Source organism: Saccopteryx bilineata, chromosome 4 (genome assembly GCF_036850765.1).
Source record: "Saccopteryx bilineata isolate mSacBil1 chromosome 4, mSacBil1_pri_phased_curated, whole genome shotgun sequence".
In the NCBI taxonomy this organism is placed as follows: domain Eukaryota; kingdom Metazoa; phylum Chordata; class Mammalia; order Chiroptera; family Emballonuridae; genus Saccopteryx; species Saccopteryx bilineata.
The window spans coordinates 8,466,795-8,610,052 of record NC_089493.1 but is presented as its reverse complement, the minus strand read 5'-3'; the positions used below and the strand labels follow the sequence as shown (position 1 = coordinate 8,610,052).

Genomic DNA, 143,258 nt, shown 5'->3' with positions numbered 1-143,258 from the left:
AGACAAGACAAACAGGAATGCTGGTGGTGCCATGCACAAGCCAAGCCAAGACAAGCCACGCTCAGATCTGAGTTTTCGGACAATCACTGAGGGGACAGTTCGGAGGAGGAGTTGGGGGTGGACGGGGTTAGGAGACGCTTTGAGGACGCTCCTGTCGAAGGCTCGGGGAGAGATGAGGAAGAACTGGCGTGGGACCAGAGCAGCGAGGACAGGGGGACAGATTTAAAAGCACTTACACTGAAGTTCCAGAATCGTTTCTGTGTGTTCTCTGGCCTGGCACATGAAGGCACTGTTGTTACAGGCCTGCCTCCGAGACTTCGTGGGTTCGGTTCCCCCGCGATGAAGCAACATCGGAATAAAGTGCGCCTTCATATTTTTGCTGGTGGAGGATTGCCTTCAATTTGCAACAAAAAAGCTACATCTGCGGAGGGCAGTAAAACGAGGCGTGCCTGTATTTCAACTCCCCCTTAGAGTTGTCTTTGCAGAACAACACTTTAATATTTTGCCCTCAGCAAAGGTTACAGAATGATATAAGTAGAGCCACTCAAGGAACATCACTGCATGCTTTAAATAAAATGAGTATTGGGGACATAATTCATTATACTGCTCAATGCCACTTATGCTAATGTCCCTATGACAAATGCATTTAGGGCGCCGGGCCAAAAAAACTCGGGTCTCCTGACATACGGGCTGGAGTCTACCTCTGGACGACGAAAACCTGCGGTCGGCCGCCCTGCCTCCCAGGCTCCAGCTGCTGGGAAGCGCGGAGGAAAGTTTGGGGCTTCATTTCTGTAGCATTATCCAGAATATTGTACCCCCGCCCCCCGCTTGATTTAATTGCATCCTATTTTTATTGTAAGCTGGGTTTTGCTTTTTTTTTTTTTTGAAATGGAGGTGGGGAGAAAGTCCAGTGATTAAGTCAATCAATAAAAAGCGGCTAATAGCTCCTGGCAGCGTTAATGGAGTTTGCATGTGTCTCCTGAACACCACTTCCCAAACTCTGTTCCATGGCCACACAGAGGTTCTGCGAGACTGCGAGATGTTCCAGAGTGGGGGGCAGGGAACAATCCCAGCTGGCGGCGTTTTCATCTTCAGCGCGTTTTAAAGTATGTGTTGGGAGAAAATGCGAAGCTTATAGACAGAGCCGTGCTTATGATCCAGCGAGAGAGGCTGCGTGGTGTCACGGGAGTGCAGGCTGCGGAACCAGCGTCTGCAGGCACAACGTGACCTGGAAAATTTCTCCATCTCTTTGTGACTCAGCGGCTTCACCCGTAAAATGGCACTAATTGTAGTTTCTGCCTCAGAGGATTAAAAGAGGGTGCCTGGCCCACAGTAAGCCTTTGATTAGTGGCAGCTTTTATTTCTAAGTGCTCACCTACCTTTAGGAAGTGGTGTCCTGTCCCTGACAATGTCCGGAAGCCACGTGACAGGGGCCCGCCACAGGAGGCATGATGTTCGGCGGTGGGTTGTACATTTTTGCCTTCCTTCTGCCAAGCTGTGCGTGTTTTCTCCTTGACAATTGCCAATCTTTGTTATGCATTTTATCTCATCATTTTAACATTTATTGGTGCAATTATTCAGTGTTTGCTTTATATTAAGCATATGGATCAGATTTTGATCATTTCTTACCACAATTAATTTTCAACTGTGAGACCCTTTTTTTTTTCTATTTTAATTCAAATGATATTGCACGAGTCTCTGTGGGCACCCTGAGAAAACAGTACGATTGCAATGATATCCCATGCTCAGACAAGTTTGGGAACCACCGGAGGTTATATTTTAGTTTTTATATGTAGTCTTTGAGCAAGACTACTAGGTAGACTCAGGTACGGCACCAGCCAACTTGGTCCTTCAAAATATCACCACTCTTTATAACAGAAATCTGATCTGTAGAAGCTATGGGTGTTTTGTTTGTTTGTTTGTTTGTTTTTGTTTTTGTATTTTTCTTAAGTTGGAAATGGGGAGGCAGTCAGACAGACTCCCGCATGCGCCCGACCGGGATCCACCCGGCATGCCCACCAGGCGGCGTTGCTCTGCCCATCTGGGGCGCTGCTCTGTTGCAACCAGAGCCATTCTAGCACCTGAGGCAGAGGCCATAGAGCCACCCTCAGCGCCTGGGCCAACTTTGCTCCAATGGAGCCTTGGCTGCGGGAGGGGAAGAGAGAGACAGAGAGGAAGGAGAGGGGGAGGGGTGGAGAAGCAGATGGGCGCTTCTCCTGTGTGCCCTGGCGGGGAATCGAACCCGGGACTCCTGCATGCCAGGCCGATGCTCTACCACTGAGCCAACTGGCCAGGGCTATGGGTGATTTTTTTTTTTTTTACCATAGGTCATAGTTCTGCCACCAACACCAGCTTGAAAACTGTGCCTGTGTATTTAGCTTTCATTCATTCAATAATGATTTACCGAGTCCCTCCTATGTGCCAGGTACCATGCTCAGCATTGGTGGCACCGGGTTCTACCTTCCGTGTTCCAGATCTGTGCTGTCCAGTATGGCAGCCACAAGCCACACATGGCTACTGCACACTTGAAACGTGGCTCGTCCCAAGTGAGACTTGGTGCACATTTTAAATGCACACCGAAACTCAAAGATGTGGTATGAAAATGAATGCCAAGTATCTTTTAAGTAATATACTTATTTTAAAATCTATATTTATTATGTGTGATTACATTTATATATACTACCATTATTTAAATAATATTGGTTACATGTTGAAATAATCATATTTTAGATTTCTTGGACTAAATAACATTGATGATTAGAATTAACTTTACTTTTTTACTTTTTTTTTAGTGTGGCTATTGAAAACTCTTAGATTACATAATATGAATCATATTTAAACTTTATTGGATACTGCTGGTCTAGAAGGTTCTCAGATATGCAATTGGTTAGCTTTCACACAATAATGGGATTGCTATAATTTTTTAATTCTCCCAAGAGCCTAAGCCTGACATGGAGAGAGTCCCCCAAAGGCAGGATGGAGAGGTCAGCTGCAGCTCCAGCTGAGTGGGGTGGGGCTCGAGGCCCTGCTTTAAGTTGGGGTCAGGCGACTGGGTTGGAATCCAGGGAACTGAGCAAGAGTAGATACTTACTGGGGTCAAATGGTCATTTGGGGATGCATAAGTCAGCTTTTGCTGTGTAACAATCACAGCGTCACAGAGACTGAAACAACAGCCTTTGGTCTCCCTCAGACCTCTGCAGGCGGGCTGGGATCCAGGCGGGGGTTGGCTTCTCCCTGAGGACTTGGCCCAGGTCTATGCCGACAGCATTCATTTCAGCGCCCAGACTCCCGGGGCAGCTGGAAGAAGCTCTCCCATGATGGGGTAGGTGCAAGAGGCAAAGCCCAGTGCGAAAGTGCCTCTCAGCCTCAGGTCATCTCATCTGCTAACGTCCCATCGGTCACCTGACCAAGACCAAATTCAGCAGCAGGGAGGTACATTCTACTCATGTGCACAAGGGGACACAGCAAGTCACAATGGCCAGGTCCCGTGTGCAATGCTACACGCTCTGTCTTGTCCCACCAAACTCAGGTGGGATAGTGGGGGACGCTGAGCCGGACAGAAGGGCTGCGTGGGGCCGAGTGGCCCACAGGCCCACACTGGGCTGCCCTGTGCGCAAGGATAGACCTCGTCGTGGGAAGGTCCTGACATGAGGGAGTGCAGCTGTCTACTCTGCCCTGCACGCCTCTCTGCAGCCAGGGCAGGGGCCCCGTGCAGACAACTGACCCAGGTTAGTCTGTGGGAGAGAATGGGCCCCGGGGCAGCCTGGCCAGGGAGAGGCCCATGTGGCCCAGAGCCCCAGCTTCTGCGCATCGGGGTCAGGCGAGGCGGCCTGATAAAGTCATGTCCCCAGGGATCGGCCGGGCAACCCACTTCCTAAGGAGGGACAAAGTAGAAAGGCTGAAGGGGCAGGACCCGGAGGCTGGGGACCCCAGCTTGAAGTCTTTAGATGGTGTTCAGGGTCTTCAGGAGCCAGAGAGAACAGTTGCAGCAGAAGTGAGGGCAAAGGCCAAGGCTGGAGGCCAAGGTCAGGAGCTCAGCATGGACCACGTGCAGGACAGGGACCTGAGAATGGAAGCCGGCCGCATGGGGGGCCTGCCTGCTGCCAGGGGAGGGTGGCTGTCCTAACAACGCAGGGTCTGCCCTTCACTCGTGCACTCACTCATTGACTCATTGCACACACACTTCGTTGACTCCTGCTGTGAGCCCAGTCCCATCAGGAGGAGGAACTAACACCCAGGGCACCCGGCCTTGGAGGAGCTTCCGCTCTGCAGGGAGCCTCGCCGCCCGCCGCAGATCTACACTAACAGAGCATGTGCAGTGCTCTAGCGGAGGAGGAGACGTGAGGAGAGGAGGCCCTCGAAGCACATCTCCCCGAAACCCGGGGCAGGCATTGTGATCACAGTAGCAGCCCCGATGTGGACCCCTCCAGCACCCCCAGAACGACTCAGGGGGCACTTAGCCACAGCGCCATGCTGTACTCATTAGTGAAAGCCTCCTTTGTCCCTCTTCCTTGGGGAGGAAGGACAATGTCTGGTCCCTTTTTGCTCAGGGGCCAGCAGGCTCTTGGTGGATGTTAAATGCTATAATACCCACTTATTTTAGCAGCCTCTGCTTTGGTTCCCACTGGTAGCTGGAGGAGACACACACACACACACACACACACACACACACACACACCGCCCATGGGGTCTGGCAGATGCAATTAGCCTCTGGGTCCCTCAGAATTAGATGCAGGTGGCTAATTGTCCATGCCAGGAGGCAACTGTGGGCACAATTAGTCACGTCTCTTTCCCCACTCGGGGCTAATAATGGGTGTGGAATCTGAGGGGGGAAGGAAAGAATCTGATGGGGCCCGGTGTCTCCCTTAGCCCTGGGCTGTGACGGGCAGCTTTGGGTGGTAGCCGCACTCATTTTCTGGGCCTGGGGAGGGCTGAGGGGGCTGGTGTGTGTGTGTGTAGGGGGGGGATGAGTGGCAGCTCCTCTCCACTCCCCTGCCCCGCCCCGCCAGCACACAGAGCCTGTGCACCCCAACCTACTGATGGTGCCAACCCCTTGCTTTTGTGTAGCTAACTAATTAGGGGGTGCACACATTATAGCATCCCACAGCCTGCCCAGGGAGGGGGTGGGGTTATTCCATCCCATTTTACAGATGTGGAAATGGTGGGCCACTTGGCAACTGGCAGAGCCCATGTTAGAGCCCGGGTCTAGGAGGCCGAGCTCGCTCATCTCACTCCCTTTTGTCCCTCCTCTCCTCCCTTTCCTGTGGGGGTCGAGGGGTGGCTCCCCAGGGAGAGAGAGCAGCTCAGGCAGAGGAAGCTGGAGAAATTTCCCGCTAAAATTTGCCTCAATCAATTTTAAATGATGTTTGTTAAACTTTGAAGATCTTTGCTGCCTAAGACGTTTTCAAGGAGGCATGGGGGATACAGAGATGGTGCGGGCACAGTCCCTGCTTCTACTGGGGTTTGGGGCCCAGCAGAGAGAGTCAGGCATGCAGATGACATCCGTTATACCAGGGAGGATGTGACTGGGCGCTGAGACTTCCCTGATGGCTCCCCTGATCTGCAGAGGGAGTTTTGGTCGCATTCCGTTGCTTCTCTGGGCCTCAGTTTCCCGAGCTGCTAAAGCAGGGTGTTGAACCTCACTGAGGTCTCAGGGTCTGCCCAGTTCTGCTAGCTGATTTTCAACACTGCAGAGGAACCAAGAAGGAAGCAATGGCTCCTGGTTAGGGAGGAGACACTGGGGAGTGGAAATGGTTAGTAGGGGAAGGGCTCACCAAGATGCATATTTGATGTGGGCGTGACGGGTAGGGTTCCAAGAGGGGAGAGGTCAAAGCAGACCCGCATCCTAGTCCAGGCTCTGCTCAAACTTGCTTTTGGTTGCAAGCGATGAAAACCTATCTCCAAGGACATCAAAGGGAACATATTGGCATATGGAGGTAGCTAGTCTCTAAAAATGGCTTCCTAATGAATCGCATCTCTTGGTAGTCATGCCTCATATAGGTTCCTCCCATTGAATCTGGGTTGACCCCAAAACTCCCTTGCAGGCAAGGTGAGTGGCAGAAGTGACGCTGCCTGGCTTTGGAGGTAGAGGGTTGCAGCCTTCCTCTTCTGCTCTTGGAACACTCGCTCTAAGGAAAGCCAGACTCTCTGGGATGAGCCCTCCGTCCTACGAGGAAGTCCAGGCTAACCACGTGGAGACGCTGCTTGGAGACTGATGCCTGGCCAGCCCCACGCTGTTTCGGCTGCACCAACCTCACCCGTAGACCGGTTGGTGAAGATAGCATCTTGCACCTTGAGCTTGGGAGACATCCGAATACAACAACACGCAAGACCCCTGTGAGAACCACCTCTCCGAGCCCATGAAGATAACTGCTTGAAGCCACTACCTTTTGAGATGGTCTGTGATGTTGCGATCAATCACCAGATGACACGGAGAAGGCAAATGCCCGGGGAGGTCTAGCTTCAGGCAGGGCTGGATTCCGGGGCTCATGTAAATATGGCCGGGTCCCGTTTTTCTCTGTCTCATGTCTTGTTCTTCTCTGTGCTGCCTTCTTTCCTGAACCACCTCTCTCCGCTGATAGTCCCCCGCACTCCCAGACTTGGGTCACCCTTGCTTCCGGCAGTCCCAGCGGACAGACCTGCTCTTTCTCGGCATTAGAACGAATCTCTTGAAAGTACAATCTCATTGGCCTCGTCACGTGCTCTTCCTTGAACCTTTCCTCGTGTGGCTGCAGGAGAGGGTGGGGAGGGAACGCTCTCAACCTCTAGGAGCCGGGGTTGGTGACATGAGAGGGTGAGCTTTGCCCTGGCCAAACAATGGCTTGAGCGGGGGTGGGGGGAGTGACACTTCCCAAAAGGATATTTAAGGGGGCTGTGTACCAAAGAAGTGAAAGTGGACTTGGGACAGGCACAAATCGATGTCTGTCCCGTGGCGTGGTGTAAGAAACTTAACTTTCTGAAAATGTTGCTTCCTCTTATTTTTAGAAAATTCTTTAGGAAATAATGCTTGTCCTGCCCAATTGATCACGAGGCTCTGTTTGAGAAGGTCACAGCGGGGAGCCTGGGAAAGCTGTCCACAGGATCTCTCTAAAAGAAGTGACTGTCAACACGCCGGCAGCTTAAAAGCTGAACAAAGTCCGGCCGGCTGTGGCTCCCCCAGCCCCAATCCCGTCCACAGTGAGGAACGGAACACGGAACAGGAGGCTTCCAGATCAGCAGGCAGAAGGGAGTGCCCCCACACACCCGACCTGCAGGAGACCTTTATCACACCTTTCTGGGGTCGTGCGTTCCTGCACCTGTAGCAGAGTTTGGGTCACCGAGGGGTTCCCTGAGTCCAGGTCTCAGCTTGAAGCCACGGAGGGTTGCTGGAAGGGGGAGGTTTTCCCTTGAACAGGCAGAGGGATCAGAGACGCTGCACAGGGTGAAGGCCACCTAGGACGGCCCATTTTACTTGAGGACATATACATTGTCTTCTTTCTAGCCATTTCTCTCAAAACGCCCTGACATAACTAAAGAAAGGAACTTTTGCATTACTCAAGGACACGGGGCAGAAAGAAAAGGCTATGAGAAAGGTCTTGATGCTAGAAGTCAGAAAGCCAACACTCTGTCTATTGCTAAAGCAATTCAGTTCTTGGCTATCTAATTCTTAAAATCTGGTGTGCATTAAAGTGGTATGTGCCCATGCACCCATCGATCCACCCACCCATCCATACATTATCCATCCATCCATCCATCCATTCACCCATCCACCCACCTGGCCCATTGCTCTGTTCACATAAGTCAACTATTCACCTTGTTAAAGCCATACCAGCCTCAGTCGGAGAAAGGCTCCAATGTCTGGTAGAGGCCTAGAGAGAAATTCTCAGAGCAGAGAAATGGTTAAAATAAATCAAAATAAAATTGGAGTTGGCTGTGGTGCTTATTCTTAATGACACATAGGAAACTATAAACCAGCCATGCTACATAATTGACCACTGAGGATTGTTCGCTCTCAGTCAGTTTGAGATGTACCGAATCCAATATCATATCAGTGATTTGATTTGTTAATAATCAAATTGCAAATACCTTTTCATTTGGCTTCAAAAAGCAAACAGCCATTCGGAATAATTTTTATGGGTCTTGGAATGTAATATAAACTTAAAATATTGTGTTTGCAAGTCCTATTGGCATGACCGTATTATAATTTATATTGGCCTATTTTGATGTACAGTGGCATAATGAAACTTTAAAAAATATATTCAGCAAAGCTGCGTCTAAGCCCGAGCCGGCAGCACGATTAATGTAAGAACATCATGGGGATTCTTTGAATATTTTCTTAAGGTGATTTCTAGAGAATGGCTGTTCTACTCACCACAACTTTCACTTAAGCAGGGATGGCAAAGTCTGCCACCATTCTGCCTGGGTCACCTGGCTGGACCCGCGGTCTGACCCTGCTTCTCCTGTCCCACACCCCTCCCTCCCAGGCACCCTCACCCCTACCCTGTTATTTTTGGTTTTCTGAACATACCGTTCATAAACATTTCTGTATTCAGGCTTCTGTTTCCTCTGTCAGTGAAGCCCCTCCCCTCTTCCCTGCTTGGGGAGTGTCCTCAGACATTAGTCAATGCTGTTCCATGCCCTCTGAGGTATAGTCACGTCAGGGTCACCCTGCTGACTCACCTGAGCGTTGATCCTAGACCCCTGGCCACTTGCTTTTGAGCTATGTCATGCCCACTTCTGTTAGCCAGACACACCCAACATTATGTCCTCAGCGGAGGGAGGCTTCTAGAAACAAGGTTTGAGGAAGGACATGCTCTGAGCTCGCTTCTTTCTCTCCCAACCTCAGCGCTTCAGCTCAGTGGATAAAGGAGGTTCTCCTGAAAGAGCAGGATTCTGTATGCAAAAAAATAAACAATCAATCATTCTTTAAACAGTCTTTCTGAGGGTGTTTCTGGGGCCTCTGGTATTCACTGTTGGGAATAAAGGCCAAGCTCTATCTCGAAATGAAAAGACAAAAAGGTGTGGGTGATGGAGAGGGGTGGTCGTGGCCCCACGACCTGGAAAAGTCAGAAGTCCAGATTTGATAGTTTCTCACGCACGTGTTCTCCTTCCGAGAGCGGGAGACACGAGTTCTCGGGAGGATGGCAAGGAGCTGCTGGGGAAAAGGAGGAAAACGAGCAGAAAGGGGCAGTTCGCCATCAGCATCCGGTTCACAATAGCGCCTGCGCACAAAGGCCCTGGGTGAGGGCGTGCACTTTGAGTTCGCGTTACTCAGGGAGAATAACGGAGACGCGGCTCGGAGAATTGAAAATTCCCAGTTACAGTTCCGACGAGCGGGGTTGCTCAGCCTCTGCTGAGTGACACACGAGACAGTCGCGCTGAACCCAGTCACAATGTGAGAGGGAGATGCCACCCACCCAGGAACAAAAGCTCTGATGACTTTGTCAGGTCCCATTTGGAAACACAATATCAATCTTGCCTTATCCATATTATTGATGGGTTGTGGGTATTCTACTGTAATTATGTCAAAAATGAAATATTTCAAAATGTGATTGGCGGGCTGATTACAATAATGCGTGTGATTAAGCCCAGGGCTTGCTTGTGCAACTAAAGGAAGAATGTCAGTGGCAATTAACTCTATTTTCTTTAAAGTTTGCCAAGATTTCTCTTGTTTTTCATTGTGTCGTTGTAAAATAGCCCACCAGGCACCTGGCGGTAGGCATCCTTAGTATTCTCCCTCAGAAGAGCCAGTGGGATTGGAGGCAGAAGTGAAAGGAACCCTCGCCTCCTGTCCCCCCAGGTGAGCCGGTGCCAGCCTCAGGAAGGGGCTGGAACCAAGGACAAAAACTGTTCCAATTCTCTCCATGCCTCTCTCTCTTGGTCTTACTCTGCCTCAGGCTCTCTCGAGGTCCATCAGTCTCACTTCTATCTTCTCTTTTCTCTATCTCCTCATTTCAAAATCCTGAAGGGACTTACTGACTCAAAGTCACATGCCCAGTTGGCTGCCATTTTGCATAATGCAACCCCACCCCCCACCACCTCTGACCCATCACATAGGCCACAGATGGGTGGACTTGATGGGTAGGTCCGCGGCCAGGTGTGAAGGGTCACATCTGTCTCCGTGACCCCAGGAATGGGCTGGGCTAGGGTTCGGTTTTGCTCTTATTTCAATTGAGTGAACATTTTCAGAGAACCTACCAGGCACCAGGCTCTGATCTGGACCCTGCTGGGTTTAGAGTCCAAGAAATGACACCCCTTGTCTGCCCCTTGGCATTCATAGGCAATTGGGAAGTCTCAGGCAGGCCTCGCTGACCTTCTCTGACACCCCAGCTGCTCTTCTTCTGCTAACTAGCACCCACCCCTGTGTGGAGAAATGATTCTTGTCTTGACCCCACACTGCCATGTGGGGTTTTGTCTTTAGAAGAGTGTGTGTCGAGCGCCAGAGCCTTCCGGTGAAATGTAACAGTGGCATTTAGCTCATGAGGAGCTTGTCCTTCCCAGCCCTGAAAGTCATCCAAATACAGGTGTCACTTTTTCTCAGAAGCCTTCCCTGATCCCCTGGGCTGGTCTAGGAGCCTCTCCTCTGCACCCTGGCGCCGCCCTTATTTTGACCTTAGCACACTGCTTTGGATGCGGTTTGCTCTCGAGAACACCCCTGAGTGCAAGGAAGGACCGTGTCTTACTCAGCTGTGCAGGAGGCCCAAGAACATAGATGGAGCTCAGTGAACGTGTGTTTGTTAATGAATGATCCCTTGTCTTTTTCTAGAGCAGCCATTGCAAAGTACTACTAACCCAGTGGTCTATAACAGCAGACATTGATTGTCTGACAGTTCTGGAGGTGGGAAGTCTAAGGGCAAGGCGTCTATAGGGCTGGGCTCTCTCTGGAGGCTCTGGAGGATCTGTTCCAAGCCTGTCTCCCGGCCACTGACAGTTTCCTGGCTTGTAGCAGCTCAACGCCACTCTTCACGTGGTGTTCCCTGGGTGCGGGTTTGTACCAGAACGTCCCCTTTATATAAGGACTCCAGGCACACTGGTTAGGGCCTACCCCATCTACTATGACCTCACTTAACAAATAACACCTACAATGACCTTATTAACTAAGAAGACCACCTTTCTAGCTATTCAGAGAGTTAGGACTTTAACGTGAATTTTGGGAACACACAAACTCAACTCATAACAACCCTTTAGGTTGGTCTCAAGGTTCCTTCCCTCAGACTGAACAAAGAGCTTGCAAGTTGCCTACCTCACTGTGGCCTCACAATACCCCTGAGCCAGAGAAACAGCTGGCATGTTACAGAGACTCCTAGGCTCACAGCCAGGGCCTGCGAGGGGGTCTCCAGCCCCCAGAGCAGGACCTGGGCCTCCAGCAGTGGCCTGGTCAGTGTGTTCCCTCCGGGGCCTCCGGGACTGTTTTTCTCTCTCCTGCAGAATGGCCTCCCCGCACGCAGCAATCTGTCAGCCCCGCCCCTCCACTCCAAAGGCTAAGGTAAGGCTGAGCTCTGCCCTGGCTCTTCTAGGTGGACTTTGAGCCTTGGGAGGAGACAAATGGCTTGAAATCCACCCCCCACCACCACCACCACCGCCACGAGGTCTTCCTTGAAGGGCAGTGTTTGCTGGCTTGACAGTTGCGGTCTTGGATTTGACCCAGGAACATAGGAAATCTTTGCAGAGATGACTTTGCAGGGGGAACAAAACACCGGCTGACGTGGTGATATTGCTTGGCTCCCCTCGGATTGTGTGAAGTTCTCATTAATTAATGAAACCCACCTACTAATGATGTTCCCCGTATTCATGCCGTGTCCTTTCTCAAATGGGCCATGGTTCCTATGTTGTAGGGATTGTGGCTACGACATGACACAGGCTGGGGCAGAAGGCAGGGTGAGAATGAACGATAAAATGGGAGTTGTGCTCGAGAAGTGTGTGTGAGTGCGTGCTTGCGCGCGTGTGTGTGCTTGTGTGTGCACATACACTACTTCCTACCTTTTTACAGGATAGTTTTAAGTAGATTTGATGCTTTGAGATTGTCCAGTGTTCTGTGTATGCCTTACTGTGTATTAAACCACCCCAACGCTTACTGACGTAAGACAACAGCCGTTTAATTATATGCACAATTTTGTGGGTTAGATACTGGGACGGGAACGCAAGACAGCCAGTCTCTGCTTCACAATGGCTGGGCCTCAGCTCAACTATGGCTGCGTTGCCAGGGCCTTGAACCTGGCTGTTGGCCCCGTTCCTTGATTCTTCTCCACGTGTGCTTGCTAGGACCAGATTGTCCTAGAGGGCATTTGCAGTCACATGCCTGATGGCTGGGCTGGGGCTGGGCTGGGGCTGGGCATTTTGCTCTCGATACACACCTCTCCACGTGGCTGTCTTGGGCTTCCTTACAGCACGGTGTTCCTAGGAAGGTGCACAGCATACCCTCTAGGAGTGCGTATTCCAAGGTTAGGTGGAAACTCCGGGGTTCTGATTACCTAGATTTAGAACGCACACGGTGTCCTTTCTCCCACATGCTGTTTGTTGGCCAAGCAAACCAACCACTCAGGCAAGTCCTGATTCAAGAGGAAGGGAAAAAAACTGTACCTTCGGATCAGAAGTTTGACAGAATGTGCCACATCTTTAACCTTTAAAGCTCATCCTGCCTGTGAGCTCTTACCCCAGCCCTTCTCCACGGGGCCCTGGAACTACTGTTCTTAACCACAGATCCAACCATGTCCACCCCCTTCCCCCCAACATAGCCATGTGTGTGCGTGTGCACACACCCACGTACAAACACACACTTCTTTAATTGCCACCGAAGAATACCTAAGCTTCTTGGAATGCACGATTCAGCAGATTCTTCATGGCCTGGCCTCTACTTACCTTTCTATTCCTCTCCCCTTGTGCCCCAGTCCCCATCCTAGTTAAGTTCCTTAGGAGTTCCGAAACCTCCTTGTCTTCCTCTGGGGGTCTGTGTGCATCACCTTTGCAGCACCCCTGCCTCCCCGGCTGTTTCCTGTGGCTCTGTCATCCTCCATGGTAATTGTCCGTTCACGTAGCTGCTTCCCTTTCTTTCAGCCAGATCCTTGCAGCCAGGAGTCATCGTTTTAAGGAAGTTGTCTTTGCCAAGGAGGGGCCACGGGCAGGGGGGCGAATTTTGTGAAAGGGGGAGGCATGCATGAATGAATGCAGTGAGAACAGGCGGTGAATGTCGCTGAGAAATGGTTTCATACTGGAATTCCTGAACGGAAGCACATAAAGTAACGGCAGGAATTCCAGAGCTTAGAAATTGCTGAAAAGTTCCATCTCGGCTTCCGGGATTTTGGAACCTTCCCTCGCCCCATGTTCGCTCTGCCTTCCTTCCATTAGTTTATGGACTGGTGGATGTTGCTTGGGGGAAAGATATTCTGTGGTGGAATATGTTTGGGAAGCCCAAGATTAAACAAAATTAAATTTGTCCCCTTTGACTATGGTAGTTACAGATGCGGGTGGGCGCGGAGAATCTCCTCACAGAAAGGAGGGATGCCGTGTTTCCCAAACTTATTTCATTCTGGAACTCATTTAGGGCCAGTGGGAAACGCACTTTTTTATTTTACTTCTCACTGTTGTTCTTCCCACCACCATTGTCAGGGCCTAGTCCTGCTGTTAGCCCCTGTTGACTAGGCAGGCAGACGGTGGACCACGTGGCCCTGGTCCTCAACTGTTGGCAAAGGGTGGGTCAATGGCCAAGAGGGACCAATCATATCCTCTTCTCTATAGCAGGTCACTGAGCTGGAAGGTCACATGGAATTGAGGTGGAGGCAGCCATATTGGTCCATACACCACACGAGTGACCATGACAACTCTGTGGCATGTTCAAATGCCCTTTACAATGAGGAAGATGGGGCTCAGAGGAGCGAATGGCTTGCCTAGGATAAAGCTGAGAGTCGGCGGTCTCTGAGCTCTGAGTGTGGGGTTCTAGCCACTACACCACTTCCCTCTGTGGGGCCCGAGTCCTTCTGTTATTCAAGAATGACATCAACCAGGGACAGGGAACCTTCTTTCACTGAGCACCCAGATATATCAGGCTTCTTGGGAGTTGTAAAGAATTGGCTCTTCACAAATGCACAGGAAGCTGGTCTTATGGGACGTATATTATAGATGAAGGGACCCAACCCTGGAAACACACAGACCAGTGATGAGGTGGGCGAGGACGACACTCCATTCCTGGACGGCCTGGCTGTCTTTCCTGAGTGACATGCCTTGCCGTCCGTCCAGAATGGCTCCGATGTCCATGAAGGGGCACACGGGCAGAGAGCCCGGCCAAGTGTGTCTTACGAGCGGGGGTCCGGCCTCGCCGTGGGGTTTGCTGTGCTACCCGGGCTGCTTGCAGGGCCGCCTTCTGGGGGAAGGATCAATGGCCAGATTGGTAGAGCCAGCGAGGCTTTTGCAATAAAAGCTTTTTATGCCTCTTGTTCAAAGCATTTAAGTGCCTTTTAGATCACAGATTGAACCATCGCCATTATAAAGTGGAACCTTTTAATACCAAAATACACTCCCAGAGTAAAATTCCATTATGGGGAAAAGCATTTCACGGCAACGGGCTAGATAATAATTCTCTCACGTGTAATAGGATGTATGAAATGTTTGATGATAAATAGAGCTTCTCAGCATTGTAATAAAGCGACTGATACTGTGGTGTGTGTGTGTGTGTGTGTGTGTGTGTGTGTGTGTGTGTGTTGTCTACACATAATAAGTTCCATCTCATTCCGGACACCAGTTTCTTTATCTGTAAACAGTGGGAATTGAACTTGATGGGTTCTGAGGTGCTTTCTGCTCTCAGATTATATGAAAAAGCTATTTTCCTACTCTCGGTTTCCATTTCCTCATCCTTAAGATGGGGTTTTTTGAACCAATCAGGAAACTTTCAGTTGCAAGTGAGAACTGGAAGTGGCTTAAGTAAAAGAGAAGAAATAATAATACAAAAAAAAAAAAAAGGACTGTAATGTCTCGTGTAACTAAAAATTTCAGAAGTGCTCTAGGTTCAGGTAAGGGTGCATCCAGCTGCTCCGGCCCTGTGACCAGTCTCGGCGGCGTGGTCGGTCGGGCTCCCCCTTCGGGCTTCCCTCCCTTCGGTCCAGGTTCTGTTCTCACTGCTGGGCAATGCCAGCGGAAGCAGAACTTCCTTCTCCCAGTATTTTCAACAAAAGCCCCTGGACTGAATCTCATTGGCTCAGTTGAATGTCACGTCTACCCCTTAACCAATCACTATTTTCAGTGTACAGACTACACCGATTGGCCAGACAGACCTGGGTCAGGTGCCCACTCTAGAGCAGAGGCGGGAGTGGGGGAGAGCCCATTCCAGCTGTAGAGTGGAAAGTTCTAGAGAGGATGGTTCCTGTGGAAGGGTAGGGAGGAGCTGCTGACGGAGGAGGCGGAAAGGATGCAGGCGGGGGAAACAGCAGACTCCGCTGGGGGTTGGAACCAGCTCTCGCTGGCCCTGAGGCTCGTCCAAACTGTAGAAGCTTAAGCATGATAAAATGCTTGGTGCTCGGGGCACTTCGGAGGTTATGAAGTCCAACCGGTTTTGCTTCAAAAGTTGCAGGAGGCTGAGGTTCAGAGGGGAGAAGTGACTTGCTCAAGGTCACTTGAATCTTTCCTAGCGGGCCTGCTGCCAGAGCTCAGGTCTCTTTCCCTCGGCGTCAGGCTCCTTGACCCTCCCCTCTGAACTGTGCAGCGAGGGAGGCCTCCTGGGCCGCACCGACCCAAGGCAGGCTCTTGGCAGTGTCTGAAGTGTCTGAAGAGGGCTTTGCTTTGTCACCTTGCTTTCCACTGACAACAGCCCCTTGGCGCAGCCAGCTCAGGGTGTTTGACGTTGGCTGAAGCCTTCCCAGCTTCCTTATGCAGCTTTCAGACTATATGCTACGGATTCGCTTGGTCAAGTCATTTAACCTCTCCGGGCATCAGTTTCTCAGTCTGTAAATCTGCCCTTGTATCAAAGCCCTCTTCATTGCCTTCCTTCCTGCATGCATACCCCTGGGATCTCTTGTGTTCTAGAAGGCAATCTAATACACTATTCCATGACCTGGGTTTCCATGAAGGCTTGGAGACCTCAGCAAGTGTTTGTCTTTTAACACAAATGAGTTCAAAGAGTACAATGTGGGCTCTCTAATGATGGGAATGTGTCAGGCGGTGAGGGATGGTCATATCTCTGGTTTCGGAGACGACACACCTGGATTCAAGCCTGGACTCCTCCATGTGTGTGACCTTTTCAGACCTCTGTTTCCTTCTCTGGAGAGCGGGGACCTTGCAGGGTGGTTGTGCTCGGGCCAGAGTAGGCTCCAATTTGGAGAGGACCTGTAGCAGCAAGAGACATGCCCAACAATACCTGGGGATAGATAGAAATTGTCAGCACAGCCTTATCTTTTAATCCCATTAAAAGGAATTATGGCAGCCTCGTAGGCCAAGGCTGCTGTGGTGGGTTCTCTTGTGTCTCCAAAAAGATATCCCCAAGTCCTAAACCCTGTTCCTGTGACTATGACCTTATTTGGAAATAGTCTCTTGGCAGATGTGATCAAGCTAAAGATTTGGAGATGAGATCACTCTGGATGTAGGGTGGGCCGATAATTGGTGTTCTTGAACAAGAAAAGTGGAAGATTCGACGCACACAGTAAGAGCCCTGTGAAGACGGAGGCAGAGATCGGAGTGATGCAGCCAGAAGCCTGGGGCTCCCGGAAGCTGGAAGAGTCAGGAAGGAGTCTCCCCTAGAGCCTCTGGAGGGAGTGGGACCCTGCTGACACTTTGATTTTGGACTTCTGGCCTTGAGAACTGTGAAAGCAGAAACTTCTGTTGTTTTAAGTCACCGAGTTTGCGGTAATTCGTTGTGGCAGCCATGGGAAACTAAGACAGCTGCCAACCTAAATTGATGATAAAACAGAAACTTTGTGGGGCCTGTGGCGTTGACTCAAACTGCCTTTCCGACTATGAAGAAGTCTTATCTCTGTCTTACTCTCCCCTGCGTCCCCCTCCCCTCCATTCCTTCTCAGCACGAGCCCTATCTTTATGTTCAAGTCTGATTACCCATGGAAATTTTTCCTACTGAGCTGATTAATCACAACACTGAGTCATTCATATTGCACTTAGAAATTCCTGATCGTGCTTAAGAATAGTCAGTAACAGACACGTACAAATAAGCCAGAGCAATGATTGGTGATGTAGTTCACTCCGGATCATAAGGTGTGTGTGTAGTGTGTGAGGGGGTGGGATGCAGGAACGCATTTTTAATCATAGGTCGTTACTAATAAAAATATATATTAATACATTGTACACATGTAGGCTTTGGTGAGCTAGCCCTCCCACACCGTTCATTACTTCCTTCAACAAGTAATTCGTTGGATGCTGCGCTCAGCACTGTGCAAGGTCTCTGCTCTTATGGACCTTCAGTCTGGTGCAGGAGACCAACAGCTGAATGGGCAACGAGGTTGGATGTTGAATTTGGTGCTGAGTTGAATTTGGTTGAATTTAGTGGTGAGTGCTTTCAAAGGAAAAAGGCAGGGTCCTGAGAGAGGCGCTTGAACGCAGTGGTTGAGTCCCAGCCCTGACACGCATTGTTAGCTGTGCACCTAAGCTGCTGACACTGTCGGGCCTCTGTGTCCTGGTTCCCTGGTTCTTGGACAGAGCCTTTCCTTTTAGTCTTGGTCTTCTCTTTGGGTTTCAGCGGTCAGCCCGAGATGTGGATTGAGCTCCGCTAAGTTGGTAGGGCACAAGCTCCCACCCAGCCTCCCCCAGGGTAGGCAGCGGCCCCGCCGGCCTTCCAGTGGTTTCAGTCTGGGGCTGCCTGAAGTCTTGCTCATGAGAACACAATCCGTTAATCAGCCACGGTGTCAGGGGTGGTTAGACGGAGGGTTCAGGGCTGCCCCTGTCACTCCCTTCTTTCTGGGACCCCCTCCTCCCCAAATTCCAGTGGCTCTGGCTGTTCACATCCCATCCTTCCGCTGCTCAGGCGAATAGATCGCGGTGTTCTCGAGTCCGAACAGCCATGCGGGGAGTGTCCTCGCTGGAAAGTCAGGTGGACATGGCTCCCCTGGAGTGCGACTCTGGTTGGGGGGCAGTTTCGTATGATGGAAGCTCTGCCGCCATCACGACCGGAACGCTCTGACTTCTTTTTACTGTTCTCACGGATAATCCGTTCTCGTTTCTAACGAGCCCACTGCATGCTGATGAGTCCCAAGTTTTTACCTCCACCCTCTGAAATCTGCAGATTTGAGCGTGAAGATGGAGAACAGGGCCTCGAAGACTCAGAGGTGGGAACCGCAGAGGAGACGCCGGCGGAAGGTCCTGCAGCCGAGCTTTCAGCAAAGAGACGGAAGCGAGGGCAGAGCGGTCCCAGGGGCCGAGAGGGAACATGCTTTGAGGGGAAGAGAATGGGCACCGGGGTCAGAGAGGCTGGCAGGATTAGAACAGGGCTCATTGTCACCAGGAGCACAGGCTCACTGGGGACCAGAGCAAGCAGGCTTTTGGTGGTACGAAGAAGGCAGGTGGCCCCTTGGAGAGGTCGAGGAGAGGGCTGAGGAGGAGAGGAAGAAGCAAAGACATAGACGGAGGTGAGGGTGCGGACGAGGGGCCGCCGCTGGAGGGGCTGTCGTCCACGAGATGGTGGCCTTTTGCGGTTTCTCAGAAACTGCTTTCGGGCCCCAGGTCTGCGCATGTGCCTTGTCCCCTGTCAGGGATGCGCCTCCGTCCTGTCTGCTGGAGGCACCTGCACTTGCCCTTCAGTACTCCACTCAGGGCCCCGCCTTACCCACCAGCCCGCTGGCCTGCTGGGTTAGGCCTCTCTCTTCTTTTTTAATTTTTTTCTCTTTTATTTCCTCCTCTGTCACAGCTGTTGGGGCTTAGGAACCCGAGCAATGCACACTTTTGTCTCCTTTCCTTTGATTTTTGAAGTAAATTGAAATACAGACATAGAATCAAACAGATGAATATCCGAATGTCAACTTTATCATCGATAAAGCCAGCTAGACCCACGGCCCAAGGGGCTCCTTAGACTTTGGTTCCAGATGGAAACTTGACTCCCCTGAGGGAGTAGTATACAGCCAGATGTGACAGGGGCCTCTGCCCCCCACCCGTGAGCCTCAGCAGAGTGGCTGGGGTCCCAGAGGCGAGTCAGGAAGGCAGGCTGTTCCTGATCCTGGTGCTCCCACCTGTGGGAGGCAGGAGCAGGCAGTCAGATGGGGGGGGGGGGAAGGCACTTGGCCCCATTCTGAGTTCCACCTCCCAGCCTTCCAATCAGACACGGTGCTTCTTATTTGAGAGGAGTGAGTGGGAGAAAGGCTGATGTTAATTTCTAATACTCCCCTGGGGTGTGGAAAGGAATTATCCAATGGGAACTTGAGGGTGGAGATGCAATCCCTTCCCATTATGCAACAATCCCCATCCTATAAAGGTCGTTTTGTGTCCGTCTGCCCCAGTCGAGCGTGGCTTCTGAGACACCGCATTCTTGTCTGGCTCATCCCATCCTGAGAACCCAGCACCAGGCCTGGGACAAAGTAGGTGCTCAGTATACCACTGTTAAACAGTAAGCAAAGAAACTTCAAGGTAAAATAGTGGATGCATCGAAGGACTGTGCAATGTGTCCTAGATCCTTTTAAAGTTGCTTGACAGATGTTAAAGCACCTGGGGCCTGATCTCTAAGACCAATGGCAGTCAGGAGAAAGAATGATCAGGTCCACACATTAGCCTTTGGTTTATATTTTGATTCCCAAAGATAAATGTAACACCAGTTAAATCATGCTTCACGCCACTACCGCAGGTGTTAGCTTATGAAAATATTGGCTAAACCCAGCTCCCCGGTGTGAAAGGCAAATCCTGAGAAGCTCACACGTCCTGGTGAATCATTTTTATTAATGGTCACTAATGGTCTGCCATCAAGCCACACCTGTTTGGCTCGTTTGCTTGAATTGAACATAATTTACCAACTTGCTGATTATTCATTCTCTCTCAAGGTGTTAGACAAAGACATCTATGTAGAAAAAGAGGGGAAAAAATGCCCAGCCCTCTGGTTTTAATAAGCAGTGAGGAGTTGTCACGGCTTTGGAGTCAGACTGGCCTGGGTGTGAAGCCCCATTCTGTCCCCGTGAAAGGTCCCGTTTCTCACTGTTGGGTGACATAGTCACGCCTGCGTTTCAGGGGTGGGAATGAGGATTACATGAGTCAGCACCCTCCCGAGACCTCCTCTGCCAGAAGGGCAACATGTCTGCCTGCCTGTCCCTTTGCTATTTTCTAGGAATTCTGTCCATCTAGGTACCACTTTAAGGTACAGTTGCATCAGACGTCCAGCCTCATAAGAGGTGCCCCTGGACTGAGTGACAGAGGGGGGCTCCTGGCCAGGTGGCAGCAAAGAGCTGGTGCGCAGGGCGGATGGGTGGAGAGGAACCCCAAGGCTCTCAGGCAGCGGGCACGGGGACACTCAGAGGTGTAGGGGTTGGCTTACACGAGAACCACATGGCTCTGTGGCTCCAGGTGTGGCCGCCATGTGTATTTGCTTGCTGGGCTGCCATAACTAAATGCCACAGGCTGGGCGACTCAAACACCAGAAATTCATTTTCTCTGAGAGTCCAAGGCCATGGGGTTGGCAAGCCTGGTTTCTCCTGAGGCCTGAGGCCTGTGTCTTCACACGGTCCTCCCTCTGTGGGCATCCGCGTCCTCGTTTCTTCTTGTGAGGACACCGGAGTGGGTTAAGGTCCACCCGAACAGCTTCATTTCAGCTTGATCCCCTCCGTAATGACCTTTCAGCAGTACAGTCACATTCCGAGGCCCTGGGGTCAGGACTTCAACATATGAACTTTGAACTTGTGGGAGCACGGTTCCGCCCATCACACATGGGAGCAGAGCAAGCAGCCCAGAGCCTGGGAGAAGGGGCGAGACCCCAAGTCTGTCGCATCAGACGTGTCCCACGTGGGGTTCTATCAGCGCCACTGTCCGGGATTGGCCTTGGGCTGGGGCGGGGGCAAGGTACACGTGGGACTTTTGTCAGAGACGCCTTGGCACATTCACCCTTTCGCCTCCCTCTTTCTTCTCGCCTTCCCCCCGCCCCGTCTTGGCCGGGATGGCAGTCTGCTGACACTTCTGTGGTACTTGGCCCTTTGCCTTCAAGATCTTGACTTTCGATTCTCAAAAGCCCAGGCTTTTGACTCACAAATCTTCCCTGAAATATATTGCTTCTGCTGTGAGTTTCCAAAGCTCACTTTACAATTTGCACACTGAGATGTGCCATCTTTGTTCCCGGGGTCACGTCTTTGTGGCCTCCCTCCTCGGAGGCAGGGAGCCGGAAGCACGTCCTTGTGGCCCGGACTGGGGAGAAGCCGCCGGCCACAGAGAAACTGGTGGGGGAAGCGGAGGGGTATGCGGGCTTACTGACAAAATAGAGATCCCTGCACTCCGTCTTCTCAGACCCTGTCTCACTACTCCTGAGCTCGGCTCTGGTCTCAACCATCAGATCCCAGGTTTCTGAAGATTGGGGGCCGTGTGCTATTGTTCGTTGTTTAAATCCCATATATATATAATTTTTTTTTTTTTTTGGTATTTTTCCGAAGCTGGAAACAGGGAGGCAGTCAGACAGACTCCCGCATGCGCCCGACCGGGATCCACCTGCACGCCCACCAGGGGGCGATGCTCTGTCCATCTGGGGCTTTGCTCTGCTGCAACCAGAGCCATTCTAGTGCCTGAGGCAGAGGCCACAGAGCCATCCTCAGCGCCCGTTCCAACTTTGCTCCCGTGGAGCCTTGACTGCGGGAGGGGAAGAGAGAGACAGAGAGGAAGGAGAGGGGGAGGAGTGGAGAAGCAGATGGGCGCTTTTCCTGTGTGCCCTGGCCGGGAATCGAACCCGGGACTGCTGCACGCCAGGCCGATGCTCCAACTGGCCAGGGCCTAAATCCCATATATTTTTTTAACGTAAAGGCAGAGCATAGCACTGGCATAGGACAGCCAAGTTCAAATCCTGGCTCCCCTGCTTATTGGCTTATGACTTTGGGCAAGTTGCCAACGTTCTCCAAGACTCGATTTCCTCACCTGTAACATGGGTTAATAATAGTGTGCACCTTACTGAATTGCTGGGAAAACTGGCTGTGATGCTCAATATAAAGTGCTTAGGACCATGCCTGGCATGTGAGAACTGCTAAAATATGTCGATGGTTATTATTTAAAAGTATTTTCCTATAGATTGATAGGCTACGGGTTTAGTTAAAGCCAGGTGGTGGTGATGGTGATGATGTGTGAAGAAAAAAAGGGGAAATGCATTTTCCACGCAGTGACTATATTTGGCAACAAGTCTCTCCAATTCTCTTGCGATAAAAGGATTTTGTTTTGCTCAGAACCCCTTTGAGTCTCATAATAATGCTTATATATAGTGCCTTTTGTCCCAGAATCTTGGAGCAGCCCTGAAATCAAAACACAACAGGAGCTGGATGGTGGCAAAAATAAAAGCAACAATTTGCTTTTGTTTTTGGAAGAGCCTGCCTTCCTTTCCTCATTTGCAACTTGGCAGCTGCGTGTGAACATGTACGTATATGTGACCCGAGTCTGCGGCAGAGCTCTGACAATGAATGATGACAGCTGCCCGCAGCTTGGCTCCAGGAGACGGACTGACACGAGAGGGGACCTCGTGGTGCTCAGAGGGAGGAGAACTGGAGAGGATGGGCAGCAGGAGAAGGAAAACACCTTCCCGAGAGCCTGCTAGGGGCCCCAAACTTTGCACATGCTGTCTCATTTAATCCCAAACGCTACCAAACACGTGCACGTGACGAGGAGGCTCAGCAAGGCTACCCATTTCTACAAAGTCGCACAGCAGGTCAGTGGCGGCAGGAGGCTCCAGGCGAAGGTCCTGTCTCACCTGTAAAACCCAAGCACTGCTTACGTCACCACATCGTTTGTCTCTTCTCCCTGAGAATGTTCGTCTTCGCTTTCGATAGCGTGTGGAGTGGGAGGAAGGAGGAAAGGGTCTGTTGCTTGGGAGTTTGGGAGTCAGACCCAGTGTGCGTCCAGGGACGCGGAAGGCAGAAGAAGAGGGGTGAGCTGGAGTGAAGTTCTAACGAAACAAACACCAGGTATCCCAGAATTTCATCAGATCCAGGAGCCCATCGGGGTGAGATGCCCCAGTGTTTTATGTGTTACTGATAAGGAAGAAATAAAATCGCTGATAATTATCACCAGGCACTGATTGCAAGACACATCTGAATTTTAGAGACATTACAAGGTGAAAAGCTTGCGTGCTAGAATTGATGAGAGATGTCATTTATCAGGGACAGCTCCTCTTCTGTAGTAGTTGACCACGGGGTACAGTGACCAGTCTAGGTATTCCAAGCGCAAAGGGATTTAACACAGAGAGTGGAGGACTTACAAGCTGCGGCCGGGCTGGGCTGGCAGGAACCCACCCGCTGGAGCTCGCACCCCTGCCTTGCCAGGGAATCCTCTAGCTCTGCCACAGTGAAGAGGGGGAAGAAGAAGGCTGCCTTTGAGCTGGAGACTTTCAGAAGGCTGTCATAGTTCCAGTTACCCGTACAGAGAGAGGGAACACAGTCCACCACCCTTACCCCGACACCAACTGCAAAACACCCTTAGTTTCAATGTTCGTGAGAAGGACTCACAGAATTCACCGGAAGCTGTTATGCTCGTGGGTATGGTTTATTGCGGGGAAAGAAGACAGGATGGAACTGGCCAAGAGCAGAAGCGAGGCCTGATGGGTCCAGATGGGGAGCTCTATTTGTCCTCTTCCCCGTGGGGTTACAACAACCTCACTCTTCGAGTATTAACATGGGACAGCGTGCGTGGTGTGTTGCCCACCGGGCACCGAAGCCTCAGTGTCCTGAGTTTTTGTTGGGGCTTCATCACAAGGGTCTGTTGATTGGCAGTGGGCTGATCTCAGGCTCTAGTCCCTCCGCAGGTTGGCTGACACAGCATGACACAAGGCACCCACCACAAGTGGCATTGGTCCTTCCGGCATGACCAGCCCCTTGCCCTAAATCATATCGGTGCCCCCGAGCTCCTCAGCAAACAAAAATAATCCTTTCAGGCGTGAGATTCCAAGGTCTTAGTGATCATCTCCCAGAAGCTGAGGACAAAGGCCAGGGCCTTTTTTTTGGAGCAGGGTTAAATTCTTTACTAGACAAACTCCCAACTGTGCCTGCACCCAGGGATCAGGAAGTGGCTACTGCCACCAGCACAGCTGCAGTCTGATGCTCATGAAGTTAGACATGTGGCACTAGAGCACTGCTGCAGAGACGTCCCACAGCTCTGTGACTGTAAGGACACCTCGTTCTGCCCTTCAGAGCTTCCTGGAGGAGTCTAACTGATGGAACCTCATTTGCATCCAGAGCCTTAAGCACTAGGGTACCTGGAAATGCAAGTTTTAGCTTTGCAGCCCCTGCAGTAGGAAGGGAGAGTAGCAGGGGCAGAAACCCATGCCGAGTGTCAGTAGACCATACCCGCCAATCCTCCTGACAAGTGGCAGAAAGCGGCCCATCCCCAGACAGCTGCCATCACCTTGGGCTCACAGCGATCCACTGGGGCACTGTGCAACAATTCATTCTTGGAGGTGCACACATTAAAATTTCTAAGGATGGCATCTCGAAAACCAGCTCAATATAAACACATGAAATGGTGAATGAACAGTTGTGCGCTGCATGGAGAATGGCTAAACATTTGTTCTTCTGAGTCAGCTGAAACATTGGCTTATAACCCAAACTGTATCTCCTACTAGCTGTGCGACCTTGAGCTAGATACTTACCTTCTCTGAGCTTTAGTTTCCTTATCTCTGCAGTGGGGAGGAGAGAATATCAACCTTCAAATTTCATATTATTGTGAAGGTTTCTTGAAATGTTGTTTGTAAACTCTTAGCACAGTTCCTGGAAAATGCTTAATAAAACTTAAAAAAATAGAAGCTGCCATCATCATCATCATCACCATCATCACCATCATCATCACCACCATCATCCTCATTGATATCATCATCAGGATGAAGAAAAGGAGAAGCAAGGAACACTTTTCTGAAACTTTAAATCCCCGACCTCAGAATAATCGATAATCATCAACTATTGTGTCATGAAATCTAAAAGGACCTATTGCTGCAGCTGTGGGAGCCTCTAGATTAGTGCAGCACAGCTGTTGGTCGGTGCTACTTTGTCTGTGAAGCCGGGCAGAACAGCTTGCTCTTTTTCCCGCATCCTCCTGACACGGAGTCTGTGCCTACAGCTCTTGTCTCATTACTTTTTCCAGCATCAGCAACTGTGATTGACATCAGGGTGACAGAGAGTCACTCTATCGGTCACTGCAGTGTGAACTTGAGCAAATCAGATCATTTCTCTGGGGCTCTGTCCCCTCTTCTGGACACCGAGGTCCCCAGGTTACACGAGATGGTTTTTTTTTCCAACACATAAGTGCTCACGAAACACACAGCCGTAGGATTGGCACGTCTTGCTCTCCCACTGGATTATAAATCTGTTAAGGGCACTGTGACTGGCATATAGTAAGTGCTCAAAAGTCCTTCCTGGAATGGAAGTAAGGGCTCTGGGTGCCTGGGATGTAATGAGGCATCACAAGGGGATGGAGGAGCAGAACCAGGGGCAGGGTCCTCAGGAGACCCCTGAATGTGTTCTGCTTCTCGTCCCTCTCCCTTCCCCTTCCTCCCAGGAGGTAACATTTCCTAGGGTTGTTGTTAGGTTGATGACTCTGAGTAATGACACCCTAGCAGCCTTCCAGGTAGATCAAAGCTCTTCTCATATATTCCCTCATCTACCTCCCATCAGCCTGGGGAGACAGAGAGCGGGTTGGGTCAGGATGATTGTTCCCATTCTACAGATGAAAGCAATAAGGCCAAGGACTTGTAAAATGACTCACGGGTGGAGCCCGCGTGCACTGCACAGCCTGCCAGGGCTTTGTTGTTTGCTAGCGACTCTCATGTTTGTTTGACCTTCAGACTGAGTTTCTGCTATAGTCCAGCCTATGCCAACCTCCTCACCCTTTCCCAAACTTCCCTGTACTATCGTGCCCTTTCTATGCCTTTGTGGTAGGGCTTCCAGTGGTGGAGGGGCTTCTGGAAAGAAAGAAGGGCCGATTAATACAGATCCCATGTATAGATTTTAGCTGGTCTGCCCTTGCTAGGTGGTTGGAAACTTTTGTTTCTTGGGTTAAACCCACTGATGGGTCACCCAGTTTTATCCACGATGATCTGTCAGCCAGGAAACCCATTACTTGACTATGACAGTACTTTACAAATCCCTATCACAGACTGGAATTGCTTTTTCATAAGAAGTCTCCTCATGTATTGAAGTTATGCATAAAGGGCAGTAAAAACAATATTTAGAAGTATATTCAGGGAGCCTTTATCTCTTTAAAGTTTTTCTTTCTCTTTAATAATTGAGCTATTCTATGTAAAAAAAAAAGCACAGTACCTAACTCATGGTAGGTCCTCCTTAAACATGAGATGAACCAGAATCCCGGAGTCCACAGTGGTGAGCCCAATCCCTGACTCACAGTAGGTACTCAGTAAACATTTGTTTGGACTATAGAGATAATTTACAGACATGGCAGGACTATATTCACAAACCTGTCCTCCCAGTTCAATTCTTAACTTCTGAAGTCCAGCCACAGCAAGTCCTCAGAGGTCAACCTTCTGCATGACACTGATCTTGATACCAAGCTGTCAACTCATCAAAATTCACCGAAGATCTCCTTTGTTCAGATCCTCACCTACATACAGCACTTCAGACACACCGTCTCTGTGACGGCGGCTGGCTCTGGTGTCCTGCCACACTCCGCGCTGGTAAGATATTTCAGCACGTGTGGGTGGTACTGGGAGGTGTTGGCAACTGCCCTGGAACATAGCTGCACCGAAGCAGCATTTAACAGTAAGCCACCCAGCTGAGGGCGAGGCAGCCATAAGCCCCAGGACAGATACATTCCATTCTTACCTTGGAATATGTCATGTAGTGTTGCTGATTTAATTGTGTTTTAAGGCCAGCCCATTGTCAACCCAGTGTGGAAGCAGGGACAGTTTTCAGCACTTGTATGGTGAGTTAGTTAAAGGGAACATGGCCGCAACATGACAGATAAGTTCCAAGGCATCTTAGCATGTGTCTGTGGGTGTGCTGTGTACATGTGTGTAAGATGCTTTCTTTCAATGGATTCTGTCCACTGAGTCTTGCTGGAGAATCCCACACACATAAGAGGTGTGAATCTTTGAGATCTCTTTGCTGACAAATGTTCATGAAGTGCTCACCTTGTGTGCAGGTTTCCATCAGGATTTCAACAGGAGGCAGGCGACACATTTGAAAGAGGATAATTTGAGGAAGGTTTATTTGCAATGAGCTGACTAGCAAAGGAGATGTGGGGGTGGAAACCACAGGAAAGGAACAGGAACTTGAGTTGCAACAGCAGCTGGTGATTTTTCATCTGAAGATCTAAGGCATGAAGGGGGCGGGGAGATGTCACTGTGTGCTGAAGGGAGAGCCACGGAGCAGTCACCTTCAGCTAAGGGACACAGCCAACTGAAGGTGATCTTACCAACAAGGATCCCAGGGAACACCTACCCTCAGCAACCTTTGTCTTTCTGTCCAGTCCTCTGGGGAGTGTTCCCCACTGGCCAACTTCAAAAGAAGCCAGGGGTCATAGGAGCCTTCAAGTGGTGGTTTTTCCAGCTCAGCCTCCTGGCCTGGAGGGCAGGCGGGAGCAGGTGATGGGATCTGGAAGGGGCAAAGGTCAGTCATCATGCACAATGCCGCACTATCCAACTGACAGATTTAGGTTTCGTGGGGACTAAAGTTTACACAGGTTTGGAGGCATTCTTAGGAAAGTCATACAAAAATATTTTACATGGCAAATACAAAAACCAAAACCAAAATCACACAATGATGTAACCCCATTGTTAAGGCTCTTCCCAGGGCTTTAGAAAGGACCTGTTCCAGTGAGGCTCTGAAGGTTATGTTTCATAAGCTTTATTGAAAATCTCTATGGCTTTGGTGATTTTGACCTAGAATAGTGTCCCAGTCCACAATATGCTTCCAGTCTTATGGGTGATGGAGGCTTAGACAACTGATTGTAAGTACAAAGCAAACTGTGGCATAAGAAAATTACAGATAAAATAATAGCGAAGGTTAGGAGGATATTGAAAGAGGCTTTGAAAGACAGGTAGGCTTTAGAGCAGTGGTAGTCAACTTGGTCCCTACCGCCCACTAGTGGGTGTTCCAGCTTTCAGGGTGGGCGGTAGCAGAGCAACCAAAGTATAAATAAAAAGATAGATTTAACTATAGTAAGTTGTTTTATAAAGATTTATTCTGCCAAACTTAGGGAAAATCCAACATAAAGTACTTGTTAAGTAATTATTATTATATGCTTTAACTTGCTGTAACTCTGCTTTATAAATTTTATAAAGTTACTTCTCTACTTTATAAATCACCATTACTGTGGAACCGGTGGGCGGTTAGAAAATTTTACTACTAACAGAGAAGATACAAAAGTGGGCAGTAGGTATAAAAAGGTTTACCCCTGCTTTAGATACATGGCAATGGGAGTGGGGCAGAATAACATAATCCTCTCTACTATTGGTTACTTACTATGTACAAAGCGCTGTCTATAGATGTATTCAGTCCTGACAGAAACAGGAAACTTAGACTCTTAGGGATTAAGTAATTTAGGTCACAAAGCTATAAAGTAGGAGAGCTAGGATTTGAACTAGTGGCTGGGCTATTTAATTCCGGAGCCAGGCCCTCGTGCACTGAAGCAGCTGCTGGGGCGCAGCATTCCAGTGCGGTGCAGGTGCACCAGAGGTGGGAAACGCAAGTTCACACAGGCAGAGGAGACAGCCAGTGGGAACTTTTACATCCAACCTGCTGTCAACACTTATTTAATAAATCAAGCCACTGCGAACACTGGCAATAATTACTTCGGTTGCTATGCATTGAGGGGTACAGCCTCTGAGCAGGACTGACTTGGAGCCTGTAGACCACATTTCCCAGAAGCCCACGGGGGCAGAAGGCGGGGGAATCCTACTGCGACTGTGAAAGACTCCACTTCCCAGCATGCAGTGGGAGCGCGGGCTCCCAGCTCCCGACATTTCAAATGCGGCAAAGGGGCTGACACAGGCTCCGCCCCGCTCAGCGACGTTCCCACTCGCCCCGCCTCTCTCGTTCGCCGCCGAGCCAATGGGAAGACCCCATACTGCCGAGTGTGACGGAGTCGGCACCGCCGCGGAATTACGAGTCGGCGGAAGCGGCGGGAAGTTCGTACTGGGAAGACGGCGACAGCTGTGCGGTTTCAGGTAGGGGGGCTGCGGGCGCCGACCGGGGGCCACGCAGGGGGCTGCCGCGGGCTGGGCCGGCGCGGGGCGGCCGGGCGGCTGGGACCTGGGGCGGCCCCGGGGTGCTGTGCGCAGTGCGGGCATCCCCTCCAGCTTGGTGTCCCGTAGGCCCCGCGGCGGCCCGGGGCTGCCCGCACCGGCCAGGCCGGCCCCCGCCCAGGCTGGCCTCCAGGCTTAGCTGCACGTTCTGGACGGCGTGGTGCCGCGGCCGGACTTGCCCCGCGTGCTGCGCGCTCGGAGCCCGGTCTGAGAGATGGGGTCTGTGCCGGGCTGGACCGACGAGCCCCCTCTGCTGTCACGGAGCTGGCGTTCGGGAGGGGCAACACGGAGGAGAAGCAAGTACGGTCATTTGCAGATGCTGAGAAAGTTCTTTGCAGTGAGGACCGGCGATGGTGGGCCCGGGTGATGGGGGTGGGAGAGGGCATTTCAGAGGAGGTGACGTTTGACTTGAGCCCTGAGAGGGGGAGAAGGAGCCTGTCCCGTCGGGCACAGCGTCCGGGACCGCCCCTTGGCTTACCTGTCCGGGTCCCGGTGAGGGAGCTTGCGCTTGGGGGTCTGATGTCAGTGGGTGGAGCCCCGTGGGAGTTTTACAAGGAAGGGGTTTCGGGACCCACTGACAGGTCCTCTTCTGATCTCTCCCCACTCGCGGGCGGGGTGCCACCCCGTACTGACGCAGCTGTATTCAAGGGCAGCAGATAGGTTTCCTACCATCAAAATAGGTTTTGGCCCTGGTTTCAAAACTCTTAGCTGATCAGTTAATTTCGACGAACAGCACCAGAGTCGCTGATGGGGGTGGGGTGGGGTTGGGGAGGTTCCTGTTGAACCCACTCTTCTTTTAATTTCTCTATCAAGCCAACCATTTTTTTTTATCTTTCTTTGTATGGACTCTTCCTTTCCCTCCCCATCTCCCTTTGTGGGAACAGCTTGGAAATAGTTTTGCTATTGGGAGGGCGGTGCTTTTCGGGAACTGTTGAAGAGCGTCTTTATTTTCCTTTTTCCCCCTTAAAAAAAGAAACAAAAAACTGGAATTGCTCGTCTGTTGAGTCTGAAATTCGCAAGTGAAAAGGCATTATGCAGCAGTATTTATTTTTCAGAGTTCAGAATGAAGACACTTTACTTTTTCAAGATATGCTGAGCGTGATACTTTTGGGGGAGAATGTAGTCTTCAGTTTTAAAGCAATTTTGGAGGGAAGCAAGACTTCTTTATGTAATTATTGTATTTTATTCAGATTATGCTTGTGCTGTTCAAAATGGCATGGAGTAATTGGAGTTAAATGCCTGGGTAGATAAGGTTATGTTTATCTGCCACCTAGAGAAGGGACTGTAACTTAAGAAGGCAAGAACAGCTTTCTCTGCGGCAGCTACCGCAGGTGGTGGTCTCTGCATCTCAGCATTGCTGGTCACAGTCTGTGTTAATACAGTAAAACAACTTGCATTTAACAACAATAAGCTTGTGTTAAGCATTACTATCAATTTAGTACTAGTATCTAGTACAAATTGTATCAGGTTTATAGATTAATGGCTTATATTCAGTGCTGCAAAGATTATGAGAGGATATTTGTTAAACAAATGAGATAATGGAGTAGTCATGTGTCAAGGATAGAACCTGGCATGTAGTAAGTTAGTTAGCGCCCAGGAAATGGCTATATGAAAAGCTTAGGCTAAGTTTTATTCCAGGATGCAAGTGTATATTTTAAAAATAACAGTAATGAATTCAAAATGTTGACAACCCCTAAAATTAAATTTCTTGAATAGGCCAGCATTTTTTTAAAGGAACTAATGTGAAATAATAATAAATAAGTGAATATCCCACATGTCTAGAAAAGGAAAAAAAAGATTTTTATTTTGACAACTATATTTTTTCCTTAAAGCCATCCCTACTAAGATAATTTACTATGAATAGAATTTTGATTCGGAGACTAAAATAAAACTTAACTGAAAATGAAGCAAAGCTTTACATTTTACCTTATATCAAATGAAGGATTACTCCTGAATTGGTACAAATGGGCTAGTGCTGATGTCTTCATATATCAGGCAGTGAACTTAATGGGCATTCAGTTCTGCCTCTTTGTATGGGTGAGGCTTTCAGGAAAATTGCTTTTAATGGGTCCAGAGAATGGATTGATAACTGAGTAGGACTGGAGAATGTTTTAAAGACCGGTAGGATGTTTTACTTGCTTGCTGAGGTTAATTTTCAAACTGAGTGGAAGTGGACTCTTTAGATTTAATGTGCCTACTGTGTGCCAGGAACTACTAGGGTACAGTCTTTTCTTGCTACTGCAGTGTTTAGTTGAAGTAAGTTTTCTTTTTGTGTGTGTGTGACAGAGACAGAGAGAGGGACTGACAGGGACAGACAGGCAGGAAAAGGAGAGAGATAAGAAGCATCAGTTATTCATTTTGGCAGCTTAGCTGTTCATCGATTGCTTTCTCAATGTGCCTTGACCCGTGGGCTACTACAGCAGAGTGACTGACACCTTGCTCAAGCCTGCGACCTTGGGTTCAAGCCAGTGACCTTGGGCTTCAAGCCAGCAACCTTTGGGCTCAAGCCAGCGACCATGGGGTCATGTCTATAATCCCATACTCAAGCTGGCGACCCCATGCTCAAGCTGGAAGAGCCCTCACTCAAACCAGCAACCTTAGGGTTTTGAACCTGGGTCCCTTGCATTCCAGTCTGATGCTCTATCTACTGTGCCACCACCTGGTCAGGCAGTTTTCCTTGTTTTAAATTAATAGAAGTCATTCTTTTTAATCTCAGGTATCTAACATCCAGCACACAAGAAGTCAATAAATGTATAGGACACATTTGAAAAACTACATTATTATTAAAATTTAGCAAATAGAGAATTTTGAACAAGGGTGTAAGAGCAATTTAGATAGGTGGTAGAATCTTTACAAAGCATTTAGTAGGTGGTATAGCTAGCCAAGATGTGTTTGTACTCTAGGATATATTTGGCTCTTTTGACCAAACTACCGTTAATATGTACTTGGCATCATAAAGATGCAAAGTGAGCTGTGCCCTTTATCACTTGCCCCCTTCCCCAGCTCCTGTATTATACTCAAGTATCTAGCATTCTGAGGTTGGGATTTTGAAGTAATTTCATGCACTTTCCCAGTTACTTCTCCATCTCTCCCAATGTTGTCGTAAATGTTTGCATTCAAACGCAAGCACGTTCTATGGTTCTCGTTCTGAGTGATGTATGGGCAGCACTTTAAAAGGAAAGTTCTCGAGAGCCTAGAGAGAGATGAGGTGTGCCCTTCCCCCCCAAAGGGTTATATTTTTAGCATTTACCAGTAAATACTAATGATGAGTAACTACTTTTAGTAATACTCTTCAGTAAACTTACTAAGAATTTTATTAGCCACATCAACTTTGTCAGCTGGGAAAAATACATTGTCAATCATATTACTTAGTCTTCATGTAGGTATGTGACTCTTGCTGATTCTTTGCAGTAACTTCTATCTGTTCATGAGCCTCTGGCCCATAGGAACGAAACCAATACACTAGGATTTGGAAGTTAAGATTAGACACTGCTCACATTGGCAGATATTTGGGATGAATATTAAACATGCACTTAAATGTTTATCAAAAGCCATATACATTAAGTGAGAAGATATACTAGATGGAAGTTAGATAATTAAATTGCAAGGTTATTGCTTTAAGATTTGGGAGTGTTCTGTCATCTACCTTTTAAGCAAATGCATACTTTATTGGAAGAGGCCACATTTGTCTTGTGGAGCTCAGTATCTGGAACAAGATGGTGGTCCCACAAGGGACTAAATTAGAGAACTGGCAAGTCATTAGGAACAAGGGCCACAGCATCCCACCCTGTTGGGGGCTTTATAGTTTCCTCCTGTGCATTTACCGCATTTTCTCTTTACACACGAGAGGTCTTGCTGTTTGCAAGTGGGGCAGATAGGTTTGCTGTACACATAGCTCCTCCTGTCAAGAACCCCGGAGAGACGCTTATCTAATTGTCGATTATGCTTAAAATAAAAAAAAAAAAGATTAGAAATCCAAGATAACTGTAGCTTTATTTCAGGTTAGTTACTTTTCTCAAATTGTTTTTCCAAGTAACAGCTGAACAAATGTCGTTATTTGATGGTACTATGTATAAATGCATTGTGATCAGATTTCACAAGGCTGAGTGTTAGAAACTGCTGTTAAACTTTTAGTCTTCCTACAGTATTGGGAAGACATAGAAGCATAAACCTTTCCTGTTTCTTCTGGCAGTGTGGCTTTCTTCACTTCTTGTTGCAGTTTACAGTTTACTTTATGGCAACAGAGCCATCAACATACAGATTATATCTCATAATTCTTTGTTAGAGGGGATAAAAAAGAAGTTAGGAAAAACATTAAAAAAATTTATTTTTTAAAAACTAAGGTCAGGCTTAATCTTTCTGCTTTTTCAGGCTTTCAGAAAATACTTTGGAAATTGCGACTTTGAAATTATTATATACCTCATGTTGCTGGTAGGAATGTAAAATGGTATAGCCACTTTGGAAATTAGATTGGCAGTTTCTTAAAAAGGTAAACATATGCCTCACACATTACCCACAAGTCGTTCCCCTGGACATTTTGGAAGAGCAGTAAAAACTAGAGGCAGAGACACAAACTCCTGCATACGCTCCGACGGGGATCCACCCAGTGCTCCATTGCTTGGCAACCAAGCTATTTTAGCGCAGAAGGCAGGCCATGGAGCTGTCCTCAGCACCGGGGCCAATTTGCTTGAACCATTTAAGCCATGGTTGCAGAAGGAGAAGAATGAGAGAGAGAGAGAGAGAGAGAGAGAAGGGGGAGGGGAGGGGTGGAGAAGCAGATGGTCGTTTCTCCTGTGTGCCCCAACTGGGAGTTGAACATAGGACTTCCACACGTTGGGCCAAACGACCAGGGCTTAGAGGAGTAAAAACTTTTGTTGAGCCCTGGCCGGTTGGCTCAGCGGTAGAGCGTCGGCCTAGCGTGCGGAGGACCCGGGTTCGATTCCCGGCCAGGGCACATAGGAGAAGCGCCCATTTGCTTCTCCACCCCTCCGCCGCGCTTTCCTCTCTGTCTCTCTCTTCCCCTCCCGCAGCCAAGGCTCCATTGGAGCAAAAAGATGGCCCGGGCGCTGGGGATGGCTCTGTGGCCTCTGCCCCAGGCGCTAGAGTGGCTCTGGTCGCAATATGGCGACACCCAGAAGGGTCGCAACATGGCGACGCCCAGGATGGGCAGAGCATCGCCCCCTGGTGGGCAGAGCGTCGCCCCCTGGTGGGCGTGCCGGGTGGATCCCGGTCGGGCGCATGCGGGAGTCTGTCTGACTGTCTCTCCCTGTTTCCAGCTTCAGAAAAATGAAAAGAAAACAAACAAACAAACAAAAAAAACCTTTTGTTGACCCTAAGACCTGTGCATGATGTTCACAGGGGCTTTGTTTATAGTAGCCAGAAACCAGAAACAACTGCACACATCCTCCAGTGGGTGAATGGTTAAATAAAATGGGGAATAGCCACATAATGAAACATTACTGCTAACAAAAAGAAACAAATCAGTGACACATGACACATGCACCAATTTGGATGGAGCTCAAGGGCATTGTATTGAGTGAAAAAAGCCAATTTCAAAAAGTTGTATGATTGTATGATTCCATGTATACAACATTCTCGAAATGACAAAATTACAGAGATGGAGAACAGATGAGTTTTTGCCGGCGTGAGGACATCACTATAAAGGGGTAGCATGAGGGAATTTCTTCAGGGTCGTAGAGCAGTTCTGTATCCTGATTGTTGTGATGGTTACATGAATTTTTACACATGATAAAATGCCTTAGAACTAGATACAATACAAACAAAAAGAGTGTAAAAACTGAAAATCAAATTAGTTTAATTATTAAAGCTATATCAATGCAATTTCCTAGTTTTGATAATTGTACTATTCTTGTCCATTGATGTCTTTTGCACATTATATTTAACCATTCACCCTTTGAAGGACATGTGAGTTATTTCTAATTTTTTTTTTTTTTTTTTTTTTTTTTTTACAGAGGCAGAGATAGACAGGGACAGACAGACAGGAATGGAGAGAGATGAGAAGCATCAATCATCAGTTTCTCGTTGCGCGTTGCGACTTCTTAGTTGTTCATTGATTGCTTTCTCACATGTGCCTTGACCGTGGGCCTTCAGCAGACCGAGTAACCCCTTGCTGGAGCCAGCGACCTTGGGTCCAAGCTGGTGAGCTCTCCGCTCAAGCCAGATGAGCCCGCGCTCAAGCTGGCGACCTCGGGGTCTCGAACCTGGGTCCTTCCGCATCCCAGTCCGTCGCTCTATCCACTGCGCCACCACCTGGTCAGGCTATTTCTAATTTTTGACTATTACAAATAAAGCTGCTAACATGCACGCACAGATTTTCATGTGGGCATGTCTTCATTTTTCTACGATAAATGCTTAGTAGTCCAGCTGTTGGGACATAGGGTAGGTGTTTAACTTACTAAGAAACTGCCAGACTTCCCCAGAGTAGCTGTACCGTTTTACAGTCCTGTCATCACAACACGAGACATCCAGTTTCTCCGAATCTTTGTCAGCATTTGGTGTTGGCGATATATTTGTTAACTGTTACAATAGGGATGTAGTGTTATCTCATTATGGCTTTAATTTTTATTTCCCTAATGGCTAATGATGTTGAATGTTTTTCATGTGCTTTTGCCATTAATGTCTTAGTTCAGTGACTTGTGTATTCACTGCTTTTGCCCATTTTGTAGCTGGATTGTTTGTTTTCTTACTAAGTTTAGAAGGTCCTTTATGTGTCCTGAATACAAGTCCTTTGCCAGATATATGATTTGTAAATATGTTCTCTCCGTTTGTGGCTTCTCTTTTTGTTCTCTTACAGTGTCTTGCAGTGTAAGGGTTTTTACTTTCGATGAAGTCTTACTGACACAGGGATTGTGTTTTTGATGTCATGCATGTCTCAGAACTCTCCTAGCCCTGGATCAGGAAGATGCTCCTGTTTTCTTCTAAGTGCTTCACAGTTTTATGTCTTACGTGTAGGTCTAGGGTCATTCTGGGTTAATTTTTATATAGGATGTGGGGGTTAGGTTTTGGTTCTTTCTTTTCCTTTTGCCTGTGGATGTCGAGCTATTCCAGAATCGCTTGTTGGAAAGCGTACCCTTTCTCCAGTAAATTCTTTTACTTACCTTTATAAAACAATCAGTTGGACATACACTGTAAACTGCATACCAGAATGAAGACCAGAAATGAGTGAGCAATTAAGTATGACAGTTAATACAGATTCATGAAGGTATGACATGGCTTGAGTCTTGGTAAAAGTAAGTCTAGTTTTGATAGGGAGTGGGGAACCATTTAGAGACTAACATGAGCAAAGGTAGGTCCTAGAGCAAAAGGTGAGAAGGCCTGCTGTTTGGGGGGTCATCGAGTGAAGGGGGGAGAGGGAAGTAAAGGAAGAGAAGTTGGTTCACGTGTGTGGAAGACTGCTGGTTAGACTGTAGAGGTTATAATCAGTTCCGTTGGCTGCTAGGAAGGTACTGTCGGTTCTCGAGCAGGAAATTGATAATGGAGAAATGATATTTAAGAAAGTTGTTTAGGGCCATGGGGGAAAGGAAATAATAGGTTTGTTGAAAGAACAGTATATACTCATGACCCTTAACTTGGTTTACCACCTTGTGTAATGTATGTTTTTCAGAAAGCTATGAAACTGGTGTCACTTCAGAATATTAAGTTCCTAGTATTTCATAGAAGAATAAAGGTAGATTTTAGGCTTTGCAGCTGTCTTCATTGATGGATGCTGAGAATCTGCTGGACTTTCAAACTCCATACTAATGCTACTTTTAGTAAGTTGTACATGTGGGTAAAGAGTAGTTTGGGTTTTTTTCTCTTTTTGGGGGGTGGTTTGGGCTCATTGTTGATGTGGATGAATGACATTTCTTATCAGGCCTAATAAGGGCCTAAGAGTTGACAGCTGAAAGGATAAAAACAGGGTTGGAAGTTGGTCCAAAGAGGAAAAGTTAATGGAAACACTTTTGTTTATTATGGCAGAGGAGACGGGGGTTAATCAGTGTGTCCTGATACTTGCTTCTGGAGAACTATACAGAGAATGATGATGACCAGCTGTTCCTCAGAACCACCAAGGACTGTATGAGGACAAATGGCTCTAACGGCAGCACTGGGGTTTTAAGTCTTAGGGAAGCATTTCTGGGAAGTAAGGGCACTAGATACTGCACTGTTGATCCAAAGTTCTTTAAAGGTAGGATGGGAACCAGACACACTGTAGGAAAATTATAGGTAGGGGGTATGACAGGTGACAGCCCCAAGTCCTAATTTTTGTGACGGAAATACTCAATATTTTTTTCTCAGCACTCATTTCATTTCTTTATATTTTTCCTCAAACAAATTATACTTTTTAAAAATTTATCTATGACAGTCTCATTTGGTTTCAGCTCTCTTTTGTATATTTAAATGATTTTTTTTTTTTTTTTGGCTATAGATCAGACTTCTGTCATTAAAAAATAACCACTCAATAAATAGAACTTATTTCATGTCAGACTACTAAATATCAGTGCATTTCTACTTTTTAATTGAAAGCATGGAAAAGTGTATTGTGCTGTTAAAAAGAAATCAAGGACTGTGAGCAGAGGGTTTTACTGCAGAAGAGATCAGCACGACAGGAACTGAGGGGAGATGGGAAGTGTGAGAAGATGTCGGGCAGCCGCGTGTTTGCGTTCCAAGTACCTTTCCTGTCTGATTTCGCTTCCTTAGTCGGAGTCTTTTCTTCCATTCTAGATCTTTTTTTCCACCGCAGTGTTGACACTGACCAAGACTGTTTCATATGCGATCGCAGCCCTTTGGTATTAGCGCAGAGAATTTATTTTTCCGCAGAAGAGCAAGCTCTTACAGCGCTATGCAAGCTGCCCATTTAAAACTATCATTGCTTGGCACCTATGCCCTAGTGACAGTTTGACCAACATGTGAGCAGGCACGGTGCCATCCTGACAGATGGGCGTGAGTGTCGGCAGCCAAGAAACCATGTATCTGCGTCTAGTGTATTTGTTAAGGGCAGGATTCCCAGTCGGGGCTGTTCAAACGTCTGTCCATCCTGAGCTTTCACGCCTGTGGATAAAGGGATGTCATCATTAATCTCAGTTTCTGACTGAGAGTCCCTGGGTCTATAAGAGCTTCTTGGCTCTTACAGAAGTAGTCAATTGGGGACAATCAGGATAATTGTTCTCTCCTTCATCACAGGACTTCTTCAAATAATCCTTTCCCCTTTCTCCTGGCCAGCCAGGTTAGCAGCGAGTACAGAGATATTCAGACGTTGTTCCGCATTTCTAGAATGTGGGCGGCTTCCTTTCTCTAGAATGCAGAAGCTGTGAAAGTCATTTCATATTTATGGCTCAGACCGGGGTGTGTACAATTGGAGCGAGGTGGATCTGAGCTCAGGTACTGACTGACTGCTGCTGTGTGACCTAGGGAACCTAACTTCACCTTCAAACTAGGGAAGAGTGCTACTTCATTAGGGTAGTTGTGAGAATTAAGTGTGAAATACTTCCATTCATCACTTGATACAATGTCTGGCCCATGGTCAGTGTTCAATAAATGTTTATCATCATCACCATCATCATAATCATCATCACTTTAACATCCCTGTTTTTCTCTGGAGAGTTATCTGAAACAGATAATCTTTTTAAAATTTGTTTCCCATCAGGTTTGAAAGTCATGTATGTACTGGTTATTGTTACATTACCTGGTCTATAATGGAATGCTTCCAGTGACAGGGAGCTCTACCTGTAGTGTGTTAGCCATGAGACTAGTGACATTTCAGGCCGATTATTCTTTGTTCTGGGGGTTCTTTGAATTTTAGGATGTTCATCATCGCTGGCGGGGGACAAGGTCGTCTCCAGTTGGGAACTGCTGCTCTAGAGACAGCCTATCTTGTTTTTTTTTTTTTTAAATTTCGACTGTTAGTAAGTTCTTGTATTGAGGGGAAGTCTGCTTTCTTATTTTCCCACCCAGTCCTGTCTTTTGGAGACACGAAGAACAAGCTGAATCCCTGTCCACTGTTCTTTCAAATACAGGGTGGGGCAAGAGCAGGAGTTTGGTGGGGACAGCTTGTCCCTCTAGGATGGTGAGAGTCTAGAATCATTCCGTTGCTCCTTCACACACATGCATGGCTGGGATGTCTTGAACACCAGGGTCATCTGGGATTAGTCAGCACCTACATTAACAAAAATCCTGTTTTCATTGATGAGGGTGGGGTGGGGGAGAGGCACATCATCTTGTTCCACCTAATCGTTCTATGTAGCCGTGCACTCATTGATTGCTTCTTGTCCGGGCCCTGACTGGGGGCGGACCTGCAGCCTCGGTGTGCCGGAATGCCGCTTTATCCACAGCCAGGGCCTGCATCTTTTTTTAAGTGGATCTATTTTATTTTTCCAGGGGTTATGTAAAACAGTGTCAACAGAGACAGAAACTTCCACTTGAAACTTGCTTTGCTTCTTTGTCACTTTTGAGTCCCTGGCTGTTTAGACAGTGTTCAGTTCTCACTGCTGACAGGTTCCAGCGGGACGGCTGACCGTAGTGGTCATCATGTACGTGTAGTGTCAGCGTCCAGCAGCAGCACTTCCTTGTGACAGAGAGGAGGTTTTTAAGAAATGCCAGGTGAGTACAGTGTCTGGTAGTAGATAAAATCACAACTGTTTTGGAGATGAGCTCCTGCATTCTCATTCTGGGCCCTTGTAATGAGACACCAAGCTTAAACTGGACATTTCATGTGTGGGCGCATTAGTTGGTGTTGTGTTTCTTCAGTGCATGTCCTTCCACTTCTGGTTTGGGAATAAGTCTTATGCCTTACAGTTAGCCCTGTTGTTGCTTTAAAGGGGTCTGTGCCCTGGTTGCAGATTCTCCAAGCGGCCTTGTCTGGGTTCCCAGAGGAAGCTTCCCGAGAGGGACTTCTCCTCGGAAGTCACGCAACATCAGTTCCACTAGACTCTCTTGGTGGAAATAGACACAAGCCTGCCTGAATTCAAGGTTAGGGAACATAGACTTTACCTCCTTATAGGAGGTGTGTCAGAAAATTTCTGGCCATTTGTTAAAACCACCACAAATTATATATAACATAGTATTTATCCATTTTGCTGTAGATGGGCATTTGAATAGTTTTTAATTTCTAGCGGTTATGAATAATGCTGCTGTAATCATTCTTGTTGGTATCTTTTGGTTCACATGTATTCATTTTAGTTGGGTACCTATCTTAAGAGTAGAATTGTGGGCATAATGTATGAGTACTTTCGGCTTTAATAGATGGATACTGCCAAACAGGTTTCCAAAGTGGTTGTACTAATTTTTACTCCTACCAGCAAAGTGTACATCCCAGGCCCTCGGCAGCCTTGCCTCCACATGGTACTCCTGGTAAACAGTAAGGGAAATTTTCTAAACCGTTCTGTGGTTGTGTGGAAGATCTCGGTGTGGCTTTAATCGGCATTTCCCTGATGACCAGAGTGATTTGAGCACCTTTTCATATATGTACTTGTTAGCCATTTGGGTGTCCTGTGTTGTGAGGTGCCTGTTGTCTTTGCCCATTTTTTTTTTTAACAAACTGGGTTATCTCTCTTTTAACTTATTGAAATGTTGGGGGGTTTATACATAGCTAGCATGCATAATAATAGGTCTCTTTATTTTATATGGATAGAAATGTTTATACACAGTTCTTCCCTTGCATTTAAAAAAATTTTTTTTTATTCATTTTTAGAGAGGGGAGAGAAAGGGAGAGAGAGAAGATAGAGAGAGAGAAGGAGGGAGGAGCTGGAAGCATCAACTCCCGTATGTGCCTTGGCCAGGCAAGCCCAGGGTTTTGAACCTGCGACCTCAGCATTTCCAGGTCGATGCTTTATCCACTGCGCCACCACAGGTCAAGCCCCTTGCATTTTTTACTTAATAGTATCTCGGCGACCGTCCCATACGTATAGGAGGAAACTGGAATATCTCATACTAGAAAGCAAGGAAAATTCCTGAGACTGTTGGGGCCGTGCCAGGACACAGTGGCCCACTTCTTGTGCTGCCTACCTAGCACAGCGATTTTCAACCCGTGTGCCACAAGAAGTTTTGAAAGATGCATAGGGGCACTGAGACCTCTTGTCCCTGAGATTATCAGCTAAAAAAATGACAACAGCCAACATATCAGTAGCCATCCGATGTGAATGCATTAAATTTATACCTATTTATTTATTTATTTTTGGCAGGTTGGCAAAGAAATATATTCTTTTGGTGTTTGTGCCGCAGGATTTTAGTGATTAGTTTGCCTGTGCCTTGAGGTGCAGAGGTTGCAAGTCGCTGCCCCGGTGCCGAGGAGGAGGGAAGAACAGCTCTGGGGCCGCGCTGCGCCCCCCCCCCCCCCCAGGTGGACTGCTGCTCCCTGGTTAAATGTCAGCCGTCCCACAGCATGCTTCCGACACGGTTTCTCCGAGTGTGTGATAGAGGGAGACAGGCGTGACTAAAACCAGGGTCACTATGCCACCCTTAAACTCTTGGCCAGAGAGTGACTGCTGCCTCCTTACCAGTCACGGGTTCATCTTCCTTCTAGTCTCCCCTCCCTTAGGAGAGGTCTCTTGCCATACTCAAACATAGGACGACCCCACTTTCTCCCAGCATCCAATTCAGAGAGGGCCCTGCTCCCTCAATCCTCCTCCAACTCAGCCAACCAAAGCCCGAGCCCTGTAATAGATCCTCTAGAACATTCCATTACTGATTGTCCCACTGTCCCCATGTGTGTTATCTCAGCTTGTTTAACTTACAGGTGTGTTCTTGGTGGTCTTTGGTTGAAGGGCTTTGACACCAGAGATAGGACAATCTGAACGACGGTAACATATTGCAGGGGAACAGGTTAAGTTACAATATAGGGACACAGTCATCAAAACTCAAAATGTAGGAAATTTTACAGAATGAATGACAAGGGGGAGGAAAAAAATAAAGAGGATGATGACCTTTGTTGATTAAAAAAATTCAGGAACATCAGCCAGACGCAGTGACTAAAAAAATTAACTATAGGAAGGCATTCTGTGAGACAATTAAGATTTGAACATACTTACTAGTTAACAAACTCAAGTCAAAGGATACTGGGATGACCTCATCTAGCTAAGATAATGCTTCCCGTTTCCTGAATGGGGTGGGGGTGGGGGCGCAGAGTTTCAGTGTTCACAGAGAATGAGGAAAGTGTACTATAATGAGATCTGTCAGATCAGGGTGACAAGGCCGGTGGCTTAGGCACTGCGTGGTTTGCTTCCCAAGGTCCCCATCTGTGGACTTGCCTGCCCTCTCAGGCGTGATGCCTTTGCTCAGGCAGGGCAGACCGTTCCTAGCTCCTGGAACCGGGAGCGGAGGTGAGTGACTGGACTGCAGTGTCGGCTTCCTGGTTGGTCCCTAACCGGTTAGGGCTCCAGGGCTGGACCTGCCGCCTGCTCTGTCAAGACGCAGAATGAGAAGTGAGCAGCAGAGATTTCACGGAATCATTCTGTGTTGGGGGGATGTGGTGACCTTGTGGTATGCTGGGCTTGTGTTTGAAATCGTGCTATACTGTGTGTTCTCAGTTAAAAAGTTATTTTTTATTGAGTTATTGGGGTGGCATTGGTCAGAAGCATTATATAGGTTTCAGTTGCACAATATTCCACAACGCATCACCTGTATACTGTATACTGTACACTGTATTGTGTGGTCACCACCCCAAGTCAGGTCTCCTTCCATCACCATCTATCCCCCTTTACCCTCTCCTACCTGGCCCCTCAGTTAAAAATTAATTCTGCAGTTAGTGTTGACTCCTTCAGAACTTTTAGAAATCATTTACAGGAAGTGACAGTTGAGGAGGTTTATTTGATACTGTATTTTGAAAAAATCCATTCACTATGCCAAACATTTTTTTAATGAACATTAATCACTTTCCTAATACTGTACACGTAAAAATAATTATGATAAGGAAGAAATTTTTCTTCTCTGAAGATCCTTCCTTTCTCAGAGTTAGAAGCGCGAGTCCTCACCTAGTTCTTTCCAGCCGGGTGTGAAACCATGACTAGGGTGACAGTTGCTCCAAAGATTGGATCAGAGTTTGAGTTTAGCTCAGTGTTCATCAGGAATAAACCTATGAATTTATAGGATCATTATTTCTCGAGGTTCACTTCTGTATTCTTATAGTTGTTGTGTTACATTTGACTCTTATTTGTTAATGCTACTAAGGGTGCCATATAGCATGAATGCTTTTCATACTTTTATTCACATGCATGTTCGCTGAGTGACACAAGGGCTCTGACTGGCTGTCTCTTACAGGAACTCACAGTTCATCACCTTTCTGTGTCTCGGTTTCATGTTAAATGGTGTTGGTAGTAAGTGTGTTTTTGTTCCTGAGGATTTTCTTACAGCTCTGTCTCACCTGTGGAGACTGTGGCAAGACCCTTTGTATTGGCAAGTGGCTATAAACTCAAGAGTCAGTGTTTTATTTTTCAGATGATTTCTTAGCACTAATCAAACGCATTAATCAAATTCTGATCAGCTGGCTCATTTGTGAGAGAATTATCTTTAGATGTATTGCTTTCAAATTGTTCCTGATGTAATTTAGCAAAAGAGGTGACGAATTCTTTGTTGACCGATTACCTCTTGTTTGATTTTGCACTTGAACCCAGTGTAGTTTGGCAGGAAGCCATTTGCACCAAAATAGGTAATTACTTCCTAATCCCAAATAAGTTTGAAGTAAAAATGAGTGATTTTGGCTTGCGATACAATGGGATGGGAAAAGGACAATTCTTTTTGGCTCCTTATGTGTCATTCATTCACTTATTTATACATTTTACTCAACTTCTAAATGAACCAGAGGGGATTTTTATCCCAATGGCGTAAGCCAGTAGAGTGGTATGTAACGGAGCCGTTACATGGAAGCGAGTGAGTCAGTGAAGAAAGGCAGATGTACCGGAACGCCTCCATCCAGATCTCTGTATCACAACCCTGTAGCCTTAAACATTCAGAGGCGGCGGCTCTTGGAGTAGGGCTTTTATTGTTTAAGTTCCACTGGTGATTATGGTGGATAGCCAGGATGGAGAAGTACTGCCTCAGAGGATGGTGCGTTATGTAATAGAGTTGATGCTTTTGCTCTGCACTTTCTGGCTCTGATTGAAACAGAGGAAACAGTTTCATAGTCTTCAATATCTTAAAAACTTACATCACTGGAAAAGGTACTGTTTTCTCACCATGAAACTGACAGAGTTTGGTTTTGTAGATAGATGTCTACAACTGCTCACTCTCTTTAATAGGTAGGTTTATCATGGATTCAGAAACATTGTTTACCTGGAAGTCTTTTTATTGATTCTTGTTTGAGGCTGACGGTATAGTATTAAATTGTAACTGTTGATGCTGTTCTGCATGAAGCTACTGCAGTGTCCTGAGCCCAAAGGTGCATTTCATTCATGTTTGTATTTCCAGCCCCTCACAGTTTCCAGCACGTATTTTGGAGGTGTTTTATAAATGCCTTTGGAATAAATGAGTTCAAGTGTTTAATTTCCTGGTGAACTAACTTGCCATGAAGATAGAGCTGAGGAAATCTAGAATAAGAGATGATTAGCATGTTACTTACTTAGACCATCTGTCACTAATATCAATTATTTCTACTTGGCACTGAAGACTTGTTTTTTGGGGGTAGGGTAGTTTATGTAAAGCCAAAAGAATAAAAGAAAACCTCTTAGGTTACTCTCTAACCCTCTGTTTAGGGGCTAAAAGTACTGGTTTAAAAAACTTGACATTCTTACTACTCAGTGAGGACTGATGCATTATTTCAATAGTAACTCCATTGTGGTAACTGGTAGTAGCTGCTTCTGCCTTGCCCCCTTCCAGTCTGTTTGCTGCAATAACCAGAGCAGTGTTTTAACATTTAAGTCAGAGCCACTGCTCCTCTGCTCAGAACCTCCCCATGATTCCCCGTCTCGGTGTGTCTGCAGCGGCCTGTGTGTTGGGTGTGTTGCCGTGCTGTGCCCTTTTACATCTCTGCTGGGAGCCAGTGTTCTGCCCTGGCTAATTCCCTGCCAGCTCTGCCATTCTCCTTGCTGTTTCTAGAACAAGCTGGGCATGTTCTTGCCTCAGGGCCTTTGCACTTGCCGCTCCCTCCGTGTAGGATGCTCTTCCTCCAGAGAACTGCCTGGCTAGATTCCCTCACTTTAGTCTCAGGTCTTGCTTTAAATGTCATTTTCTTATGAGGCTTTACCAGATCATCTTTTAAATTCTGCACTTCCCCCAACTCCCTGTCCCTACTTTACTATTATTTTTCCTTAGCAATGGACATGTTTTAATTTTTTTAAATTTATCTATCTTAAATAAAGATACAAGCTCAGTGAGGGCAGGGTTTCTTGTCTGATTGTTCACTGCTCTGTTTGCATTTTCTAGAACAGTCTGGCACAGAGTATGTGCTCAGGAAATATTTGCTGAGCAAATGAATTAATGAAGCAGACAGTCCACATTGTCATAATGTAGAATTCCATGGGAGTCAGTATTATTTTTTAGTTTAAATTAAAAAGGGGTATAGCATGGTGAAAGTTTCTATGTTTCTGTTAAAAAGTTGTAAACCACTCACTCTAGTAGAGCGCTACCAAATTAAACATATATTTAAGTTAAAGTGGAATAGGTCTTACTCCTGTCTACTTTCTGGAATGGAATTTGATCCATTACAAACCCTTTCCTACTTCGAGGTGACTTTAGTGAGAAAGGCATTTGACATTTGGCATTTGTATAAATTTATATAGTTCAGTCTATAGATGGAATGGATTTTGAGAATGGAATCATACATGTTAGCAAGAACTATAAAAAAATGTAAAAACTTTGGTGAGAAATTGGTCAAGTGGGAAAATTGTCCTTGACTCAAATGTTTATAGTGTGAGTTTAATTTTGATTGAAATATTGTGAATTAAAATGCAAGTATAGTACCTTCCAAAAGAAGTATGCTTACCCTTTTGCAAAGTCATGTGGCCTTCAGGGCTCACGTGACCAGTTGTCCTCTGCTAGCTCTTCTCCTCCCCCTCCTCCTCCCCTTCCTCCTCCCCCTCCTCCTCCCCCTCCTCCTCCCCTTCCTCCTCTGCCTGCTCACTCCAGACTGGCACCCTTACTCTTCTGTTGCCTGGCATGCTCCCACCATAGGCTTTGCGCTCCTTATCCCTCTGCTGAGAATATCTGCCCTAGATACTCGCCCGGGCTGGCTTCCCCACCTCCTTCCAGTCTTGAGTCTCACCTTCTCCATGAGGCCAACCATGAGCCCCCCCCACCCCTGTTAACATAGCACCTGCATTTTCCAACATACTAGATCATATATCCATTATGTTTATTTTTATTACGTCTCTTTCTGCTAGAATCTCAGTGTCAACGGCAAGACCTTTGTTTTGTTCCTGAGTATAGCAGGTGCCTAGAACAGTGGTCGGTACGTGGTGGGTTATGGGCAGGTATTTGCTGCGGGCGTGAATGGATGCACAGCCGCGCCTTCTCTCCGTCAGTTCACAGCTAACCTTCGCTTATTGCTGTGAAGCTGGTCATCAGGGATTGGAGCGCCCACCTGGGGAGAGCGGCCTTCCTCATTGTACCGCCCCAGGTGTCTGAGTGCCAGCACTAGACAGTGGGCCGGACACCGGACACCCCCATGCTGTGTGGTGACAGCAGAGGAGGGGGTTTCAGGGAAGGAGGGGTGAGCACCACTGAGTGCCGTGGAGCAGGCCCACGCGAGGCCCGCTGTGTGACCGGGCTCAGTGCCCGCCCCAGCGCTGTTCGGGCAGATCCTGTGCCAGAAGCACAGTCAGGGTCACGGCGTCGGGCATGGGAAGGGAGAGGAAAGGTAGGGTGACCATGGAGGGGCATTACAACACATTTTTAAAAAAATGGGTAGCCATGAGTGTATTTAAAGGCTGATGAGAAGGCTCTAGTTGAGGGAGAAGTTGAATGTCGGACAGCCGGTGAGTTAATAGTTGAAGTCTTGAGGTCGGGACCGAGGCATGCAACACAAAGCAGGGCGGTTACTCAAGTGTTTAGAGTGTGAGTTTAATTTTGATTGAAATATTGTGAATTAAAATGCAAGTATAGTACCTTCCAAAAGAAGTATGCTTACCCTTTTGCAAAGTCTACTGAGAAGAGTGACGTAGGAAGGCGCATTCTGGTTTTGAGAGGATGAACAGGGTTTGGCATAGTCAGTGTAGGGAGTGGGAAGAGATTTTTGTGCTGGGCTTTTAACAGGAGTGACACATCCCCTGCAGCTGTGGGCTGTTAATGAAGTGTAAAGTTAGACGTCAGGTACTCACAGGGCAAAAGAAAACTTAACCTTTTGCTGTTTAATTTTGCACATTTTTTGAATTCCTGCCAAGTGCAGTATATTGTAAAACAGTTCTCTTTTCTGGGAGCTTATAAACTTACCAGTAACATTTGTCAAACGCAGTAAGAGGTAGGAACAGCGCTGAAACTGGAGGTCACATCTGACAGAGGGGGAGAGACATTTGGGTGGGGAAGATTTCAGTAAATGTAGATCGTGGCGGGGGCAGGGGCAAGAAACAACTTTTACTGTGAAGAGTGGAGGTAGACCAGGTTGGTGCCACGTTAACGGAGCTGCGAATAGTCCAGTGTGCCTAAGCAGCCTTGAGTCACCAGGCTGGTCAGCAGCGTCAGAGAAACTACGAGTTTAAAGAACGCTTCGTGAAAATATAGGACCCTCTCAGAGGGGCTAATGTGTCTGCCTATTTTAGGGAGAATTTATGTCTAGGGCCCACTGTGACCAGCTTTCTACAGCACTGCCATTTTCCAGTTTGGGTGTGATGAATTCATAGAGCTCATTAAGTGTAAGCGGAACTGTTGGAATCAGTTAAGCTTTTTCTTTTCTCTCTTCCACAGAAGATTAAAAAAAAGAAATGATTCCAAATTTGAATCCAGGACTTGGAAAATGCCAGTTGTCTAAATACAGTACCGTATTGTGATAAATATAGCTATTGAAATTTAAATACCTTTTCACAAAACTTTATTTTAATATTCATAGCAGAACTTTTTTGGAATGTTATCTGAAAAACAGGACCGTTTTATTATCAGAGCTGACTATTAATTAGGGTATTGTTTCAGATATAAAAGTTGATCTGCCACTGAAATTCTATTTGAATATGTATAGTTCCAAGCTTGCTTTGTGTATTTAATAACTTTAGTACCATAATTACTCTGTTTACAATTAAACTTTGGTGAATATGCGAATGTGGACGATAGCAGCCAGTGATTTCGGAGGAGGGCAGCGCCGATGTGCATTTTGATGTGCTTCCCCTGCATCTGCGTTTCACTTAGTGTCGGGGGGAAGAGGAGTTGGATTTTGTGGTGGGTTATATGTGATGCTAAACTTTTTCTTTGAAACATCTCTGTTGGATTGGCTGTCATAATAGTGGATTTTCTTTATTCTGAGTGGTCAAAAATTACACCAAGATTTAATTTGGTCAAGGTTTGTGTCCTCTGGTGTATAGTGTAAGGTATTTTCCCCGCTGAGGAAGAAAGAAGGGCGTATTTACCAAGTGTGGAATAGCAAAAGCTTTATTTAGTAGAGCACATCCCGGACGAGGTTCTCTGGTCCGCAAAATGGGCCAGAGAAGTCGTGCTGCCTCCCCTGTTTGGGGGTAATTTATAGCGTCAGTAGGGTGGTCGGGTTGATATGACGTGGCGAAATTTCATTGGCTGACAGTTGTTCTTTTTCAAAGGACTCCTGGAAGTTTCTTTTGGCATGCATGGGTGTGGGCGGGACCAGCCAAAGTTCCAGGCCTGGTTCCTCACATGACCTTCTCCCATTGCCAATCAACCTCACATACAGGAATTATCTACATTAATGTAAATCTTAATTAGATATTGGTTCATTATTAGAAGAAACCTATAGTGTACTAATGCAGTTGTTTAAATTGGGATTTTAACTGCTTTAGAGAATTCACTAACTTACTGAAGCAAATGCTATGGTTGTGTTATCACAGTTTTTGAACAGGGACTTCTGGTTTTAAATAATTCTACTTTTCTTTCTTTCAGAGATCACATGAAAAGGAACAAGATTGGGAGACACAAATTTCTCGTTTGCTCAAACTAGGAGCCTTGTGACCCTGAGCCGGAAAATAAGGGGCTGCCAGAGGCAGTGTGGCTCAGATAGGGGCATGGGAGACTGTGGAAAGGGACACTGGGTCTGAGAACAGCCTCAGCCGGAGCCGGCAGCTTGGTGCCCTCTGGAGTGAGGGCACGCCCTGAGGGCCCCCCCCCCCCCCAGTGTGCTGGGACAGGAGGAGGGAACGGTGCTGGCAGGAAAGGGGCTCCGCAGCTCTGTGCTGTGCTGACAGTGTTCCAGGGTCCTGATCAGGTGGCGGTAGCCCGGTGTAGATGCAGCTTTAATCTTACAGCCTTGTGCAGAGAACCAGCTAGTGCCTCAGCTGCAGATTCACCTTCCTCTGCTGTTGTGATGACCTGAGTTAGAGCCTGTAAACATTTTTTCCTTTCGGCACAATGTTGATTTTGTCACTAGAGGGAGAGGGAGGGACCCTGCAAGACACAGTGGGGAAGGGGCTTCTCTCGTGTTGCAGTAGGCTTGGTTTTCCCCCTCCCTCTTTAAGGTGTGGCTTACAGCCTGGCTCACTCTCCGTGGTGTGATGTTCTTTAGGTGCTAATGGGCTGCTTCCAGCCCCCGCAAGACCCCAGCGAGCAGGTCCCCGCGGACCGGCTCCAGCCCGCTGGTACTCCCGAGAACCCTGCCACCCGCAGCCTGTCCCATGAATAGTCCCTTTCTGTGTGCTCTCCCTGAGGCCTGTTGGTAGGAACTGCTGTCTGCGTTTGCTCAGAGTTCTCTTTACCCCTTTTAGTCATTCACCACCTTTTATAAATGAATAATTTTTTATATTAAATTTTTGTTTTTAAGTTACGTGTGAATTTTTTATCTCCTGACTGAACCCTGACTGTTTCACCACTTCTGATCTGTGCACATTAATGTTAATATTACATAAGTTAAAAAAAAAACTAGAATGAAATAACTCATAACTTATTTAATTTTTATGAAGTGTCCACACGGTTTAAATATCACCGAGATCGGGACACAGAGCATTAACCTCCCTCTGCCCACTCGAGTCACTTCCTCCCCATGTGCTGTCCCTGTTTGACTTCTGTCGTTGTGGGTTAGTCTGGTCTGTTGTTACACTTCACGTAAGTGGAATCATACAGTATGTTGTCTTGTGTCTGACTTCTTTTTCTAAACATAGTGTTCAGGGGTTCATCCATTTTATTACATATATTTTTCGGTTGATGGACACGTGAATTTCTGGTGTGTGTGGCTACTTTGAATAAAGCTGCTATTATCATTGGTGTACATGACTTGGGGACACATTTCCTTTCTCCTAGGTAGAGGCACAGCAGAGGGACTGTTGGGTAAGTGAGCGACCACTGCCAGTCTGATGTCACGGCGGCTGACACAGTGCAGCTCTGGGAACTCGACTCGGTCACACCCTCTCCAGCCCTTCTGTTTGTCAGGCTTCCCTGTCCAGGGTTCAGAACCTTTCAGGACAAGGTCATTTTTTTTTTTTTTTGTATTTTTCTGAAGTTGGAAATGGGGAGGCAGTCAGACAGACTCCCGCATGTGCCCCACCAGGATCCACCTGGCACGCCCACCAGGGGATGATGCTCTGCTCATCTGGGGCGTTGCTCTGTTGCATCCAGAGCCATTCTAGCGCCTGAGGCAGAGGCCATAGAGCCATCCTCAGCGCCCGGGCCAACTTTGCTCCAATGGAGCCTTGGCTGCGGGAGGTGAAGAGAGAGACAGAGAAGAAGGAGAGGGGGAGGGGTGGAGAAGCAGATGGGAGCTTCTTATTTAAGTGCTGTTTACACTCTGTATTGTGGTCAAAGAAGCAAAACTTCTGAAGTCTTTATGAAGTGATCATCATATTGATATCAAAACAGGTAAATATAGTAGAAATACTGCAGACCAGTGTTACTTAGGAATATCAGTTTTGTTCCCAAGTAAAATAATAGCAGATAGAATCCAGCAGCACACTCTGAGAATCATAACTGTTATTAGGTATGACTTTTTGATTTTTTAAGACTGGTTGTCATGTTAATTGCCCTCTATAAGTAAGTGGCCTACCAGCTGCAGTAGCTGCATTTGCTTTGGTCTTTGTGTCTCTCAATATTTTGAAAGGTTTGTTATTTGGACAAAGTGTTTATTAATCTACTGCCATCGTCCCCTCTGCACCTAGCAGAAGCCAGCCCGTGGGCACTGTGTGGCTGTGGCCTGAGCCCTAAGAGTGCTGGGGCTGGGAGGCTTCTGCAGCCTTTTCCGTGAAAGCCCCAGGAGGAAGGATGTCTCATTTAGGGACATTTTAAGGAAATGTTTGGTGTTGCAGTGGCCTCTTTCTATTAGAGCAACAGAGTATGTTTCAGTGACTTCTTCACATTCATGTGGAGTGGACTGAAGTGTGAAGGTTTTCCTATCTTGTATCTTATACCATTATAAGTATAGATAGGTCAAAGATTTACCAGCAAATTATGAAACCAAAGAACAACTAAAAGAAAACACGGGAGACACTTGAAAAGTAATTTGACTGGGTGAGATCTAAAGATGGTGTAAAACCCAAAAGTTCAATATAAAAAATAGCAACAGACAAATTGGGAAGACTACAGTGGTACCTTGAGATACGAATTTAATTCGTTCAGTAACTGAGCTTGTAAGTCAGTCAACTCGTATATCAAACTGCCGATAACTGGACCCGTGCGTCAACACGCCAACTTGCGGTAGCTTCCCAAATCACGACTTGTATCTCGGAATCTTCCTTTTTGATGGTTTGTGTGATTGGATAAGCTCATAGAATATGAAACAATTTCTAGTTTTGATCACGTGGTGATTGTTAATTATAGAAATAGTAACTTTTTTTTAGGTAAGAGGAGACACACAGACTTCTGCATGCATCCCAACGGGGATCTACCTGGCAACTCCATTTCGGGCCAATGTGCAAGTATCAAGCTATTTTTAGCACCTGAGGCTGACCGCTCGGATAACAGAGCTATCCTCAGTGCTTGGGGCCAGTACTTGAACCAATCAAGCCACTGGCTGTGTGAGAGAAATAGGAAGAATAGGAGGAGAGATAGGGGGAAAGAAGCAGATGGTCGCTTCTCTTGTGTGCCCTGACCGGGAATTGAACCTGGGATGTCCATACTCTGGGTGATGCTCTGTCCACTGAGCCACTGCCAGGGCCAAGAACAGTAATATTTTAATATTTAAAACTATAAACTTGTGCTCGCTTCGGCAGCACATATACTAAAACCATAAACTGTTTACCAATACAGAAAACCTTATTAAGCAAATAGACTTACTGTGGTGCCTTGAGATACGAATTTAATTTGTTCTGTAACCAAGTTCGTAAGTCAGTCAACTCGTATATCCAACTGCTGATACTGGACCCGTGAGCCAACATACCAACTAGCGGCAGCTTCCCGAATCATAACTCATATCCCGGAATTTCGCTCAGATCTTGAACAAAAATATGGACCGAGTTGCAGCTCGTATCTTAAAAAATTTGTATGTTGGTCTGTTTGTATCTTAAGGTACCACTGTATAAGGTACTTCAAGAAATAGAACTTTGCCAGCATGGGCTCCATCCCAATTACAACTTTCTTATACTTTTCCAGTGTAACTTCTATATTTTGTGGTAGTCATTTCCTTTATAGTTTTATCACTCAAATGTATATCCCTAAACACTGTAATTTAGATTTGCCTGATTTAGTTTTGTTTTATGTGTGTCATTTTTAAGCCCTTTTAAGTAAAGTTCCTCCCCTCTCTCTTTCCTTTGTTGAAGAGATGGGCTTCCTGTACTGTAGGGTCCCCACAGTCAGGGTCATGCGGATTGCTTTCCTGTGTTACAGTTTAATGTGTTCTTTATTCTTCTTAGAGCCTGAGAATTGATAGGCTTGATCAATTCAGGGGCTATTTATTTTTTTATTTAAGTTTTGGCAAGTTTGCTCCATGGGTAGCATTGTGTTCTTTTATCAGAAAGCGGGCGATGCCTGGATGTTGCTCACATTTTGGTGTTAGTAGCCGTCAAGGCTCAATGTCTGGATTTATTCATTAGGAGGGAGAAATGGTATTCTTAGTCATGTATTAGCTGAAGTTTTTATATATGGAGACATTTCTCTTCATCTTTTATCGGTTACCCCGTGGTATAATTTATATTAGCAAGGAGGGGTACATGCTTGATTCTTGCCCTTTATTTACCACTTTTCAAAATTGTGTGGTTTTCTATTATCCTCTAGAGGTGACTACTTAGAATGTCTTATTGTTATAAACTATTAGATTTACCCATTTTATATGTTTTAATCCATTGTGGTTGTTACCTTTGTTGATACAAATTGGCTCATCTTTGGTTAGGGGGAACATCCTTCAAGCTGGTTCCTTAGACATATTTGACATAACTCTAGTAATTTTTGATAGCTGTCTTGACATCTAGAAACTACAGGTATTTCAAGTCTATCTTATGCATTTGCAGCTCCAGACCTGTAATCAGTCATTTCTTCAACCTGGTTTGTTTTAACAAGAAATGATATTTCAAGAATATAATTTGTTTACTAGGCATGCTCATCGCTGCTGGGTTGGTCATTGTTTTTAAGCTTTTTTGTAATGGGTTTAGGCAATACAAAGAGGGGTGTGTGTGTGTTTTGTAAAAATACCTTCTTAATTAAAATATTTCCAAATATGTAGCATTTTTAACTTCCGTCTTTCATCTGTATTCTTTCTTCCATATTTGAATCCTGATTTTTAACGATGCAAGGGGATGATACAATTAAAATATCACACAATTAACTCATCTGCATTATTTCACATTTGTGCAAACAGTAGCCTTAGTTAACAAAACGAAGTATTAAGTATGATCACAACGTGATTATTGTATAATTACTTCTTTGCATGTGTTCTCTTAGATTGCCTGGTTGCACTATATCTGCACCATCAGAACATAGACCCATTATGTATATTTCAGTCTTTCCTTTATTGCCTTTGCTGAGACTTGGGTTCTGCAACTAAATACCTATTTACTGCTCACTGTCAGCTCTTCCCTTAGTCATTTTGGGTATCTGAGGCTTGTTTTCTAGTAGATTCTCACTCCCTTTTTCCAAGTTGAGCACACTTTGACGTCTTTATACTTGAGATTTAACTGAGTATAATATCTTCTGTTTATGTTCATGATCCTCGAGTCTTAAATATGTTCCTTTTTTTTCTGGCATAAAAGTGTTGCTGTCAAAGTGATGACGGTCTGATTTTATACCTTTTTTTTTTTTTTTTGGCTGGGGTACTCAAAGAATATTAAAATATTTTACTATTAAGTTCAGTAATTTTATTAAGTTGTGCCTTAGTGTTGGTCATTCTGGATCGATTTTTCTTATGTATGTGGTGTGACCTTTCATTTTATTTTGATCTTCACATTTTTTTTTTAAGTTCAGAAAAATTGTCTCCTTTCCCTCATGTTAGTTGTCTTGTGTTTCGGTCTATACTATGCTTTTTATCACATCAGTATTGACTTTTATAAACTTACTGCATTATGATAAGGTGTGCATTCTTTTTTTTAAAAAAATTTTCCACTAATTTGAGAGAGAGGGAAGCATCAACTCGTTACACTTAGTTGTTACATTTAGTTGTGCACTATCTAATTGCTTCACATATATGTATCCTGCCTGGGATTGACCCCATGACCTTGGTGTGCTGGGATGACGCTTTAGCCACTGAGGGACCTGGCCCGGCCCCAGTGTGCATTCTAATTGGGTGCACCTTTCCCCCTCGCCTTGATAGAGCAATATTTTTGTTGCTAAATAGCATTTTCAGTCATAGATGATACTAAGATCTTGGACCTTAAAACTGAGTATTTTCTTGAAAGTAATTGCATAGGTTATTTTATTTATTGTTTTCCCTACAAAAATTAAGAGATAATTAAATAGGATTATACGTTAGAACAGATGTCCTTAGTTTTAGAGTTGGATTTAAACAGCATCCGTATCGCACAGAAGTTCTAGTGAAAAGTGTTTTAAGTACTTCTAGGATTGGAATTCTGAGTGTTGCTTTGTTTTATATTTTAGTGAAAATGCCTCGTGTTAAAGCAGCTCAAGCTGGAAGGCAGGGCCCTGCGAAGAGACGTCTGGCAGAACAATTTGCAGCTGGGGAGATAATCACCGACATGTCAAAAAAGGATTGGAAACTAGGCTCACCCATTGGCCAGGGAGGCTTTGGTTGCATATATCTTGGTAAGTACATGACTGCTTCCAGTGGATTGTCGAGCAGAAGTGTATATGCTTTTGTATCAAATAGTTTCTCATTTAATGAGCTTTTCCGGGGTGTTCCTAATAATCTACACACCATCAACCTAACCTTATATGATCAGGCGGAAGTGCATCTCTGACACTGGAGTGGAAAAGAAGACGGTTTAGTCACAGTAGAAAAAGAGGATGAAATGCCTATAATATTGTCATTCATGAGCCCTGTGCCTGTAGATTTTTAAGGTATTCCATAGAAGCTTAGTCTTTTTTGAGACCCAAAGAATTCTATATAGAATTTTTTCCTCACTTCTACCTAATTAGGATTTACCCCTCTGTTTTGGTTTAATTTGGCAATTTTTAGATCTTAACTGTTGTAGATTTTTTTTTAATTCCTATATAACCCTAATAGTCATCATCATAGAATTAGCACAATGCTTTTGAAACTGCATATTAGGCCTGATTTAATGTACTATTAGCATAGTAACCTTGACATTTTGGGGGACCTATTGCGGAACTTGAGATTCCGTATGTTAACTACCTGATTACTTCTAAAGCTGTCCCCTTCACCAAGAACATTACAAGTGATATAACGCATTTCATGTTTGCTTTTCATATTTCTAATTTTTCTGTGTTCTTATTCTGCCTCCAATCTCAATTTGTCTACTTATTGAATTTCTGCTTGGAGGCTTATAAAAGTTTGTTTTCAGTAGTGGAACCCCTTTTCTCCATGAAGCAGTATCTTTCTCAGAATACTGATACTAGCCCTGGCCAGTTGGCTCAGTGGTAGAGCGTCAGCCTGGCGTGCAGGAGTCCTGGGTTCGATTCCTGGCCAGGGCACACAGGAGAAGCACCCATCTGTTTCTCCACCCGTTCCCCTCTCCTTCCTCTCTGTCTCTCTTCCTTCCCCTCCCGCAGCCAAGGCTCCATTGGAGCAGGGTTGGCCCAGGCGCTAAGGATGGCTCCATGGCCTCTGCCTCAGGCGCTAGAATGGTCCTGGTTGCAACAGGGCAATGCCCCGGATGGGCAGAGCATCACCCTCTGGTGGGCATACCGGGTGTATCCTGGTTGGGCGCATGTGGGAGTCTGTCTGACTGCCTCTCCGTTTCCAACTTCAGAAAAATACAAAAAAAAAAGAAAAAAAAAGAATACTGATACTGAGTGTAGACATGTGGGAACCCGTTTGAACTGCACGTTCTCCAGTCCCACCCCAGATCTGACGATCAGAAGCTGTAGTGGGCCCATGCACGCTCCCATTTGAGACCCCCAACATAAATAACGAGCAGCTGCTCTTCCTCAGCCTCCCTCAGGACCAGAGGGCTGCAGTTGGCTAGCTGGTCTCTGGAGGTGTGTTCATGAAGCATAGCTTACAAACCATGGCTTTACTGTTTTCATAAGTACGCTTCTTCTGGATCATGGGAAATAGGTGTCGGTTCTGTGGTTTTGTTCAGCACCAAACCCATTTCAGTGAAGTAGGCTGTCTCTGACTTACGGTGAAAATCTTCACAAACTGTGAAAGGTTAGTAGCTTTTTATTAGCCAAGTGTATTCTTTTTGACCTTGTAATTTAGAGATGGTTGTCCCTTTGTAGAATGTGTGGATTGGGGTACCCCATAGGGGGAATGGGAACTTGTGTTTAAACAAACAGGTCCTTAATTTTGCATTAGTTACTTTGCTTTTGTAACCAATGGCAAATTTGGAACTTGCTTTTTGCATGTGTGCTACCTATTTTATTGATATTTGTATTTATCATCAGAAAGTGTTATCTGAGGGTGTTTTTAATATTTAATGGTTTGAAAGAGTTCTGTGATAAAACTTCACTTCTGTAAAACTGAGTTGGTCAGTCTGGAGAAGGGGTTTGCTTTAACACTGCCTTTAATTCTCAGCAACTAAGATCATCAGTTTCTGCTCATGAACTAAACACATTCTTTTGAATTTTCTTTGACTATTCTCTGCAGCATTTGATACTGTTTGTATCACACTCATGATTGTCGCATCCATTGTCTTCATGACATCATTCCTTCAGCTCCCGTTTTCCCTCCTGCCTCTGGACCTGCCTGGCCATCCCCATGGCTGCCGCTGTGTGTGTTCTCTTGGGCTCACTTTTCATGCTGTATGTTCTTTCGGAGTGACCTCATCCAGGCTCATGGCTTCTCTGAGGGTCTCTTTACCGTCGGTTTGCAAGTCCGAGTCAGATCTTGCCAGTCCTCTTCTCAGAACCTTCTGTCGATAGCCTAGGACTTGATCTCCACAGCGCAGGCCCGTAGCCAGGGGCCCCCAGGGATGTCCACAGCTTACACTGTCCTCTTCCACCCCCTGGTCCTCTCGTGGTCAGGCGGGGTTATCTGAGTGAGTGACACTGGAAGGCCTCCAGGTGTTCCTTCAGTAGTAGCCCTGGTGCCTCTCTTAGCCTGTCGCTGTCGCTGAGTGACTCCTCGGGTCCGTTCATCCCCGCCCACCGTTGCTGCCCTGCCTTCAGTGCGGGCCGTTTCCATGTCCGGTCTGCACCCTCCCTGCCGCAGGGATCTTCTCCGCTCAGTCTTGTTCTCTTGCGTCCCGTTGTTCAGCATCATGGCTTGAGTGACCTAATCTGCTTATCAGATCATATGACCTCCATTTAAACATCTTTAAGGTGTCCCCGGTGCCCTTGGGGTTCAGTGCCAAAGTTTTGAGCACAGCATACAAGGCCCTTCCTGTAGTCTGGCCCTGGTGTAGCTGTCTCTTCCTTGTGTCTCCTCACAACCTCACTGTGTCTCTCGTGCTGCCTCTTGCCTCTTGGTCTCTGTGATGCTTCTTTTGCTTCAGTTTTCCAAAGCTGAGTTTAGGGCAGGCACTATTTGTTCATGGTCCCCATAGTGCTAATCCTTCCTTCCCACGCTGCACCGGAATGACTTTTCCTCCTTCCAGAACAAACCTATGCTGCTTTTTTATCTTATTTTTTTTTATTTTTCTGAAGTTAGAAGTGCGGAGGCAGTCAGACAGATTCCCACATGCGCTCAACCGGGATCCACCCGGCATGCCCACCAGGGGGCGATGCTCTGCCCATCTGGGGCATTGCTCCATTGTGGCCAGAGCATTCTAATGTCTGAGGTGGAGGCCATGGAGCCGTCCTCAGCACCCGGGTAACTTTGCTCCAATGGAGCCTTGGCTGCAGGAGGGGAAGAGAGAGAATGAAAGGAGAGGGGGAAGAGTGGATAAGCAGATGGGTGCTTCTCCTGTGTGTCCTGACCAGGAATCGAACCCGGGACTTCCACACGCCAGGCCGACGCTCTACCACTGAGCCAACCAGCCAGGGCCTCAACATGTGCTTCTTGACAAGGGGCAGCTCTTCTCTCGGTGTTCCTAGTGCCTGGCATATTTTGCAGCACACATTGTTAAAATGAATTCCTGAGCTGCTTTCCCCTCTCCTCCTATGCATTGTACAGTATTATGAGTATACTACCCTTATTTTAATATTTTATGCACTACATGCTTATTTAAAAATATCTGACCGTGCTTTATTACTAATTTAGTATCTCAGTGACGTTCCCTGACTCTTCCTTCTGCCTACTAGCCTATTTCTTGGGTGTTTTTCTTTAGACTGAGGTATTCTAGCCGCTTCCCAGCTGGTTGGTGGTTTCTTGGCTCCTGTGCCTGTCCCTTCTCCTCTCTCCACTTCTAATGTGAGAAGGCCTCGGGCGCAGTCCCGGACTGTCTTCTTTTCTGGCCGCCCTCATTTCCTAGGGGATCTCTTCCAGTTTCCTGGGCTTTAAGTGAATCATTCCTTGTATTATTATTTATTAATTGCATTATATTTCCATACCAATAACTGTAAACCTGCTTTTGCCTCACCCTGTGTGTCCACTGCCTATTTTCATCTGAACTTGGCTAATAACCAGCATCTCGAATGTTAGACACCCCAAAGCCCCAGGCCCTCCTGTGGTTTGCTCCATATTCAGAAGTAGCAGCTTCGTCTTTCTAGTTGCTCAGGCCGAAAACCCAAAGTCTTCCTTGCCTCTTTCCCCTTCTGACCTCCACATCCAGCTCACTAGCAAATCCTGCTGGCTCTTTGAAAGTACGTCCGCACTCAGACCATTTCTCACCACCTTGACTGCTGCCACTGTGGGTCGGGCCACGCCCATGTCACGCAGAGTGCGGATGGATGTCCCTGCTGCCCTCTGCTCCATCCTCCGTACCGCAGCCCGGAGAATCTCTAAAAGGCAGAGTCTGACCTCGCCAGCCCTCTGCAGAACGTTCCAGTGGCTCTCCATCTCCTCTCAGAGTGACAGCTGTCTGTCACCCTCCAGCTCATTGTGAGTTCCGTTCTGCTCTCTGGTCCAGCCTGTTGCTTCCCACTCACTTACTCTTCTCCAGCTACTTTGGCCTGTTAGAACCTTTCCTATACATGTCCGAGGCTCCCCCGTCAGGGCACGGAGCTGCTGGGCCTGGAATGATCTTCATGGCCCATTCCCTCTCTGCCTTCAGACCACTGCTCCAGGGACACGTTGGTGAGGTTTCTCTTACTCTCTTGCAACACTGTCTGCCTTCCTTTTCTGCTTAATTTTTCCCTATAGCACTTAACCACCAGAATACATTGTTTAGATTTTAATTGTCTGTGTCCTGCCACTGAAATGTTAGTTTCATTAGAATAGGGATTATGTTTTCTTGGTCACTGATAAATTAATGCCTTTGAAACTCGCATGTAGTAGTGGGTACTTGTAAAAATATTTAATGAGTCCGGGCAGTCTTCTGTTCCTGCCTCCGTGTTCTGGGGCGATGTCCTCTCTGTTTGCATGCCACGCCGTGACGGCCACACTGGGATTACTCAGGCTGGCAGGCAGTTCAGTGCCACATCCTGGGTCTGGACGAGTTTCCCCCCAGAGTGGGGGTGTTTGGAACGCTAGCCCCCTCTTTCCTCACTGCTACTTAGAAGGACCCTCTAGCTTCTTAAGTTTAAGAAATTGCATCAGTTATCGTTCTTTTGGGAATTCACAGCGTACGTTAGCTTACCAAAGATCACGCATACATTTGAATTGAAGGTTTGACTTAGAGTTTTTCATACTTAATTGGTGATCATATTAAAGATACCAGTCACTGTAGATGCATTCCAGTTTCAGACATGTTAACACATGAAAAAAAAGTCTTAAAATTGATGAAATATATTGTAATGATACTCTGAAACACATATTTGGGAACTGAAATTTATTCTATCAAGGGATATACAGACTTAAGTGTTAATAAAGGGTTAATAACAGGCTATTTATAATGATGCTACTTCTTGTTCTGATATTACATGTCTTTTTTCAAACAGCTGATAAGAATTCTTCAAAATCGGTGGGCAGCGATGCATCCTTTGTTGTAAAAGTGGTAAGGAAAAATTTTTTTCTTTTAATGTTGCTTTAGTGTGGTACTGTATTTATTTGGTAAAACATCCTTTTTGATAACCAGAATTAATTAAACCATAAGGTATTACATTTTTAATAATGTTTCATAAATATTTAATGAGACAAAAGTAGCTTTATAGTTTTAAATAATTTGAGTTCAAAAAGTCTCTCTTCAGTTGTTTGAATTAGAATGGCACTAGAATTTTTGGGGAAATGAATGAAAGCGTAGAAGTCTGCAGGTGTGGAGTTAAAGAACTCAGAGCAGGCCTTTGATAGTAGTTGTATTTGCAGTAGGTGAGATGCCTCTTATGTGTATTTTTATGGAACTCGACTGCCATCATGATACTTTGTTGTATTTTATCTTGCACTTGCTTCTGAACTACTTGGTCAGTTAGTTCTGTGTATTTCCAATTTTCTTCCCTTCTCCTTTCATTTTAGTAAATTAAATTATTGAAGTGTGCTCGCTTTGAACTCTGTTAGCTTACTGACGTTGAGATTAGTTTGGAACGAGCAGGGGTTGTCAGCATTCCGTCTACGGCAAGTGTATTTGCATAGCCAGGTCAGTTTACATACTGTGCACTAGAAGACATTTTCACTACTATTTTTACTATTTTTTGTTATCGGTATATTATGCATTTTTTTGCTTATTAACATTTGTAATTCACCTCTCTCAAAGTTCTTTCATTCATGTCTAAGACACATTTTTGTTACATAGAGGAGATAGAGGATCTGCTATTTAAACAAATTACCACATAAGTCCTCCACACCTCTTTTTTTTCCTAAAGGCTACAGAACTCTGGAATTATTTAGAATTACCACATGTATTTTTTGTTTGTTTTGTTTTATTTTACTCTTTTTTAAAAAAGGACCATATTTGATTCCTAGGAGTTAACTTTTTTGGATCTGAATTGCTTTAGTGATTGTTTTTAACATTTTAAATTTCAGGCATAGTTTGTTTTTTTTATAAGGAAATACGTAGATATTAAGTAAACAATTTGAATACTTTTGACAAGTACATATAACTGTAATTCCAACCCTATTAAAATATAGAATACTTCCCTTGCCCCCAAAAGATTCCTTGTGTCTTTCTCTGGTTGAACCCCACTCGTCTTGAGCTTTTCCCGCTGTGGATGAGCGGCTCCTGTGGAGAGCGCTGTATAAGTGGTATTTATTCTGCAGCGTGGACGTCTCTGGCTCTGACTGCTTCCGCTCAGCACAGTGTTTTAAAGGCTCATCAGTGTGGTTGGAGTATCAGTTGCTTGTTCAGTCTGACTGCTCAGTGGTGATCTGTCTTGGAGACATTCCAGTTTGCTTCCTGTTTCTGTTGATAGACAATGCGGTTGTTTTCATGTTTGTCTATTATGAATAAAGCTTCTGTAAACATTCTTGTCCAAGAATTTTTATGGATGAAGGTTTTTATTTCTTTTGGGTGAATATCTAGAAGGAGTTGCTGGTTTATAGGGAAGGTATATAGTTAATTTTATAAGAATTGCAGAGTGGGTGTGTCACAGTACATATCCACAGTAATGCGTGTGAGTTCTGGGCCCCCACATCCCCTTCAGCACGTGCAGTCTGCCGATTGGTTGGTTTGTTCTTCAGTCAGGGTATTGGACATGTTGCTGTGTCTCATACTTTTAGTTTATATTTACTTGATGACTGATTTTGAGCACGTTTTCATTGTGCGTGTCAGCCATTCATTTTCCTTGCAGAGCTCCTCCTCAGCCTTCTGATAGCCTTTACCCAGCCCCTTTTTATCTTTAAATTAAACAAAGCTGTTTTGCTTTTTAAACTTGAGCAGTAAGGGAGGTGTTCTGGATATAAGTCCTTCTTCAGATATACATACATGTTGTAAATTGATGTTTCTCAGCCGTTGGTCCTGGTGCTGGTCCACCAGAGATTTTGTGCTGGCCCATGAATGTTAACCACCCTGATGTTGTATGAAGATCGTAGACCCAGTGATCTTAGTTGAACTCGCTTACACTCAGGGTGATGGCCACTTATCAGCTTACATTGTTGATGAAAATACCATTGAAGTTGTCTTAGACATCTTTGGAACTTGCAGCCTCATTCAGACAAACTTTTGCATCGTGCAGAGCACTTAGGAGTCACGCGCAGTAGACAAAGCATTTGGACAAACTTACGTAGTCAGTGCATTGTACGTGTGGAGTGCGGAAATCAAGCACCAGCTTGTACCCTGTTGCCCTGTTCTGCACAGTGAGATAAAGCTGTATTCATTCTGTGTTTCTGTTCTGGCCGGCTAGGTCACAGGTCCTCAAGTGTGAAAAGGTGGAAGTAGTATTTTGTCCAGTCTGAAGTTTGGCGTATTATCTTTTATACTTTTTCTGCATCTTTCGAGATGGGTCATAAGACTTTCCTCCTTTATTCTGTTAATGTGAGAATTACATGATTGATATTTGAGTGTTGAACTAACTTGGTATTCGTAGCATAAACTCCATTTAGTTATGGTGTATTGTGCTTTTTACATAGTGCTGGAATTGACTTGCTAATAGTTTGCTAAGGATTTTTATGCCTTTGTTCATGAGGGTTACTGGTCTTTAATTTTATTTTGATTTTTCTAAATTAAAATTTTAATCTCCTTGACTGGCTTGGGTGCAGGGTTGTGGGGGCACTGTTTGGGCTCCCCATTTTCTTCCTGCTCTGTCTTCGTCCCCCATCTCTGTCTTTTTACTCCCGCTTCCTCTGTGAAGAAGGCTGGGCTCTGTGGGCTCGCTTTGTTTTCTAGCTGGTACGGGTAACCAACTGTTCTGTACGGCCTGCTTTGCCTAATGTCTGAAATAGTAATTTCCTGTGTCTGTCCAATTTTTGTATTTGTTCACAGTGGGAGGGCTCATTGGGTCCCCGTTACCTTGTCCTGATTATAAGTGGAAATGAAGTTGACAACTTTAAAGTGTGTCACTGGTATATTTTCCCCCAGAGTCACTTTTCCTCATGCCTTTTTACTTTGGATTTTTCTTCTTTCTCATGTGTGGAATAATAAGCCTTTTGAAACAATCAGTTTGCTACTGTATCAGAACAATGGAAGTTCTTACTGTTAAATTGGGTCATTTGCATGGAACTGCAGAATATTATCTGCATTTGTCATTGATACAACTAATTAAACTATTAAAATCTATGGATAAGATTAGTTTCTTCTTAGGATCTTAAAAATGTTTCCATTGTGAGAAGAAAGTAAGTCCTCATATGAGTTTTCATGATCTTGAAGCTCAAAAACTAGGTTACTTGGGACTGCTTTGAGCTGGTTAGCCTGATCCTCTCCAGGTCTGGGAAGGGAAGCGTGCGGCCAACGCCTAGGGCGGCTGGTGTGGAGCCCTGTCTCCCTCTCTATAATCTGAACTTCTTTAAACTGTGATTCATTTTAGGATTAAGATAGTCTTCTGTATTATGGGTAAATTCTATTGTTGTGATTCATTGTAACTTTACTTTTATTTACTACCTTTTTTACTTACAGAGTTAGGAAAGCAGTGTAGGAGTAACAAGTCCTTCCTAACTGCTTAAGGTAGCAGATCGCCTTACTTTCTCTTCTCCCTCTCAGATCCTGTGCGGTGCTCTGCCTCTCCTGTCCCCTTCCTTAGTTCGTTTCCTTTCGCCTGCATCACTCCTCCGTGTTATTAGAACAGTGATAAATATTCAGTTGATTTCTCTTTTGCATTTAATATTTCATTAACGGTTTCCGTGTTTTAGTTTATCTGTGATCCTGGGAGAATGTCGTACACAAAGTAATATTATTAACTTTCTCTTCTCTGTCACGGGCAGAGTTTAGTAGTGCTGTTCGCTGTTCCTTCCCTGGGAGCTGCCTTCTCTGAGCTCTCTTTCCATCTCATGTGCTAATATCCTTCTCATACCTATTTTTTTTAAAGTTTTTAATTTGTTTATTTTATGTCCCTAACTAGATTTAAGTTGTCTCATGTTAAGAACTTTGTTTTCGTTAGGCTGCCCTCAAATGCCTACTTTGTTCTTTTGAAACTTTCTAGCCCTGATTCCTAGCACCTTTGAACGCTCCCTGCCTCCCCTCCAGCCGGCCCCTGCCTCCCCTCCAGCCGGCCCCTGCCTCCCCTCCAGCCGGTCCCTGCCTCCAGAGCAGCCCGTGCTCAGCTGGCCTTCGCTGGGGCACCCCACCGCAGCTCTGCCCATGGCTGCCACCCTCATTCTGTCCTCTGCGCATTAGGACAGTTAAGTTGAAATGGTTCATCAAGTAGAAACATATAAAATGAGTATCAGATTTTTTTAGTATTAAAATCTGAACTTCTTATGAACATTTGCCATATAAAATATTAAGGGCTATTAATAATCATGTTTTCAAAGAATAAATACTATACTACTCTTTGGGGAAATTTCATGATGATTATTAAATAAAAGGCAAGACACAAAACTAGTTCAGAGGATGTTTTACAGAATAGCTATGTATATGAAGAAAATAAACCAAAATATTTTCAAAAATGAATATTTTCTCTTATAACTTTAGAGTGTATTTTATCTTTAGAGAAAAAAGAATCTCAGCAAATATTAAGAAATAATCAAAGGCAAATTGCTTTTTAATGTGACATTAGATTTAATCATGTAGCAGCATATTGAGCAGTGGCTCTCCGCTCCGCCTGTGCAGTGTGATCAGGGTCTCGGGTGCACGGCCTGGTGAGGGCAGCCCCCAGAGGGTGCTCTGTGCATCGAGCTTGGGCACCGCCGGCCGAGTCTGGCGCGCAGAGCTCCTGAATTATGTCTGGTGGAACCATGCACGCATGTTCACGTTTATCTTGTTTGGGGCCCTTTAGTTCATAGGGGCATGCAGGTACCCTGTGCTTCTCATAGGGCTTCTACCTTCATGTGGGAGACTTGTCCAAGAAATTTGGTTTCTGCTAACATGCCTATCTGCTCATGAAAGAGCTCCAAATAGTTAACCCACAGATTTTTTACAGTTGGCTTTGAAATGAGGTTAAGACATTCATGTTCAAGGTAGATGTTCAGGTAAATGCTAGATACATTCCCCCTTCTACCAGATGAGTGTCTGGTTTTGTTAGGGTCTTAGTCCGTGTGGACTTAATCTCCGTTTATTTACGACGGTCACCAGAGATGGTAAATTTGTATCTCTGACTCTCGATAACCGAGAGCCACCATCCGTATTTTATTTTATTCATTTTAGACAGAGGGGAGAGAGAAAGAGAGAAGGGAGAGAGAAGGGGGGGAGGAGCAGGAAGCATCAACTCCCATATGTGCCTTGACCAGGCAAGCCCAGGGTATCGAACCGGCAACCTCAGCATTCCAGGTCAACGCTTTATCCACTGTGCCACCACAGGTCTGTATTTTATTTTAGGAAAGTAAATGTGCCCAGAGACATGGTGAATTGATAAGAAGTTGGATAATGCAAGGAGAAAAACATTCTCTTTTGTGACTTCTTTTTTTTTTTTTTTTTTGCTATTTTCTGAAGCTGGAAACAGGGAGAGACAGTCAGACAGACTCCCGCATGCGCCCGACCGGGATCCACCCGGCACGCCCACCAGGGGCGATGCTCTGCCCACCAGGGGGCGATGCTCTGCCCATCCTGGGCGTCGCCATGTTGCGACCAGAGCCACTCTAGCGCCTGGGGCAGAGGCCAAGGAGCCATCCCCAGCACCTGGGCCATCTTTGCTCCAATGGAGCCTTGGCTGCGGGAGGGGAAGCGAGAGACAGAGAGGAAGGTGCGACGGAGGGGTGGAGAAGCAAATGGGCGCTTCTCCTGTGTGCCCTGGCCGGGAATCGAACCCGGGTCCTCCGCATGCTAGGCCGTGACTTCTTTTTAACAGACTGTAATAATGAGCATTATACATTCCCCCTCTGCTGTTGCGTCATTGAGCGGACAGAACTGGAGGTGGAGGGCAGGCTTTTGGATCTTGGAGCCGAACAGTTCTCTGTGTCCTGGGCCCTTCCCAGCATGAACTGATAGAAGCCTCTGCTTCCAGGTTCCATGGGAAGAAGTTTGCAGACTGATGTTTCAGTCCCCTCACTGATGTTATGAGAAGTGACCCAAAATTTTAATTCATAGATCATAAATTTTTGGTAGAAGGGAGAAACTTTATACAGCTTCATTTTTAAATGGCAGCCAGTTGCTTTTAGATGGTGCCATTGAAATATATCACATTTTAATTTTTTTGCTGTTGTCATCTTCATTTTGACACTTAAAAGTCTTAAAGAAACGTTTAGTGATATTCTAGTTAAAATGTCAGTCCCAATTTCTTTTCTAAATCTTGGCTATTACAGAGTTGGCAAAGTATTTTAGATTTGAAATATGTTAATAAAATTTTAGTTATGAGTTAAGGTAGTTTCTTCAGCAGAAATAGCTAGCTTTGGCTCGAGTGCAGTGCCAGCGAGGTGTTTCTTTATTTTGTTACAATGGAATCTTACCAGATTAGAAAAGTATGCGTGTGCTGAGACCCCTCCCTGTAGGAGGCTTTCATCATAATACCCTGATTTATATAGGTTGATTCTCATTATTACAAGTTTAATAAATTACTGCCTGAAGGAAAGCCTGAAAATTAAAGTTGATATGACATGGGTTGAAATGGAATAAATCAGAATTTTATACTGATGGGTAATCCAGGATTTGTCTTAGGAAAACCCCTTTCAAACCTGAGTTATAGTAATGAACTATTCTAAAAGTTAGCATTTGGACAGTAGCTTTACCAAAATTCCTCCTCTTAAATTTCAATTTTTTTGTTTCTTAAAGTCTTTTATATTTTATTTTAATTTATTTTTAAAATTTAATTATTGATTTTAGAGAGAGATTAAGGGCAAGAGAGAGGCAGAAATACCAATCTGTTCCTGTATGTGCCCCGACCGGGGGTTGAATCTGCAACCTTTGCATATTGAGACAGTGCTCTCTAATCAACCGAGCTGTCTGGCCAGGGCTTTTCATTTCTTACACTGAGTCTCTTCCTCCCGCCGAAGGCCTGTTCTCAGCCATGAGCTCCAAACATGCACGTGTCTGTCCAGCTTCCTGTGCTGCTAGGAAAGGGGCCACAGGTTCCTGTGACACTTGATGTGCGGAGTCTGCAGATTAGGGGATTGACACTCACACCCTCATGTGTTGGTTAGATTCTGTTACTTAAGAGGTGATGACATGCAAGATCTTATGTACTGTTCTCTTCCATGGCGGGCGGAAGAGGCATACCTGGAAAGGTAGAACTCAGGAGGCAAGCTAGTTTTTGGGTTCTGATCAGTGTCATGTATGTTACCTATTTACTGTCACATGCTGTCTTAACCTAGGCCCTGCCTGACTCAGATCGCTTATTACTTTTCCTCAAAGCATTTCAGATTCCTGCATTTCTAATTACAAGAATTCTGAGATATTAGAACTGTGTGTATAAAGTGATTTTATTTAAACCTCAAGGAGTAAAATTAACATCTGTGACAGGGTATCTTGAATGAAAAAAAAAACCTATTTTAAGTATTTGCAGAATAGTAGCTGAAAACGATGTATTTTCACAAATATTCTCTCAGTTAAGGTAATGGGCCTCATTTATCACTTCTACTGCTCTGCTGACCCTTGAACTAGCTAAGCTACATAGATACTCTGTCCAAGTAACTTTCCCCCAGACTTCCTAAACAAAAAGCAATTCTGAAATTAGTTTGGAAATCTTAGCTTCTTCATTTGAAGTTTTTACTCCTTTTCAAAATTTTTCTTAGATTCTCAATAAACAGGATAATACCAGCACAGGATATCAAACATTAAACAAACACTGTCTGGCCCTGGCCAGGTGCCTCGATGGTTAGAGCGACGTCTTGGCACACCGAGGTCACGAGTTCGATCCCCAGTTGGCATGTACGAGAAGCGATGATGAGTGTGCAGCTAGATACTAGATGGAAGGACAAAGTGGAACAAGGAGTCCATGCTTCGTTCTTCTTCCTCTCCCCCCCCCCCAAATCAATAGAAAGATAAAAAAAAAACACCAATTTTAATCAGTCAATTTATTTAAAAAGTTCACAAAATTATAAGCTATTTCCCACCCTTCCATAGTTACTTAACAAGACAAAACTCCCAACGGGCCTGATATATTTTGTTTGTAAAATACCTTTTTGTTAGTAACTACCTCTGTAAATTTAACTACTAATGCCCCTTAGAATGTGAAATGGATGTAGTCCAGTGACACTGGTGGGCAACAGTTGTCACTGCGCCCCTTCTTCCTCTTGATTTTAACTTACCATATGGGAGGTGAGTGGTAGGGCCCCTCAGTTTGACATGTGGGAGTCGCTGTCAGAAAGGAGAGGCTGCAGGCCCGTGGCCCGTGCTTGCTTGCTCTGGAGTTCCAGAATATTCTTCGTGGTAAGGTTGGCTTTGCCAGCCGTGACAGTCTGTATAATTGTTATCAGAAACACAACGAGAGTAGGATTTGACACTAATTGGTTAAAATAAGTATTGATGTTTTAGTAACTCTTAGAAATATCTTGTGGTCCCTTGGTGAAACAGTTAACCTCGTCCCTCATCTTTGCTTTAAAAAAAAAAGCCTAATGAAGGTAAAATAAGTTTAAGATTTTTCTTAACTTTTGCTAAGGCTGAACCACACTTCTAATTTTGTATAATTTATCACTTATAGAATTGGAACTGGAGAGAAATATAAGATTTATGGACTATTTTGAGAATATCTGAAACATTTCTAAAGAGTTTGACTTTTTCTTACACATAGTTATAAACTTAAGCATCAAAACTACATTGTTTGGTAAGAGAAATGGATTTGTTAGTTATTTTTGAAGGTTCTCTGAAAATAACTCAGTTGTTGTCACCACTGCTGGTACTAACTGACTCCTGTGTTTCAAGGAACCCAGCGACAACGGACCTCTTTTCACTGAACTGAAGTTCTACCAGCGAGCCGCCAAGCCGGAGCAGAGTAAGAACCACCGTCCGCGTGTGTCAGTGCGCGTCTGCTGCCACGTGCTCGGTGTCCGCCGGCGCCAGAGCGTCGGGTCTTACGTCATGATTATCTCTTACTTGATAAACACGTTCTAGTTAAATGAGAATTGTGTGAGAGAACTCGGATCTCATCATGAGCTTGTTAGAAGATTTTACCTGTATTGATATAAAGACTACTGTTAGTAAGGATATATAATGTAGGAGATGTTAAAAATAGAAAAATCACCCTCATCCATGAGTATGGCTCAAGGATCTCCAAATCTTTCTGAATTATTTTTTAAGTTCTGGAGGATGTAACCTGGGTGGAGTTTGGGGTATCATCACTGATAAAGTGGAGCAGACTATCTAGGTGAAGAGCGGGGCCTCTTCTGGCCACTCTGGACCCCCAGCCCCCCGCCTCCCCACCGCTGCCCACGGCTGCCCCACCCCAGGGCCACAAGGGGTCTCCCGGTGGGGTGGTACAGGCCTGGCAGGCTAGGGAAGCCCTCCTGGGTGAGGACTTTCAGAATGAGGTAAAAAACTTTTTGATTGTGGTAAAAATAGCCTTTCTGTGGAAGCAACCAAATATTTACATAATTAGGGATATTAATAGCAACCACAGTACTGTGGTTTGATTTTTTTTTTTTTAAAGAGTGTTTTTGCAGATTTTTTATTGTAAAGACAATGTTTAGGGCAGGGTAACAAAATATTGTGAGCTAATAAAAATGCTTTGAATTACTTTTTATTTATTGATTATAAAGTACTGTTTTACTTCCTTTTTTAAATGACTAAATCAAAGTGAATCTTGTTATGGATGTAAGTACATTTTACTGTTAGTGATTTAAAAGACAATGACCAGCAATTGAAATCACAAGCCTCTGTTTTAATTTTTAGTTCAGAAATGGATTCGTACCCGTAAACTGAAGTACCTGGGTGTTCCTAAGTATTGGGGGTCTGGTCTACATGATAAAAACGGAAAAAGGTAAAAATGTGTGTTTCGTTTCTTGCTTCCCCGTTTTGAGCGTTCCCTGTCTAGTTGGTTAGTGAGCCTCGGGCCGAGCGCCCCCGAGCGGCTGGGCGGCCCTCTGGGTGTCGGGTGTGTGCGCAGGTCCAGGCTTTTCCTACAGCAGATGGCGGTGCCTCGTGAGAGCGGGCGCCTCTGTCTGCAGGACGGGTTCACATGGTAGCAGCTGCCTGGAACCCAGGTGACAAGTAGGAACAAACCCAAATGCGCCTTGTGGTGTTTTTTTCTTTAAAAACAAGCAAGCAAACAAAAACTCCATGTCCTTAGTGTAAAAGGCAGCCCTTTCGATTTGGTATTTCATGTTGGCATATACCTGCCCACTGTAGCATTTTGCCTTTTATGAGGTTTCAGCCCCTGGCTGGTGAGAAAACACTGCTGTGTGACATGCATGAAGCAGGACAGTGGAGTGGCACAGTGTGGGACCGTGACTTCTGGGTCTTAGCTCCGAGAACGGAGACTGACTGGCAGAGCTGAGCTGGAGAGAGCCTCGCTAGCTTGGTGGTGCTCTGTCCACATGGGACGGGACGGGACGGGACCGCACCTCCTGGAGGAGGGCTGGGGCCGCGGTGGGCGGGGGCATTTAGTTAGGAAGGGCGGGATGCTTCCCCTGCCCGGGAAGGAGACTGGCGGAGTTAGCGGCCCCGCTGCCTTTACCGGCCCCGCTGCCCTTCTCATCCCAGCTTTGTGCTCTGTTAAGTCCCTGCCGTGGGGTCTCGGGGTGTGCCCCATTTCCAGGCTTCCTACGCGGACAGTCCCCCACCGCCCAGAATGGTACTGCTTGTTGTGAGCTTCACTTTCCTGGCGGGGAAGCCCTGCCGCAGGGGACAGATTTCCTGTCGTGTGTCCTTGGCCGGAGCGCCCTCAGCGCTCCTTCGTAAAGCAGTGGTGGCACGGGCCGGCGCGCCGGTGGGTCAGCGTGGTCGAGTCCTGGCCGCATGGAAGAGGACGGCTCGCCTGTACCTGCGCATGCGCCTGTGGGTGCCCTGGAGGGAGAGAGGGAGCGGAGAGCTTGTAGAAGGGTGGGCGGCTGCTGTCGTTTGTTTGGAAGCTCTGATTCTGGAGTCCCTGCGTCTCTTAGGGAAGGTGGGACTCCTTGAAATGATAGACAACATTTTGTTACATATGGTTTTGCTGAGACAGGATTCTGTATTTTTAAGAAAATTCCTGGAGAAATAGTATAGATCGAGGTTTTATTCGCAAGTTAAGAGCAAGGATTCTAGAGCTAGACTGACTGGTTTTAAGTCTGTTTGGCTCCTTAAAATGTATGTGAGTGGGTAAGATACTCCTTTCTGACTTCAGTGTTCTCGTCTGGGGAAGGAGGGAACAGCTATACACACTTAGGGGGTTAAAGGTGAAGTTCTTAGTCTCCATGGAAGGTGTGTGTCAGCTCTTACTCTCAGATGTGCCTTTTATCCCGTCAGGGCTAAGAACTACTGGTCTAGCAAAGCGTTGAGTAGGAGGGATGGCTTCTAATGGGACAGGACCATGCATGAGGGCTCAAGTGGGCTCTGGCCCGCTGTGTGGCTGATCCCCATCTTTCTTTAACAAGGAACAGGGCACACTTGTGGGAGAGAAGGAGACAGAGACGGCGGCAGATAAGACACAGAGGAGCGAGCACACATAGCTAGAACCTATGTGTAGTAGGCAGAAGCTCTTAAACAAGGGACAGTGACAAGCTGGTGAAAAAAGGAGTGTTTGAGAATTGCTTTGCATAGTGTACATGGTGCTTTGGAGCCTCTGGAGGGGATGTGGGCAGCAAGACCCCCCTGCGGTTATTGCGCGAAAGCAGAGACTTTTGCTAGAACTCAGCACACTGTCAAGACCACGCTTCGCAGAGCTGACTGGGAGGGAAGTGGCTGGGGCGAGAGCATTTCAGAATAACAACGTTTGCCCCTCCTTCCAGAATTCTTTTTAACAACAAACAGTGTGTCACATCCAAACCTACCCATCCCTGAACTGGATTACACTTGGTTCCATCCGTGTTGTGCTGGGCTCTTTCCTTTCAGTTTCTCATTCCCTCATCTGTAACACGGGGCAATGGCCCTTTCTTTAAGGAGTCACTGTGAAGAGGAAGTAGTATGTGCTCAGTAACCATTAGTTTCATCATCATTCCCCCTGAACTTACCTTCCTCTTCCCCTGGTTTTGCTTTGAGCATGGTGCCTTTTGTTAAAGTTGCCTACGTCATCATAGCCTATTTTACCTTCCATAGTTTTACCACGTATTTTGTGGTAAAGCAGTGACCCGTCACACTGTGGAGTGTGAGTGTGGCCCTGTGACGTGATCAGGGCCTGAGGCCATGGTGGGGATGGAAGGTGACTCAGGTAGCCGACAGGACGCTGCAGGAGAGCTCTGCCCCTCGTGGACTGGAGGCACTGTGGAATGCAGGGACTCGGGGACCAGACCCTCGGGCCACTTCTTAGTGCACCTTTATCGCGGCCGCCTTCCCTCTTAGCCTGCTCTTTCTGTGACATGAGGTTGCTGGAAGTGTCCCCTACAATGGAGCATCATTACCTCTATGGTAGTGATTTACTTTTTAGGTTGACACTCTTAAGAACTATCATTTTCGCTTTTATAAAAGTAAAGATATAGGAATCCTTCTTATTTATTCATTTTGCCAGAAATTCTTATTCCCTATAACTGATTTGAATTAATAGGTGTATAGTGCTTAGAACAATATCAGGATCATAAAAAAAGTTATCTGAAGTCATTATTAAATTGCGCTGATTTCTATTTTCTCGTTATTTGCCTTGTTTTATCAAGTTTCCAGGAGAGTACACATTGATGGTTTTTCTTCAGAGAGTTACTTGTAACTAACTTCCACTGTACTGCCCAGTGTTGGAAATGTCTTCCCAGAAGAGTATGGTGCTAATTTCTATGGAGTGTACAGAATCATGCTTCAGTTGATGTGGATAACTTAGAAATAGTGCAGTGATTAAGGGGTTGTTCATAGAGTTAGTGTGGAGTGATCTATGGCTATAAACAGAGAACTGTTTAATGTGATGTGTAAATATTCTCAGGTTGAATTAGGCATTGTGGTTCAGCTCTCTTTCAGACTGTCAATAGAGGTTGTGTTTTTGTTACTCATTATTTTATCTTAATTATACACATATCACTTATTTGTAGAAAAACAAACACGTGATCTGTCCTTAGTCTCATTCCTCCATCTTTGAAAACCTGTTGTGCAAAGGAAGTCAGGTCATTAAAATTATTGTTCCCTCTTTATTGTCTTAGAGGTCACCGTACTGAAAACTTCCATGAATGGATACATTTGCCACTGACTGTGTGACATCGGGCAAATCGTTTTACCTCCAAAGACATTAATTATTTATTAAAGATGTTCACGTGAGGTGATCTCTAAATCTCTTCCAGTACAAAAATGGGTAGAATTCTGAACTTGTTATTTGGCTTGTTGTCATTTAATGTTAGCTCTTCCTTCCCCGTTGAACTCGTCATGCCGTCTGTTTATCTTAGAAGCCGACAACACGTATGTGGGATTTTTGCGTCCTGCTGACGTTTGTTTCCCTACGTTTAGCGTGGTGGTCGAAAGCACGGCCCCACTACTCACTGGAGGACAAACTATTCCCTCAGTTTTCTTCTGCTGTCAAATGAGGCTGATAGCACCTGCCTCGTGGGTGACGTGCGGTGGGTACCCGTGTGCAACCGAGCGCTAGAATAGTCCTTGCTCACACCAAGGCTTCAGTGAACGCTGCTGTGTTATTATGGGGCTTGTTCATCTCGTCCTCATGGGAAGAGGTCTTGGTACATTTTTAGTGTGGTCTTGGTGTTTATTAACTTAGTAATTTAAGGAAGTCAGACTCTGGAAAACTTAATAAAGGCAAAAGTGATCCTCAGAGCAAAGGTGAACTGTATTTTTGCAACCTGATCACACTGCAAGTATCACGTGGTGGTTGCGTCTCGGACTGTGAGTGCCAGAAGGACCTGTGAGAGCACGAGGCCCTGCTTCCTCGGTTGAACCCTGTGGAATCTGGGGCCCAAGAAGTAATGTGGCCTGACTAAGGTGACAGCTGGTTTGTGGCAAAACCCTGAGTCTTCACCTTTTCTCAGAATATTTTGTCTTCCCTAAATCTTGCCTGCTGAGTGTTTAATATACAGTCCTTTGGCACCTTTTTAGCAATATTATCCATTCAGCTATTGTTACAGCATCTCTTGATAGTCTTGATTTTAGCAGAATGGTAGCAGTACTGCTAAAATGTGCCTTACAAACAGAGCAGTGGTCAGAGGAAGGAAGCTGATACCCAGAGACATGCATTAACTATGAGAAAGAGCAGTGATGTCATTTGGCTCTGACTGCTTTGTGTTCACTGTGCATCAATCTGTTGGCTTCTCCATGGGCATATCTGACAGTGACTATTGTCTCTAGCTGAGACCGAGAGGAGGCCTCAGGGTGAAGGTGCAGGAAAGTACTTGAGCTCTTGAGAATTCTCCTTAGAAGGAACTGTTTCAAGTGTTTGTCTTTCTTTTCCTTCTTCTTTCTTCCAAAACCAGGGGTCCCCAAACTTTTTACACAGGGGGCCAGTTCACTGTCCCTCAGACCGTTGGAGGGCTGGACTATAAAAAAAACTATGAACAAATCCCTATGCTCACTGTACATATCTTATTTTAAAGTAAAAAAACAAAACAGGAACAAATACAATATTTAAAATAAAGAACCAGTAAATTTAAATCAACAAACTGACCAGTATTTCAATGGGAACTATGCTCCTCTCACTGACCACCAATGAAGGAGGTGCCCCTTCCGGAAGTGCGGCGGGGGCCGGATAAACGGCCTCAGGGGGCCGCATGCGGCAAGTTTGGGGACTCCTGTCCTAAACATTGCCTTGAAAAACTATGACAAGGAGATTATTCAAAGGTAGTTTTTCAGAATTCTATTTTGTTCATTGACTTGATTTGTCTTCAGTTACAGGTTTATGGTAATGGATCGTTTTGGGAGCGATCTTCAGAAGATATATGAAGCGAATGCCAAAAAGTTTTCTCGGAAAACTGTCTTGCAGCTGAGCTTAAGAATTGTGCGTGAGCTCTGTGTTTGTTGCGTTTCAGCCAGGGAAGCTCTTGCGTTGAGGCTCGGTCCTCTGCTGGCTGGCGCTGGTACTGCACTAACTCTCTCTGCTGCTCTCCTAGCTGGACATCCTGGAGTACATCCATGAGCACGAGTACGTCCACGGGGACATCAAGGCCTCCAACCTTCTCCTGAGCTGCAAGAATCCTGACCAGGTGAGCTTCTGGCTTTAATTTCTACTATTTAAAACCTGCTGTCTCAAAACAAATAGACTTGCTTTGAACTTCTGAACCCATGCAGAAGTTTTACTTTTTGAAGTAGATATGGTAATAATAATATTTCTTCTTGACACTTTTCTCTAGTTAACAGTCTACATTTTTGATGCAATTTGTTGGCACTTTATCAAGTTGGCTAGTTTGCCCTAAATAATATTCAGAAGAAGTGCTTGTGATACAGAATGAATTTCAAACAGCGATTTGGGGGTGGAAGCTTAAAATTACATAGTGTACCAATGAATTATGTCTGCCTGTCTGCTTTGTCAGTTTTCTGTTTCCTTTGTTCGAGAAATCCATCAAGTGTAAGTGTTCTGTTTCTTGGGAAATTTGGTCTTTAACATGTTGATTATTCAAATCAGTTGGTTTACAGAAATATCTTAGCTGTCGAAATTTGTATGCCCTTAGTGTTTGGAATTCAGATTTGCATTTTCTTTTAGTTTATTACATTCCCTTTGTAATTTTTACTTTTTAAGGAGAGGAAAAAAGCTAATGTTATTTTACCTTTATTTGAGCTACTTTACTTGCAGCAGAGGGATCTAGACAGTTGAATTGGGACTGTTTGTGACTGTGGTGAGGTTTAGGTGACATTTTGTTGTGGGGCCGCTGCACCGACTCCATTGTGAATGTTCTCTTCTTCATCTTGTCTGAGAGAAGATGATTTAAACATTCTAAGTGTGCTTCTGTCAGTAGTCCACACTTCATCTTTTCCTCAAAGCCTTCTCTGACTTCAGCCGTAGATTCCCCTTTGCCCTCTGGCTTCTCTTTCTGCCCTCACATGTTGGCTTCCCCGCCCCATCGCCGCTGTGGTGGCCAAAGGGGGTCTGTGTGCAGGTGCAGGAGAAGGTTCTCAACTAAAGCTTGCTCATGGAGAAGCCTTAGGCCAGTCACAGCATTTCCAGCCTCCTTGCTCTAGATTAAAAATAAAACATCGCTAAGAAGCTGAGTGATACGGTTTCTGTGAGTTGAAATAGACTGGACATAATAAATAACAGCACCACCCGTTTCAGTCTACAGCTGACTGAAACCCGCTGCCCTTTGTTTCTATGGAAATACGTTTGCAGCTCTGTTAGTCTTTGGGCGGGATTATTTTTCTCGTATTAGATGTATGTGCTCGACTCATCCCTCTAATTTTACTACACTTCCCTCTTGTGACCAACTGCATTCGTTTGGGAGACAGTTCCCAGAACTGGAAATGTAACACGAGGCTGCGGTGTAGAAGAAAGCCACAGTTATTAGATTGCTATGCTAATCAGCTCACACACGCATGCCCACAGATGTGTGTGTGTATCTCATTAAAATTTAGGTTTAATTTTGAAGACTTGACTTTAATATGTAATATTTTAATGTAGATAAGTGCCTCATCTGAAAGTTCTTGAGATGTTTATAATCTGAAATACTGTTATGAAGTGAATTGATGTTTGAGATTTTACAAGGGAAGAGGCAGAGGAATAGAAGACAACTGATATGTCCTGTGCCTTCTAAGTCAGGGTGGCAGGCGCGTGGTGCAGGTGTCTCGTGGGGCATGTGTATCGCGACAGGTCCTGCTGCTTTTACGCTGGGCTCAATCTTTCAGACTGGAAGAAGTGTGAGGTACAATCCTTGTCAAATAGAGGAGACAAGATTAATTCCAAGTGTAACACATAGTAATCCAAAAAGAATATAAAGTCAGGTAATACTCTCTGGACAATAGCTACATGGCCATCTAACATTTTCCTTTAAATAAAGTCAGAACGAGTCTTTGCTTTTGTTTGCATATAGAATCTAACTTGTTTGGGCTGCTGTAGTGCTTAAGTGACAGTATTTTGTTTTTAGCCTTTATAAGACTATGCAACCATTCCGGCTTTCATTTGTCTCGGTGCTTGGGAATTTGTAGGTGTACCTGGTAGATTATGGCCTTGCGTATCGGTACTGCCCAGAAGGAATTCATAAAGAATACAAGGAAGACCCCAAAAGATGTCACGATGGCACTCTTGAGTTCACCAGCATCGACGCGCACAATGGCGTGGGTATGTCAGTGGAGGTAGAACAAGAGCTACACAGCCTGGCGGTTCTGAGTTCTGCACAAGTAACCCAGCGGGGAAGAGCGAAGGGGCGGGGCGGGCGGTTCTGAGTTCTGCACAAGTAACCCAGCGGGGAAGAGTGAAGGGGCGGGGCGGGGACGAGGGGCGGGTGAGTTCTCCCGTGTCCTCCCAGGCTGCAGAGACAGGCAGGTTTGGCAGTGAAGGTGGCTCAGAGAGCCGCAGTGAGGACTTTTTTTTTGGTTCCATTTACCTTAATCGGGAAGTTGTTGTCTCTCCCGGTAACAGTTTGAGTTTCTCATGCAGCCACACCTTTGTAATCGGTAAACCTGTCAGTTTAGTCTGTCCATTCAGCAGCCGTTTCTTTCTTCTGTGCCCAACACTGGGGGGGGGGGGAGGTCTGAAACCCCCAGGTCTCCAGCCCTCTTAATAGCTCACAGCATTTTTTAAGACCTTCAGGTTTTCCAAGGGCAATATTAAGTGTGTCATTGTTTTATATTTTATTTCCCAGATTAGTGGTCTCAGTTTAAAACTCTAGATTTTGCCAATTTGGGTTTTCAAATAAATTGTTAGTTATAGGTAAACTATTTTTTTGATACTACCCAGTATTCAATACTTTTACTAAATGTAGCCAAAAGTTTGCTGGTGAGAAACAGGACTGCAGAGCAGACCGCTCCCTCTCGCTCTGTGCGTGCTTGAAGTTATTTCTGCGTGCCTAATCTGCTCCCGTGCCCGTAGCCCCATCGAGACGCGGGGACTTGGAAATCCTGGGCTACTGCATGATCCAGTGGCTCAGCGGCCACCTGCCGTGGGAGGACAACCTGAGGGACCCCAGCTATGTCCGCGATTCCAAAATTAGGTAAAGGGCTCTTCCGGGTCACCTTGGGCCAGCTCTCGATAGGGCAGACGTTCTCCAGGCAGACGCCGTGCTGGGGCTGTGGCTTAAACCCATCCTAATGGAGAAATAGCAAAGGACCTGTTACAGAGTAAGATTTTTTTGTCTTGTGTTCAGGTGATTTTAGAAGAATGTCTACAAGCATATTTAGGCTGTAGCCCAGTACTGCTTAATGTGCTGTTTAATGTTATTCAGTATCAGTAACTTTCTGTGGCATCGAGCTTCAAAGAATGACTTATTCTTTAATTTTTAACAGGTACAGAGACAATATTGCAAGTTTGATGGACAAATGTTTTCCTGAGAAAAATAAGCCAGGTAGGAAAAGACTTTTTACATATTCATAGAGGTTTTGTTTTCCGAGAGAAAAGGTGTCTGTGGAATGTCTCTTTTTTTTTTTTTTTTTTTTTAATATTTTATTTATTGATTTTTTTAGAGAAGGGAGAGAGGGGGAGAGAGAGAGAGAGAGAGAGAGAGAGAGAGAGAGAGAGAGAAAGGGGAGGAGCAGGAAGCATCAACTCCCATATGTGCCTTGACCAGGCAAGCCCAGGGTTTCGAACCGGCAACCTCAGTGTTCCAGGTCGACGCATTATCCCACTGCGCCACCACAGGTCAGGCGGAATGTCTCTTGATGTACGAGTTGAGGTGGAGTTGTGCTGGGGCCTGCTCTCATCAGAAGAGCACTTCCCCTTTCCTTTCCGAAGGAGGCTGCAGGGATGCTTGGGTTTCATTCAATTATTCATTGCTTTCAGGAAGGGGGCCAGATTTCATTCATTCGTTCAGCTGTTTTCTTACTGATGTTTCATTATGTGCCAGGGATCATTCTAGGCACTAGAGATACACTAGTGAACAGAAGTAAGGATTTCTGTTTTTCTGACGCTAATGCAGTAGTTGGAAGGGGTAGATAGTAAACAAGTGAGTGAATTTTACAGTGCAGTGTGTGGTTAGCACTAGGGAACAAGAACAGGGTGGGCTTAAGGAGTAAGGCAGGGAGGAGGGCTGGAGCTGGGCACTGGGTGGGCAGGGGCGCCTTGCTGAGGCGGGGGCCCCGGGGCCGGTGGGGGAGGAGAGAGGACGCGCCCGCGGGAGCCTGGGAAGAGTGGAAGGGCAGAGTGCCCGCGTCTGGGTGGGCAGGGGCGCCTTGATGAGGCGGGGGCCCCGGGGCCGGTGGGGGAGGAGAGAGGGTGCGCCCGTGGGATCCTGGGAAGAGCGGTCCAGGCGGGAGGGCAGAGCGCCCGCATCTGAGCAGGGCGTCCTTTGAGGCCATCGCAGGGGCTTTGGCTTGCCTTGGAGTGAGAGTGTGAAGCTCGGAGCGGAAGAGCAACCTGAACTGTCTGTCTTTAAGGGCCATCTGCCCAGCTCTGTTTGGAGGGGGGACTTCCAAGGGAGCAGGGACGGGCACGGGCAGGAGCCGGTTGGGAGGCTCCTGTCACAACCCAGCCCAAGCCCGAGGTGGCGTGGAGGTGGCATGACGTGGTCAGTTTGGATGTAGTTAGAGGTCTTTTCAAGGCTTCACCTACTTGTCTCTCTCTGATGGAGGTCCACCCGGATCTCATGCTATTTCAAGTTGCGACCTACCAGCCACATCGAGAAATGGAACGTTATAGGTGTCAAGAAACTCGCCCCTGGTCCCAGCCTGTCCCTCTAGCCTAATGAATCACTACCCAGCTTCCAACGCCAGACTGGTTTCCAAACTACATGGAAATGAAATCATAGCATGACTAAGACATAAAATCCTGTCCTTATGGAATTGCCTGTCTAGTTCTGTTTGAGTGCCCGTCTTTCACTCGGAGTTGTGTTTGTGAAGTTTGTTCGTGTTGTTGCCTGGGTGTTCTGCATGTTTTTATTTTTTAATTTATTGAGGAGTAATTGACAACATAAATGTATATATTAAAGTGTATCACATGATGTTTTGATATACATTGTAGAACGACTATGAAAATCAAGATAATGCACACATCTATTACCTCACACAGTTAGCTTGTTTTAGGGTGAGAACACTTACGATCTATTCTTAGCGACCTGTATGTGTCGCTTCGGTCCTCAGAACCCAGTGCTGAGAAGCGCTGGCCTTGCCTGGTACGGCTTCTCCCTGTGGGTGTGGTTCTGCCTCACCGTACAGTGAGCCTTTTATCATTCAGAAGGAGGGCTTTCTCTTCACGGGAAAACCAGACCTTACTTCTTTCTTCAGCCTGTTTTCGGTATGTTTTATATCTCATTTACACAAAGAAGCCAAGGGGAAAAAAACAGTGGCTATGATATTCTTTGTACGTAAGCACATTTTCATAATCTATGTTCTAGGTCCTTAAGTAGTTTTGATAGCTTTAAAAATGAAGCAGTTATTTTTATGCATGTTTCAATTTTAAGTATGTCTTCTTATTGACTCACAATTGCAAAAATGTTTTTTACATTGTATTTCAAAACATTTTTTGACTATTATCTGACAGTGCCTAAGTTCAAAACCAAACTTTTCATTGAAAATATCGGAAAAACATCATTTAACAAGCTATACATTTTAGTTCTAATTTAACTATAACCATAGATTGTTTTCTTAGGGATAAATACGTTATATTTATGATTTAAAAATTACAAAGTAAGTGTGTTATTCTTTTAGATGAAATTGCTAAATACATGGAGACAGTGAAGTTACTGGAGTATGCAGAGAAACCTCTGTATGAAAATCTACACGAGATTCTTTTGCAAGGACTGAAGTCCATCGGAAGCAAGGACGATGGCAGACTGGAGCTCAGCGTCGTGGAGAACGGCGGTTTGAAGGCGAAGGCTGCACCCAAGGTGAGTCTTGTTCTTGAGTTAGCCTCTGCAACGAGTACTACTTTCAATTTCAGTAGGGTGAATCAGTAGCTCAGTGAGGAAAATAACAGATTGCTTGGCAATTAAATATCTATCACCATTATCTAAAGGCAAGCTCTTTATGATACAGAAAAATATATAGAAGGTTGTAGGAAAATATTTATAAACTTATTATGTGCAGTAGCAAGTTATTTTTTTAATATTCTAACTTGGGACAGTCCTGTCTGGCAGAGGGTTCTGATGAGGCACTCATTCATAGTTTGTGCATCTCTTCTTCCAAGTCAGCCCCTGGGGTTGACCGGGTCTCAGTTTTTTCTTGTTTGTCGGTGTGGTCAACGTATTTATTACCTGAAAATTGGTATTGAAAAATTACCATTTGAAAGTTTTCTTATTTGTTGGTGTTTTTACCATTGGGACATGATTTTGCCTTTACTGAAATGTCATTATGTCAAGTGCTGTGTATGCATATAAGGCAATTGATTGTTTAGAGAGAAATGTTAAGAAGTAAATGAACTTTATGGTAGAAGTATTGTGTGACCATATAAATAACTCTTGGTAGCACTTTACTCTTGAGATTTTACTGGTATGCGTTAACTTTTTGGATTATTATTGGTTATTTCTAATAATTATTGACATTGATTTTCTTTCTAATCTATAATGAATAAAATGTGTTAGGTGCTTTTATATTGACAGGGCAAACTACTTCCGGAAGAATGATGTTGTTTACATGATTGACCAGTGTCACTGTTGTTAACTCTAAGCTGTAGGAGTTTCCTTTGGAAATTTCATATTCTAAACTAGGAGGAAAGGGTTAAAAACAAGTTTTCTCTTTACAATAAATAGTAGCAAATTAAAATATTTTAATCATTCTGACTTACAAAGGAGGAGATTGGAATTTTGAAATTGGATCATGAATTTGACTTTTTGGCAAATAGTAGATCTGTAATTTCATCACAGAATTGGAAATTACACTCATTTAATTAATATTTGCATACATTGTTTTTTCTGTAAGTTTTGTGTTAATTGTATCTGCTCAGTTTCGTGGTCAATAGTGTGCTAAAAGCTGTGGTCAGCGTTGAAACGAGGGAGTGAGGTGGTAGCCTGAGTGTCTCAGGGAGGCAGTGTCCGCAGCGGCAGCGTGTGTGGAGCGGCGGGCGGCGTGGCGCTCAGAGCAGACTGCCTTACCTGACGTTTCCAGCCCGCTCGTAGGGTGGTGGTCTCTGAAATTCTGCTGACTGAGAAGTAACGGTCTGCTGCAGCGGGAACTTGCCCAGTGCCGTTCCCCCTCCCTTTACAAAGCGCCGTTTGGACCGGTGCGCTGGAGAAAATGTGGTTTCTGTGGGTTGGCCGACTTTCCAGCTGAGTAGGTCAGCCTGCTGCGGAGCTAACATCTGTGCCCTTACGATTCTCTTGTGCCCTTGAGCAGTTCAGAAGGCTGGAAATTTCCTGTTGATCACCCCTGTTTCTGTACGGCTTCATTTAGAGGGGACTGGGAATACCAAGGGGAAATATTTGGAGGCTTCCTTTATGAGTTTACTGCTTTATTTTACTTTTTTGTCTTCATGGCTAACACAGGGCTGTTCTTAGTAGGGAAGAGAAATTAACAAAAGGGTGAGGTAAGATCATGAAGCCTCTCTAGCTGGAGGCGAGTTAATAGTTTTGTTGGCCTTTTGTTGTTTTTTTTTGTTGTTGTTGTTTTTTTGGTAAAAGTGAAAGAGTTGGGCCAGACCAATATTTTAAAATTATCTTCTTTTTTTCTTGTTGTTTAAACCCTAGAACAATTTTTCCAATTTAATTGTAAATCCCGCATGTTTAAGACACATAAAAGCAGAGCTCTGCTGACTGGAAAGCTGGGGGCTCTCGACAAGGAGAATCTTTCTCTGTTGAGAGATTAGTATTCCGTTTCTTTTTTAGCAAAGTTTACATAAACAGGATATCTTTTATTTATTTATTTTAAATTGCTTTGGTTACCAGGAAGCTCAGCATTAAGTACAATTCTATGATTATAGAAACTATAGTAGTAATCCTTAAAATTAGCATATTTGCTCCTCTGATTTCTTTGTCATGATTTTTTAAGTTTTTTTAAGATTTATTATTCAGATAGTCCATATTTAAACCAGTTTTGTTTTTGAACCTATTTATTTCTCAAAAATTCATTTTTAGGTTTGCAAAGGACTTTAGAGATTATAATACGATTTATGCAAAACAAAGTCAGGCTTTGGAACTTGAAGTGTCTTGACTCTTCATTATACAGTGCTTCCTCCAACTCAAGAGCTGATTTTGTCTGACAGCATTTACATTGATAACAAATCTTTGCACACGCCTTATTTTCTATCTTTAGTGTTTCCGGTTTCATTGCTATATAATTGACATCCAGAACTGTATGAGTTTAAGGTGTACAGCATAACACAGCATAATCTCTTTGACTTAAATATATCATAAAGTGGCCCTGGCCGGTTGGCTCAGCGGTAGAGCGTCGGCCTAGCGTGCGGAGGACCCGGGTTCGATTCCCGGCCAGGGCACACAGGAGAAGCGCCCATTTGCTTCTCCACCCCTCCACTGCGCTTTCCTCTCTGTCTCTCTCGTCCCCTCCCGCAGCCAAGGCTCCATTGGAGCAAAGATGGCCCGGGCGCTGGGCATGGCTCTGTGGCCTCTGCCCCAGGCGCTAGAGTGGCTCTGGTCGCAACATGGCGACGTCCAGGATGGGCAGAGCATCGCCCCCTGGTGGGCAGAGCGTCGCCCCTGGTGGGCGTGCCGGGTGGATCCCGTCGGGCGCATGCGGGAGTCTTTCTGACTGTCTCTCCCTGTTTCCAGCTTCAGAAAAAAAAAAAAAAAATCATAAAGTGTTTACCACAGTAAGCTTAGGGAAAAAATAAGAAAAAACATATGTGTTCTTTGTACTTATCAGACTCAAATCTCTTTTGGAAAGGGAGCAGGTGTAATCTATTCAATATATGTTTCTCACATATACATTATGGGAAAACCTGTAAGGTTTGAGCACCAATGGAATGAAGCAAGGTTTCTGTGCATTTTTTTATAACCATGCTGGATTGAGATACAGTGTATTTGGAAACTTGAGTGAAATATGAATTTTCTCTTGGAAGAGTTTTTAGTCTCAATGCCTAAGAGTTTTATTTAAAGCTCAGTATTTTGGGATGATAGAAAGCTGAAGAAGAAAGAGTCTAAGGATCAATCTGCCCTTAGAAAGCACAGCCAGAGATTTTCATTGTTGATTAAACTAAACACTTTCGTTAGAATCTGGCAATGGAGTTTCAACAGTTACTGGATTTAGAGTGCACTCTTAAATCAACATTCAACAATTGTGTATAACTCTGATTTAAGTACATGGTCCAAGCTGGGTCTCCGGGCTATGAAGATCAATAATGTGTAGTGTCATCCTTAAAGAATTCCTTCCTATCCTGTCTGGGGCAAGAACAGCGTAATTTACTGGAACGACCTCAGCAAGTTCTAAGGACATGAATACTGCTGTTAGCTGTTTACAGTGGGGTTTGATTACGTTGCTTGCTCAAGCCAACAAAAAACGGACTGCCCCTTAGACCAGTGGTCCCCAACCTTTTATGAGCCATGGATCAGTTTAATGTCAGAAAATATTTTCACGGACCGGCCTTTAGGATGGGACGGATAAATGTATCACGTGACCGAGACAAGCATCAAGAGTGAGTCTTAGCTGGATGTAACAGAGGGAGTCTGGTCATTTTTTAAAAATAAAACATCGTTCAGACTTAAATATAAATAAAACAGAAATAATGTAAGTTACTTATTCTTTCTATGCGAACCGGTACCAAATGGCCCACGGACCGGTCTGGGGGTTGGGGACCACTGCCTTAGACTGTCTTAGGTGTGGGCCCTGGAGAGTCATTGAGTAGGTCTGGGGGTGGCACTGCAGTTTATGTTTTATTTGTCCATTTTCAGACAGTAGAGACTGTTGCTCCTAATGAATGGAGTACATAGCCATTCTTTCTACGTCTAAAGGTTTTGTTTTTTTAAAGTTCTGTTACGCTAGTTGGCTTCCCTAGAGGTCCTCTGAAAAATCACTAACCGTGTTGGATAAGTCCCCGTGGGCACTCAACCCAGAGCAGAGTTGAACAAGAGCAAAGCCTTCAGTGCAGCTGGGTGGCCGCCGCTGCTCTGGTGGACAGCTAGCTTACCAGCTCTTCAGGACTGAGAAGGCCTCATGCACTGTTTCATTTGTATCCTGTCGCCTGTAGTTTAAGTAAGATTACTCCAAATATACCCTCTAAATTTGGTGAAAATCTGTGTAGTTTTTTTCAGTATCACAGAGTAATAGAAGCTGTTTGTTTTAATTGTATAAATTTAGATTGTTGAAGTTGATTTTTAAAAATAAGATATGAATTTTTTAAAAACTCCCTTTTTGTGGAAGTAATGTTATCTGTCTTGCTTGTAAAATTGTTGCGTGGGTTAAATGAAATATATAAAGTGCTTAGAATAGTGCTGGACACATAATGTGATCAGTAAATACTAATGCATGATTCTTGTTCATGTTGTTTCCCTGACTTTTTCTCAAGTCTTTCTGGTTTCTTTTTTAATTTTTTTTTTTTTCTTTTTCTCCCTGAAGCTGGAAACAGGGAGAGACAGTCAGACAGACTCCCGCATGCGCCCGACCGGGATCCACCCGGCACGCCCACCAGGGGCGACGCTCTGCCCACCAGGGGGCGATGCTCTGCCCCTCCTCTGGGGGCGTCGCTCTGTCGCGACCAGAGCCACTCTAGCGCCTGGGGCAGAGGCCAAGGAGCCATCCCCAGCGCCCGGGCCATCTTTGCTCCAATGGAGCCTCGCTGTGGGAGGGGAAGAGAGAGACAGAGAGGAAGGAGGGGGGGTGGGGGTGGAGAAGCAAATGGGTGCTTCTCTTATGTGCCCTGGCCGGGAATTGAACCCGGGTCCCCCGCATGCCAGGCCGACGCTTTACTGCTGAGCCAACCGGCCAGGGCCTCTGGTTTCTTGATGTCAAGAAAATAACACAGAACTTTTCGTCTGGATCTGTTAACACTTTTTGAGCTATACTCTTAGGAACTTAAAAGTTCAGTTTATGAAATAGGGTATATTAGGCAGATGGGAATGAAGACCGGCTTGCTTTGAATAGGAAATGACTGGGAATTGGTAGAAGTTGATTTTGCAACAAAGATGGTAGTTACTGTGAAATGAAGACTCCAACATGCAGTTCTATACCTTATTCATATTTATAATATATCATATAAACCAAATTAGTGAATTTGAAGTTAACGTTTTTCCTGGAGCTGTTGAGTGATATAGGCCAGTGGTCTCCAACCTTTTTTGGGCCACGGACCGGTTTAATGTCAGAAAATATTTTCACGGACCTGCCTTTAGGGTGGGATGAATAAATGTATCACATGACCGAGACAAGCATCAAGAGTGAGTCTTAGATGGATGTAACAGGGAATCTGGTCATTTTTAAAAAATAAAACATAGTTCAGACTTAAATATAAATAAAGTGGAAATAATGTAAATTATTTATGTCTCTGCGGACTGGTACCAAATGGTCCACGGACCAATACCGGTCCGCGGCCCGGGGGTTGGGAACCACTGATATGGCTGCAGTATTACAAGTAGAGGGCAGGAAGCACAGGACTGGGAGTGCTGGAAGTTTCGTCTGCCTTTCTGTGCCTGAGAGTCTGGGAAGTAGGTGTCACGTGGACATAGCCTTACTTGGGGGAGGTCAGCTAGCCTGTGTTTAATAGAACTCAAGCCTGATTTGTTTTGTAAGAAACTGATTCATGTATGGCTTGGGATCCTTGAATTCCTCCCCAGCATATACGTGGAGTTTAGTTTTCACTGAAGTATTTATCTTTATATAAATATTGGCCTTTTCAGTTTGCAGGGTTCTAGCTTATGAGTCTTATGCTTTATTTTTAGAATTCTCCAAGGGTCTCAATAGTAATAGGATATTGACTGTTAAATTTTAGGCTGTCATTAAACATTTATGTAGTGCTCTGTATTCTGTAAGTGCTTTAAATTATTTTTTGTATACTTGACAGCCTTGATGTGAGATACATCTGCTTACAAACGATGAAACTAAAATTCAAGAGGGTAGGTGACTTGTCCAGGACCACGCAGCCATGAATTTGTTATGCATTTACATACCTTATTTTTTGCTCCATAAGACATACTTTTTTCTCCCAAAAAATGGAGAGGAAAATGCCCGTGCATCTTACGGAGTGAAAGATATGGCATTTTATTAAATATTTTAACAGACCATTTGGTTCAGAATATTTTTTTTCTTATTTTCCTCCTTAAAACCCTAGATGTGTCTTATGGTCAGGTGCATCTTATGGAGCGAAAAATACGGTAGCTTTCTTAGTGGTGCTCAAGGCACTTAGAAATCTTCTTGTCATATGAGGCATAAATAAAGACAATGAAAGCATAACTAGGCACCCATTTGCTTCTCTTCATAAACTGCCCTTAAAACACCTTAACTGCTAAAAGTTTTTAACATTAATGGTACTGAGTGAAGAGGTGTCATTAATTCCAACTTAGAACAGAATACAATGACATACTGGTCTAGCCTTCAGTTTACTGAATCTGTGGAAACTTCTTTCAGTTGTTAAGTGACTGCAGGTTTGATCAGGTTTGAAGTGTCACGGTCCTTGTGATATGAATGATATTAGAGCTGTGAAAGGCCACTGTTGCCAACAAGTTGGAAATTGGATGCATTGGTTTCAGAAATCTTGTTGGGGGCTCTTTCCAGACTGGTTTCCGTTACTACAGGAAAGTGATGAGCGTCAGCTCTCGCGCATGGGCTGCCCCCGGAGAGCACGCGACCCAGGCTCTGCTCAGCACCGACTGCCTTGTCTGGAAGTGAGTGGCCTTGGGGCTCCGCAGCGCTGTCGGTCCCCAGAGGCCCAGCCTCAGACGGGACACAAACACACTTGCCCAGATAAGCAAGTAGACACATTGCTTTTGCTAAAAAAAGTGTCGCCCATGTGCAAACAGTCAATTCTGACTGCCAACCAGATGAAGAGTGTGTGTGTGTGTATTTATTCTGACAACCTATACACGCTTCGGTATTTTTTGGCACACTCACGAATTAGCAGTAATTTTTGCTGCATTTTCAAATGACAGTAAATTCTTCATTCTTCATAGTATTACAAGAGTGAGATAGCTTGAACTACTGGAGAACAAGATATTCAAGACATTGTTAGACGTGTATTTAAGCATTTTCTTTTGCTGAACCCTTTCCCCAGACTTGTTAATAGTTAGCAAAATCACTTGAGTTTGATGTCCTCTTCCCACCTCCAGAGTGGATAACTCAGTGTTGACAGGAAAATTAAACAATAATAACAAGACAAATGAAATCAAGTGCCGATGAGGTCGTGCCTGTGATGCGTCGAGTTTGAAACTTCATAGAACGGGACCCCGTGTATGTGGAATTATGTGGGATACTTATTTAAGGAGGGTCATTTGGGAACTCTGAAATGATTTCTTGCATCAGTGTAGTTTTTGATATAACTTGTGTGTGTTTCATGTTTTTATGAAAGTTAAAATTACGTCCTCCTTAATCTCTTTGTTAGCAGCTATTCTTCAGCTTCAGAGAGACGCCTGTAGCAATGGCAGGCGCAGTGGCTGCTCAGTAGACATGTGGTGGCCCCTCCCTCTGCGGACAAAGGCAGTGACATTGTGGAGGAAGTGCTCAGTGGGACCATGTCCTTGCCCTCCGGGGCACCCTGGGGGAGAGGACTGAGAGGACCCTGGAAGTGGGCCGCGCATGCCACGCGGACGTGGGCTGTGACTGTAGGAAAGGGTACAGCGGAGTGCAAGCAAGCACCACGAGAAGCTGCTGCTTCAAGTGACAAGTCACATCAGGAGGCCACGTAGCTCAGCCCGGGGATTCTAATGCTGACAGAGAGCTTTGGTCTTGTCACCATCACCAGTGGAGAATCCCTGAGCAGACTCTTAGCTTCCTTCTGTCTCCACCTTGTTTTTTTCTGTCTCTATAATGAATTTTAACTAAAACCCACTGTTTTTGTAAATATTGTGGTGTAACACCTGTGGTTGGTTTACCTCCATGGAAGAATGTCCTAGTGTTTTTTTTTTTTTTTTTTTTTTAAGTTACTGTTGAACAAAAAATCCTATTTTTGGTTACTGTTCAGGAATGTAATAGTAATTTATGAAGTACATACTGTGCATGGTGACTCGAGGCAGCGGTCATCAGATAATGAGTAAGTTAGCTGGTTAGTGCAGAGTGCTTTGTTCTTTGACACAGGTGTAGTAGCAAACATTTACCAGCTTTAGGCTGTATATTCTGCATTTTTATGGTAAACATTTATGACTTTTGTATCAAGGGGAAAAGCCCAACAAGAGCCCGTGAGTAGCCAGCCCTTGCTCTAGCCATCTGGGTTTTCTCAGAGGCTGATGGAAGCACCTAGACGTGAGCTTTTCAAATTTGACTTGGGAAGCAAAGAATTGGCCTTTGGATTTTTGCCTCTGGATTTGAATCTTTTCCATTAAAACAGCTTTAAGTTGTTAACTGCTTTCCAATCAGTGTTTAGACTATTAGTAAATTGTCAGTCCAAATGCATCTAGCTGATTTCTCCTCCTATTTCTAAATTGGAAGTGAGAAGCTGCTAATTAAGTAAATTTTAGCCTATCATATCTAAACGCTTCAAAAATACAATGTGTAACATGTACACTAATGCCCTTTGAAAGAAAGCTAATTTTTTGAAGATAGTTAGCTGTTCTGAATTAAAAGAAAACTCTAAAGTTTTGAGTTATTTTTGTGTGTCATACAATATTTTGGTGTTGTTTAGAAATGCTAGGCAAGGCACCTGTGCCTGGTATACAATATGATGGAATCAGGGACCAGCACAGTCACGTTGTCAAGCTGTTTTCTTGACAACCGAAGAGAACCGAAATACAGCCAGCTCTTTGTATCTGCAGGCGTTGCACCTGTGGATGTAACCAAACTGAGATTGAAAGTGCTTGGGGAAAAACCCCCCAGGAAGTTCTAAAAAGCAAAACTTGAATCTGCCACATGCCGAGCACTGCGCTGAGTCCACGTGAGTGCAGAGATGTGTGGACACACCCTGCGTAGCCTGTGTCTGAAGACGGGTTCCATGCAAATGCCACGCCATTTACATACGGGACCGGAGCATCCTCTGACCCGGCGCCAGGGGCGCGGTCCTGGACCCTTTCCCCACAGCCCCCACAGCCCACGGGACAAGTGTGGCCCCAGCCGACGCCCAGGGTGCTGACAGATAACAAAGCAAAGCATTTGGAGAAAATCAGGAGACAAGCTGGCAGCAGATTGTTAGGAATTTTACTAGACTTGTAAAACAAATTTTTTTTGGTGGTAAAATGCACATAACAAAATTTTTCGTCTTCGCCATTTTGAAGTACACAGTCAGTGGTATTTTCAGTCCTGTCACGTTGTGCACCGTCACACACACACACACACACACACACACACACACACCCCCCGCTCCTGGCGGCCCATTCAGCCTTCTGTCTCTGAGCCTGGCTGCTCTGGGGCCTCAGATAAGTGGACTCACGTGCTGTTGGGCTTATTTCCCTCAACATAATGTCCTTGAGGTCCTTCCATGTGCATGGGTCAGGATTCCCTTCCTTTTTTTTTTTTTTTTAAATTACTTTTTGATCACAGTTGACATACAGCATTATGTTTCAGGGGCGTGTCCCAGTTGTTGGACATTTATATACCTTACTCAGTGTTCTCCCCGGGAACTCCTGTGGCTATCTGACACCATACAGAGTTATTGCAATGTTATTGACTGTATTCCTGGTGCTGTACTTTTCATCCTTGTGGCTGTTTTTATAACTGGCAATTTGTACTTAGATACTGTTAAATGGGAACTTTTTTGGCTTGTTTTTAAAAAATTGGTCATAGTCTGTAGACCATTGGTTCTATCTATGCAGACAACATACATTATCGGGAAAGCTGGCAGGAGATCCCCAGCTGACGTGTGGGCGAAATTCAGTGCTTGCCCTAAGGTACACTGCTTCAAACCCAAACACGGTGTTTCTTTGGGTGAATACTGTCTGGTTTTCATCCCCATGTCATTTACCTGCAGGAGATGAAGCAAGCTTTTTATTGGCTAAGCTTGAAAACAAGATGAATGCACTGGGTTCGTGGGTAGGATGTGTTGGATGGCTCCCTTTATAATGAGCATTCAGAAGTCTGCCCTCCTAAAAACTGTAAAATGCATTTTCTCCCATCCAGACAGCAATGCAGTATTGAAATATTCCTCCTTAATTTCGGTCCGAACAAACAAAAGTGTCTGTGTTTATTCCTGCCTAATGCATCACAGATCTGCTGACACGCTAACCTTGGAGTCCTGGCCGGCGTTAATCAGGCCTGCGCGCCGGCGGGCGGGAAGGGTGTGCCTAATGCACGCCGCCAGTGCGGTTTGCATATGGAGGTTCTCACGGGGGAGCTGCCCTGTGCCAGCTGAGGGTTACCTGCCCACTGCCGTTAGTGTGTGTAATTATCGAACCAATCTGTTCAGCCCAGCAGGGTTGAGATGGTAATCACGAAGCAACACTTTGGAGAAGGAAGATGGAAGGCGCTTCCCTGCCCTCCTCTCATCAGTTACGTGAAGTTGCATCCACTCTCACGGCTGTTTCTGAGAAGGGCTGTCTCCACGTACAGATCTGTGAAGTGAAGCTTTTCAAGCTCCCTAAGCTTTAGTCAAGTTCTTACTTCTGTATTTGTGGAACTTTTCTGTAGAAACAGGGTGGGTGTCTCTGAGTTTCAGTCTTTCTGCCCACCTTAAGAATATTTTGAAACAGTTGGCTTGGTTGTAGTAATAGGTAGCCTCAGTTCTGACCACGGGGGATTGGAGGTACTGTGGCTTGAGGGGAGCAGGCTCTCTGAGCATGTCTTTGCAACAGAACCCACGCTGCTGTCAGGAAGAACAGGGCTGTCCTGGAGCGAGGGGGTTCCCAGATGAGGTTGAACCTGATTTGATTGTTAGAGAGTACAAATGAGGACGCTCTGACGCATTGTGAAGCTGTGAAATTTGCCAAGTATCAGATGATTTCGTAAATGATAACAGACTTATTTTAGGCAACCTAGAGAAATTGAGTTATAATTTGCATTTTAACACATTTAAATTTGAGAGACTACATAGGATAAAGTTACATGGAAAACGCAAAGTTTTAAATTATTGCTAAGGTCCTTCTATAGTTAATGCCTACATATAGAGCAGTTAAGTGATTTAAAGACTTCACACAGGTATGAAGTAGCTAGAAAATGTGTCATGATGGAAAATAATAAAAGGAAGCTGAACAGTTGGGAAGAATGGACGGCGACAGAATATCTGCATGAACTCCTGAGTGACACGCAGCGGGAAGAGTAAATAGAAAATAGGGAAGGCGGAGAGGCTGGCAGAAACTCCCACCTGTCTCTGAGGTCTGGGGAGAGCTGTGTGCTTTTAAGACCCTTCCTTTATTGTAAGGTTTATGGCCCTCTTAAACTTTTAACAAAAATAGGCCAAAAGAAAATGCACCCGCAGCCCACAGACACACTGTAAAATGGGAGGAGTGCCATTGTCCTCGCGGTAATACCAGAGTGCGTAAAGCACCAGGCTTTACTGGCCAGTTTCCCCACGCTCAGTCCTGGAAGCTAGCACGTGGCTCTCAGGACCGAGTGGCATGAAGAGGTACAGCCACATCCACTGCTGAGACCAGCTGAATCCCTGAAGTTCTCTTCATCCCATTGTCTCCCACCCTCCCTTCCTCAGGTGCCCGCTGCCCTGAAGTTGTGTACAGTGGTCCCTCCTGCCCCCCCCACACACTTCTCTTTCCTCGGTTTCAGTTACCTGCGGTCAGCCGCGGTCTGAAAATATTAAATGGGAAGTTTCAGAAACAAACAGTTCGTAAGTTTTCAGTCGCGCACCGCTCTGAGTAGCGGGACGGAGTCTCTCGTCACCCTTCCTGGCCCTGCATCATCCCATTGTCCGGCGTCTCCACCACCCGTCAGTCACTTAGCAGATGTCTGGGTGACCGGATGGACTGTTGCAGTATCACGGTGCTTATGTTCAGGTCACCCTTATTTTAACTGTGTCCCCAAAGTGCAAGAGTAGTGAGGCTGGGAGTTCGGATGTGCCAAAGAGAGGCCGCCACGTGCTCCCTTTATGTGGAAAAGTGTCGCGCGCAGGGAAGGGTATGGCAAGGGTATGGCGCGCAGGGAAAGGGGTCATGCACTTATAGGACTCAGTGCTGTCTGCGGTTTCGGGCATCCACCCAGAGTCTTGGAATGTATCCCCCTCAGAAGTGGGGGGCTGTTGTATCTTCTTTCTGTATGTTTTAACACAGCATACCTGAATAGGGTCACACATGTATACTGATTGCAGTAAGTTTGTGTATTTACTCGTCTGACCATCGAACCCCATCTCTTGCTCTCTCTCTAAACTTTTGTATGGAAGAAGCGAAAGAGGGAAGCTGAGAAGAGCGCGGCGTCCAGTGTGGAAGACATGGATTGCTCAGATGCGCAGACAGAAGGAGGCATGTACACCCGTAAGTTGAACGGTCTTGCCTGTTACCTTCCATGTGTATACTCATCTCCTTTCAAGTAAAGGGTTAACCATTGAAGTCATCTCGTTTAGATTTTATAATAAAATATCATAGGAGAAGACCTTGTTTTTGTACCGTGAGTATGACAGTGCCTTCTGCATACACGTTGTGTTATTTACTGTTCACAGCAGTCATGAAATTGGGACCGGGAGCCTCTCCCGTTTTGCCGACGTAGAGCCCAGTACTCTGGGCGTTGACATGGCAGAGCCACAGAGAAGGGGTTAGATGTAGATAGGACCCCGACTCTAGGCCCGCCTTCCTGTACCCGCCCACGTGGCTGGGAGCGTGGGCGAGCGTTGGCCGGGCCCTCGGTTCATAGCTTCCCACCATTGCCCAGCGCACTCGCCTGTCCTGCGGTCCTTACCCCAGAACGCTGGCCCTTGTTTCTCTCAGCAAGTTGGGATGCAAGGAGTTAAAGCATCAAACCATCATTTTCAAAGCTCTTGAAGCAGAAGGCCAAGGTCTAAAGTCAGTGGGTGCTCGCACACTGGTGCTGATGGCACTTCCGGTGCGGATAGCCCAGAATCAGAACTCCCTTAAGGAAAGCAGCAGCCTCTGCACTGGGCCCGGTGGGTGGGACTTCGGCCTGGTGGATACATGGCCAGCCCTGTGGTGTAGGCAGATCCCGGGGATCTAAGAGATGATCTATGAAGAGAGATTCGGTGCTGGCTACAGTGTCGTTTCTCTCCTGTCTTCCTTTTGTTTATTTGATTTTTGGTCCTTGACTTTTGGTTTCTACTGGGAAAGGCCTATTTTACATAAAAGATTTCATGAAAGCATGAGTGCCCTACTGAGACTGGTCAGTGGTGAGCTGGACCTCCCCTGTGACAGTGGCCCTAGTGCCTGCTGGCAGCAGGCAGGAATGTGACTTTCAAAGAGAATCCTCTTCACTCTGATTATATCAACATTTTTTTCGTTATATACGGTGTGTCCGTAAAGTCATGGTGCACTTTTGACCAGTCACAGGAAAGCAACAAAAGATGATAGAAATGTGAAATCTGTACCAAATAAAAGGAAAACCCTCCCAGTTTCTGTAGGATGATGTGGCAGCATGCGTGCATGCACAGATGATGACATAACACCGTGTCTACAGCGGAGCAGCCCACGGCCATGCCAGTCGAGATGTGGACGGTACAGAGGAAAGTTCAGTGTGTTCTGTGGCTCACTAAATTCGAATCCGTGACCAAAGTGCAACGTGAATATTGGTGCATTTATAACAAAGCGCCACCACATAGGAATAACATTACTCGATGGGATAAGCAATTGAAGGAAACTGGCAGTTTGGTGGAGAAACCCCTGTTCTGGTAGGCCATCAGTCAGTGACGAGTCTGTAGAGGCTATACGGGATAGCTACCTAAGGAACCTAAAAAATCTGTGTGTGAGCCCACATCGAACTGCACTGAATAGGTATGAAACTGGGAGAGTTTTCCTTTTATTTGGTGCAGATTTCACATTTCTATCGTCTTTTGTTGCTTTCCTATGACCGGTCAAAAGTGCACCATGACTTTACGGACACACCGTATTACAGATAGAAGAACATCCTTAGGTTTCTCTGAGTCTACCCAAGAGAACACGTGGGCTCTCTGCAGAGCATGCATGTAGGTTCACTCTGGAGGCCCAGCTTCTGACATAGTCCTTGTCCCTGTTCTGTTGTGTCTTCCACTGCCTACTGTCTGGCCCTCTCTGCCCGTCTAGCTCACTTTGTCATTGGGAAGCGAGCAGTGCTGAGCAGTAGTACATCGAGGCATCTCAGCCAGAGGCTAGCAGTAGCAGCTGTGACAATGAGGGGAGCAAAATTAAGATAGAGTCATAGTCTCACGTTAAAAACCCCCTTAAATCCTGAAACTGGCAGTGTTTGTTGAGGACAGGTCCTGCATTGTTCTAGTAAGGCTGACCTCCATTTAAGATCAAACTGAGCTCAGTGGTTCATGAAGACTCCGGCTGCTCCTGAATGCATGGAGACCGTTGTTATGAGCTTGGCTTTCTGGGCATCTGAGGTATTTGTTTTGATGCATAAATGATTTCAAATTTGTCTATAATTACGAAAAATGTTTTTATACCTACAAATATAATTGCAGTCCTCATACTGATAGTTTTTATTGTGAGAAACTATATTAGTGTTTCTGTTTCATTTACTAATGAAAACAGTAGATCCCATTGCTAATTTATGGAGAGTAGTCCAGATTTTTTATATATATATAAAAGGAAGATAAAGAATAAACAGATTCTCCCTTATTCACATAAACTCTGAATTGCAACCCTGGCTGGTTGGCTCAGTGGTAGAGCATTGGCCCGCCTTGTGAATATCTGGGTTTGATTCCAGGTCAGGGCACACAGAGTGCCCATCTGCTTCTCTATCCCCTCTTGCTTCTCTCTCTTCTCCTACTGCAGCCATGGCTCTATTAGAAGTAGTTGCCCCAAGCACTGAGGATGACTCCATGGCCTCTGTCTCAGGCGCTGAGAAGAGCTTGGTTGCTGAGCAACAGAGCAATGCCCCAGATGAGCAGAGCATCTCTCCCTAGTGGGTTTGCTGGGTGGATCCTGGTCAGGGTACATGCTACTGTCTGTCTCTGCCTCCTCTCCTTTCACTGAATTAAAAAAAAATACATTCTGAATTGCTTTACATAAATGCAGTCTATTTTAACATTGTGATTCAGTAGTTCCCTAAAGTATAATGCTAGTTAAGGTATTTTACTATCTAAATATTGAAAACTGAGAGAAACGTCACCTGAGATGGTAAAATAGTATTACTTCTAGGAGGAAAAAATGCCAAGGGGTCAGGAAAATGGATGTGTTTGTGGTCGTCAGTTTTAAAGTAACTTAAAGAAGGCACATTATTACATTTGAATTAAAAAAAAATACAATCCATTTCGGTGAATTCTGTGTTTCAGAGCTTTAAGGTTTTGTCATAAACGTGTTTGAAGAATGGTTACCTCTAACAGAAGCTTTTGAAATGTCAGTTTCTTCATTAACAATTTTATTTCCAAACACAATTTATGGTTTACAATATGGTAAGAGACTTTTCTCACCATGTGATCTTTCAGAATGCTATGCCTAGCAAAATGGGAGCAGCTTTCCTTTAATATCTATTTAGACCGTTTTAAAAACGTGTATAATTTTCTTGATACACCTAAATTCATTTCGACGAGTTGGGGGTCTATTGTGTAAGAACGCACTCTGAAAGCTTTCAAAATGTGTATTGTGTGGGTTTCCTCAGAGAAAGAGAGGGGGTGATGGGTTGGTTTTCAGAAGAACAGAGGCCTCTAATCCTTTTATTTTTATGCAAGGCATAATTTTTACCAATTGAGGAAATTTGGTTATTTGCTTCAAGTAATTTCTTTTCCCCTCAAAATGACAAGCCTTAAAAAACCTGTATTCTGGCATTTCAGAACTATGCCAATATCCCAGAATTGGACCGAGAGTCAGTTGCTGTAGTCATGATCTGTATGGCGACTGTGGTTCGCCCACTGCTCGGAGACTGCGCAGTGCACGGCAGCGGTCGTGGGGTTCTTATCTTGGATCTGTATGGCGACTGGAGTTCGCCCCACTGCTCAGAGACTGCGCAGTGCCCGGCAGCGGTCGTGGGGTTCTTATCTTGGATCTGTATGGCGACTGGAGTTCGCCCCACTGCTCAGAGACTGCGCAGTGCCCGGCAGCGGTCGTGGGGTTCTTATCTTGGATCTGTATGGCGACTGGAGTTCGCCCCACTGCTCAGAGACTGCGCAGTGCCCGGCAGCGGTCGTGGGGTTCTTATCTTGGATCTGTATGGCGACTGGAGTTCGCCCCACTGCTCAGAGACTGCGCAGTGCCCGGCAGCGGTCGTGGGGTTCTTATCTTGGATCTGTATGGCGACTGGAGTTCGCCCCACTGCTCAGAGACTGCACAGTGCACGGCAGCGGTCGTGGGGTTCTTATCTTGGATCTGTATGGCGACTGGAGTTCGCCCCACTGCTCAGAGACTGCGCAGTGCACGGCAGCGGTCGTGGGGTTCTTATCTTGGATCTGTATGGCGACTGTGGTTCGCCCACTGCTCGGAGACTGCGCAGTGCACGGCAGCAGTCGTGGGGTTCTTATCTTGGATCTGTATGGCGACTGGAGTTCGCCCCACTGCTCAGAGACTGCACAGTGCACGGCAGCGGTCGTGGGGTTCTTATCTTGATTTTCGAAGTTCCTTGGATTTTAGGCCTTTCTTGAGGATTCTTTGTGGAAAGCTTGATTTATATTCACCTCTTGATTATCTGTGCTCTACTCAAGAGAGAGAGATTGTTGAGGGCACCTTACATAGACACTTCCCACTTGTTTTTTCCCTCCCACATTATAAACTCAGAGGAGAGGATCCCCAAACTCGTATATTTTATTTTTCAAATATTAAATTGTAAATACATTGGTTTTGTGATTGGGACTTTTTACCAGTAGTAGCACAGTATTAAAATGAGTAAATACTTTAAAGAGATGGGAAGAGGAATAGATTTTTTTTTCTGCAGCAATCAAAATGGATTATTAGGAAAATATTGAATTGATACATGCAGAGAGGTGTCTTAGTTGCATAACACTGGTTATGTAATCAATTTCAGGTGGTGATGGCATTGAACTTTAAATCTAGTTGAAAGGATGAGCAGCAGTAGTATTTAATTTAAGAGTGAAATGTCAAATTAGGACGTTAGTGAGACAATACTACTTGAAAGTAGCTGCAATCGTTGTTAACTCGAGTCTCTTCCGTGTGTGACTCTAGGTGGAGAATTTACTGAAGGGAGGGGAGGGGCTGTCGCCCTGAACTGACCTTGATCTTGTCCTGCCCTGTTTTGCCAATCTCAGCAGATCAGAACCTTTTTGGTTTTCTATGGCAAGTTAATTTCAAAATTCTTGAAATAAACCCTAAAAATCTACCATGGGATACTTTTAAAAGAAAGCTATATCACAGATGTTGAAGAAAAAACTCAGGTTTAAACCACCATATTTATAGGCTATGCAGTTGACAGAAAAAAAAGGCTACTCATCTATGAAATTTGCTTTAAGTTAGTACAGCGATTTTCAGCCCTTTTCATCTCATGGCATATACAAACTGATTACCAAAGTTCACCAAAAAATATGTTTTGCAGATCTGAAAAAAATAGGTATAATTTGAATTCATTTACACGGAAGGCTATTGTCACTTTTTTCATTTGATAATCTAGGGAAAAGAGGGTCAGTGCTCCTGACCAAATAGGTAGTGCGTTTTAAACATTCTTGTGGCACACTGGCTGAAAATTGCTGATTTAGTGTATGGCAGTTGAATAGAAACCAGAACTTGGAAAAATAAAAGACCCCTAATTTTTAAACTGATCTTCTAGTCAGGTGACTAAATTAATCTGTGATCAGGAAAGCTTTAGACACCATTTATGGTTAGAGCCGTGTGGCAGATGTCTTGTCCTAGATTCAAAGACTGCTTTGTGCATCAGAGAGAAGGTATTGATGTCTGTGGGTGCACTCATTGACTGATGACGAGCATGTGCTGCCCTCACACTGGCGTGCTCTTTCCTTAAACATGGCCTTCTTCCTCTGCGCTCGCTCTGGTGGGAGGTGGGGTGGGGGTCGGGGGCTTCCTGAGGGCGCAGCACTCCCCGGCCCCGGTAGAGAACCATGGTTTTATTCCAGCCCAGGAGCAGCTGGGTAGGAGCTGTCGTGAGTTACTTAGACCACGTCCTGTGGGGTGCTTCTCTGGAAGGCCACTCGGTCAGGAGCCTACGTAATTACTGGTGGGAAACACTGCTGTGGACAGTCCAGTGCCTTCCTGCCTAAAGACTCTAGGTGACAGGTTTTTAAAAGCAACAGCACACTTGGAATGCAATTTCTTGCTTTTCGTAATATGTGTAACCTCATCAGTTCTCCAAGGAAATGAATACTTACCTTATTGCTCTAGTCTACATTAAATTTAATGCTTTAAATTATACAATAGAAGTTTTGGGGAGAAATGTTTCAGGGGCTGTGTAAATTGGGTGTGTTTTACCAGTGGAGGAGTTCTGATGGAACTTAGAAGGTAGACTTTGCTAGTATATGTTTTGATATATTAAAAAATTGACATAATTTTCTAAGATCTTTGGGGTATTAACCAGTTATACCTTTTTGTGTGAATTTTATTACAAATCATCATGGTCAATAAATTTTAAAATGTTAATAACTATGGAAACACTTATATTTCTATTCTTTTGCCTTTGTAAATGAATGATTAATGTTTTAAATTTCTTTATTTTCTCTTCAAGGTTCAAAAAAGAGAAAGAGAGTCCAGAAGTAAATCATACGCTGTGAACCAGTTTCTCTTTTCTTCCTGTTATTTGACTTTTTGTTTTCTACTTTAAGTGTTTTCATGTGAGTCTTGTGGGTGGGGGGTAACAGGGAAACACCTATGTCTTTGAAAAATAAATTTTTTAATTAAAATAAATACTTTATACAATTGTTTAAAGGTTAACTTACAACATTTCAAAATCTTAAGGCTATACATGTTCTGTAAGCCGTCCCACACCGTGGGACGTGACTGTGACGGGCACTTTTCAGTTGTCGTGTACTTCCCAGAGCATGTACAATGTTTGACCAGATCCTTCCTTTTAGGGAAGTATGAAACTTAAAATAAAGGGATCTTTTTGCTCGATACAGATACATAATTTGTTGTGGCCATTTGTTTGGTTTGTTCAGCTCCCCAAGCGTTTCTTAAGCACCAGCTGCGTGAAATGGGAGGTGCAGAGACGGGAAAGGGTGCAGAAGAAAAGGGGGCTAATAAGTGCACCTGTCAGAGATGGAGGACACCTGCTTGCAAGTTAGGTGACGTCAGCCTGTGAGCGTGCAGGCTGTGGTGAGACAGGACAGTTACAAGTGGTGGCCCGATCACAGGCTCTATGCACTGGCTTTCCTTAAGGAAATCCTGTGAAATATGTCTATCTCCCTCCCTCCCTCCCATCTTGACATCTTATTGTTCACTCACATATTATTTTTCTTACAAATTTAATTTTTTTTAATAGCATGTAAGATAAGGTCTACCAGAAAGTTCTGTCTGTTTCTATCACAGTAAGTTTTGACACGTAAGCATATGTTTATTTGGTGCATGTGTGCCTCTCTATTTTTATCACTTAATGTATACATACTGACGTAGCAAATTAATTAAAACAAAGTCAATTCACGTTAGTCTTATGTGTGAAGCGATAGTGGACTCATGGCTACTGATAAAAGTTCAGTTACGCCACTGTATTGTATACGAATTTCAACAAGGAAGAAGTGCTACAGAAGCCTGTAGAAATTTATTGAAAGTGTTTGGTGACGGTACAGTTTCTGATAGGACGTGCAGAAGATGGTTCGAAAAATTCGAAATGGGCGATTTCGACTTTTCTGATAAGCCACGTTTTGAGCGACCATCTTTGATCGATGACGATGTTGTTAAGACCATGTTGGAGCAAGATCCTTTTCTGACAACATCGGAGATCACAGAAAGGCTTAATTCAGCTCAGCAAACCATTTTGGACCATATTCGGAAGATAGGATTGGTGTGGAAATATATTATTTAATAAAGTAAGAAAAATTTGTATTTTGTTTTATTCCAAAAATGGACAGAACTTTCCGGTAGACCTTAAATTTATGCCGTAAACCAAGCACTTGAGAGTTTTGGTTATTATATATTTTAAGATGTGGGCTTTTTATAGTTGCCCTGGGAACAAATGCTTGGCATTTAAACATTTGTGAACAATTTCAGGATTAGATTTGTTGCAGAACCTGGGGTCGGGCTGGATTCTCTACCTGGTGCCACACCTGACCACTTGTATCGTGTGCAGTGTTTTTAGAGCTGTAGAGACACACTTTCATTTAGATGTCTAAGCATTTCTTTTAATATGTGTTCAGAATATAGGACAAGCCTAATGAAGGTATTTCAGTTTCTAAAATGAATTGATCTGAAGAAAATATTAAGTAATAGTACAGGAGTGGGGTGTAGACATCAAAAATTAATCCAGGTTGAACTGAGTTTGAGCAACTTTGGACCAACACCAAGGCGGTAACTCGCTGTCGGACGTGGACACTCAGTTGTCCCCTGAAGCGTTTGTCCCTGTGGTGGTCAGACACTGACCAGTACTGAGCACACCTGCAGGCTTCCCTTTACCGGTTAGTCTTTTAAATGACCCCCGAAGGCCCAGGCCTGTGTGACTTCACCGAGCAGAGAACTCAGGTTGGCTCAGAGACTTCTGCTTTCTGTAAGAAGGTTGCATTTTAGTGCTCATCAGTGTTACAGTCCCAAGTTTATTTGTAACACCTAAGTCAACTCTCAAGTTCTGTTTCGAACACATTGACGCTTAAAATAGGATAAAATGTGTGTGGTTTGTTTTTGTGTAGATGCCTTAGCCTTTTTTATTTTCCAAAACACAAAAACATAGCAAAACCTGTTGGTTAAATATTAAGAAAACAGCTATTCCCTCACATATTGTCTTTAACAAGTGCTGGCATTTCCTCGATGCCACTGTGTTGGCAGGGCTGCCGGAACGGAGAGCGAGCGCCGGAGTAGCCGGCTTGGGGCTGCAGCTGCTCCGGGTTCCTACCCCCTGGTTTTTAAAAAGTGGTTAGATCTTTTTCCTGTCCTCCAGAGTTTGGGGTTTTATTTTTTTTTTGGTCTTTTTTCAGTTCTACATTTACTCTGCCATCCTGTGCTGTATTTACCCTCTTTCCAGCCCCCGTATCCAGCAAGTTTGCCACTCTGGTCACCCATCACAGCTCACCTTCCACATCTGCCGGGGTGCCTCACCCCTTCTGCCACCTGGTCTGCTGGGGACGACTCCTGTGCCCCCTCCTCCCGTCACCCAGCGGGCCCCGTGCGCTCTGCGTTTTTTATAAAGCTGCTGGTAGATCTTAACTGGCTAAGCCCCGAAGTAAAATAGGGTCTAGGTGTTTCTCAGGAGCCACCTCCCAGGACAAATAAAATGTGACTAAACCGAGCCATAGACCCCAGTTATTTCTCTGATTTGCTGAGTTAAACGTGCCTGTAGAGGCCGGAGTCGCATAGCAGAAAGTGGTGGAAATATAAATAAATTATATGCATTTAGTGTGTGTGTGTGTGTGTGTGTGTGTGTGTGTGTGTGTATAGTTGAGCATTATATGCTGTTTATCCTTTAAATTCTATTTTTAGTGTCCTTTATTATTCTGGCTATCAAGATGTATGAATAATAGTCACTATAGGAAACAGAACATTTGAAAAACTGTCAAAAGGTAAACTAGCCATGCTGCTATCTCTGTAAGCACTATTAATGTTTTGACACATTTTCTTCTAGTCTTTTAGGTTTTTTTATCTTTAAATAATTATCATACTTTATATAAAGCTTTGGAGTCTGCTTTTTAAAGCTAACATTATATAACTTTCCTTGTTATTACAGATAATTGATAAGTATAATTTTTATGTTTCCATAATATTTTCTCTTGTGGGTTTATGACACTTTCATGACCATCTTTCTGATGTTGGACATTAGTGTTGTTTTCACTGTTACAGTGTATGTAATCTTCGTGAATAGAATTGGGCAGAAATCTTTGTCCACATGGACAGATACTTCTTTAGGTTTTCAAAACCACTTGGCCAAAGACTAGAAGAATAGGAGAAGGTTACAGATGTGTATATATTATCGAATTGCTTTGGAAAAATTCATTACTTAGTACTGGCCCAGTAAATCAGAGTGCTCAACTTACATTTTTGTCATTCTTGAATATCACTCATTTTTATAATTTGATCATGTAAATTCTTTAATGGCCAGTGAACCGGAGCGGTTACTACTTGTAAACCGCTCCTTCTGCTCTCGCCTTGCTGTGTCTGTCGGCACTGTTTGTATAGTAACCGTCTTAACCCTTTGTCACGTCTGTTGCTAACTATTCCTGGTTTATTTCTTACTGATTTTTTTTTATTGTTATGAAGTTCGATTTTTATGGCTTTAATCTATGGATCTACTTCTGTGTAAATTCTGCCACTGTTTTAAAAGATTTCACATCCTGAAATCAGAAATATTTATCAGGACTCTTACTAGGTTTTCTTAGTTTTAGTACTTTAAAATTTTTAATCCTTGTGAAATTTATTTTGGTATGTGTATGCCATGAGGTAAGACTCACAATGGAGTTTTTTCAAATAGCTAACCAATAGCTTCGGGTTCATTTGTTACATAAACTCTCTTCCCCACCTGACTGCACCTGGTTTGTGATGTCTGCTTTGTTACATATTAAGCTCTGTTTCTGGACCGTGTTCGACTTTATTGATCTCTCTTTCTTATGCCCACACAATGCTGGTTTAATTAATATCATTTAACTTATTCATTCTTATTTATTGCCCAAATCAAATTTTTAGATTTTTAAAATTCATTTTAGAGAGAGGAGACAGAGAGAGAGGGAGAGAGAGAGAAAAGGGAGGAGGAGCAGGAAGCATCTGCATCCCAGTCCGATGCTCTATCCACTACGCCACTGCCGGGTCAGGCTGCGGGAAGCATCAACTCCCATATGTGCATTGACTGGGCAAGCCCAGGGGTTCGAACCGGTGTGGCCTCAGTGTTCCAAGCCGATGCTTTATCCACTGCACCACCACAGGTCAGCCTGCCCAAATCAAATTAGCAAATCAAAATGACAGAAAACCTCACTTACCATCTCATTGCCAGTACAAAATTCACTCTTCCCCTGGGGCTACGTTATATTTTAGTCTTGTTTCATGCTTACTTTTTTCATAGTTAAAACAGTTGTATAGATAAAGTTTTGTGGGGTTTTTCCCCTTCAGGTTCACAGGTCACTCCGCAGCCCTGTCCTTTGTGAAGGCCCGCGGCACAAGGCACCCGCAGTTCTAGTATTGTACGGGTCTTCCCCGAAAGCCGGCCCCTTGTGTGTAGCACTGACCCTCCGGGGTGAGCTGCCCAGCGCGCGGGGGTTTCTGCAAGCACAGTGTTTACCGCTGCCACTGTTCATCCAGTGGGGAGTTCATTTTATGGCGGTGGCATTTTCTGACTTAGGAGCAGTATTCCTCAATTTTGGTAGTTTTGGCTTGTCATGAAGTTGCCTTGAAATTTCTGCATTGAGCAAATTAGTTTTATTTATAAACCACTACAGATGCTCTTGAAAAAAAACTCCACTTTTTGACTCAGTTAAGCTGAGCATTTGTTAGAAGCGTGAATTGTCAGAAGTGTGATGGAGGTGATCTGTCATAGTCTTCATGCCTGGAGCGCAGATCTCGCGAGGGTTTGGGGGCCGTGAGTCCTGAGTTTGGGGGGAGGGGCCGGACCGAGCTCTGAGATCTGTTCCCGTTTTACTGTAGGTTGTCTTTCTGCTTCTGATACCTTCTAGAAGCCGGCAAAAGGGGTCACATTTATGTAAATGAATACCTTAAACATCTGGACTGCAGTTTAAAAACGGAAAGATAGCTGTATTCAATACTCTTTCTGACCTTGGCACACAAATCTTAGTCCAGAAGTTTGTAACGGTCCTTGTGTAATTCTCAGACGTGGGAGAGGCCTCTGCACAGTCTCAGCTAGTGCTGAGCAGTCAGAGTGCGCGGCGAAGGGCCTGCCGACCTGTACTGGCGGCGTTCTTGGGCAGGGAAGTGCCAGCGGGGAGGGCCGGGTTGATTGTATTACAGTGCCTCCGGAAGGGAGAGTCACTCCTGGAACTTTTCCAAGTAGAGAAGAACACCTACCTTCCAAGATCCTTAAGAAGACCTTTATATTCCGACATTTTGGACTCCCCCCACCCCCGACCCCAAATAAAAGCTTTGTCTTCAGGTACTGGGTGAGCTCTTACAGAGCCTTTTGGTGCCGAGGCCTGAGGGTGATCCCCTGCAGGACTGTGCGTCCGGATCTGGCTACGCCGGCTGCAGAGGGGTTGATCTTTCCTCAGGTTCCTACTCCAAAAAGCCTTGACAGGTATTTAAAAGCTTATGACAAAAACATGTAATTTACCCTACCATTTATAATTTTTTTTTTTTTTTTACAGGGACATAGAGTCAGAGAGAGGGATAGACAGGGACAGACAGACAGGAACGGAGAGAGATGAGAAGCATCAATCATCAGTTTTTCGTTGCGACACCTTAGTTGTTCATTGATTGCTTTCTCATACGTGACTTGACCATGGGCCTTCAGCAGACCGAGAAACTCCTTGCTGGAGCCAGTGACCTTGGGTCCAAGCTGGTGAGCTTTTTGCTCAAGCCAGATAAGCCCGCGCTCAACCTGGCAAGCTCGGGATCTCGAACCTGGGTCCTTCCGCATCCCAGTCCGACGCTCTATCCACTGCGCCACCGCCTGGTCAGGCCCTACTATTTATAATTTAAAGAAAATCATATAGACATTTTTAAAGATTCACATACAGCCACAGTGGAGTTTTTTCCCTTTTCCGTTTCTAAGCAGGCTTTTGGAAGAAGCTGTCTGTATTCCAGGTGCTACGGCGTACCCCACATAAGCCTTTGATATGTCAGGCACGCGGTCAGGAAGCAGAGGTGGCTGAAATTGCATCAGATGGTTCCCGAGGCCCTGTCTGTGCTGCGGAGGTCAGGGAAACCACGGCCCGCAGCGGCACAATTCGAGGTCAGAGACCCGGAAGCCCTGCTGTTTCCGATGAACTGTCTGGGGTGCACGGGAGCGTCCGGAAGGGACGGTCAAGCCAAGCGAACAGTCATAATAATACCTGGTCGGTCTTTAGCTCAAAACGGGGGGGGAAATAAACTTTTTTAAATGGTGGGTTTTTCTTTTCCCCTTGGTATTGTTGATCACCCCATTTGAATGAAAAGCCCCTAACAAAAGAAGCAAGCTGCCTTTAGACTGCATTTACTGCTCTTGATGACTCCAGTTGTGTGTAAATATTAGAAAACAGCGGGGTCCTGCATTCCAAGAATCACTTGAGCAGCGCCATGAAGACAAGTGTCCTTACTGGCATTGTAGTCACACTCCCAGCTCTCCCGCTGTTTCTAATCTGTGCGCACAGCCGTGAAAAACTGGACTGACATTTACAGGCACAGCAGGGAGACACTTGACGAGGGAATGCTAAAGACTACAGCACCTCCGACTCTGAGTGGCCGCCACGCACGGCAAACCCACACAGGCAAACCAGCAGGGCCGGGCTGGCCTGCACTCAGCCAATGCGGTCGCGAGAGCATCTGGAATGAAGCGGGCCATCTCCCCCCCTCTCGGCACAACTTTTAGCAGATCCCAACCGTTCTTCTTCAGACCTAAGTATCTAAGGGGAAGCTCCAGCCCTGTGTAAGGGGACGGGGCTCTGCTTCTTTTGAACCGTGCTTTTTTTGAGGCTCTGAGCCTTCCGTCCTCGTCCTCACTCCCCGGCCCTGCTCCCCAGCCTCTGTGAGTACCAGCCAAAGTCTCTGGGACCTGCCAGAGCCGGAATGCAAAAGAGGGTCCCTCGCTTTGGGACTGTAGCGTGACAGGCCACCGCCCCCCCCGTTTTGTCCCCGCGCACTGCCAGATCTGTGCGCCATCACACCAGCCATGCAATTAGGTTTGCTGCGCGGAGCCTGGCTGGTTTCTCGGCTAAGACTCTTTCCCTTTGGGAATAAGACTAGACAGACTGTCATTTGCTGTTACTAATTCTGCTTAGCATGATCACTGGGGCTTTTTTTTTTTTTTTGTAATTAGCTATCTTAGTTGGCTCTTAAATTTTAATAGCCAGTTGAAGCTACGTTTTAGCCAAGTTCCATATCTAAATTGCATTCAGTCCATTAACAAAGTTGGTTAAAAGGCTATTACGACAAAAGCCAATACACGGCGGCTCGCTCCTCCCCCTCGGCGGCGGTGGCCCGCCAGCCGCCCCCACGTTCTCCGGAGGAACTCGCTCGCCTCCCGCGAAGTTGACGTTACTAAGCTGGACTCGCCTCCGGTGGCCAGCAATGCATGTTGACAAGTTTTATTTTTTATTGAGAAATGTCGCTGCCTCCCCCCCTTTTTCCTCTTTAGTGAGGGTTCTTTGAGGGTTGGGTTTTACTTGAAGGTAACGGGGGTGGAGGGATGAGAGAGGGGCGTTTAAGACTCCGACTGAAAATTGACGGGTTTTGAAAAGTGAATAATTGAAATGATGTTTTTCTCCATTTCAGCCTGATCAAAATTATTAGCTAAACCATCTGAGGCACCTTCTGGTAGAATTGTAGTCTTGCTGGGTTTAGTTTGTAAAACATTTTGCCAGACATTAAAAAAAGAACTGTATATGAGCCAGCACGCAGGCTCATAGCGCTCGGTGCCTAATTGATAGTCCCATTGTTACTATTTTTTCAATTTGGAAGGCTACCGCTAACCCCAGCATTCGCCCGCCCTTTGCAGATTAGTGTACCGTGATCTTACTTCTTGCATCGAGTCCCCTCCCTCTGAATGGGTCCGCGGGGCTGGTTTCCATTTCAAAGATACTTCATTTCAAATATTTTTATAATTTGTGAAGCAGGCTGTCCAAAGAAATTAGACTGGTACAGGGCACATTGAGTTGACATTTCATTTCTGACTCATTAGAACCCTGGGCACAAAGATGTGGAGAGAGGCTGGTGGCAAATAGTCCTGTCACCTCCACTCGGCTGGGTGCGCCCGAACACTTACCTCCACCTGGCCGGTTTTGCCAAATTCCTGTTTTAAAATTAATAGGGTTTTTTTTTGGTTCAAAAATGTGCAGATTTTTTAAATCTTCAAATGGTGATTTTTTTTCTCCTATTTCCCCATTTAGAAGATACCAGAAATTGTCGTTTGCTCTCAGAATTTTACAGCAGTGAGTGGGTGCCGCCATCCTCTGACACCAGCCTTCTCTAACACCCTCAGGGCTGCCAAGCACTGGCTTTGGTAGTCTGTCCTCCCAACCGAAGGCCACCGGGCAAACGAGGGAAAAGCCCCAGCGGTCGTGTAACTCCAGTTCCATCTAAAATGCAGTTAGTGGCCCACGTTCACTCATGTTCTTTCGTCCCGATTTGCTTCTCTGGCGTTTGGCAAGATGACTGAGGTGCCATCCGTGATAGTGTGGCCTCCTTGACAGGGTGCAGAGCGTCACTTGTCTTAGCAGAGGGTCTGAAAAGCTGGAGAGCCCCTCCTGGTCTTTGTTTCTGCCGGGAGCTGAGGGACAAGGGCAAGAGAGGCCATTTTATCCAGTGCCTGTATGATAAAATGAATAGACTATTAAAATGTCTGTCGTTGCCCTTTGATTAAAAATAGAACTGGTTTTGAAAATTAGGCCATACACTCTCCCAGGAGGTCAGGGCTCAATGGCCTCTCTCAAGGGAGGTGAGGCAGGAGCCACCCTGCTGGGGTTCTTCAGGGGCCCTTGGGTGACCCTTCAGGGGTCTTTGTGGACTTGAAGTGAATACTCAGCATGTGTTCACTGTCACCCAGCCTGGCATCATTTTGCGCTGAGATTTAGGAAGTATGCGTGTTTCTGAATAGGTATTACGTGCACATGGCCCATGATATGAACATCTGTAAGAATGAAGGTAAATAGTGAGAAGTCTTAAATTGAAGATTATGGACCTCCAAGGAATCTGGGTAGAAAACAATCCTGCTTGTTTGCTCTGTTAAAAACTAAGAATCCATGGCAAAAAAAAAAATACAAAAAGCAACGAAGAGCCTTCCCTTTCCCCAGCCACCCTTCCTTCCACCAGCCCCCTCTGCAGAAATGACAACCAGCGCAGGTTTGGGAAGCCACAGCCTGCATATTTATTTGTGTGTGCATGTGTGAGTGAGAGAGAAGGTGAAAGCTTCGATTCATCTGTGTTACAATAAAGAGTCTAGCCGAGCTATAGGCTCAAATGCCAGATTTCCGTATAGCCATTCACAATGGGAGGGCATGTATTGTCTCATAAATAAATCTCAGTTTTATGTTATCTTTGAGGATCTCTTAATGAGTCCATCAGTAGCAAAGATGTTACTTTGCCTGGCCACACTGGGGACAAGTGACTGGTTCTCCAGCCCAGCCCAGTCCTTGGGCACTGATTTTTCAAAGCCCCCCCCCCCAACAGTGTTTCTGGCTGCACCCCCCCCCCCCCATCTCTCTACATCTCTCCTGTGTGCGACCACCTGATTCCTGGGCCAGCCAGTGTGTTCCTCTCTCTCTTGGTTTATTCCTTTTATCTGGTGGAGCACTTCCATTGGTTGTCTGAGGAAAAGGTGTGTAGGTGGTCAATTTTTAGAATCCTACATGTCAAACTATGTTCTACCTTTTCTCTTACCTGGTAGTTAGACTCCTGTGGAGTTCCAGACGGGGAGCCCCTTTCCTGTGGGGTTTTGAAGGCGCTACTCTGGTGTCTTATAGGTTCCAGTGTTGCCACGGAGCGATTTGAAGTCCTTTTCTCTTTCGGGAGCTTCGTTGTTCAGATGTTGGGAGTCACAGGCTGATCTAAGGGGTTTTTTGTTTGTTTCCCTTTACCACCATCCCCCCCCCCCCCTATCTTCCTCTTGGTCAGTTTCCCTCGGGAAGATGCTTCCTGTCTCTTGCCCAGATGATTGACTTGAAGAGGTCCCGATTGTTTTCGCTTGGGCTGCCCTGACAAATACCACAGGCTGGGTGGCTTGGAACAACAGAAATTTACTTCCCAGCCTCCCCAGAGGGTGGAAGTCTGTCTGAGAGAGCCCAGCGCGGCCGGGTTCTGCTGAGAGCCCCTTCTGGGGTGTAACTGCCGTCTTCTTGTATAAATATATTAATATAGTGGGGAACAGAGAGGGGGAGCAGGCTCTCCCCTGACTTACACATGAGGGTGCCACCGCTGACTTCATCTAGTTCCAATTACCGCCCAAAGGCCCCACTTCCTAATAGCATCACATTGAGGGGCAGGATTCGACCTATGGATGTGGGAGGGTTCCCCAACATTCGGTCTGTAACTCCCGTCCAGCGTATCGACTTCACTTTAGACGGAATGTGCCAAGTCTAAGAATTCAGTCTAACCCTAGATTCTCTGAAGATTTTTTTTTTAAGTTTTATAGTTTAGTTTTGTGTTTTACATTTAAGTCTGTCATCCAGTTTGAATTTGAGTTAGTTTTTGTATAAGGTCCGAGTTTTAAGTCAAGGTTTGGTTTTTATACACTCAGGTATCCAGCTGTTCAAGAGCCCTGTTTTGAAGACTATTCTCCATTGACTTGCTTTGCACCTTTGTCAGAAATTAGTTGGACATATTTGTAAGTGGGTCTATTTCTAGGTTTTCTGTTCTGTTTAGTTTATGGATATGTTCATACCTCTGCCACGACCGCGTTTTGATTATTGCAGCTTTTTTTTTTCCCTTTTATATGGTCAGTCATACCAGAAAATCTATCAAATCTCTTTTCTAAATTAGAGGCTTCCCTCTGGGAGCCTTTCTTCCTGCTCCATGGAGTATGCATTGGTCCCTGGGTCCCTGCACAGCCCTCTCATAGGGAATACTGGCCTTGCTGTAATACTGGCCTTCTGTCTCCCACTCGGCTGCAGTGTGTCTCCTGTTCCTGGTCTCCGTAGCCTCTTTATTGATTCTCTTGCTTTGCACTCGTACATCTTCCTTAAAAACATACACGGAGGTTATTACTAGTTTTTTAAATCCTCGTATGTCTGAGACGATATCTAACCGCCTTTCTATCTGATAGATACTTTAGCTAGGTATGGAAGCCTAGGTTGGAAATGCTTTTCCTTCAGATTTAAGTGTCACATCACACTGTCTTCTAGCATTTAATGTTGCTGAGGGGAAGTCTCATGCATCCTGGTCCCCCTTTCTTTCTGAAGCTCTTAGAATCTTCTGTGAATCCTTGATGTTACCGTATTTCATGCCTTGGCAAGGCTTCTTGTCACTTGTACTGGGAACTCAATTATGTGTCAAGCATTGAGCATTTACTTTGTCCCAGACACTGTGGTAAGCCCTGGAGACTCTGCAGTGAGTAAGACGAGGTTTTCACTCTGTAATGATGGAGCTTATAATCTGGTGGGCGGGGGGGGGGGTAAATAATAAAATAACTACAGTAATTTTAGAGTAGAGACAAAGACCATGCAGAATGCCAAACAGGAAAGTGAATTTGAAGACTGTCCGTTGGACAGTGGGCGTTGCACTCCTTAGGGTGACCGGGGAGCTGTGAGGACGCTGTGTCAGAGCTGAGGACGCTGTGTTAGAGCTGAGGCCTGAGGGGTGAGGAGGCAGAAGCCAACTGGGAGAGACAGTCCCCACGAGTGGCGGAGCCACGGGAAGGCGCTGGGCTCGGCGTGTTTGAGGTGCAGGGGTAGAGTGTGGCTGGACAGTGCTGGACGCAGGAGGAGCGGCAGGGAGTGGCGTCGAGGGCTCAGCAGAAGCCATGTCACACGGGGCTGTCGAGAGGAGCCTGCGTTTTATTCCGATTGCCATGAAAAGCCCTAGAGCAGCGCTGTGCAGAGGAGTGGTAGGCTCCGGCTTGACCCCTCAAAGCCCACCCTGGCCGCCCTGGGAGGACAGACTAGAGCGCAGGAGGAGCAGAAGCCGGTGACCACCAAGGAGGCCGTTCCCGACGTCCACGGGGTGGGCTTGGACCCTGCGGCCCTTCCAGACCAGTGTGTGTGGGGGGGGCTGTGTTCCTGTGTCCTTGGGAGTGCTTCCTCCCCTCCAGTTTCTCTGTTTAATGTTCCTGAGCCTCTTTGCAGTTACTTGTTGGATTTCTCTCCTATTTTTCTATATGTTTGCATTCCATTTTTGAGAGGGTTCTTTCATTTCTACCCTTCAGCATGTTTGGAGATAAAATGTTCAGAGCTGTGAGGCTATGCTGAGAGGGGAGGGAAGGTGAGGGTCCAATCGAGCCCCCTTGGCAGCCCCGCTCCCTCCCAGCACCCCCAAGGAGCTCGCGGTCCTGTGCTGCCCAGGGGAGCCCCCGGGGCTGCCTCTGCTGCTCAGGGGAGCCCCGGGGCTGCCTCTGCTTTTATCCTCTCCTCTTTAAAAATGCACTTATTTAACAAATAAGTTTATTGCACACCCACTGTCTGCCAGGCCCTGGTAACGTTGGCAGATGGCAAGCAGAACCCTTTACCTGTGAATTCGTTTCAGTTTTCATAATAAAGGAACGTACTTTTTTAAGGGGAGCTTGGAGTTCCAGAGAAGTGTGGGGTCAAGCAGGAATCGTCCCACACTGCAGTGGAGCCCGTGGGAGCAGCCCCTGATGTGTTGCGCACTCAGGTTGGCTCTGATGTGCCGGGTGCGGTGGCGGGAATGCTGGTGGTGGTTTTGGAGAGTAATTGTGGAAAAAGTGAAAAGTGCCCGAGATCAAGAATGGGCAAATCTTCAGGTGTCTGTGCCACACCACGTTCTGGATTAAGTTAATGCAAACATAAATCTTTTTCTTTTCATTATTTCCTTCTTAAAATTTTTTTTTCAGTTGCTGATGACGTGTACTAGTTTCAGGTGTATGACATTTACATAACTTACGAAGCGATCACCCCTAAAGCCTAGTACCCATTCGACACCTCGTCTCTTCATTTTCAGAGTTTTCCTTCCTTTTTGTCCTTCCTTCCCTTCCTTAGTCCCTCCTTCCTTGCTTTCTCCCTTGTGTACCTACCTCGCCAGTGGGTAGGCGAACGAGCCAGTGCAGAAATACGGGCGTTGTTCCGTCAGGTGGACGCCGGCGTAGCTGGCCGACCTGAGGAGTCTCGGCTGTCCTATTCAGTCTTGGCCACATTTTCACCATCTTTTATATATAAAAACAAGTCTGCTGATGGTGTTTACAGGTGAAACAGTTCACTAGCAGGAGAAAGTCATACTTGGGGTGGTGTCCAGTCAGGAGAGTCTGGACGGTGGTTCCGAGCCCGTCTCCCTCCGCAGCCGGTGGGCCCCTTGCTGTCGTGGTCTTTGTTGCCTCGGTACTGAGCAGTGACTGGCCCCTGGCTGATGTAGGATAAATATTTGCCAGACGGACGAATGACGTGTTGGGAGACGAGGAACCCTGGGAAGTGCAGTGACTTTGTGCAGCGTTTATGTTAAGGGGAAAGTGGTCATTTATGCAAGACTGGGATGGCGGAGAGCAGGCTCAGCAGCAGATGGTGTGGAGGGCAGGGGGTTTGGGGTTGGTCCCCGGGCCCGGGCGAGGCCAGCGGGCGGACGATGACGGCGAGGGGGGGGGCGCTTGCTTGGCCCACTTGACTTCGCACCCAGCAGACCGCGGCTGGGTGCCCATTTGCATGGCCCCGGGCCAGTGGGGGGGGGACCGTGAAGAACGCCGTACAGACACAGTGGGACAGCCGGGTCACTTTGTTTGGAGGAGAGGACAGGAGTGGTCCAGGGAGCGTGGGCGGGAGGGGGGAGGGTCGGTTTTTACAGATATTTGAAAATCTGCCGTGTAAAAGGAGAATAGCTGTCTCTGGGTCACTGGGGAAGGGGCTCTGACCCTAACGAGACGCATGTTAGAGGGAGCCGGCCCAGGACCGAGGGGGACCGACAGCTATGGGAGTCCCGTGGAGCCAGCCGCGGCGGAAGCTGTGACACCCTTGTCCCTGGGAACTCCATTGTCAGGGGGTTCTTACACTGGAACCTCTGTCCTGTAATAATAAACAACAATGTATGACTAACGGGACTTGCTGTTCCTGAGGGCCGCTATGTCCCAGGCCCCGTGCCCTGATGTTAGTGATATCTCATTGAAGCCTCCCAGTGAGCCGGGGGCAGGGTTCTGGGATTTCCCCGGAACCTAGCGCTTAGGTCAGGTGCCTTGGACAAAGCCCCGCAGTTGGCGGTGAGCCTGGACTCATCTGGGTCCGGAGGTCCCCTTGTCGCCACTGTGCATGGAGACCACGGTCTCTGTGAGGAACTCGGTGCCATGCTCGGCCAGTGTGACCTGGCCCTGCCACCCCACAAAGACTTCCAGCCCTGCTTCTATCAGTCAGGGAGGTCTGGGTCCTGCTACAGTAACAAACAATCCTACCCCGCTGGCTCAAAAATCAGAAGGTTTCATTCTTTCCTGTGTTCCACGACCCCGGCTACACTGGGAAGCAGAACTGGAAATATTGGGTAACCAACACAAATGGCTGTCACACCTGTGCGTAGGAAGGTAAAAATAACAGTGACACCTTTTTATTGGTGTCAGGTCCTGACCTAATTAATGGCAAGAATGTTAAGTAATGAGACTTGAGCTTCCTTGTGGTCCACAGAAGGCAGTCTTGTTTTATAATTACCAGCGGACTGTGGGGACCTTCACGTTCAGCAGCTCCCCTGGGCATGAGCTCTGCTGGCGGAGAGCTAAGCCTCCGCGGCACTGCTCCTGGGGTCAACAGAAGTGTAGAGGCCGGTACGCCCCGCCCCTCCCCTCTGCATTGGCCCGCGGCACTGCTCCCGTGGTCAACAGAAGTGAAGAAGCCAGTGCGCCCCGCCCCTCCCCTCTGCATTGGCCCACGGCACTGCTCCCGTGGTCAACAGAAGTGAAGAAGCCGGTGCGCCCCGCCCCTCCCCTCTGCAATGGCCCGCGGCACTGCTCCCGTGGTCAACAGAAGTGAAGAAGCCAGTGCGCCCCGCCCCTCCCCTCTGCATTGGCCCACGGCACTGCTCCCGTGGTCAACAGAAGTGTAGAGGCCGGTGCGCCCCTCCCCTCCCCTCTGGATTGGCCCACGGCACTGCTCCCGTGGTCAACAGAAGTGTAGAGGCCGGTGCGCCCCTCCCCTCCCCTCTGGATTGGCCCACAGCACTGCTCCTGGGGTCAACAGAAGTGTAGAAGCCGGTGCGCCCCGCCCCTCCCCTCTGGATTGGCCCACAGCACTGCTCCTGTGGTCAAGGTAAGTGAAGAAGCCGGTGCGCCCCTCCCCTCCCCTCTGGATTGGCTCAGGAGTGCTGGGGGGCGGGGACATCAGCTGCTCTGTCCACGGCTGAGGGCAGGTTCTGCGACGCACAATTTCCGATCTTGCTCTCCTTCCCCTCAGGTATATCAGTTCTCTGTCCTTGTCTGGAAATCCAGAAATAAACCAAAAAACGGGCTGATGAATAATGAAGTCATTTTAAAAGAAGAATTGCATTGCTTCAATAGGAATTTGATACTTGAATGGAAAGGCTCCCACTTTTTAGAACTTGGGAGGTAGAGAGTTTGGATATCACATAAAATCCAAGGAGGTGGTGGAGGACGTGCAGCTCACACGTCTTGTTGCAAAATCCGGTTGAAATCGACAGGAGTCAACAAAATTTAATTCATTCAAATGACGTACTATGTATGCCTCCAGACCTAATGGGTGAAATTTATACCTTTTGAATCTTCATAACGAAAATTCAAGGGCAAAGAGTAAGAAACAATGATTAGTCACATTATTTAAGTATGAAATGAACCCAAAAGACTCAACTATATATGACATTTTATGCAATTTTTACAGAGATCGCTCTATATGTAATAATGTGCCGGGGGTGGGGGCATAAAGAACTTTTGTATTTTCTCTCTCGCAGGAGCCTGGGCTCTGCTGGCTCCAAGCGGCTCCGATCTGTGCTTGCCTCCCACACGGCCCCGAGGGTCAGCTGCTCAGAGTAATAGATGCTCTTCCATATCTTCCCAGTAATTAGGCAATTTTTATGTACGAGCTGGCTTATGCCATGCACACCTACATCATTTTGACCTTTCTTCCGCTTACCTGCAGCGCGTGGTATTTTGGGAAGTGAACTTTTCTTGGTGAGTGACAGTGTCGCACTGCTCGCCAGCTTCGTGGAGAGCGGGGCCGCTGGCCGCCCTGGCCGCTCTTGGGGCCAGGAACTGCAGACCCCACTGAGGCACCTCAGTCTGTAATTCCCAGCCCAGAAATGCCAGCCCTTCTCTCAGATGCCCGGAGCAGTCCCGGGGTGTTGTTTTCAATAGTTCACAGAATGTAATTCTGAGAGCCTAGAGGGACATCATAGAACCACAGTGTTCCCCTTCAGATGATGGTTCTGGACTGGGGGCTCACACACCAGCCTGGGCATAAGCACCCCCCACTCCCCCCAAACATGGAGACAGAAGGAGAAGAACCTGGCAGTTGGCACACTGGTCTAGAAACAGGCTCTTGGTTCCTTCCCATCATCTGTCTGGGTTCAGAATCGGGCTCCAATGGAGAGAGTTTTGGCCACACTTTGAAAGGACAATGCTTTGCTGCCCTCCCCAGCCTGGTCTGCATAGGGGCGTGGCTTTTAGTTCATCATCAGCCCTCTTTGAAATAAACATTCCATAGTGATTGTATCTTAATTAGTAGGTTGTCTCTCTAAATAAGCAGAGCCTTTTAGAATCTCTTGACCCTCAATCCAAATCTTGGAACCCTAGACGTCTCTGGCTTGAAAATGTGCACATTTAGATAGGAGTGGATAAGTTGGCTAAGTCCCTAAGGTGGAGATCGGGACAGGGTCAGCTTAATCCCCCCAAATAGAGGACAAATGTCACTTAAGAGACCGTTAGTGTTCTTGGCCTTTGGGCATCAGATCTCCTGCCCAGAGTAGCCTCACCAGAGTCCTGGCAGCTGACTGTCAGATGGTGCTCCCGTCTCCTGGGCGGACTGGAGGTATACCTTCCTACAAGAGCATATGACTGACATTCTCACTGAGGAGACCAGGATCAACCTTTGAGCCTTGATATAATGCTTGGGGATACGGTAGTTCCAAACTTTTTGGAATCAACTCTAGCAACAAAATGGAGAGCTGCAAAGGAATAGAGCACTTGGGATCAAAAACAATGTATTGCTCCAAAAACAAAACCACGATATGGCTTGCAAATGGACTCCAGTGGCAGTTTTAAAATAAGAATCCAAATGAGGTTGGCACGGTGGCCGCCCAGAGAAATGAGTGTGTGGCCTCCCCAGGGGATATCATGAAAGGTTCCATGCCAGCGCAGACGTGGGCATATCTGCCAAAGGGCTGGATAACACACAACCACAAAAGCTAGGGATGCTGAGTCACGGCCAGGGAGCTGAGGTCAGTCTGCACTCGGCCATGGCCTTGGTGCATGGGGCTTGGAGGGTCTCTCCCTTTCTCTGCAATGAACAGTGTCTGTCCGATGCTCTACCTGGGATACCTTAGCCCGCTCTCCTCTTGGCACACTTCTGGACATCCTTCAAGACTCAGCCTGCCGTTCACCTCCCGAATCCTCACAGAGTCCCTGTCCTCTCTGCCCCATCCTGGTCCTGTGTGTCTCCCTTCTGGGACATCCCCCCTTGCATCATTACACCTGTGGGCTTTTCATCACGCTCCACCCTGTCCCCCCACACTGTGGGCATCTTGGAGGCAGGTGTTACCTCACTCATGTCAGTGTTTCCACTGTTGGCCTAGAGTAGAGGTACGATGAGATGCCTTGTTGCCTTGTGAGCGGCTGGGCCAACCTCAGTGAGCCTCAGTTGCCTCATTCATCATGCGTGTTCTAAACTCGCAGGGTCTTGTAGCAAGAAAAGGTGGGACTTCTGTGCTCTGATTACTGTGGGGATGTAGTTCACAGGCCTGTATTTCTGAGCATCCACGTGCAGTGGGCATTGCTGGGGGTGTGCCGCCATCTGGAGGGCTGGTACCCCTAATGAAATCCATGTCAGGATCCATCGTGGGGCGCAACCTGGCCAGAACTACCCCCCCCCCAAAGTGTGGTATGTCACAAGTAGCATTTGAAAGTCAGTTACCAAATGGACACCGCTGCAGAATAAAAAGAAGGAACTGCGGGGAATTAGAACGCGACACGGAGCCGTCTTTAGTCTCAGTGAGCTGCGTTTCCCCGTCTTCCCGCAGCTGAACTCAGAGTGTCCTCGGAGCTCGGGAGCTGGGGCCCGGCACTGTGTCTGATGTCCCTAATTATGCAATAATGGTAATCACGGATCGGGGGCTCAGCTGAGACATGTCTGTTTCCCCATGTCTGGAGCACTCGGTAATCATGGGGGAGGAGTCGTCGGAGCAGAAGTGATTGATTTCAAATTGTTGTTTGAGAAGATGCTGGTTGAGGCCAGACTTTCACAGCCCGGATTGTGGAGGCTGAGAGGGGAGAACCCCACCTCAGACGGATGAGTCAGAGAGCTCTGACGCCCCCCAAAAGAGAGAGCCCCAGGCCTACCCTCCATTCCCATTGCCAAAAGTTTCAGGGCCATTTGACCCAAATCAGAAATCAGTTTCTAGCATTGCTAGTGGCTTTTAACATGGAGAGCGGGAAGTTAGACTAAGGGGTGGGACAGGCCAGTTTCCCTTCCTCATACCCTGGGGCGGGGGCTTCCAGTGTGCCCTCAAATCCAGCCACTGGCAAAGGCGTTCTGAATTCTCATTAGATGGCCTTGGCCTTTCTGAACAAGTAAGGGCAGCAGTCCATTGCAAAAACAGTCACAGATTCCTTCCCTCCCATCAAGAGGCAGAGTCTGTTCCCTACTGCTTGCATCTGGCCGTGTGATAGGTGCTAGCGGGATCAGCAAAACAAGGCCCATAGGAGTGTGGGAAGTGCTTGCACATTGGGACGTACAGGCTCTCCACGGGACATGGCGTGGAAATGACAAGACAGCCTCCTAGGGGCCACTCCCCACGCCCCAGCCCATCAGTGTGCCAGGCCTTCCTCTGAGTCACGTCTTCAAGGGGCCGCGCCATGTGGGAGCCCTCACACAGTGCACATGAGACCCCACTGAGGCTGCCGAGGCCTGGGCTGCTGAGTGTCCTGGTGACCTGTGTCTGAGCCCCGGGGCGTCTCGGTCGGCTCAGCTCGTGTTTTCTGAGTGTCCAGCAGGAGTTAGGCTCTGGGCGGTCAGGGACAGAGGAAGGAAACTCAGGTGTGGCTGAGGCACAGAGATCCACAAACTGTAATTAATGTGAAGGAGGCTGCTTGCCAAGGGCTCCCAGGGCACACAGCTGGGGTGAGCGAATCAAGAAGGCTTCTTGGAGGAGGCAGTGTTGAGGATATGAGGCTTTTTTTTTTTTTTTTGCCTTTTATTTTTCCCAAACTGTAAGGTCCTGAGAGCAGCAGCCGTGTGTCTGTGTGTGTGTGTGTGTGGGGGGGGGGTGTTCCACTCCTGAAGACCAAGCACGATTCTCATGGAGAGAACCCAAGCACAATGGCCAGGAGGGGCTGCAATCCTCACACTGCCCTGGGGTCATCTCACTTTGCAGAGCCTGGCACTGGGGTTCCCGGGGCTCTGTGCCATTTCTCAATGACATTCTCAGAAAATAGCCCTCGGCATCCAGCCCTGCCGCTCCCACCTGCCGCGAGTGTCACACTGTAGCCACTGTAGCCGTCCCCTTGGCCGTGTCGAGTCTCCAGACTCCTCTCCGTCCTGGACCTGAGCATGCGCAGCCCCACTGCGTTCCAAAGCTTGGGACGACCAGGACTGACCCTGCCCTTGGGGCCCCGCAGAGCCCCCTTCTCACCAGGACAGGCCCCCCAGGAAGAGAGGGTGCATTCAATTCCTTTCCGCCTTTTCTTTCCCAAGAAGTCAAAGCCACTCGGGAGTTCAGCGTGCGTGTTATCTCCTCGTGCAATAGTGCGGTAGAGAAAAATTCATTCGTCTTAAAAAAGAAAAGTTACAAAAGATACACACTGATAGAAAACATACTGCTGGAAATAAAAAAAAGAGAGAGAGAAGTAATGAATAACATTCTGCAAAATGCGACTAAAAGCAAAATGGTCTTCAGCCGTGGTTTGGTTACAGGTTGGGTTGAACGGAAGGGGCTTTTTGTGATAGAGATAAAGTGGCTGTCCCTTCCGGGAAAGGGTGGGTGTGTATTGTACCACCTTTCGCCACATGGCCAGAGGAGGGACAATGCGATTGGAGGAAGACAGCTTCAGGAGGACAGAGGACAGTGGGGGGCGGCGAGGGCGGCCTCAGGGTTTCTGCTTTGGCCAGTGTGCGGGGGACTGGGGAGAGAGGCACGGGGCATCACAGACGTGGGGGCTGTGGTCAGAGGAGCAATTGTCCTTTGCAGCCAAGTGTTTAATCTCCATCCTTGCAACCCTTCTGATGACCTCTGACCCTCCTCGCGGGCTGTTCCAGGACCTTCCCGCTGGCTTCCCCGGGAGCGGGACCGCGGGGCTGGGCTAGAGGAGGCCTGGTGCAGATCCTGCCTCTGTCCCAGAGAACCGGAGACCGGAGACCGTGCAGCTCGTGGCCGGTCTGGCCTTGCCGGCCACCTCTCGGAACGTGGCCGGGACATCTTCACCCTGTGGCCTGGGGTGGTCAGGTGCTCTGGTGTCAGATTATGAGATGCACAAGAACACTTGCAGGGAAGATTTTCTTCTCCAGCAAGTTGAGAGAGGGGTGCATAGGAAGCTCTTTTTGCTAGAGTCTCCCTTTCTTCTGCTTGCTCTGGTTGCTGCAGAAAGCTGAAACGCTTGGGGCAGTGGCAGCCATCTTGCAGCCATGAGGGATGAGCCTGGAGACAAGAGCCAACTTACAAAGGATGAGGGATTCTGTTAGTGGCTAGAGAAACATTTTTTTAAAATTCGGTCTCCTTGTCCTGCTGGGCACGAGTCAGCCCTGATTGCCCTAATAGCTTGTTACTGTACTCATCCAACCAAGACTTACTGAAGATCTGCCACGTTCCAAGGACTTCCTGGGTACTGGGGATACATGAGAGAACAGATGAGGCTCCACCTCCGGTCCTCACGACGCCTGCATTCCTATAGGGGAGACAGGAAGTACCCCCCCACTATCATCTGTGTTCTCCCCCTTTCTGTTGGTCGAGCACAGAGACACTGGACGCCATGGAGTGACGCCGCCACAGGACGGATGGAGCCTGGGTCCCTGAATCGCTCCTTGGAGAAGAGACATCTGCCAGTCGGAACTCCGCTCTGGACTCCAGCTGAGCAGGAAGGAAGCCTCTGTGGGCCTTGGAGCCAGTGGTCCCTGAGCGACCGCTCCCCTCGCTGGGAGGGAGCCCGTCCTGGCTGACCGCTCCCCTCGCTGGGAGGGAGCCCGTCCCGGCCTCGACCTGCCTGGCCCTTCCCCTGCGTCTCGTCTTGCACTTTGAGGAAGTTAAAGCCTGTTTGTTGAGATCAAGGCAGCTCAAAGTAGAGCTTTGCTTTTATTGAATCTCTTAGCGTCCCAAAGGATTGAATTATGAGGGTCTGGTGTTAAGACGTCCGGGGAATGCCCTAGCTGGGCAGCTCAGTTGGTTAGAGTGTCATCCTAACATGCCAAGGTTGTGGGTTTGATCCCCAGTCAGGGCACATAACAAAAATCAACCAGCGAGTGCATGAATAAGTGGAACAGCAACAAAAACCAGTGTTCCTCTCATGGGGGTCGGCCTGCTGGCAGTGGGTCCAGAGCCATTTCTCCCAGCTTCTCTGCCCACTGCACTGGCCTGCATCCTGCCGCCGCCCGGCCACCATCTGACATCCTTCGGGGGCTCTCCAGGCTGGGGGTGGGGGGGTCAATCTCAGAGCCTGGATTGGCTTGAGGGGGTCTGGAGGCCTGTGACTCAAGGTCACTCTTTGAATCAACTCAGAATTGCTGGCCGGTTTTCTTTGTCAAAGGCGTCCCTGCAATATCCCATGTGCTCTGCTAAGATCTGCTCGTTTCCCATGAGGTGGGCTCTCGTCCACGTCCCCTTGGGTCAGGTACATGTGTCTGTGTGTCCTGTGGCTGCCATAACAAACTGCCACGCACCAGGTGACATAAGACAACGGGAATGCAGTCTCTGGCAGTTCTGGGGTTCAGACGTCAAAATCAAGGTGTCAGCGGGGACCTTGCTCCCTGTGAAGGGTCTAGGAGAGGACGCCCCTTCACCTCTCCCTAGCTTCCGGTGGCTGCCAGTGATCCTTGGCTTGTAGCTGCACCGTTCTGGTCTCTGCTTCCGTTGGCGCAGGGCCCCCTTCCCTGGGGGTCTCTTCTGTGTCCCTGTGTCTGAGCCTCCCTCTCCTTATAAGGACACCAGCCACATTGGGTTAAGGGCCCACCCTATTCCAGGGTGACTTCACATGAATGACTTCCATGTGTAGAAACCCTGTTTCCAAATAAGTGACATGCTGAGGTTCTGCGTGTATGTGGATTTTGGGAGACTCCATTCAACCCCGTACTGCTCGTGACTTGGAACCAACAGAAGAGGCAGAGTGATGTCGCTGTCTGATTGCGTGTCCGCTGCTCGCTGGCGAGGCTGCGGGGTTGGGAGCCCTGCGCTGGCCTGTGAACAGCCCACTGCCCGAGTGAGCCCACACCGCGCGGGGTTGGGAGCCCTGCGCTGGCCTGTGAACAGCCCACTGCCCGAGCGAGCCCACACCGCACACGTGGAGAGACCACCGGGGAAGCCTTGAGACCGTGCAAAGGGAAAGAGATGCCCAGCCAGCCCTCTGGCTTCAGCCCTGTCCATCCCCCCTCCTACCACCATCTATCTGACCGCGGCGGCATGAGACACCCTCAGCCAGAGCTGCCCAGCTAAGCCCTCCCAGCCCCTGACCTGCAGACACAGTGACAAGGACCTGCTGAATTGTGTCCCCTCCTCTGAGTTCATATGTTCACATCCTAATCCCCCAGTACCTCAGAAGGTGGCTGCATTTGGAGATGGGACCTTTAAGGAGGTCATTAGGGTTCAGAGAGGTCATAAGGGTGGTGGCCCTCATCAAACCTGTCTGGTGTTCTTTTTTTTTTTTTCATTTTTCCGAAGCTGGAAATGGGGAGGCAGTCAGACAGACTCCCGCATGCGCCCGACCAGGATCCACCCGGCACGCCCATCAGGGGGCGATGCTCTGCCCCTCCGGGGCATCGCTCTGTTGCGACCAGAGCCACTCTAGCGCCTGAGGCAGAGGCCACAGAGCCATCCCCAGCGCCCGGGCCATCTTTGCTCCAATGGAGCCTCGGCTGCGGGAGGGGAAGAGAGAGACAGAGAGGAAGGAGAGGGGGAGGGGTGGAGAAGCAAATGGGCGCCTCTCCTGTGTGCCCTGGCCAGGAATCAAACCCGGGACTCCTGCACGCCAGGCCAACGCTCTACCGCTGAGCCAACCGGCCAGGGCCTGTCTGGTGTTCTTATAAGAAGAGGGGGAGACCCCAGGGATGTGGGCGCTCAGAGGAAAGGCCCTGTGCGGACAGAGAGAGGAGGCTGCCGTCGGCAAGCTGAGGTTTCTGAAAAAACCCACCTTGCTGACACTTTGATCTTGGAAGTCTACCATTCGGAACTGTGAGAAGATTAAATCCTGCTGCTGAAGCCACCACCTGGGCTTCTTTGTTGCGGTGGCCTTAGCGATTGACTGTAGGTAAAAGCGTGATGGTCACTGTAAGCCGCCACCACCTATCGGGGGTCTCTGTTATGCTCAGCAGTAAGGGGGCAGGATGTGTAGAGCAGGGGTATCTCAGAGGCAGCACTCAGGTCAGGAATCGGACCACTCTTTCCCTTGCCTGAGCCCTGATGTCACCACCTGTCACATGGGCAGACCAGGGGACCATGAGGCCTCTCACAGCCCAACGACGAACGACTTCAGGCATGAGTTCTAGGGAGTGGTCAGTGCAGCAGAGAAAAAAGAGGTCCGCAGCCATGTTCCCGGAAGATGTCTTTGGCTCAAGAGACATCTTCTGAGCATCTAGGTCATTCATTTCTAACAACACCTGCTGTGTGTGTGAGAAGCTCATTCTGTGTCAGATTGGAGGTGATTTAAATCCATTACCTTACAACTAAATCTTCACCCTAACTCCACAGGGGCAAAGCTGTTTTTAGAGCTAAGACAGCTGAACAGAGAGGTAGAGTGGCCTGCCCAAAGTCACACAGCTAGTAGTGGTCGCGAGGGAGCCAGGCTGCAGACCCCAGCCTGACTCGGAAGCCCACGTTTTCTCTCCCTGCAGTACCTTTAACGGGCGCTGGGGCAAAGGTGTGTGTGAGTTTCATGTGTCACGCCCTAACTAAAAGCCTCTGTGTCTGCCAGGGCTTTTATCAGGTTCCCGGCACTCTAAAGTGGTCGTCCCTTCCTCTGACTCTCAGATGGAGGGGCAGCCAGGGAGAGGCGGCTGTCCGGCCATCTGCGAGGGGCCAGAGGGATAAATGCTGTTATTGTTTCTTGAGTAAGAGCAGAGAGGATTTGTATGTCAAGGCCAAGCGAGGGGAGATTAGATCTGCCCTTCGAGGTCCTCTGCGGGCCAGACCCCGGACAGATGGCACGCTGCTGTCATTTGATATGGAATTAGGCCAAGTCGAAGTTCAGTTTGAGAGGCGGCGTTTCAAGTTTCCGTCAGCTGTCGGGAAAATGAGCTCCTGTCGTGAATGGCCTGCCCTGCGACTTGGATTTCCTCTTTCCATTTCTGAAAATAGCTTTTGTGTCGAATGGCCCCCTTTCTGTCACGGGGGTACTGTTCCGTTGGGTGATTGGCGAGGTCCTAGTCGCCCATACAGAATACGCCTTCTATCGGGGTGTCGGTGTGGAAGCAGAAGACGGCTCTGCAGTGCCGTGGCCAGAGCCACGGTCCCATCTCCACCACGCCGTGCCTGTGTGACCTTGGGCCCACTGCTTAATGTGTCTGAGCCTCAGTCCCTCATCTGTGCAGTGGGGATAAAATACCAACCCCAGGGTTGTTGGTGAGGGTTCAGCGCTGTCACGTGACTGTCCCACACAGGGAGTGCTCAGTTAATGATCCTGCCTTTCCCTCTTGCTCCTTCTAGCCGGGGAGTGAGTCATTCATTCATGCACGTGCTTACTCAGCAGGTGCTAGAGTGCCTGCTGTGTGCCTGGCCCCCTTCGGAGTGCTGTGGTTTCAGGGACCAAAGCTTGTCCCTTTCTAGTGAAGGGGGTAGGCGGTGGCCAAGTGAACAGGTGGGATGCTTTCAGAGGGGCTAGCTCTGGGAAGGAGGGGAGCAGTGGTGTGTTAGAGGCACGAGTCCGTGGGGGACCCCTTCACTGCAGGTCCGGGTTCCTCTGGATTCTCCCAGAACAGCTCTTCCCCGGCCCTTCCCAGACCGGCTTTCCTATTCTAACAAGAGAGCTCCCTGCGACCCCCTTCACCGCTGTCGGGCGGGTGATACCTCTTGTCCTTCCAAATTTCAGTTGCACAAAATATCTTGAACACACAGTTCAGCCAGGTTCCTTAGGAGGCCGGGGAAACGCGGTGCCCTACGTGTTTCTAATGTGTTTGCATTAAGGAATAATTACGCATAATTGCTCTGCGGCGTCAGTACGTATAAAAACATCTACGCCCTCTACAGTGGGCGCCGTGGCGAAGCTGCCTCTTCCCGCGGAAGATGCCGCGGATGAAACGCGTAGGGACACGGCGCGGCTCTTCCACCCAGCAGCGAGGAGGCTTCGCAGTCACTGCTAAGCCTGTGAAAATTATGGCAGCGGATCGGTTTATATCGAGATATACTCGGGTTGTCCCGCTTAGTCCCCACACAAGAATTAAAACACCTACAATGTGCGAGGAGGTGGGGACAGAGTAGCAGCCACCGCATATGGAGCGAGGGCTGCTGGGTGTCGGCGGGGGACTGGGCATCTCAGAGGTGTCCCCCCCCCCCCCCCCACGCTGTCAGCCGCCCTGTGAGACAGGCCTACGCTTTTATACTCCTTTCACAGAAGAAGGCCCCAAGGCTCACCAGCTCTCAGAGAACTGACCAGGTTCTCGGAGTGAGGAGAGGACAGGGCTGGGGATAGAAACCCAGGCAGGACGGCCATGCGCTTGGCCGTTCGCCACGACCACAAGGCAATACGGTTGACTGATGTCTGGAAGGATCCATGCTTTCCCGTCGGTTGGATGTGAGAAGCTGGATCAACCCATTTTGCTACTGTGCCAGTGTTAGGGGTTGACTGGTGTCCACCCCCCACCCCAACCCCCCACTAAGATATGTTTTCTAGCACCTGAGAACGTGACCTTACTTGGAGAGGGGGATCTTCATCCTAATGAGGCCATTTGGGTGGCCCCTAATCCAACGTGACTGGTGATCTCATAGAAAGGGGACATTTGGACACAGGGGCCTCTTCAGAGGGAAGACGGTGTGAGTGGACGCAGGGAGGTGGCAGCCAGGGGACGCTGGTGGCTTCCGGAAGCCGGGGGAGGCTGGAGCAGGTGTTCCCACGGCACCCGTGGACCAGCAGCGGTGCGGGCTGCTGGGGCTCCTTCGGCAAAGCCTTCCTCTCAGCCCCCCTCTCTTTCTGACTGATTTGGAGACCTTTTCACGTGTTCCGATCCTCTCCGGTGCCCGGCTATCCGAGGGGCAAACGCCTCCGCCCGGACAGAGGCTCTCTTCTCACTTGGTGCTGACTGGAAGTTATAAATCCGAGTGCAGCAGGAGTCTGTCCCTCCCACAGCGGCCCCCGCCCCGTGGGGCCCCCGCCTCCCCCGGCGCTGGGTCCTCACCCCGGGGCTCACTCTGCCCCGGGCACGCTGGGTAGCTCCACTTTCTGGGACGCACGCTGGCATTCCTCCTCCTAACGCCCGCTGCCCGACAGCTCGGCTTCACCCTCTCCTGCAGCCCCTCGCGTGGCCCCGGGGTCTGTGCGTCGTCGTTTGTCTTCATTCCCTTGATCAGCCTCGCTGTCTGGTTTCCGTGGTGCTTCTCCTCCGGCTCCAGCGCAGGGGCTGCTCTGTCTCCCCCCTGCCCCCCCCCCACCACGCCCCAGCATGCTGTCAGCACCTCCTCCTGGCCTGGAAAGCCCCTCAGTGCGACCTCTGCAATCACATGGGGGTCTCAGCCCCAGGGCAGGGAGCCTCATCCTGCAGCCAGTCATACAACTAAAATACACCAGCTCGCTTGTCCCCGGGGGTGGGGGTGGGGGTGGGGGTGGGGGGGGGGTGGAGTGGGGCAATGGCAGCCTGGGGCCCCAGGCTCTCCATGTCTGAGCCCTGGTCCAGGACAGGGCTGGGCCCGGAGGGCAGGTCCCGCACAGCACACTGATGGGGGAGAAAAGATGCCTGGCACACATTTGCGTGAGAACTAGACTTTGAGGTGGGTTCACCAACACGCGGAACAGTTGTCCTATGGGGGTGGGGCGCTGAGATTTATCTTCAGCGAATTTTTTCCGATTTCCCCAAACACTTGAAATTAATTCGGTGGACCGGAGCCTCCGCGAGCCTCTCTGCAGGGTGGCATCTCACCCCTGCCAGGGTTGAGCTTGGCAAGTTTACCGGGAGAGTCCCAAGGCTTCACACGCGGCCCGCCTGCTCCTCGCCACATGCCTGCTGAGCTGGAGCGAGCCTGTTGGACTAGTTCTAGTGTGTTCGCACAGGTGCCCAAAACACAGCTGTTGATGGTTCCGGGGCTTCTGTCCAATGGGGGCCAGAGGGCGAGGCCAGGCCCAGCAGGAGCAGCTACTCTGGCGCCTGCCATTCTGTGGAGAAGCCCACCCTGGAGACGAAGTAAGGAGTGCCTGCTTTTTGGGCTCCCAGGGGCTGCAGCCACGGGGCTCCCACGGTCTGGGAAGTGGGCTGGGCTTGCGGGTGGGAGCCGCAGGGCTCGTGGCTCCTTGTCGAGCAGCAGACGGACATGCAGTTCTCGATTCGACCGAGGCTTCCCAGGCCCCTGGACTCCTGGAGTCAGCGTGTCAGAGGGAGTCAAGGCACAGCCCCTGCCCGAGGCCAGAGGGCACGAGAGCAGTGACCACGTGGGAGAGTCTGCCGGGAGGAGCGGCCTCCTTAGGGCTGCTGGCCACCACAGCTGGGACATGGTGACATTACATGGGGCCACAGAGGCACGAGATAGCAGTCCAGAGCTTCTCCATAGTGCTGGGGCGTGCTCACGGGGTGTGCGTGTGCGTGCGCGCACGTGTGTGTGAGGGCTCCTGCTTGGCTATGCGGGGGTCTCAAAGTCAATTTTAATGAAAGCTTTTACAAAGTAATTTAGACTTTTTTTTTTTTTTTTACAGAGACAGAGCGAGAGTCAGAGAAAGGGATAAATAGGGACAGACAGACAGGAACAGAGAGAGATGAGAAACATCAATCATTAGTTTTTCGTTGCGACACCTTAGTTGTTCATTGATTGCTTTCTCATATGTGCCTTGACCGTGGGACTACAGCAGACCGAGTGACCCTTTGCTCGAGCCGGCGACCTTGGGTCCAAGCTGGTGAGCTTTGCTCAAACCAGATGAGCCCGAGCTCAAGCTGGTGACCTCGGGGTCTTGAACCTGGGTCCTCCGCATCCCAGTCCAATGCTCTATCCACTGCGCCACCGCCTGGTCAGGCTAGACTTTTTTTTGAATAGTTCATGCATTTACAGTGGTTCAACATTCAAAAGGTAGGAAAGGGTCGCTGTGAAAGCTCCTGTCCTCCTTTTTCTCAGCCCTGCTCCCTCTTCTTAACGGTGCCACGTCACCATGGGCGCTGGTGACACCGGGGGCCCATACAGTCGGCCCGCCAGCGCCCCTCTACCTGATGGCAGTGCTCTGTACGCGACCTTCTGTACTCATGCTGTTTTTTGAGATTATTTCATGTTGATGCATCACTGCCTTTTCTTTCTTTCTGATTAAAATAGATCCCGCCGATGAGCATAAAATGAATGGACCTGGTTTTCCATGGAAGGGTCTTCAGGTTGTTTCTGATCTTTCGCGGTGAGACAGAGGGCATTTAAGGGAAGTGACTTTATTTTGTCACCACGGGGTAGGACATGGCAGAAGCAGGAAAGCTCACCTGATACCTCATTTGTCTTCCCTGGCGGTCATGGGATGAATTCCAGCCCAGGGACCGAGAGCAGAAGCTGTCTGTCTGTGTGACCTCTGGGCAGGGACAGCGGGACATTACCTCAGCCACGGGAGAGGCGGAACATTCCAGATGGCCAAACGGCAGGATGGCAGAGCCTCCGGTAGCCTGGGTTCCTGGGCCTCCTGCAGACCCACATCGGACGCTGTGAGGTTCTGCACGTGTGAAGGTGGACTCCGTTGTGCCCAGCCACGAGGCGTGGAGCTTGTTGACTTCGACCGGCCTATCCGGTTCACGACGGGAATCAAGACCCAGACATCTGAGACCTTGAAGTTAGTGAGTGACTTTGACAGGAACGGTTTCTCAAGAAATTCCTGGACGGGCTCCGGGAAGCTTACTGTGGGTGTAGAAAGCTTCTTGGAAGAGCCACCCTGCGTATCGCTATCACCCCTCTCCTCCCAGATGGTGTGGCCCCCATGCTCCCGCCCCAGACCTCTTGTGGCCAGGCCCTCTCCCTGACCCGCTGGGCTTGCTGCAGCTCATCTCTGCTCTCTCCCTCTGACCCCAGTGGCCCTCTGGGGACCCCTGGCGAGGTCAGGTCTGTTAGAGAAAAAAAAAATCACAGGTGGGTGGATCTATTCATGGAAACCCAGAAATAATCTAAATGCCCAACAACAGGGGATATAGTGAGTAATTTAGGACATACGTTGAAACAGCCATTAAAACTGAGGTCAGAGAAAAAGAATAAAGGAAAACGTCCCTGGCATTCTTGTTAAGAGAAAAATAAAGCAGATTACAAACTGTGTTTCAAGTACGATCCCACATAAAAAATATATAGCTTTCTATGTGGAAAATGTGCACTTTAGGAATGTGCTAATGTTGCCCCTCAGGTCCCTGTAATTTCGCCCGAATACAGTCTTTGATTACAGCCATTTCTTTCATTCTTGAAACTTCAGTTCCCATGAAGGTGCTGAGGGCTCCCAAATCCTAATTTCTTGCTAAGGATTCACATGGACCAAATGAGCAGTTTATCACTCCCTTCTAACACTTGCTTTCTCTCTGTGCTGCTGTCTCGGTCCATGGTTCCAGCAGTTCTGCCAGAAACCTGGGACTCAGCCTGACTGCTCTCTCTACTTTATAAACCCAACCAGTGAAGGAATCCCTGTTGATTATTTCTCTCTAACATCCCGTACGTCTGTCCACTTCTCTCGATCTCTTTCAGAACTTGATCTTGGGCGTTACTATTCATATCTGGAAGATTGCAACAGCCCCTTCCTTGGTCCCTCTTCTTCCCACGCCCTTCTATCCTCATCAACTGCACACGGGGAAGCCGGCATAATGTTTCCACCATGCACACCTGTCCGTGCCACTCCCACCTCCAACAGTCATTTACCACGTTGGACAGTCCAAGTTCCCACATGACATGTGGTTTCTCCAAAGGGCTGCCCTAGCCATGCTTGTGGACTCCCCACCTTCTGTCTTACCTATGTGCCCATCCATCCATCCATCCATCCACATCTACCCATCCATCTCTCCATCCATCCACATATCCATCCATCCATCCATTCACTCATCCATCCACCCATTCACACATCCATCCACACATACATACATCCACCCATCCATCCATCCACATCCACCCATCCATCCATCCATCATACATCCATCCAACATCTATCCATCCACCCATCCATCCATCCATCCATCCATCATCCATCCATCCAACATCCATCCATCCATCCATCCATCCATCCATCCATCCATCCATCATACATCCATCCAACATCCATCCATCCATCCATCCATCCCTCCATCTATCATCTATCCATCCAACATCCATCCATCCATCCATCCACATCCACCCATCCATCTATCCATCCGTCCATCCATCCATCCATTTATCATCCATCCATCCTACATCCATCCATCCATCTACACTTCCATCCATCCATACATCCATACATCCATCCACACATCTACATCCATCGGTCCATCCATCTGTCCGTCCATCTGTCCATCATCCACTCGTTCGTCCATCCATCCATACATCCATCTATCCATCTGTCCATCCACCAGCACATCATTATGTATCCCTATGTCTTGAGTATGAATCACGTCTAGTTATTGGGACAAACAACACTTCCAGAAATCCCATCTGGGAAATTAGAGACAACAAAACAAAACAAGATTCTATCTCCTTTTCCTAATGCTTTCTATTTTGGTGGCTTCTTGAGTTAATTTTTCATAAGGAAACCTCTTGCTTTCTCTTCCTTTTGTGGACAAGTCCTGCCGGGGGTGAGGACGATGGAGACGCAAAGACCCGGCGCAGGTTCAGTGACGCAGATCCACTTTATTCAGGAAGTAAGCTAGCTTATATACATGGGTTCAGCCAATAGGATGTTACATCGTGTCCTTCATAGACAATGGCTGAAAAGATCAGGGAGCTGCATGGTTGGTGCTAAGTCACTTCCTTATAGCCGCGAGCTCCTTTCCTGGGTATGCCCAGGAGGCTTCTGGGAACTGGAGTGTTCTCACAGCATTGCATCAGCCACAGCTGCTAGGAATGCGCCCCGCGCTCCACCCACACCTTCCCCCCCCCTTCTCTTTTAGTTTGCATTTTGCTTGAGGTAAGAAAGGGTCATTGGCACTGGAGACCAATACTAAAGCCATGCTTTTGGTGTTTTTGTGAAATGTCTGTGTGGTGACCTCTGCTTGGGCAATCGGACCACCTCTCAAAGTGCCCACGGAAATATCTGCGCAAACCCACAGGAGGGAAGATCATCTCATTCCAGAGTCTGGGCTTCCTTGAACTTGGTGAAGTTGAAAGACAAAACGAAGAAACAAATCAGGAAAGGTACACCCAGACTTCCCTTATTTTATTTTAAAACCCTGTGGGAAAGATATTCACACACATTTGGATTATTTAAAAAAATATTTAAAAAGAACAACAAAAACAAAACCTTTTCTGGCTTTGTCCGCCCGTGGGTTGTTCATTTAGGAGCTTGCTTATTACTTATTTATTTTAATGACGGAGGCCCCCTTGTGAGGAGGCGCGGAGCGCTAATGAGAACTCGCAGCGGCAGGAGCGCTCCCAGCATCCCTCCCTCGGCCGCGCGCGTCCCCAGGCTGCCTGGCGTGCGTCTGCCTCATTACGGACCCGGGCCCTGTCATGTGTTATTCCTCACTTAGTGACAATTTGTCACTGTCACCCTTGACATGTCACTCCTCGGCAGACGGATTTGACTCCGATGCCGGGCCTGACACTTGGATGAGAGGCGGTCGTAATCTGAACTGAAATAACGGCTCGAGAGTGGCTAATTTCACTCCGACATACTTCCTAGGACCCCGTACAAGGACAGGGGTGCTGTGCCGGAAAGGAGAGGCTTGCTTTCTTTTCTTCCTTTCTTCCTCTTTTTTTTTTTTTAAAGCTTCTCTCCCCCCACCTCCGGTCTTTTCCAGCTCGGCGTCTGAGTGTTCCATTACTCTTTAGGATAATGCCTTTTATTTTTGAAGGATTAAGTCTTGTGTTTTTTAATAACACGCACTTTCAATTAAGGGCACTAAGATCCATGGATATAACTATTACTTAAGCTCTAAGTAATGGTTGCATGTAGGAATTAGGGAACATGGTGCTTTAGATAAATTACATTCAAATTAGTTCTTATTATAAATGGGATAGAAAATGGATTTTTTTTTTTTTGGTTCGTTCAGCTCTGGCTGGCCAAAGAGCCAACATTTGTACCGCCTTCATTTGTTTAAATAAATTTCAAGCCAGATTGAAACCCATACGGCCTGACATTCATTGAACGAGGCCATGTCAACGTACTCATTTCATAAGCCGCGGAGGAGTGAGTTTCTACTGGCTTGAATCAATAGAAATATTCCAAACCCTCCTACTACGAAGACAGTGTTATTTATATGGTGATTCTTTAAGCCATCCTTAAGTGCCCTAAATCTTAATAAAAACGCATTTAAACAGACTGGATGCAGGGTCTGGCTGGGGTTTTTTTGTTTGTTTGTTTGTTTTTGTTTTTTTTGTTTTTTGTATTTTTTCTGAAGCTGGAAACGGGGAGAGACAGTCAGACAGACTCCCGCATGCACCCGACCGGGATCCACCCAGCACGCCCATCAGGGGCGATGCTCTGCCCACCAGGGGGTGATGCTCTGCCCCTCCGGGGCGTCGCTCTGCCGCAACCAGAGCCACTCTAGCACCTGGGGCAGAGGCCAAGGAGCCATCCCCAGCACCCGGGCCATCTTTGCTCCAATGGAGCCTCGGCTGCGGGAGGGGAAGAGAGAGACAGAGAGGAAGGAGGGGGGGGGTGGAGAAGCAAATGGGCGCTTCTCCTGTGTGCCCTGGCCGGGAATCGAACCCGGGTCCCCCGCACGCCAGGCCGACGCTCTACCGCTGAGCCAACCGGCCAGGGCCTGGCTGGGGTTTTAAGAAACTATATATTTTCCCCCACTCGAGTGATGATTACATTTTTTTCTCTGTGGGAAGAGATTCTTTTGTCCAATATTTTCCAGTAAATGTTGCATTCCTTTTTTTTTTTTTTTAATGTTGCATTCCTTTTGTAAAGTGACGGGAGCACCATGCCAGGTGAGCGTGGGTTTCTCTCCCTTCCCGTCTCGCCTTCCTCTCTTGGGGTTGGGGAACGGCAAAGCGGTGGTCATTGCCACACCTGCCCTGGGAGCCAGGACGAGAGCAGACTAACCTGCAAGGGAGCCCCCTGGTACTTGGTTCTGTTCTTATGGAACCAGGATCCGCTTTGCTAGTGGGCAGGGAGAAGGACAAACAGCCCGTGGGTGAGCATCCTTGAATCGTGGCGGAGGTGTTCTCCGCCCATGGGGGGCCGACCTCGCCAGAGAGGCCGAGTCCTCATCAGAGGCTCGCTTGGTGGTGGCGGAACCTCGGAAGGACATCGGGACGCTGCAGCCCAATCCTGTGCGCCTCTGCAGAACGCATCCGTGCATCCTGCCGGTATTTACTGAGCACCTGTGCTGTGTGGGTGCTAGGGGTGCAGCAGGGACGGGGCTGAGGACTGAGCGGGTGAGGGTCCCTGAGAACGTGCAGACCAAGGGGGCGGATGCCCGGGAGGGGCGGGGCCTGATGGGAACCCTGTTAGAGACGGAGGGAAGGACGGCCTTTCCAGGAAGCACTTCTAGGTGGGGACCTGAAGCACAGGTGGGACTGCACAGGTGTTTGGAGGAAGCTGGAACAGTCGGAGGCAAGGCTGGGTGCTCAGAGTACACAGCGGAGGTAGAGGAAGTGGAGGAAATTGGAGGGGCCAGGCCTTGGGATGAAGCTCCTGCACGTCCATTGACCTGATGGCTGTGAGATGAGTTTGGGTGGGGGGGCGTGCTGTCTGGGCATTCGCCTCTATTTGACTTTGTGTGTCAGTGGGCTTGAGCCACACTTCTTTTTTTTTTTTTTTCTCCCTGAAGCTGGAAACGGGGAGAGACAGTCAGACAGACTCCCGCATGCTCCCAACCGGGATCCACCTGGCACGCCCACCAGGGGTAACTCTCTGCCCACCAGGGGGCGATGCTCTGCCCCTCTGGGGCGTCGCTCTGCCGCGACCAGAGCCACTCTAGCACCTGGGGCAGAGGCCAAGGAGCCATCCCCAGCACCCGGGCCATCTTTGCTCCAATGGAGCCTTGGCTGCGGGAGGGGAAGAGAGAGACAGAGAGGAAGGAGGGGGGGGGGGGTGAAGAAGCAAATGGGCGCTTCTCCTGTGTGCCCTGGCCGGGAATCGAACCCGGGTCCCCCGCACGCCAGGCTGACGCTCTACCGCTGAGCCAACCGGCCAGGGCCTGAGCCACACTTCTAAAGAATGAAGGCACTGATATTGCTTTTATGTGACAGCCCCCAGTTTATATGGTGCGCCATGTTTGTTATCAAGAGAAACACCGTGGAGACGTCTGTGTAGAAAAAGACCATTCAGGAGCTGAGGAGTCTCTCCCTTGCCTGCTGATCTCCATGTTCCCAGTCGGAGGTCAGTCCTATCAGGTCTTAACCACGTTTGTTATTAATCCATTCACTCAGTAACTCACTCAGTTTATAATGTGTGCCATGTCTCAGGCACTGGACAAAGTGGTGACACTCAGTCACTAACTCAGCCCTCTGGTGCATGTCTCAGTGGGGACAAATGGCGGCATCATAATGAGAAATATGGGAACTGTGGGCACAAGCTTCCGGAGGGTGGACAGTGGTCCCCAGACAGGGTAGGCTGGGGCTGGGCCCAGAGAGGGGACAGTGCCTGCCAGGTTCTTGAGAGGAAAGAGACCCCAGCCATCATGGAGCCAGAAGATGAAGTTCCCATCTGAGAGCCAACAGGTAACACTTAGATCAGGGGTCTCAAACTCAACTCAGCATGTGGGCCGCAGAGCAAGATCACAGCCATTCGGCGGGCCGCACTAGGTCTACAAAAGGCAACTGTTACGCAACACTTTTCTCACTGCAGTTGAAAACAAAAAAAAATCAGTACAAGAAGCACAATCGTACATGCAGTTTACTCAGTGTCACAAAACAACCAGAAACTGTAGTTCGCATCACAACTGCTGTTAACTAAGCTAATATCTAGCTAGGATGCTAGAGAAATGAAAAATACAAGTAGGCCCCTAGGCTTACTTAATTTTATCCAAAATATTTTGAACTTCGTGGATTAGTCTGCGGGCCGCACAATATTGTTCGGCGGGCCGCATGCAGCCCGTGTGCCGCGAGTTTGAGACCCCTGACTTAGATCCTGGGTGAGTCAGCTGACGTTGGGGCCTCGGTTTCCTTACGCACAGGACAGCGGCAATAGCGATGGGGAGAGGCGGATGGGCCGGCACGCATGAACATGAATCAGGTGCACGGCAGGGTTCCATGGCTGTTAGGTGACCCTGACGACATACTGCCTTTTCCATGCGGTGTGTTGACTGCCATCTCCAACCGCCGCAGTGATCTCAGCAGCTGTACAGGCTACACGTCTTTATCGCCATGTCTCAGGTGAGGAACAGACTCGGAGGGGAAGCAGCTGGTGAAGAGGGTGGCGAGGGTCTTACCCAAGCATCTCTGACCCCGTGCGCCTCCACCCTCGCTGGGTGCAGCCTCAAGGAGCTGGGAGTCTAGCCCCGCAGTGGTGGCCCTGGGGGACGTCTGGCAATGGGAGGGGACAAGTTGGTTGCTGTAATGCACAGGAAGTCCCCTCACAACAAGTAGTTGAGTGCCCAAAGTGTCAACGGAGTCGAGGCTGAGAAACCTTGTTCTACGTGGAGAGGGACACCGTGGCAGATGCTGTCAGTGAAAGGGGTGCTCATGGCTGACAGGAGCAGCTGGGGGAACAGGAAGGACGGGAGCTCACCCCTCAGCCTGGGCTGGGCTGGGGCGGCAGAGGTTCAGTGGGAGGAGCTTTCCTAAGGGGGATAAACCTGCATTGAGACCTGCGCTGCGGAGAGGAGTGAACCCAGAAACGTCCGGGGGAGGGGGGTCGTTGCTGAGCAGAAACCCTGGGCGTGGTCGGTGCGTGAGAACCCCAGGAAGCTGGGTATATTTCCTGAGATAAGGCTTGAGGGGGCACGTGGTGGGGGAGGGGTGAGACCAGAGGTGAGACGGAGGCTTTGCGTTCTCCCCTAGGGAGCTTGGGTATTCTGTGGAAGGCGATAGGGAGCCAGTGAGGGTTAGGGAGCTGGGAAGGGCTGTGAGCAGATCTGCATTTGAGTTAGATTGAAGTGTATGAATAACCTCCGTGGTTGCACTCATGGTAAAACAGGAGGTCTGGGGAAGAATCCATACCCCAACCCAGCCGGGAGGCGCTCATTTATTTGCACCTGCCCTTGGCATTCTTGGGCACGGAGTGAGCTCTTTCACTTGCCTCTGCTCTTATCATGGACCCATTTTGCAGACAGCCAGGGAACTGTTTGGAGACCCGTCCTGTGCGCCTCGCCCCCTGGGGCTGTGTCAAGGCCTGAGAGGCTCGGAAGGCACAAGTGGCATCCTGGGGATGGAAATTGATCCTTGGCCACCGAGGAGCCCAGTGTCCACTGCTCAGATGGTGGCCAAGCCTGCCGTTTCCAGGGCCGGAGAGCGATTGCATCATACCAATCTAGCCCTCCTCCCAGGAGTGGCCCGAGAGTCACTTTGCCAGTCTGTTTTTAAACCTGGGGTTAATTGGGGACCGTCACGTTACTTCACAGGGGCCTTCTGAGACAGAGCTCTGTGGGCTCTCCGGCATTCAATAGTCCATTAGGCAGGGACTGGAAGAGGCGAAGGGTCGGACGAGTCTCTGGAGAGAGAACTCATTAATGGGACAGTAAGTTTCAATCAGTGTCATGGCCGGAAAGGACCAAGGTGCAAACACGCCCGCCCTCAGCCTGCTCCCAAAGAACCCATCACCAGGCTGCCTACAGCACGCTCACAAGCAGTCACAGACAGAGAACCCATCACCAGGCCGCCTACAGCGCGCTCACAAGCAGTCACAGACAAAGAATCCATCACCAGGCCGCCTACAGCGCGCTCACAAGCAGTCACAGACAAAGAACCCATCACCAGGCCGCCTACAGCGCGCTCACAAGCAGTCACAGACAAAGAACCCATCACCAGGCCGCCTACAGCGCGCTCACAAGCAGTCACAGACAAAGAACCCATCACCAGGCCGCCTACAGCGCGCTCACAAGCAGTCACAGACAAAGAACCCATCACCAGGCCGCCTACAGCGCGCTCACAAGCAGTCACAGACAAAGAATCCATCACCAGGCCGCCTACAGCGCGCTCACAAGCAGTCACAAAGAACCCATCACCAGGCCGCCTACAGCGCGCTCACAAGCAGTCACAGACAACCAGATGTGTTGCTCCGAAAACCCATCCTTGTCATCCATACTGTCCCTAGGAGCTACCCCTCCCACTTCAGCCACGCACCTACCTGGACAGGCACTTCCTCCGCTCGACAAGGAAAGAGGGCCAGCTGGGTGCGGCTCGGGAGCGGTGACTTCCTGTCCAGTGTGTGAGGCTGGGGGAGCCTCGTTCGGGGAGACGGTGCGGTGTCCGCCCATCCGCACGTCAGAGCCCCTGCTCTTTGTCCTGCCCAAGTGCCTACAGAAGCCCCATGGCACCTGGCAAAGGCTCGTGACCCCTCTTGCCAGCCTTGGCACAAGTGTCAGGAGGGTGCTGGCTCGGGCCGAGGAGGGGGACATTTCTCTGCAGGGAGGTCGTACATGGACTCTGACCTTGGAAAGAATTTCAGCTTTGCCTTCAGTACAGACAGGTCAGTTCACCGTTCTGAGTCTCCAGGTGCCCATCTTCAGGATAGGGGCATGGATGTTTAAAGTACACACACACACACACACACACACACACACACACCCAGGAGGATGCTATGGTCACGGGTATTCTGACATCCATTCTGTTGTCCCCAAGAGCCCGGGAAATGGGTGGGATGAGTTATCCCCATTTTAGAGGTAAAGGAAGTGAAGCCCAGTAAGGCCACTGGTCTGCTGAAGCCTTGGCCCCTCAGCCTGGACCGCCACGTCACGTGACCCTCACGACGGCTTCCGCCAGGGTCTACAGCGCATGTTGACTCTTGATGTTCAGCCTGTAAGGAAAGCACAATGGGAACAGACGTGACCTTCGCAGCAAGATTGGCTGAGTGAGGCCGGGCGGGGGACAGAGGCTGCGGGCGCGGCAGACAGGGTGTGGACCCTGGACCCACCTGGACAGTCACATGTCCTCTCTGAGCACAGTGTGGACAGCAGGACCTACTCCGCCAGGTTGTGTGCGGCCTCAACCAGCTCATGGTCAGCAAAGGGAACTCCAGACGCACCTTGGAAATGGTGGCCATTCTGCCTTCTCTGTTGGTTGAACAAGAGTGGCTTAGCAGGCCGGGTAAGGGGAGTCCCTCCTCCCGGGGTGCCCGCCTGCACGCCGGGCATTGCTAGCTGCCTCCCCGCATCGCCCGTTCCTCTCCTTCAGAGCCATGACCACAGCCTGGCCTTCCTCGGTCACTTGCTCACGGTGTCCCTTGGGCTTCTCCGCGCCGGGCTGCAGGCTCTGTGAGGACAGGGCTCCATGCGTTTGGTCTTTGGCAGCGTCCCCAGGCTTACGATGGCTGTTGCCCGTCTATGATCAGTGCTCAATGATGAATTGTCCAGTGACCGTGTGTTCTGAACTGACCACACATATCTGTTTTCTTCCTACGGGACAGTGGCCACAACACCGCCCCCCTCTGCCGCCCAGGCCCGTGTCTGCCGCTGCTCCAGGGACCCCCTCCGTCCCCTCCAGTGCGTGGCCAGGCCCGCTGACCATCGCGGCTCCCAGACTTGCTTTGGCTGTGTGCTTCCTCCGTAAGCCTTCTTCTCCCTGGTTTTGAACAGGGAGACTGGAATTCTGATCTCTGGCCTCCTCCTAGACCCGACCATCTGCTCTGTTAGAGACCACCAGGGTTTTGGTTAAAACTAGGAAATGTGCTAAAATCCACTTTTCTCATGCTCAGAGGGCAGAGGTCCCTCGGCTGCAAATGTGACAGATTCTGAGAGAAGCTGTGGGGGCTGCATGCCCACCAGAGCAAACGCCAGCTTCAGGGGCAAGGGTGCTCCCGTGCGGTGGGTGCTACGATGCAGCCATGTTTTTCATATTTTAACGGTGCGCTCTCTCTCACTCTTTCTCTCTCTCTCTCTCCCTGTCACATGGCCCAGATAATGGACAGGGAGTGTTATTACCACAACATTCTGGAATGATGTTTAGTGATGCAGCAGAATGAGAAAATTAATTTCGTTCATTGACAAGCTTGTCAATTTACTCATATTGACTTTTTGATGCCTGCACTGCGGATGGCAAAGTTCATAGACTCTAAGATGCATCATTGTTTGTACCGTCCCAGGCCACTGTGCACCTCTGGGAGCCAAGAGATAAGGGGCTATTTCTTCAAATCAGATAAGTATTAAGGAACACTTGTGTGTTTATATTTTATATTAAAAATGCCAAAGGCGTCTTGAGTAAGTCATCTCTGACTCCCCCTCATCTCTCATCCCTCCCTCAGCCCCCACCCCGTCCAATCGATTTGCCAGGTTCTGTCAGTTCTGCAGAACACTTCTCAATGACATTCCCGGCTGCCACGGTCCCGCTGTTTCCTTACGCCTGGGCGACGGACAGCAACGGTCCCCCAGTTCTTGTCTTTAGCTCCTCCCCTCCCCAAGTCCATCGACCCCCACGCTCACTGCCTGGATCACACCGTTGCTTCACTCTGAAGCCTGCTGTGGCTCCCCTGTGCCATCGGCTTGATGCTCAGCGTTGGTCTGTCCTCAGCCTATCGTCCCACGTTGCGTCCCTTTGTGAACCTGTGGGTCCCGCCGGAGGTCCCGCTCTGCATCCGCCTCTGAATCCTGGGGAGGAATTGGTTACCTAAAGGTTCCTGGGCCTCTCCCTTGTAGGTCCCTTGTTCTGAGAGAACCCTTGTCATCCGGGGTGGTGGACCCACAGACCTGCTGCTCGGTGGCACCCAGCCAGGCCTTGTCCCTCGTCTGTCCCGTGGGTCCTCCCCGTGTCATTACTGACCCCTTAGCTTCTCGCCCCGACTCGAAGCCAGAGTCCTCCTCTACCTTGAGAGGTGCTCCGACCACCAACTCCCGCAGCCCTTTGAAGTCTTGCAGAATAAATGTCCATCACCATCAAGGTCCCCCTCCATGGCATGAACTGAAACACAAGTAGGTCCTCGATCTTCCCTCTCTGTTCCTTCTGGGGTCCACATGTCTGGCAGGACGGCTAGGGCGTGTCGTGCTGTTTCTGTTGGTAACAACAATGGGCATCCCTCTCGTACTTCAGAGCACTTTCAAACAAATCCTGATCGTCTCCACTCACGTGCTGGCTGCGGGGCCCTGCCTCAGAGTTAGAACATCGAAAAGCCACCGTCCAGTGGGTGACAAATGAGTCATCACATACTTATGATGAATTAGAGGCGTCTGATGGATGACTGTATGGGATTCCCTTGTTCACCATACAGCCCCGTCTAGCGCGGAGCCCGGTACATAGCAGGTGTATTGATTGGTTTACTGATTGGTATACTGTTTCCTGGAAGTGATGCAATGTGTCCGAATGAAAGGTAAGTGGGTCCATGAAGAATGTCTTGAGAAGGTGATGGGCCTCTTTTTCTAGAGAGGCACAAAGAGGGGGCGGTATGGGTGTAGGGTCAGCAAGGTTTCACATTGACCACCCTGCAGGGTGTGCAGGTGTCATGAGCCCAGTGCCCGAGTCCTCAGGGTGGCTCATGGGGTGATGGTGGGTTACCAGGAATGGGAGGACCAGGACCTCTGACTTCTAAGCCAGTGGCTGCTTCATGAGATCACAGGCCTCTGTCCTGGGAGGGCTCGTGTAAGCAGTTCAGAACCCCCCCCCCCCCCATCCCGAGCTGTGTCCGGGCGACAGTAGATGTTTGGGGACTTCTATAACATCGAATAAGTCTTTCTGGCATGGTGACTCTGGAAGAAAGCCGTGCTTACAACCAGAAACTCAAGGTTTCCAATGAAATCTTGGTTTCATTGCTGAACTCCAACATTTCCTATTGATTTATCCTGAAAGAAACCCGTGAACCAGGCGCCTGACTCGGGTGAGGCTGCTTTGGTGCGCCAGGGTGTCAACCTCGTCGTCTCGCTTCCTCGGGCTGACCCTGAGTTCACAGCAGTGAACCTGAACTCCTTGCTCGGGACGTTCTCTGCGGCCAGTCTTCTTTTGCAAGAGGTAGCTCCCCAGGGAGAGAGGCATCAGGGCCGACCCGAGCAAGGTCCTTTGCGTTTCTGTCCTATAATGGGGGGAATAACAGGCAGAATCAGCCTGGGACTTGAGGCCTAGGGGAGCCCCAGGACTCTTGCCGTCAATGAACATCTGCTCTTCTTCTCCCCCTGGCCCCACGGTCAGAGTTCTAGTGGGCTTTACCTCCCATCCCAGCATTCAAAGACCGTGTCACACTCCCTTTCATCTGGGGAGCTTCTGCCAAATATTGTATTTTAAATAAAGTTTTCCATTGATTGGGGGGGGGAGAGGGGAAGAAAAGGGGGGGAAGAGAGAGAGAGGCATCAGCTCGTTCCACTTAGTTGTTTACTTCCTCCAGTTTGAATCAAAATGGCACCTGGAAAGTCTCCAAGGGCAGTTTTACAAACTTGAATAGATTGCAGCAAAATTTGGCACCTGGTTTGCTAATAGTGATGCAAAATGTTGTGAGATAGAAAGCGGCTGTGAATACCCTTTGTGCATGATAAGGAAGACAGTTCACGGAAGTCCACGGGGGCGTTGAGAAAAGCACGCATGCGCCGTGCTCAGGGAGTCCCGAGGAGCCCGTGTCTCTGTCCGTGGTGCTGATCCACCTCCAGCCTTCTCTTCTGGCTCTGGTGACGCCTGACCCAGCTATCCCAGGAATTTCCAGGCTGGTGGAAAGACAGTGAAGGAGAGGTGAGGACAGGAAGAGCACTTGGTGGAGGTTGTTGGAGCAGCCTGTCCATAGGTGTTTGCAAA

The 143,258-nt window shown here is 47.5% G+C and overlaps 1 protein-coding gene across 3 annotated transcripts; it reads left to right on the top strand.

The window, feature by feature from the left end:
- The first annotated feature begins 29,110 nt into the window (after window positions 1-29,110).
- Window positions 29,111-101,022, top strand: VRK1 (VRK serine/threonine kinase 1). Of its 3 annotated transcripts, none has more exons than XM_066273740.1 (13): window positions 29,111-29,239; window positions 55,361-55,525; window positions 60,824-60,879; window positions 69,700-69,769; window positions 70,666-70,753; window positions 75,715-75,823; window positions 75,936-76,028; window positions 77,962-78,094; window positions 78,845-78,965; window positions 79,258-79,316; window positions 81,613-81,791; window positions 94,247-94,337; window positions 100,633-101,022. In XM_066273740.1, the coding sequence occupies exons 2-13, from the start codon at window positions 55,366-55,368 to the stop codon at window positions 100,662-100,664; spliced, it is 1,191 nt and encodes a 396-aa protein (XP_066129837.1). In that variant the 5' UTR covers window positions 29,111-29,239; window positions 55,361-55,365; the 3' UTR covers window positions 100,665-101,022. The 3 variants fall into 3 exon arrangements, with proteins under 3 accessions (XP_066129837.1, XP_066129836.1, XP_066129835.1); XM_066273739.1 differs by lacking the exon at window positions 29,111-29,239 and adding an exon at window positions 29,386-29,617 and having other exon boundaries at window positions 94,250-94,337; XM_066273738.1 differs by lacking the exon at window positions 29,111-29,239 and adding an exon at window positions 29,389-29,617.
- The last annotated feature ends 42,236 nt before the right edge of the window (window positions 101,023-143,258 follow it).

Coding starts and splice junctions, on each gene's coding strand:
- VRK1 (XM_066273738.1), top strand. Junction 60,880..69,699: donor CATCCTTTGTTGTAAAAGTG/GTAAGGAAAAAT, acceptor CTGTGTTTCAAG/GAACCCAGCGACAACGGACC. Junction 81,792..94,246: donor AGGCGAAGGCTGCACCCAAG/GTGAGTCTTGTT, acceptor TTTGTATGGAAG/AAGCGAAAGAGGGAAGCTGA.